At 36.8% G+C, this 114,146-nt stretch overlaps 4 protein-coding genes across 4 annotated transcripts; 2 read left to right on the top strand and 2 right to left on the bottom strand.

Moving 5' to 3' along the window:
* Nucleotides 1-5,969: 5,969 nt before the first annotated feature.
* On the bottom strand, nt 5,970-12,767 carry LOC105436570 (angiopoietin-1 receptor-like). The gene is made up of 5 exons (XM_030996671.1): nt 12,692-12,767; nt 9,466-9,597; nt 8,786-8,941; nt 6,975-7,112; nt 5,970-6,040 (listed from the first exon to the last, which is right to left on the bottom strand). Exons 1-5 carry the CDS (start codon nt 12,765-12,767, stop codon nt 5,970-5,972), a joined length of 573 nt encoding a protein of 190 aa, XP_030852531.1.
* A 4,741-nt stretch (nt 12,768-17,508) lies between these two features.
* Nucleotides 17,509-40,844, bottom strand: LOC579362 (ATP-dependent DNA/RNA helicase DHX36). Its single transcript, XM_030996438.1, has 21 exons — nt 40,745-40,844; nt 38,261-38,554; nt 37,735-37,849; nt 37,204-37,373; nt 36,745-36,915; nt 34,668-34,822; nt 33,293-33,394; nt 32,036-32,182; nt 30,913-31,059; nt 30,130-30,232; nt 28,922-29,065; nt 28,068-28,276; nt 26,590-26,707; nt 26,088-26,186; nt 24,853-25,026; nt 23,064-23,228; nt 22,465-22,564; nt 21,506-21,605; nt 20,809-20,932; nt 19,822-19,974; nt 17,509-19,464 (listed from the first exon to the last, which is right to left on the bottom strand). The coding sequence occupies exons 2-21, from the start codon at nt 38,528-38,530 to the stop codon at nt 19,108-19,110; spliced, it is 3,123 nt and encodes a 1,040-aa protein (XP_030852298.1). The 5' UTR covers nt 38,531-38,554; nt 40,745-40,844; the 3' UTR covers nt 17,509-19,107.
* Nucleotides 40,845-45,867: 5,023 nt separating this feature from the next.
* On the top strand, nt 45,868-54,069 carry LOC579302 (tctex1 domain-containing protein 1-B). The gene is made up of 4 exons (XM_779424.4): nt 45,868-45,996; nt 48,640-48,852; nt 49,493-49,703; nt 50,936-54,069. Exons 2-4 carry the CDS (start codon nt 48,734-48,736, stop codon nt 51,137-51,139), a joined length of 534 nt encoding a protein of 177 aa, XP_784517.1. The 5' UTR covers nt 45,868-45,996; nt 48,640-48,733; the 3' UTR covers nt 51,140-54,069.
* A 5,794-nt stretch (nt 54,070-59,863) lies between these two features.
* On the top strand, nt 59,864-113,851 carry LOC593883 (RAB6A-GEF complex partner protein 1). The gene is made up of 31 exons (XM_030996763.1): nt 59,864-60,072; nt 71,429-71,536; nt 74,846-74,922; nt 75,505-75,609; nt 75,968-76,110; nt 77,637-77,770; nt 82,669-82,760; nt 83,715-83,803; nt 84,361-84,505; nt 86,965-87,007; nt 92,757-92,900; nt 93,922-94,054; nt 94,706-94,809; nt 95,229-95,429; nt 95,911-96,076; nt 96,523-96,630; nt 97,616-97,764; nt 98,174-98,302; nt 99,068-99,167; nt 99,818-99,945; nt 100,339-100,385; nt 101,950-102,074; nt 102,452-102,594; nt 103,236-103,322; nt 104,059-104,327; nt 105,832-106,008; nt 106,454-106,560; nt 107,054-107,347; nt 107,959-108,133; nt 108,991-109,179; nt 109,532-113,851. The coding sequence occupies exons 1-31, from the start codon at nt 59,932-59,934 to the stop codon at nt 109,776-109,778; spliced, it is 4,299 nt and encodes a 1,432-aa protein (XP_030852623.1). The 5' UTR covers nt 59,864-59,931; the 3' UTR covers nt 109,779-113,851.
* The last annotated feature ends 295 nt before the right edge of the window (nt 113,852-114,146 follow it).

Here is a 114,146-nt window from a genome sequence, read left to right as displayed (position 1 = left end):
AGGATTAAGAGTCAAGAACGGTACATCAAATCGTCTTCTTTCGCTAATGATTTCATGAAACGTAAAGCTTCCGCGCTTCGCGCGGGAGGGGGGAAACTGAAGTTAGACGAAGATCAAGAGTCGATAACGACACAACGAATCGTCTTTTTTCTCTAATGATTTAATGAAACGTAAAAGCTTCCGCGCTTCGCGGAGGAGGTAGGGGAAAAACTTGCCCTTTTCGGCACCTACCCCCCCCCCCCCCTCCCCCATTACGTCACTGCTGGTCACCATTACGTACCAATATTTGGCTCGCATAATTTCAAATTTGGGCCTCCCCCCTAAGAAATCCTGGATCCGCGCCTGCCTCGTCATGCCAATAGTATCGTCATAATGAGATGTCTAGCTAGGGAACTTTTGTGAAACGGGTTAGTAAGATCAGAGACATCTCCGTAGTAAACATATCAAGATATGACTGTCATGTCGTTGGTATCGAAGAACGAGCCCCAGAAAGATGAGAATTAAAATACACTCTCCGTTCCGGGGGTTTCGGACAAACCTTGCAAAGTCAGGCTAGATTGAAGGGTATGAATGAATGTAGATCTACAAATGACGCGGGATGACGCGGTTTCTACAATTTGCAACACAACATCAATTAAAACTTCTGTATAAAATGCAAAAACACCATCATCTACCATTAAAAGACATATACTCAGACGGTTAGAAACACTGGCATATCATCACGGAAGTGATTATGATCATCTTCTCCTGATTAGTGAATTTTTTGTTAATGTATTTATTGTAACCGCAAAGTAATCTGGCTTGTATCTGTCTGGCTGTGCTAACAGTCTGCCAAATTCCAAACTGCTTTAATAATCAGACGGTTTAATTTTGTTGAGAAACGTTTAAAGTGCTAATTGACGAGGTTATACAAAACAAAATAACTCTATTTTGTGTATTCTTTATTGTTTACACCTCTTTGAGGGTTACATATTGCGTGTTTTAGAATTTTATTTATCATTATTCACAATTAATATGTGCCTAAACATTTTCTGCTCATATGGAAATACATAGACGTTGATTTGGATTGCATTACCTTGTTCAACTAATTAACTTCTAAATCTACTTTTCAATGTTTATCTAAAAATCCACCCTTATCTAACGCAATGCTTTCATATCTATTTTATGTGCATATTCTATGTCTATATTCACAACTTATTTGTTCATATTTCATCGTTCACATTCTAACATATTATCGTTAAAGTATTAATCAACTTGAATTCCACTGCTTAGTAGAAGTAAAAGTAGAAGTCGTCGCATTTGTTGTAATGATTATATTAAAGATAAAGGTGAGTTCTGGTCATCCGATTGCATTGTGAAAGAAAAGGTGTGGAATGGATCAGAAAAAGTTGATCATGTAGCATCAAAATCATAATAAACTTTGCCCAGTCTTGGTAAAGTAACAAGCACTGTAGACAGAAAGATGTATATGGGACTAAACAAATGATGTCGGGGTTACTAACCTTGATTTCCTAATCTTGTTATGCTCATTACTCAGCCTGTATACATTTTCTACGAAAATTGTTTAGCAAATGTCATTTATTTGTAATCTTGAACATTCGTTTGATCAGGTAAGAATTCTTTTTTTTTTTTTACCAGAACTCACCTTTATCTTTAATTATTTTCCACAAATCTGGATATTGTCTTCCACCAGCAATAACAGGCAAAATGTATAGTACAATATATGAATTTTTCCTACTGATATCTAAAAATACGATTAAAATAATGGGGGGGGGGGGCGGGGGGGGGGGGGGTTAACATTTATAAATCGGGCCGAAAATTTCGCAACGACTCAGCCACTCAGCCGCTGAATAAGTGGGAGGGGGGGGGGTAAGTTCACCTTTTTAGGTCAGCCATGGGAATTTTTTTTTTTTTTTTTTTAAATATATATATATATTTTTTTTTAATTTAAAAAAATCCAAGGGGGGGTGTTTAGGGGGTTATGGGGGGTTTACGCACATAAAATTACCAAAGGGGGGGGTTTAACCCCCTCCCCCTGTTTACGCGCCTGTTATGGCATATGTATTTTTATACATGACTCATTCAAAACATATCTTATATTTGTTAATACTTTTCATTAGATTCCTCAGCAGATAAAAGGAAGACAGAATCGAAAATCTAATTATTTTTTCTTGCTTCATGATGTAAGATTCATGTTTTTCTTAAACATCATTCACATTATTCAGATAGGAGGCAAACTTCAATGGAGAAAGATAAGTATATATATACATTTAAAGAAAATAACTCCATAACTTGACTTTCATGTAGTTGTAGGACTTAAGGTCTACAACAATTTGTCAGAATTGTGCAAATTATGTTATTTAAAAAGAAAACATTTCAACTGATTAAAAAGATTTGGGAATAACGCGAGTAAAAATGGTAAATCAAAACGAAGAAAGAGGAGCACATGACGAAGAAAAGGAAGCAATGATAATTAAGGACAACTTTTCATCATAGCCTTCTAATTGGATACATGAAAGGAAACGCCCAAGTCCACCAGCCTATAGTTTTTAAGATAAACTTAAATATTTCACGATAAGTTTTTAAGCATGGTTTTATCTTCGCGAAAGGATTGGTACATGGACATATATTTGTAATAAATTAAGACTGAAATTGTTTATCTCTATCAAAATTGTAAAAACATTTTTTTCTTGATAATTCAAAATCTTTGTGATGGACTTGTTTTTTCTTCTCATGTAATCAATTCTTAATCAGCACGTTGATATAATCTCTGTTCATGAGACATCAGTTAGATTTTCGTATATAACTTCTTGGTCAAGTTTCTTGAGATCTTGGAAGGTATGGCGGTCGGTAGGATTCCCATAGCTCTTAGGAACTTGGTAGGTGTGGGTGTCAGCATTCAGGTCTTGGTAGGTATGAACGTCTGTCTTTGACCGATCAAATACATGTTTCTTATACTGCGGAGACGAATCGGACTCCTTCCCTTTAGACTTAGTAGTGGCTGATTCATCGCTGAAAGTTGATATTATGAAATCAAAGGTGAATTGCATTGATGAAATTAATGATTTAAAAAATCATCAATTCCCAATAATTATGTACATAGCAACATGTCAACATGATATGTGGGAAGTGGTATGGTACTTTCAAAATGCAAACAATTAACATAATAAGTCTTTCAAAGTGGTCGCCATAAAATGAATGAAGCGTTATGCTTTTTTTAGAATATTTGCATTGGATAGCATTTTGAAGAAAAAAAGAAGTAATCAAATAACTAGGTAGATTTTGTTTTACAAATACAATCATAATTCAGCTTGTATTTTCATAACCATACGGTTTTAGCATTTTGCATGGAGGTGTTCGATGAGAATGGACTAGTGAGATGGAGAAGTTAAGAATGAGGTTTCTCTCTAACCTTCTTCGCTTGTAAAAGATGATGATGAGAATTATAACGATAACAATCACAAAAATAGCACCAACAGCGCCTCCCACGACAGTTGCTATGGAACCTGAAGGAACTCCAGCTGGAGTTGATTTTGATGGAGAAGAGACAATAGGTGAAGAGGATGGTGTGGGAAGAAATATATTAGAAATATGCAACGATTTCAATAATAAAAATACATCTTTCCATTATTGTGAGCATACCTCGAATAGGAATTACAATTTCGATGTTCAGCAATATAGCCCTCAAAGTAATTGGCAGAAATATTTACCGGCCATGATAAAATGGTCTAAATCCAGTGGCACCAAATAGTTAAAGCCATGGCAGTAATATATAGTCGCATTCTGATTGATGAATGCCTAGACAAAGTTCATTAAGACTGTGTTCTAGAATCCAGCATTACGACATCTTCATTGTCATGTGTATAATAATATGATATTATATTTCATTAGATACGATATATTAAAAAAGAAATAATTACAAACAAATAAAAAGAAAGAACATTGTCATACGGAGCTAACATTGATTACAAACAGAAATGAATATTACAACAAACTAAAAAAAGACGTGTTTTCAAACACCTTTAGAGCTGTGAGTGTATGGCAATTCTTTCATACAGGGGGTAAGGAGGTCCACGTTTAGACTGTTGTGTTATAAAAAAAGCTGCCAAACACTTTTTGACATTTATAATTCCAGCTTGTAAAAGTCATGTGATTCCTGACTGACCAAAATGCCTAATTATGATTGCAGCATGAGCCAAATCCTGGATTTTGTTTAGAATCTGAGGTAAAGATACCCAATCTCTTTAACAATCAGAATACGTGCAGGGCCTCTGAAATTCAGACTATTATTCTTATAAATTTCTCCTTATGTCCCTTAGAATAATTTTTTTTTTAATAGATGGCGAAATACAGATGCCTAATAATTTTGCTATTATTATTATTAGCAGTTGCAGTAGTAGTAGTACTAGTAGTTAAAGTAGTAGTAGTAGTAGTAGTAGTAGTAGTAGAAGTAGTAGTAGTAGTAGAAGTAGTAGTAGTAGTAGTAGTTGTCGTAGTAGTAGTAGTAGTAGTAGTAGTAGTAGTAGTAGTAGTAGTAGTAGTAGTAGTAGCCTATACAGTGCGTCCCGAAAAAAACTATACACTTTTGAAATGGCTGCCAAATAAAAAAATATATGATTATGGGGGAAATTTTTTATATGTATGGAAAGCTCATAAGCTCAGCTTTCATATGACACCAACAAGTTTGAAAATAATTCAAGCTTGGGTGAGCACTGCACACTTTTGTAAAGGGTATGAAAATTAGGTTGCGCAGGAATTGGCCTTCCAATGTGTGAGAGGTAAATCCTTTGGAGCTTACGGAATTGAGGATGATATGACCAATTAATGATCAATTGTGCTGAGTTTGGGTTTGCCGAGTGAAATTTGTGGTTTATGGGATTAACATTTTATGCATGAGTGAACAGGAATTGCATTTGTTATTACCGTATAGCAATGTAACTTTCCATGGTAGACTCAGTGGAGTGTTCATGGGAGTCAGGACGGGGTGATGGAACATGGTGCAGGGGAGGTGAAATGTAGGGTAGGACTTTGTTTGGTAGATGGGATAAGGGTCAAGAGGACATGTATGCCCCTCCTCCTCTCTTTCTCTCTCTCTCTCTCTCTCTCTGCCTTGGTGTGCTTGTGCATATCTTGACAATCCATTACATTCAGCTATCAATCACTTAATCAACAGTGTACGGTATCAGTCAATTAATTAATCAATCAAGCATTCAATCACCATTCAGTATTTCAATCAATTTAATCATTCAATCATAATCAATAAATAACTCAGTCAATCACTTAATCTATCAACCAACCAACCAGTCATTTTAGCACTTGAGTTTCTGTAAATGGTAAATGGGTAACATGAAGAATAAGTAGCCAACATCTGTGATATTCCTCTTTTCAACAAACCGTATTTGAATAATTAATTTACATAATCCCCATTTGGTTATTAAGTAAATCAGTTAGATGTTCAACTAATCTTACAATAACTGAAATGTGGGGTGAAGGTTTTTATTCAAAGTCACAGATATAAAAAATAACAGTTTATAAGATGGAAATTACAACATGTACCATCAACCCCTCCTGACTCCCATGTACACACCACTGAGTCTACCAGGGAAGGTTACAATGCTAAAATAAAAAAATGAAATTTCTGTTCACTCATGCATAAAATTTTGGTTTTATAAACCATGTAATTCACTCAGCAAATCATGAATGTATAATATCACCTTCGATTTTGTAAGCACCAAAGGAGTTACCTCTCACAGATTGGAACGCTAATTCCTGCGCAACCTAATTTTCATACCCTTTATAAAAGTGAGCAGTGCTAACCCAAGCATTAATCATTTTCGGACTTTTTGGTGTCATATGAAAGTTGAGTTTATGAGCTTTCCATACATATAAAACTTTTCCCCCAGGATCATATATTTTTTATTCGGCAGCCATTTCAAAATTGTATTGTTTTTTTTGGACGCACTGTATTCTTATGTTAATCTATGAGCCCATGTGAGCTTACGTGTTTCAGCGTCAACGTCCTGAATGGGGGAACTTCGAACTGAACAAAAATAGGAAAATGATTATAAACAAGAAAATTATCAATATATTGTATACAAATATACCCGTCCTCTCATCTAACTAACACATCTTTCCTACACACGGTAGCGTTCATATTTACCACTATGGGAAAAAGAAAAATTGTTGAAAATGTGATGCTTTTAAAATATAGCTTTTAATTGGAGAGCACGTACTTAAGAATATTATAGAAGTCCTTGCAACTCGTTTAACAATTGATGTGCGGAAATATTCATATCAATACTAAATCTCAAAGATTTTTCTACAAATGTACTTACGAGTAAGTATCGAGACATGAGAAGCAGACTTTCTGATCGTATAAGCAAAATAATTCGACTCATTAGGTCCATTCCGAACGAGGCGATATTTTGTTCTTAATTACTGTTGTGCAAAAACAATCTATCACCTAGAACGCTTCGAGTGCATTTGCACTAACATGCATAACAATTCACAAGACAATTAATATTTTTATAAGACCTAGAGAATGTACTGAATGTACCTAGTTAACATATAAGGGGAACAGTTAATGATGATAATTTATGTGACCTTTGGCCTACCTATGTTCATGTTTGATTTAAATGACAAAATTAACTTAGATTGAAATTAAAGTCTGCATGGATTGGAGAAAGAATTCCATCGTTCAACTCAGCATTATAGCGAAAACAGGGAATGTGCGTGAAATGAAAACTGCAAATATAGCCACAAATTAAATTTGTTTTTATTCAAAACAAACAAAAAAATTCTTTTGCCTTTTGCCTTTTGCCTTTTGCTTTGCCAAGCACTAGAAAATGACTGTGTCTCTTCAGTGGAGTTGTATTTATTTTGTGATAATAATATATATTAAATAAAAAACAAAGATTAAAAATTAAAAAATACACATTAGTATGAAAACTGTCTGTTTGAAGAAAAAAAATCACCTTGACAGTTGACACCAGTCCAGCCTTCTTGACACGCAGTCCCATCAATGCATTCTCCTGTATCCTTGGTACAGATGTTACGTGGAGAGCAGTGGCACTCTTGCAAACAATCTGCTCCATACGTTCCTGGGTTACATTCTTTAAAAAAATCATGGGAATTGATAAGTAATAGCACATAAGGAACATCATTATGAGGTAGGCCAAATGTGCTATTAAAACATCTCAACTTCACATTGAGGAGCAGGACCAAGAACCCAATGTACATTAATGCAATTGTTGCCTTGAGATTACATTTCTAAAAAAAAATTACATAAATCTTAAATAAATTGGTCAATGAGGTATCAAGGGTGCGTTTTGAATGCTTGGTACATTGGGTATTGCTAATTCGGTTATTTTATTCTTTGAAAAGCTCCCACCCACAAGTGCATTAGAACGTCTTTAATACGTTTTAGTTTGGTCCATTTAATGATGAAGATATTAAACTCGATTACGTTTATTTTTTAATCTGTTAAATTCTTTAATAACGAGGTTTCTACATGTATTTGTAAATCAACACCTTTAAAATAAAAATCTTTTTAATCCAAACGGGACCGCTTCGACGGATTTAAATGGAATTATGAAATTTTATAGTACATGGGTTTTAAAGCGAAGAAATGATATTATTTTAGTAATGCAACATTTTCCCTACATAATTTGACTAATAAAATTTTAACGATGGACAGATTTTTAAACCTCCTATCTAGAAAGCGGAATGTGGAAGCATCATCCATCATAATATTGTCAATTAGGTTTCCTTCCTTCTTATCGAGCACAATTTTTAAGGGCTACGTGCTTGATCATAAATGGTTACTTAAATATATTCATACGGAAAAGAGTGCTTGGCTTTCCAGTTCTTTCAGTTACATGAACACAAATGTTCACTACTAAAGAAAAGCTATTATTTTTCGCTTGTTTTTACTGTGTGCGTCTTTTCCAAATAATGATAAAAAAATTATTAAATGTCCCTTGTAAAAGAATATCATTATTTTTGTTCCTTTACGTGGTGACAGATTAATGACAAATAAAACATCTTCACTTTCAACCCAAGCACCAATTTTTAAAAGATAACAAAACTGAGGTTTCGAAAGGCACAGTATATCCTATTATGGAATCTCTTTGATCCTCAAAGAGGATACTAGTTCATGGTATTATTATGTTACCAAGTTCCTTCATAGGTACTTATAACATTACTCTCGAATTTCTCTATTCAGGATATCCTTAGGCTCGTTTTAAGTTCAGGTATCAACAATTGAAGGAAGAACAACCGCCTTAGTGTGCACTTGACAAGAAGAAGTTGTCATTTGAAAAGCATTTCTATGTAGACAAATACTTCTTCTCATCACACGAGATGCAAGTTCACACATGGGACAGACTCTGTTTCAGGCTCGAGAATCGTATGGTTTAACCCAATCATTACTACAAATATAAATATACCTTCTTCGTCACTCATGTCTTTCGTATTCGGTTATTGCCGGTGCTAATTAATGAAAGTTACGTCAGGGTTCATATCTTTTCTCGTTACCTTCACTTTACGCCTAAGAATATCAAATATTTCAAACGGTAGAGTGTCAAAACCTCTTCCATGAAAGATACAATCATTTACCGAAATAGACATGTGAGGAACTGTTCTAGTTTACATGTACATGTACATACATGAGTAATCTGTTTTTACAAGAGTACGTCATATCAAATTTTCTTTCAAGATGATGTATTTTGGAGGTCTGTAGTAGTAAGGGATGATTCCAGAATTTGATTTACATGACTCAAAGTACCTGTTGTACAATTGATTCCCATGAATCCTGCTGCACAGGTGCATCCAAAGGGGTCTGGTAGGCAGAAGAGTTTCTCCCGACACCCTAGACTGTGATCATCTCCTGAGGAATCACAAGAAAAGCTGCCATCTTGCCCAAATCGTTTGCTGCCCAGGACTTAGGATGAAGTGACAGTAAAGAGATAAGGATACAATTGCCTTCATAATAGCGTTTGAAACGACCTTACGCAACAGATTAGTAATACTATTTGACATTTGAGTTGAATTAATTTTGATTCGCGTGAAAGCTATATTGAAAAGATGTTTAGGTATTGAACGATCAAAATGTACAAAATTACCGACGAAATAATGCTTTTTGTTCATCTAAGGTTTTCATCTATTGAATGTTATTAATGAAAGCTTTGTTATTTGTATCACTCGACGTAGCTAATAGGATATTCTGATTGAACTTTGATTCAAGCAGCTATTTTACATGAAATCATTATTTTCATTCACATCAAATATCGGGTTGAATCCAAGAGATAAAAAGCGTATGTTTGTGTTTGAGTATGTGACTCTTTTACTTTATGTGTCATCCCCCATCTGTGCCCCCCTCCCCACCCCCGCCTTGTTCAACAAGTATGTCAGTGTCTCGTGCCAGTGTCTCGAAGTGCAGAGGACCCATAGAAGTGTAAAACATACCGTGTTCACATGTTGTCCCGTTGAAACCAGGAGGACATACACACTCTCCTGAGTCTGCATCGCACTTGCCTCCATTGAGACATTCAGTACAGTTATGTTCACATTCAGATCCCCAACGATAAGCTGGGCATCCTGTTTGAAGTAAACAGTATTAGTATTTCGAAGTGGAAAAGAATCCAGCATCTAAACAATTCAGAAGTAAATACATGCCAATATGCATCGACATGCCTGCATTCTAACTTTCAATTTCTAGACCCCCCCCCCCCCCTTACACTAACAAAAAGACACCATTGTCGACATCCATTTTTTAATACGTTGACATTAATGTATTATTTAATTAAAAGCGCCATTTTAGTATGGGTACAGCCATATAGAAGCATGACTGAAATCCACAGAACGTAGATACATTAAATTTTGTTTGACCTTTCGCATTAATTTCACTGACATTTCGCTGACAAGAGTGATATAAAATTATAAGTGCTTTTGTTGCAAGTTCAACGATGCTCGAAATGAAAGGTGCTTTGGAAAAAGATAATATCCAGGATTCTAGGGAAAGAAACATGTACGGATAGATAAGCTATCAACTTACTGATGACATGAAGAAGGATTATTGCATTGGCTGCATCCCATCGGTTTCCATCTACAAAACACTGATATACCCCAGCTTGGTTTAGCCTCACTTTCGCCAAGGTAAGACTCTGCTTTCCAGTACTGTCAGATATCTTGTCATAATTAAACCGCCACCGCAAATCATCTTCCGTTACGTTGGTGACAACAGCGAACGTCACAGTTTCCCCGACATGAACAGTCAAAGTGGTCCGTTCAGGCAAGATTGCCGCTGTAAAGTAAATGGGTTATAATATGCCAGGGAAAAAATTGTGAAGTGCAGAAGTAGCTTTGGAGAAGAAAAAAAACAGAAAAAAGTGATAAGTTGTATAGGCTACTTCTTAAGTCACTGATCGACTGTATGATCTGTATTGGCTTGTAAGCATATGAATGGGGTTTTTTGTTGTTCAATCATATGCAGACATATGCTTGATGTTTAGTACTGGAAGTAAAGAAATCATCAAAGGTAAAAATCAAAAATGGGTTATCCTTTTGAACAAGGGTGTCGATTTGTATCCGTGGTTGGGGGAGATGATAGGTGCCAAAATATTTTCGGCAATGGATCAAAGCAACCAAGAGGTAGAAGCGTGTGGCAGGTTGCACCCCATCCCCAAGCGCGTAGCCAGGATTTCATTTGGGGGTTGAATGTTTAAACATATTTTTTACACAACACCTGATGAAACAATTATACATTCTTTCATAAATAACAACAAACAGAAAGTTAATAAAATATTCTGAAGAAAGCAACTTGGAGAGGAGCTCGGTTGACTTTTAATAGCAAACAAAAACAACTGATTTGTGTTTCTTCTATTTTTTGTAAATATATATTTTTTTATATATATATTTTCTTCTTCTGTTCGTATTCTTTTCTAAAGTAGGGCTTGTTTGGATTTCTCGACTTCTAACCTATTTGTTTATATATATGTGTATGTTTTATTTAACTTTGTATGTCAATCATGTTAATCTATAATGTATGTTTCTTAAAATTGTGATTGCTTTTTATATGCACGGCCATGCTGAAGAACAGCCATTGGCTAAAGTATGCCACCGTGCTAAAATAAAATAAACAAACAAACAAACAAACGTCACAGTGTCGCCAATTTGTGTTTCACGGATGACAACTTCAAATATTCTTAACTTTCCTATAATTTCTAATAAGATATCCTTTTTCTCTTTGGAAGGGGGAGGGGTTATTCGTCATCGGGGGGTGGTTGTCCTTGTTTTTGGTTTATCTTGGGGCTGGTTGTCCTGAGGGGGGGGGGGGGGGTTAATTGTACTAGGGTGTAATATACCGGGAGGTAATTTTCCTCGGGGGGAGGGGGCAATTTTCCTTGAGTCATTGTGCACGGGGGATAATTGTCCAAAGGTAGCTGTCCTCGGGAGATGGTTGCCTTTGGGGGTATTTTTCCGGAGTGTAATTAGCAGAGGGGGGTAACTGTCCCGCTTTTAATTGGTCGGGGTTCAATTTTCCAGTGAGTAATTGTCCTAGAACCCAACAAGACCGATATAAGACCGACTACAGACCCAGTAAACAAGTTACATTACATCCATTGGTTAATACATTGTACCTCCGTCACACCGCAAAACCAACTCCAAACCGACCAGTTTAAACCGACCAGTAAACTGGTCTGTTTGGAGTTGGTTGTGCGCTCTGACCGAGGTATTAAAGACTCTCGATTTTTACAAATATTTATATTCACCATTGTGCATCAAGACAACAGTAGAAGTATTACGTGTGGTTCCTTCATAATCGAAAGCTACGTAGAATGCTCCTAATGCATTGGTTTCATTAGACTGTTCGAAGATTAGCTTTCTTATACGTTGACTTTCATTTTTTGTGTCGATATAGTTCGGGAGACGTGCAGTATCAATGGTCCGAATAATTCGGTTAAACGTGATATTGTCTCTGATGCTCGCATCTTTCTGACCTAGGTAGACGCCGATATATTGATCATGTGTGTTGGGAGGATCCAGGAGGGGGTGATTGGTCACTAATGTCAGGTCTACGATGTATCCTAGTAAGATAAAACAACAGTCAATAATATATACTGCTGTGTTATGAAGTAAATGTCCCTGAGTTGTCCAATAGTTTAAATGTAAACAGAAATTCAGATAATCGTTTTAAAAAGAATTGTCACAAATTTGACTTTTAATGACTTACATTTTATACTATGCAAACACTAATCTGGTTTGAACTTTGCCTATGGATCTTGTAACAGTCAAAAGTGTCAAAGCTTATTATTTTTCTCTTTTTTCACACCTAGTATAAAGTAACGTTACACAAGAAAAATATATCTGGATGTACATACTATAATATGTATAGATTTATATTGACTTTAAAAAGAGAAATTTGTTATGTTTATTGGTTTGTTCTTCTTATTTGTACATACATACATAAATAAACATTGATATTTATATAGCGCCTTTACATGATGCTCAGAAACGCTTTACATTAGTACATTAGTAAATAAATAGGAATACTTATTTTGCTCTCCAAGTGCATACAATGTACAGCATAGCTTACTGAATTTTCCTTATTCAAAAACACTGTTTTGAATGAATGGAGGTTATACGAGGTACCTTGTTTCGTAAAGATGATAATGTGTAATTATTTACTTACCATTACTTGTAGCAGCGATGTAGAATACAATCATGAGTCCAGAAAAGGACTTGCTCCATCTTAGTAAGGACGCCATAATACGTAGGTGAAACTCTAGTAAACAGGTAAAATAAGTTTGTCAGTGATTAGTCGAGCCCTCTGCTCTAGCTTTACACCATTCATAAACCTTGTGGAATTCTCTTTAAGGCCTCCAAATTAAGGTGCAGGGCCTCAATTAATATTTTGGACAATCCAAGCATACCTTTGTTCATGTAGCATTTCAAAACCAGTCTCTTTACAACTCTTTGGTTCGCTTGGGCAAGGTACAAGTTCTGCCGTTATTAAGTTTGTTTGTATAATTTACAGTGTCTCTGGTGACGCTTACGTTTCCAAGTTAGGCTATTTGTGGAATCCTAAATGAGAACCGTATGATATAGGCCTCTCTTCTTTTACGTACGAAAACTCCAATCACGATACTAAGAATCAATATTAGGTCAGCATCGTGCTTCCCTTAATCTAGCTGGTGAAGTGAAGATCAGGACTTTGTAAACATTGAAGACATATAATAGTTGAGCCAACCGCATCCACAGATGGACATAAAGGACTGATTGAAATAATCAATCTAGAAAACATCAGCGAGGCAACATGAAATAGTCCAGGTCATACTCAGGAGTAGTGTTTCCTTGTTTAAATAAATCTAGTCTTAGGTCCAATGTTTAATTTGTCATGGATACAATTTGTTGTCACTCATCAAATGGGGTTTTCCAAAATGAAATTATCCAACACGAAAAAGGTTCGGCCGGGCTTAATTTTTGCACCACTGGTGGTTTCGTCGCATTTCCCTCCTAGTTCAGATACAAGGCAAAATTTGAGTCCGGTCTATACCTTAGCTGGTGGTCCTAGACAGTATGAAACCTTTTAAAGCATATAACGACGTGTTCACCAGTCAAATGCGATTCAAACTACGTCATATATCGAGCCAGCTATGTATGGAACAACCAATAGTATGCTCCGATAGATTTTGTCTGATCCCAACTTTGCAGCTAGAAAATTTGCCTCATCCAAACTGGGGAAAATACCACTACACTGCCGGATATCAAGGCTGAACCTTACAGAAGAATGATTCCATTGGTTACTTATTTGCCTTCTTCTCCTTTTTCATACTTTGTACAATACTGTTGTCTAAATAGCGGTGGTATATTTTGATATGTAATATAGGTCCACAATTGGTGGGCATAATGTGGGCCGGTATAATGTGAGATCTGTGTGCAAGAGCGTGTGTGGGTGGTTGTATATATGTGTGGATGTGTGGGTGTGTATTGTGTGTGTCTGTGTGTGTGCGTGTCCATACACTATTGTTTTAGATCTTAAAGGTAAAGACCTGTTTTGGAAATGCCCCCCTCTCAAAAAATGAAATGGTAGCTCTTATTACCAATCATGTGAAAGAATACGTTTTGACTAATACGTCATGATACAAATTTTACCAAGAAGCCGTCTACTTATTGATATATTTGGTAAATTGGTTTATCTATTTGGACGTGATAGATATTACGTACGTGTGCGCACGTGTGCGTAGTCCATCTTTCTATGTACAGTGCTTGTAACTTTACCAAGACTGGGCCAAATTTCTTATCATTTTGATGATTCCAGAACCTTGCAGTACACACCAATACCTATAATGCTAGGTGATCAACCTTTTCTGATCGATTCCACAAAGTTTCTTTCACGATGCAATCGCATGACCAGAAGTGATCTTTATCTTTCAGAGCGATTGAGAAGAGGAGTAAAATTGTATTTGAATCTTCCACTTCCATTGTTCGATCAAAGCCTATATTGATTATAATATACGTTGTTGTTTGTTCTTCTTTTTCAAAAGTCTGGGTTGCTGGTTAATGTTTCTATGAGATATGTATACCATTGTCTCTTCAAAATGTTGTTTTGGCTTTGATCTTTCTTCAATTGAAATCATTCGCAAAGTAGTACTTTGACCCACGATCAAATGATTAATCAAACAAGAAACTAGAAAGTAGAAGATCTCTGCAATGTATTGATATAAAGAATACAATATATCATGATTATATCATTGGATCACAACTAGTCTTTACTTGCTATTAGCAATAGGCATATTCGTTTGTGTTTCTTTTGCGTGGCCTGTAATTACTGAAATTAGACTATCAAGAAATGTATCGTTCCTCACCCTCTACTTCAGATTTTGTGGCCATGGAGATTGGTTTCCATGCAATTAAACTGGAACCCAGTGCAATTAAAAGCGCACAACAGTTATAGCGCAAGCGCGGCCAAAGAGAAGAGCTAGAGAAAAGATACAGCAAAAGTTTCAACAATATTCAGAATACTAACTTTATCGTATCTTCAAAGATACAACAATATTAAAGATAACACAGGGTTCATAATACCGCCCCGCTTTCCAAAAGAACTTGTCTTCGGCGCTGATTATCTCCTTCCTCCGGATATCAAACGTATTGATCTAATGAGTAGTGTTTTTACATAATTTTTTCAATGACCATATGATATGTTACAAGTTTACGGGACTTCCCTTGATTTTTCTGACATTTTTAGAGGAGTATGTCCTTAGATTACAGGTTTTGCCTGTAGTCCGCTATCAGTTGTCTTATAGTTGTCCCATTATTTAATCCCGGCAGACGCCCAGTGCTTAGAGTGAAAATTATGTTCTGGGCACTAGCTCTTGGAAAAGAAGGTCATAATAATTGGTTTCCTATTTTTTTCCTTACTATGGGGAGCTACTCCCCCCTCCCCTCTCTCATTCTTTTTGTACAAGTTTGTTTCTATATTTTCTCCCCCCCCCCCCCCTCTCTCTCTCTCTCCCTCTCTCTCTGTACCACATTTCTCTCTATTTATATTCTCTATTACTCTTTATCTCTTTGTTCCACTCACTCACACAGACTCTCTCCCTCTCTGTATCAGTTCTCTCTTTTCTATTTGCTCGTCCTCTCTTTTTTTCTCTCTCTCTTTCCTTCTCTGTACCAGTTCTCTATTTCTATACTTTCTCTCCCTCTCTCTCTCCCTGTCTGAACCACCTTTCTCTCTCCCTGTCTGAACCACCTTTCTCTCTCTTTGGCTGCGTTCATGCTTAAATTTTGAAGGCAGAATGAGCGATCTGAAACGCTCATCGTAAACGCTCATCGTGATCGCAGTTCCACGATGTAGTGTTCATGCTTACTTCTCCAGGCAATTCTCCTTGGGTGGCCTTCAGCTGGATTCGCAAACCTGTGTGCGCATGCTACGTAGACCCACTAGAGGTCAGTGCGTTGACCCCATTTAAACGCGTTTACAAATTGTAAACGCATCTTTTTGTGAGTTTACGATCGGCGATCGTGATCGCCGTTTTTCGGTGATTCTACAAAAGTGAGCATGAACGCAAGCGTGTTTTAAACTAAACGCGTAACAGATGCCTGATTCTGGCCGTCAAAATCAAGCATGAACGCGCCCTTTGTATACTCTCTTCCGCTCTTTCTCTTCCTATCACTATCTCTTCCTCTTTATATACTCTTCCTCTCTCTCTCTCTCTCTCTCTCTCTCTCTCTCTTCCCATTTCTATACAACAGTTCTCTCTCTTTCTCTCTCACCTTATACTATCTTATTATCTTTCCTTACTGTGTCGGCACAATATTAGTCACATAACATGAAGTAGCATGAAAGGGCAGCATATATTCGTTTTTTGTAAGTACTTCTTTCAAATAGGCATTTATTTTTTTCATATAACTTTTTAACATTTGGAAAGAAATACAAAACAATACAACAAAAGGAGATAAAGTGTTGATAACTTTAAGAAGCATTTCAGAAACTATTTCTCCTAGTATAAAATCAAATGTTGACTTAACCATTGCATGTATATTCATGTAAACAGCAAAAATTATTTTATATATCACATATCAAAATTCAGAGTGACATAGATTTAGACCGGGTGTAACTGTGCACTTAAATTAGAGTTAATAATAGAGTTGTAAATTTCCATACATTTTCAAAAGGATATTTTGTCAAAAATCACCTTTTTAAGAATCCACAAGTGGAATGCGGTATTTAAAAAAATAGTGACTGCTGAATTGTCGGGTCAAAGCTACAACTATAGCTCCTTGGTTATCTCCAGCTTACAAAATACCCCTTTTACTTTATCTCCAGCCAGGGGCGTACGCAGGATTTTTTCAAGGGGGGGGGTTTTAAAATATTTTGCTCCCGAAAATTTGAAAATCGCGCCGGCCGAAAAGTCGCTCAGTGGGGGGGGGGGGTAAGCGGACACTTTTTTCTTTTTTTTTTGGAGGTCAAAAAAAATCGCAACGACTCAGCCAGCCGAAAAGTCGCTCAGTGGGGGGGGGGGGGGTAAGAGGACACATTTTTTTTTTTTTTTTGGTCTCGAAATTTCAAAATTTGACATTTTTTGTCGTTGGGGGGGGGGGGTAAGGTCACCTTATTTAGGTTAGCCGTGGGTATAATTTTTTTTTTTTTTTTTTTTTTTTTTTTTTTTTTAAATAATAAAAAAAAAAAAAAAAAAACAAAAAAAAAACAAAGGGGGGGGGGGGGTAAGAGGACACATTTTTTTTTTTTTTTTTGGTCTCGAAATTTCAAAATTTGACATTTTTTGTCGTTGGGGGGGGGTAAGGTCACCTTATTTAGGTTAGCCGTGGGTATAATTTTTTTTTTTTTTTTTTTTTTTTTTTTTTTTTTTTTTAATAATAAAAAAAAAAAAAAAAAAAAAAAAAAAAAAGGGGGGGGTTTTAGGTTTTTTAAGGGGGGGTTTACATACATAAAAATACCAAAGGGGGGGGTTTGAACCCCCAAAACACCCCCCCTGCGTACGCCCCTGTCTCCAGCTACAGTACAGCTTTGAGATCACATTGGGGTATAATTTTAACTGTGTCCCTCAAAGCAGTCAATATCCGTATAATAGCATCACTACAAATGTAAGAGAGTCAGTGAGGCATTATCTGTCACACTACATGTAATAGGCCTGTTATTATCCCTCTTGCAGTTATTCCAATTTGTTTTTTCTAAACATGTAATGTAAGGGCGCCATTCACTTCAAGCTGTTCAGTACTCAGTTCAGATTTTGTTTGTAAATGTTTCATTCTGTATTGCTGTTGTTTCCATGATATCATATTGAAAGTGAAATTCATTTCCATTCAGAATGAGAAGGTCTAGTGGTTAATGAATAAAACTGTTCACAAATCTGATACTAACATCAAACTTTCTGTGTGTTTGGAGCCAGAATGGCATTGACCTGTTATATAATGCATCAATGCCCTTGCTGTTCCAAACAGACCATTTCATCTCAAACTCTAAATGTAATTCTGTCACTACTTTGTAACTCAACCATGTAAAACAAAAATACAAACATAGAAAAGGGACTGACATGGCCCTTCTTTTAAATATATTCCCTTCATAGATTATTCAAATTGTATTATAAAAACCAGTAAACCTAACTGGAAATACTCAGCCTCTGAGTATACAGAATTTAAAACTAGATGGAACTTCGACTGCGCGCAGTCCAAAATGATGCCTCCGTCATAGAGCGATTTCATAAACCAAAACAGAAGCAATTTTTCAAATTCAAGTTTAATTGTAATCAATTGATAGGTCCTCAGAATAAGGTGATTACCAGCTATTTTTCATATACACGTATGACCCTCCGAACTTTGACCTCAGGACCCTAAAATATAATCAGTTCATTGGCTCTGCAAGATACATATATGTCCTGAGTTTGATAGTAATCCATCTGTCAGTATTGACAATGCATAAAAGATAGTTTCGCTAAATAATGAGCCCCCTGGCATTTGACCTTTGACCTCAGGACCCAAAAATCTAATCAGTTCATTGGCTCTGCAAGATACATATAAGATCCAAGTTTGGCGGTAATCCATCAATCGGTTCTTGAGATAATGCAATCACAAGCTATTTTTGCATACATAATGAGCCCTGTGACCTTTGAACTTTGACCTTGTGACCCCAAAATCTAATCAATTCATCAGCTCTGCAAGATACATACATGACCTCAGTTTGGGGGTAATACATCAATTGGTTCTTGAGATAACGTGATCACGAGCTATTTTGAGTCCACTATCTCTGGTCAGGGTTTCCTCAATGTCTCCTATCGCTGTGAAACTCAGTTGTATTAATGCTATTGACGCTACTTCACTGGAGAGCTTCAAGGGAGCGCTTCCACCCAGCATCTAGACCAAGAACTAGATAGTTTATTCCTCAGCACTATACATCCTGACTTATGGATCCTGCTGAGTATCGTCGTAGAAGTAGAAGTAGAAGTATCGATATTGACTCCAGTTAGTAGACTCCATCTATAACGGCCATGATGTTAACCCCAACTGTACGTGTTTCATGAATTTAGAGTTCAATATGAGGATTTCCAGGATGAGAACTCTAATGATAACGTTAATTATCAAGCAACATTAATTCTGAGTCCAGAAACCTTGGTGGGGATTTCCTTGGTTTCTCCTACGATGCGAGTCTGGTCTCCAATGACTGCTTCCAGGCCTGTCATCATTAGTGTACCTATTACCGGACCGTCCATATTGTCGGCCACCACCAGCCCCACCAGCTTCATCATCATCATCATCATCATTACCACCGTGCCTGTGTACGAATCCCTGATCATCATCATTATCGTATGTATCTCTGGACTGCATGACAAGGATGTCGATGATGGCCCTCATGACTCTGCCTTCATGGCTTGCCGGACTCCAGTTGGTGGGTCCTGGGTTGGTGATCTTCTGTTCCATGACTCTGTCTAGCTCCTCACGTAACTTCTACAAAACACAGAAAAGACAAGGAACAGACAGAGGATACTCAAGGATTTTAATCATTCATTGTTTAACATGTTGTTTGATGGTTTGTTTGTAGGTTGCTATTTTGGTAGTAATTTATTTTTAAAAAGCTTTGCCATCCTCGACTATATTTGAATATTGAAAAATAGAATCCATAGATTTCTCACTTTTATATCTTAAGCGAATAGACATGCTATGGCAGTGATATGGGCTATAAAAGCGCTGTATTATTATTAATAATATTATCATCATTATTATTAAGTGTGTAATTCAATCATTTATTTCATGCATGCACAAATTTCTTATGTTTAATATAGAACTGTTGCTGCTGTGACTTACAATGACGAGATGTGCCGTCTCCTGAGAGCAGTGAAACTTGATGTGGTCATCCACAAAGACCGTTTCATGGCCCTGGTCATCGTCCCAGGAGATCTTACCGCCGCAGAAGATCAAGGGATAAGGCTCAACCATGGTAGTGTCATGGAGAAAGACCTGTCCAGTAAATTGGCAACACGAAAGGATTTTCAGAATCAAGAGGTACACATCTATACTTTACAGACCAATTCAAGGAATAGAAACTCCTTCTCTTTTAAAATTTCAAGAAAGAACAGCGTGAATATTCTGTTCTGCCAAAATCATGCCAATCACTAAAGATCTATCATGTGGTTTCAAATATATTCAACAAAATTAATTTCAATGTGATTTCCATGCATCAATGCTGTGTGTACAAAAAGTATGTTAAGGGTAATATGTAGTGCTGGTCATGGTCTTGAATTCTGTCAAAATGTATTCATCTCTGCTCCTCTGGACCAAATTCAATATCAAGTAGTTTTGAAAGTTCATTAAGGTTGAATAATTAAAAACTAGATCTGGGAGGTGTTTCACAAAAACTAAGATCAACTTTAAGTAAGACTTAACTATGGCAGGCCATTCATGCCACTGGTTGATATCTCCATTGGTCTCTTGATTATGATCTTTAGATAATATATTTTCCTTCAATAATGAACAATAAAAAAATTAAAAAATGTAGATTTGTGACCATAATTTTACATCCCTTGAGAAACCGATGCCTGGAGTAAATGATGAGAGAAAATAGTGGCATGAAAGGCCTGCCATAGTTAACTCCAACTGAAAGTCGATCTTAGTCTTTTTAGTCTACCAATACTGTCCATCGCATTGAACTCAAATTGGATGTCATTACAATGCTCCCCTATGTTCACATCTGTCAAATGTGATTATCAAATGATCAACTAATCATTACAGTGATCCCTCCCAGCATCTCCTTGAAGCTACACCTTACCTACAAGATAGAGTGGGCAAACTTACACTTGTTGACTTGAGTTTGAGATGGTAGAGCAACCATTTACTGCTGAAGGTTGTTTCATTTGCATTGACAGACTTAAGGTGGATTTGAACTCGACCATCCTCTGGGGTGCTTAGCCTTGGAGGTCTAAAAAGGAGATAAATAATAATAATAAATAATAATATCATTTCTTATATAGCCCTTAATACATTGGCAATGTCTGAGTTTCTATTAAAGTCCTTCATTACCCCGGTCATCGGATTCTGGTCTGCCCGCACACAATGTATATATGCACTTTCTCCACTACCTGGGGAGCATTCCAGCAAGAGCTACAAGGCTCAAATTGCTAAGCATACTTGTTAGCAGTGTGAAGAAGTCTCTCATTGCTATATTCAATCCTTATTCATATACCATGATGTAAACAACCTACATGTACAATGATGTGGCCAAATGAATTGGCACCAGCCTGATACATGTACATGTCTTAAACAGGGATGCCAGTTAGAATTGATCAGAGGGCCTAAACATCACCTAGAATGAGCTATTTTGTACACAAAAAGCCTAAACTATGGTCTCAAAATCTCTATTTTAACACACATAACACAAAGTATGTGTAAGGGCTTTTTTTAAACCCCATTTTGACATTAGAGTTGTCATACACTTTTGATGAATTTTTTAAAATTAAATGACATGAGAGATGATACATTAAGTTAGACTCACCTATTCTGTCCCGTCTTTCGATTGAAAGGCACCTTATCTATGTGCGCTACCTTTGGGTAGAGACCGGCACACAGTACTGCCTTCACAAGCTGCTCATTCTCTAAACAAATCATAAATCACAACAATTTAGAGTGATTATAATATGCTTAAGCCTCATTCAGATATGACGCGCCAAAACTGTGTGTTTTTTTCTGAGGACGTTAAGTGGAATTTGAGTCATATTTCTGTATCTTATATCACAGAGATAAGTGAATACACATACGACCTTTGTTGTGCAGTTGACATTCATTTACACGTTTATTTTACATGTGGCATTTTTTTAAAGGTGGGTTACCAAGTTATATCTGAAGAAGCCTTTATAAATATGCAACCTGTGGATGACCTGCAACTGAAAGTCCAACAGAAGGACTAAGCAATTTAAGATTTACGCCTTATCAAAGCTCATAAGTGCATCAGTCTGGTTTTAAATCAGAGACTTCATGGTTACAAGATCACTGCTCTACTACTGATCTATTGAGATTTAAAAGAAGAAAAAAAATTGTACTAATAATGATAAATCTGAATTTATTAAGCTGTTAATACTGAATACCTCTCTAAGCGCTATACAAATATCAAAGGGCAATAGTGCATCAGTTTGTTACCGTCTCTAAGCGTTTTTCCAGATATCGAAGGGCAAACCAGAGACTTTATAGATTGAGGAAACGAAAATAGGTTTACTAAGTGAGACTGAAAATGTATCACAGAGATGTTTGAAAGAAAGGAGGGAAGAGACGAGAAAGACACAAACACCTAGAAAAAATTGTAGATCTACAATATATGAAGGGTAACAGAGGAGAGAGAGAGAGAAATAAAGATATTGTACTGATAGGAAAAAAAGGAAATTTTAAACAATTAATGTAACAACATTATCACAAATATTAATAAGAAAATATTCACTATTTCCAAGAGTTGTCACCTACCTGAATTTCTATTTGCATCGATGTGTTTGGGTGATCTGTCGGAGACAAACCTCAAACGATGCAGGACGTCACAGAATTGACCCTTCATCTTACTCAGCATCTGTATGAGAGACAGAAATTAAATTCAAATTTTAGTTTTAACCCTTAGCAAATAAACCGCCCAAAACCACCCCTCCTTTTACTCACTGAACCGCCCAAAACCGCCCTTCCGATTTCAACGCGCTATAGTATCCGTTCTAGGGTCTACCGTCATAATGTTAATATACGTGCGTAATCCTTACAATGTTTACAGTTGGATTCTGCATATAAAAATAGCGCATGTTTCAATATTGTTCAGAACAATTTAAAAATGAGAGCAATATTGCAACATCTTCCAGTGAGTAATAGGCCATTTTTACAAAATCTCTAGTTGCTAGTGGGTGAAAGCCATACTGTTCTAGAAGCACTATAATTGCCACACCCTCTATTCATTCATAACTCAGAATTAGGGCCGTTTTGCATGAAATGTGATTTCACTGCCAGAACTCAAAATTAATAACATATCTGAATTTCAAATCAATCACACAACTGTATGTAGGTGAAGAGGAAGGGAGGCTTACACTGAGGATGTTTGAAGACATGAAGTTTTGCCAGCAGTAGGATCCCTCTCCTCTGTGTTCCTTAGCATCCTCCCAGCCACTCATAGCATTAGCTAACATCAGGTGATCACTGCGGGTGTTGTTGGACAGCACCCTACGCCTCTCATCAGCGAGCTTCTCCTTACCCTAGTAATAGCGGAAAACAATTCAAATAGTGAAAGGTTGTAGGACATGAAAACTACAGCTTTGGAACCAAGAGATGCAATTGGCCGATCATTAGTCATCATTCCTATACCTAGGATCTTTATAACTACAGTACGTGCAATGTGTGGAAGGTACATAATGGTATCCAATTTACTACTTATGGTGTACGCCTGCCCAGATAGCTAGATCCCAGATAGATGATGGATGAAAGGTCATTAGCCAGATGCACTTTAAGAGGTGGTGTTACATGTTGGTTCCTTTTAACAAAGCAACCTTATAAGAAGTCCAACTACCATCATATCATATGATAAAAAGTAGTCTATAGTGTAAAGGAAATCTTTAGAATGGTTATCATAGCATTTGACACACATAAATGGTATAATCTAGAATATCACGGAAATCTAAGATAGAATGGAATCATTGTTTTCTTCATAATTTAGAGCCCTACTGCATTACGTGAAGCTACTGGCGCCCTCTATATAGCAAACAATGCCTAAGCGGTACCCGTTGGTCCCCCATGATCCCCCTTTTCTTATGTTAATTGAGAGCTGAGTTGATGAACCACCTGTCAGTGACCATGTTGGAAGATCTAATCCCTCCCGGCCAAACTAGTGCAGACGTGCTTTAAACAAAGCCACCACAATGTTTTCATTCACTTTGAGGACATTCCATTTTAAGGGAGGGGGGGGGGGGGGGTAGGTAACGGATGTTTAATACAGCAATGCAGACTTATCCTATTGTGTAAGCAAAGACTTTCATTGAGTAATCCTGGACTCCCGATGACACCATGGGCAAATCCTCCCCAGGCTACTCTAGCTGTCCCGGGCAAGTACATGGACATGTGGGCATGTATCTCTTTATAATGACTGGTCAGTTTCTCTGGTCACACCTTCTATCCATCTAATCCTTTGCCTTCCTCTTCTCTTTTCACCCTGTACTTTGGTCTTCACCAAGCATGATACCCTGAGCCATACCCTTTGATCTTACAGTGTGTCTAAAGAAGCCAGGGGAGTGTTTCACAAAGATCCTAAGTCGAACTTAACTCTAAGTTGGACTTAACAATTATGGAGAGTCGTTTGTAGCCTTAGAATAAAATATATTCCAAAGCGTAATTTGAAGTATTTTAGAATTTTTATAAATTCCACATCAAGAACATGAAATCACCTTGATAATAGAAAATATAAATGATTTGATTCAACATTTTATGCCTTTTAAAGTAATGGCTTTCCATAAATGTTGAGTCCAAATTAGAGATAAGTTCAACTTAGGATCTTTGTGAAGCAACCCCCCTGGTCTCTCATTTCACAACCATGGCTTCCAAGGAACAGTTTGGTTGAAGCTCATCATGAGAAGTGAATGTACTACTACAGTCAAACTTGCTTTAGTGACCACCTGCATAGAAAGACCACCTGTCTACAAAGACCACCTTGTTTGTTTTCCTTGAAAATGGTTTCTCATTGAAACATTGGTTTCTCATTGAAACATTTACTATAGGAACCTGTACGTAAAGACCACCTGCCTATAAAGATCATTTTTCTTGTCTCCCTTGGGTGGTCTTTCTAGACAGGTTTCACTGTATTACATTCCAAAAAAGGACATTACTTACCAGAGGAATGTAGAATGGATCCTTCCAGCTGAGAGATGCTGCTATGGTGAGTATAGGATCCAGACAGCAGAACATGGCACCAAACAGCATCATCTTACCAATACGAGGCTCCACCGGAAGACGAGATAGATGGTATCCCAAAGCTGTCAGGTCCTCGTTATCATCAAAGGCTCTCTAAAAACACAAATACATACAGTACATTAAACATGGTGTCCCACATATGCAAGATTCGAGATACTCACAAAACTTCATACCAAATCCAATGAGACTTTGAGAGTAATTAGTCATGTCTCTCTTCCACTCCTATCCCAGTTATAAATAAACACAGATTTAAGAAAAACAATAAAATTATAGATGACTACCGGTATACAGAAGAAAAAGAAATGACTGCAGATTTCATTCCTCACCAAAGCTCTCTGGAAACAATGATAAAGACACATATGAATAGAGCAAAAGAAAGTAAGAGAGACATAGTGTATAAACGGAGAAAGTCAAAGGGAGAGTGGTTGAAAAACACCCTACATTTAGATTGAAAGTGGAATAGGTACAAAATACAAGAGAATAGTATAAGTAAGAGGCTTGTATTTTAATCTATGTCGTCTCTTCTATATTACGGGGCTGTCAAGATGTCCCAAGCATTCTCATTACTCTTCACACTGTAAACTTTGGGATGTCTCAAGATGTAGGAAAATATCCCTATTTCATGAATTATAATAATACCACTCTAGATGTATGTATGATGTTTCCAATGAAGAGCTTTGCCTGGCTTCACTTGTACTGTCATAACTATTACTCAAAAAACTTTTTAGTTCTTCTGCCAACCTGCCAGCATTCCACTACAAATACATTCAAACCTACAAATATCACATTTTTTGTTCCCCTTGAAAATGGTTTCTCATTGAAACATGTACTAAAGGAACCTGTCTACAAAAAACACTTTTGTGTTTCCCTTGGGCGGTCGCTATAGGTAGGTTTGACTGTATTAGGAATCTCCTGAGTCAAATTATGAAATAAAGTGTAGTTTTAATGCATACTTTAGGACAGATATTTTCAGAAAATGAGAGTAATAAAGAGTTCATAGGAGTTAAAGGCAGATAATTAGGAATCATTCCTTCATAACACAAATGGCTGGCAGTTATGCCTTGTGTTACTGTATTTCCCCCTTTGTAGGAAAGAACACAAGCCGTAACTACAAGAAGCAAGAGAGAGAGAGAGAGAGAGAGAGAGAGAGATACCATTTGTTTGAGACTGCTGATGGCTAGCTCAATTGCCCTGATGTCGGGGGTTTCCATAGCTTTGCTGATGAAGGGATGCACACTGCCTAGCTTCAGGGTCTGAATATGAGAAGAAACAAACAATTGTATTATAACGTAGTATTAAGTATTATGTACTGTATATTAAAGCAGGACTGCACTACTTGTAGCTAATTGCGCCCTCTATATAGCCAACAATGCCATAGCGGTACCTGTTGGTCCCCCATAATCCCTTTTTTTCTTTTGTTAATTGAGACCTGATTTGATGAAATAACCACCTGCCAGTGACCACGCAGGGAAGTTTAATCCCTCCTGGCCAAACTAGTGCAGATATGCTTCAAGTTTTTTAAATGAGCGGAAGTTAAAAATGAAAATAAGAAAAATTGTCTGCTAATTCTGTGTTAAAGTAACATGTATTTGACTTAACGTCCTTCTGGCTCAAAAAAGGGAAATGGATTATCTTTTCAAAAGCTCATATGGGTACCTTTATGTTGAGACAGAGTTCTTCAAGAGGAGTTCTTTTGATTTCTGGGAGTTGGTATTCCACCAATTCAGATGCCCTTAGTTGGCTGTACACATGGAAGCATTCTCCATCCTGCACCCTGCATGGGGAAAAAAATGAACACAACTCAAAAGGATGATGCTCAGACACAAAAAAAGTCCATCTTTGCTGTTAATATCGTCACTTGGACGAGGTGGTATAATAATATTAATATTCTAGATTAATTTAGAGCTTTATACAACTATAATGTCTCTGGGCGCTTTACAGGTCATCGGATTCAGGCTTTCCTGCATACAATGCCTGCACCTTCTCCAATCCCTGGGGAGAATTCCAGGCAGACACCATTTAACAGCCACTCACAATTTTTTTTTTTTCCTCACAATTTTGATCAAACTACACTGACTTTCATATCTTACAGGGTACCCATTTAACACCTGGGTAGAGAGAAGCAATGTCGATAAAATGCCTTGCTTAAGGAAACAAATACAATGCTCCATATCAAACCTTGATATCTCCAGCAAATGTTTAAACCACTTGACTTTGACACCTCTTCATACATGTATGTAAATACCAAATATATAAGTAACATCACCAATGTGTTTTTTGCCATTCCATTTCATTTACATGTATATACATTTATGTAAGAACAGTTACATCATCAGCATTATCATGATGATGAACATCCATCATTATTTTCTCAATTATACATACACCTATCATGCGTGTACTCATTGTAACTTTAACATTACCATTACCGTCTACTATCCAGGTAAAAAAATACTATTGTTACCACCAGCTCAATAATGATTTCGACCAACTTCACCATCGGTGCTAACAACATTGGGTGGTATTCCGGTAGCGCGTACTAAGTTAGCGCGTGCCTAGTTAGTTCTCACACTTTTATGGAGTGCCTGTTGTGAACTAATTTAATACCCTGAACAGATTATTTTAATCCTTCAATGAAAAGTGTCCAAAAATTGATTTTGCAATGAAGAAAAAGATAATATGAGTATGAACTGAATTTCAACAAAGTCTTTGGTAGATTATCCTTGTCATGAATATTGAAGGAGGAAGATGAAACCTAGCATTCCATAGAAGTGTGAACTAAAATTCTTGTTTAGTCTGGACTTAGTCCCGGCTTAACTTATGAGAATACCATCCATTGTCATTACCATCAGCATCACAACCTCCAGCATCATAAATAATCCCCTTCAGATTATTTTGTGTACACTCTACGTCATCATCATCATCAAGCACATTAATTTCGATTTATCAGTTACATCATAATTATCATCACCACCACCATAATCATTATCATCAGCATGTTGAAAAAACATTTGGAAATTTTAATAGGGACAAAGAAAATAGAATCTACAAAAGAGCTTCAATAAATAATCATCAAAATCATCATTAATACATCCTTGTCATTTTCTTTCAAACACCATCTCCCAGTTCTTTACCTCCCAGCTCGCCCTCTCCTCTGATGAGCCGACGCCTTGCTGACCCATTCAGCCTTCATCGTCCGAATGTTGTTGGCCACATCAAAGTTGGTTTCTTTGACTCGTCCCAGGTTGACCACATAGACCACATCATCTATGGTGATGCTAGTCTCTGCAATGTTGGTTGCTATGATGATCTTCCGTACTCCGGGAGGTGGATGTTCAAATACCTAATGATAAATCATGCGTACGATGAGAAAACATCAAACTCTAATTACAGATAATTCAGGCATTGGAAAGATTAGAAATGTAAATCAAAATGGTAACTGCAAAAAAACCACACTCGGGAAGGAAGACAAGGATAAGATGAAAATGCCTTGTAGTCGGGAAGTAAACCAAGAATCATGAGATGAGATTGCCTTGCAATTTTTCAATGGAGCTTTATCAAAGAGTAATGATAATGATAATAATAATTATAAGAATTGAATTTACAGAACACCTTTTCAAAAGGATAAAAGGTGCTGTTCCTTGGTCTACGTACTAATTAACCCTTTGTATACAGGAACCAAGTGGTCCCTGTATGAGGCCTATGGAACTAAGAGAATTCAGAATCAACAGGTTAGAAAAGAATTGTAGAGGTATATTTTCAATTATCTTTTGAGAGGTCAAGTGAACTACTATCTCTTAGAAATACAGGGATTTTTTTTCCTACGATGTAAGGCAACAGGTTGAAAGTATTTATAGTCATTATGTTTTCAGGTTTTGAGAAAAAGAGAGGAAGGAGTTGATGGTGATTGAAGTGATTATGATGCTCTCCGTTGCTAAAGAGTGGTGTGATGAGTAGAGGAAGAGTGGTAGACAAAGCTAGCACTAACCTGTCTCTGGTTGATGGTAGGCATCATAGAGTGTAGAGGAATGATGATGAACCTTTCTTCTGAGAAGAGCGTCTGGGAGGTGAGTTTGTCATGTAGCTTACTGATCTGATCCCACCCCGGTAGAAAGACAAGGATGGCACCCTCCTGGTGGGGAGAAAATATTGCTCACTAATTGGAATCCTCTAGGGATGGTGAATGAGTTTTAGTAATAATAATTATATTTGCTTATATAGCGCTTAACACTTACTTTATCAGAAGTCTCTAAGCACTCTACAATAATGCAGCATAATTACCCTCACTGGCTTTAGCAGTGAAGCTGTTACGCACGCTCTGGTTCAAGGAATAATTTCCTACCAGGTACCCATTTACTTCACATGGGTGGAGTGTGGCAAATGTAGATCAATGTCTTGCCAAAGGACATTGGTGCTGCAGCGGGACTCGAACCCGTGGACCTTGGGATCGACAGTCCGGCGACGTATCCACTCGACCATGACACCTCTACACGAGTAGAGGTGTAAAATGATATAAAACTGACCAAGGAAGTCACTGTGTGGTCAAGCTCAATTGAGATACACCATTGTATAGTTGATGACTCAGTAAATGGTAAGTGGATCCAAATCATAGTTCATAAGTAGTATTTCTACACTTTCATTCACAACTGTTGAAATGAAGCCCTATTACTCTTTGCTAAGGATGTCTAACTCCAAACTCCTCTTTCTCCAAAATTGCATGAAATAGTTACTTCTCCATGTCAATTTTATGATTAAGATCTATGAAGTAAAATGATTGAAGGGAGTGGTTGGAATAATGTTCCACTGCTTACTACATTGAGAGTGGATAAGGAATACACCTGTTAACTAATATGTATGCACACTTTTTAAACGAAAGTTTCTCTTGACACCTAAGACAGTTGGCAGAGACTTGCCCTACATAGCAACAACTTATGTACATGTATGCAAAGTGGATTCCAACCATTGAGATGCCATGATTTATAAAAGGTTTATAAAATGACAAGGGGTTTAGGGATTGAAACATGCATAAATTGATATGTATTTTGTTTTAAACAGGATTATTACATGAATATGATTTTTAAACTCAATTTTTCTCCATTTTCCAAATATCCTGGTATATAAACATCTCATGTAGTTTTCTACTTTGCATTTCTGAGAGGGTGAAAGTAATGACAGACTGTCAGTGAGCAACCTTACCGGTTTTTGCAGTGAGATGTAGCGCAGTAGTTCAGCTGTGAGATCTAGATCTAAGACATTGTGATCCATTGATGACAGGGTATCCACCACTTGCTCTGAATACCTACCAGAGAGAAAGAGATAGAGAGGGAGAGAGAGAGAGAGAGAGAGAGAGAGAGGGAGTGGGAGTGGGAGGGATAGAGAGAGAGAGAGAGAGAGAGATAGAGAGGGAGAGAGAGAGAGAAATATAAATAGATAGAGAGAGAGGGAGGGAGGGAGGGAGAGGGAGGGAAAGAGAGAGAGAGAAAAAAAAAGAGAGAGATAGAGAGAGAGAGAAAGAGAGAGAAACACACACACAAACACACACACCCACATACACAGACAGGGACAGAGATAGAGAGGAACAAAAATAACAGAGAGAGAGACAAGGAAGAAAAGAAGAGAAGGGAAAGGAAATGTCAATGTATATTCAATATCTATTCAATATCTATTTGACATGCTGTCTATTCAATCAAATTTCTTGCAATTTTGCAAAGTATGGCATGATAAATATTCGATCGCAATACATAAAGAGATGCCCCTAACATCTACATTCTATTCTCGGTAATTTCTGTCTTACAAATATGACATATCTTGTATGAACTTAAAAACTTAAAGATATCAAAGTCACAAAAACTATACATATCTAATGTTATCTTCATGTACTGTTGTCAGCAAATGCAGATAGCTTGTTAATGTAAATCGGGACAAACAGGAGGCAGAAACATTCTAGAGTTGAAGGATAGACAACAAAATTCTACTTACGTCTCCCTCATCGCTTGAAGGTATTCATTAAACTTCTTGCGGTCCTGCTGTTCCTTCTCCATCTCTTCCTCCCTATTTCTCTTTCCTTTCTTGTACTTCACCCAAACTGGTTCTTGGCGTGTGTTTTTTGGTGCTGGAGGTTGATACCTGGTAATTAGAAAGAGGGTGTATAAACAATGATACATGCACATGTATGATAGAGGAGGCGCGATACCTCAGTTGGTAGAGCAGTGGTCTCGTAATCTGGTGACCCGAGTTCGAAACCAAGTCGATGCGCTAATGCTCTTTGGTAAGGCATTAATCCTAATTACCAGTTCCCTCGGAGAAGACCTTAAAGGTAATAAAAAGTTTTGGGAAATTTTGAAAATTGGCTAGATAGTGATTCTTTACAATTTGGATATATTTGGATGCCCCTATGAATGTATTATAAGCACTAAAAAACTTAGCCTCTAAAACACTTCTGCTTTCGAGAAAAATTGAATATAAAAATTTACCGGTGCTCCCGGTAAATTTTAATAAAATTTCAAATAGCGCCTACGGCTGTATAATGGTAGCTGCGACCCTGAAAATGTCAGAATATGTAGTTGTGATATATAATTACCAAACAGGAATAGCTAATTGGTCAATTTCAATAAAAAAAAACATTGTTTTATAGCTTAATTAATATTAAACCTTGAGAGGGAGCTATACAACATAAAGAGTTTATTATTCATAATTTCATAACTTTAGACTCAATTTCAACTGCGACAACGATCACTGAATATTGTAGGATTGCATATGCTTCCAATATTTTCATTTGAACCAAATTCATGACCCCATACCAAAACTTTGTATTACCTTTGATTCTGGTTGCTTAGTTACTAACAAGCACTTATCATTTCTTAGCAGTCAGGTAAAATAACCACCACTACTACTTTTGATTGTTATAGTAACAGATATACAGCTGTGTATGGTTGGGCTTATTAAATAAAAAACTACTAAAGAATAGATGGTATAAAAGTGTACATGGTACAATAGCAAAGATAAATGGAGAAAATATGGATATATCACATAAAAGTACATCAAAAACAGCCAGAAACAAAGAGATAAAAGTTGTTAAAGCTGACAATAAGTTGAGACATACCTTGTCAGCTCTAGAATATCTTCTAGGTAAAACTCAGTGACACCGAATGTGAATCCTGGAATGTTGACCGTTGGAGCTTGACCGAAGTAGTCTGAGAACAGTTCTGCTCTGAGAGTGGCACTCATCAATATCAGCTTCAGGTCTCTCCTAAAGGCGAAATGAAATCACCATTTCTGAAACATATTTTTCTGATAGTATGACAGATGGCATTTAAAAGTAGTGGGATTTGACTTCCGTACACTTGTGGTTGGAATTGATTGAATTACATATAAAATGACTTCCAGTACATCATTAAACGTATATCGTTTACAATATTTTACATGAAACAGAATTGTAGACCAGAGCATCGTTTCTCGAAACCATCATGAGTACAAGTTCACCGACATCCTATTCACTTGCGTGTTAACTTTAATGCATGCATAATAATTGGTTGTTGTTGGCGAATTAGTAACTATGATGGTTTCTTGAAAAGCGGCCCAGATATGTGCGTTGTGGCCTATGTTCATTAATAATAATAATAATAATAAACAATATTTATAAGGCGCTTAATACTGGTGTCATTAACATTTTCATTATGTTCAGGAAGCCAGGTATGGGAAAGGTACACTGAACTATCTTCATGAGCTGGCTCCTTAATTCATAGTCTATTCCACTAAATAACCACCTCCCTCTGGACCAGCACATTGGAATAATTGTCAAAAAATAGAAGCTTGGAAGAGAGAGATTTTTACTTTATATGCTTTGTTTAATTGATAGCAGCATATCCAATACGGGTCATAACTTCAAATCTATTGATTTGCTTTTATTCATTTGCAAACTTTACAAAGCTTAATACATTTTTGTAAAACATTAACATTTCTTTAAGTAATATAGAAATAAATAATCCTCAATCATATTATTTAATACCATGTTAAATACAGAAATTAAAAAAAAGTATATGCTGGTGCTGGGCTTGTCACATGTAGGTTCACTGACTTAAACTGCTGACTTAATAAACAGAAAAACACAAAACACAAACACTAGCCTGAGACAAATAAACAAATTATACAAAATACAAAATGTTCGGCTAGAGGTGGAAGAGAGAGACAGAGAGAAAGAGAGAAAGAGAGAAAGAGAAAAAAGAAATTGAAAGTTACAGGTTATGGTTTCTGTTTCTATATGTATTTCCTAGTCAAAACACATTGTTCAACTTTCAAATTCTTGGGTGAAATTGGCATGGAGTGAGTTAAAAAAGACCTCACATTGTAGTCTTTATACCTCTTTGGGAGGAGATCTTTAAGGATGATGAGAAGAAAGTCAGACAGGAGATCTCTCTCGTGGACCTCATCTAATACAACATGGCTGACACTGTTCAGTAATCTGTGATGAGGAGAATTAGAAAGAGAATAAAAAGGGAACAAAACTGCTCAGGGAGGGTTATATTGTGACAGTAATAATTTAATATCTTCTCTGAACAAGAAATTGATAAAATTTAGCAATAAATGTAATTTGTAACATCATCCCAATTGAATAATTGAAAATCTGTTGAACGTTTTTATGTGCAGTAAGACCAAAAATCAAACAAAAAAAGTAAAACATCTCATTCCGAAATTATTTAGGTAAACATGACAAATTTCCTGATTAACCTTACAAAAAAATTGAATATTTACAATTTTGACCAAATTTTGCACAACACACGATATGATAGTTATTTTGCGTAAACCTTTCAAGTATGTTAAAGGGATCGTTTAACAATGTTAAATCTGTGATACACGGCCCTAGGTGTTATCAGTGTCTGTGATATGGTGTAATATTGAAGCCCTAAAAAATGATCAAGAAGTGCCTCCAAAAGGCAAAAATCTTTGAGTGACCGGTTTTACCATACTCGTTTTCCCCAATAGACTGTAGTGTTATGAAAACCTTTTAGCAAACGGTTTTCAAAATTTGTAATTCCAATCATAAATATCTTGATAATCAAACAGGCGATCGGCTTGTAAAAGTCCTGGGTTCCTGACTGACTTAAAGGTTTATAATTATCATTGCAGCATGAGCTAAATCCAGAAATTTGTTTCAGAATCCGAGGCAAAGTTACCGGATCTCTTTAAAAAGTCTTAGGTCCGAATTCACAAAGGAGGTTTAACCCATGGTTTAAACCCTCATTCACATAACCCATGGCTTAAAAATTAGTGCAAAATAAGCGTACCGTGCCTTGTGCGCATCTAATATTGGACCACTGGCTGTGTTGGCTTATTCTGCGCTAACTTTAGACCATGGGCTATGTATGAAGATCTAAACCATGGGTTAAATCTAAATCTCCTTTGTGAATTCGGGCCATTAAGCTTTTAAGTTACAAATAATTCAACTACAGTGAACACTTTTAATATTGCTCCTCCATGTACATGTATTATATTTCCAAATATGGGGTTCTGCAAGACTATCTACTTGTCTGGTGAAAGCTTGAAGGGTGCATTCTGGCTCTCAGATAAAGAAGAAAAAAAAGAGGAAAAATCATCAAAATCTTGTTGTCATTTCTCTGTTAAAATAAGAATGGCAATGCTAGTAGTGAAGGACTTTGACGAAAGACAAGTGTTCATCCAGATTCATCATAACATTTTAAAAGACGGAGCTCAGGGAATAACAAGAGGGTACTAACTTGTCCCCCTCGAGCCACTTGAGGAGTATTCCTGTGGTACAGTAGAGGATACACCCCTGAGCACGTGGGAAAGTATTCTCCAATCGAATCTGATAACCCACGCTGTTCTCATGACCACACCTCTCAGCTCTCTCTGCTGCAACTCTCTCTGCAACCTGGCAAGTAGAGAAATATATCAAGATAATAACAGAATAATGTGGGTTTTTTTTACTCAGGGCGGCTTTATCGGTATTAATACTGCTCTTGCTGTGGGTCCTGTAACTATTATTACCCCAGGGGAGTGTTTCACAAAGACTAAGATCAACATTAAGTTGGACTTAACTATGGCAGGCCATTCATGCCACTGTTTGCTCTCACCATTATGATCATTAAATAATATTTTTTTCTTCAATAATGAACGTAAAAGAATGTAAATTCTTTAGATTTGTGACCATGATTTGTACGTCAATTGAAAGACCAATGCCAGTAAAGGGTGAGAGCAAACAGTGGCATGAACGGCCTGCCATAGTTAAGTCCAACTTAATGTTGATCTTAGTCTTTGTGAAATACCCCCCAGCACTGCTAGGTGCCCAATACACCTTGGTCAAGAGGGGTAGATGCCGGTAATACTCCTTATTCAAAGATGCGAGCACTGAGCAAGGATAGACAGGACCTCTGATATGAGAGTCAAGACCCTTCAACAGTGTTCCACAGTGCTCTTTAAATAATACAACTCTTCATCTGCAGTGTCCAGAGTATATTGGTATCTGCCAGGTTCATCACCCACAAAACTGCCCATACTAGCTTATCATCTTCTGTTTGATGCAGAACATCTCCAAGAAACATACCCAAGATGCATGTAGGTCCTTTCTCTTAGTTGCTGAAAAGTTGTAGAACAAGTTACTGAAAAATGTGAAGTTTACTACATTCACATCTGATGGCCCTTCAAGAACTAGTGAAAGCCCATGTTTGGTAAACATTTCAAGTGTTATTAGTTTTTATCAATTCAATAGGTCTTTCTGAGCATAACAGACAATAAACAACATGACTTGAGAGAACATTGTGCTATTTACATCATTGATAAAGATATGGACACGTTTCCATGAATTATTATCTTACTACGAGATAATTAAGCAAGGGAAACGCTCTCAGCGGTCTTGCCTGCATTACGCAATTCAATACGGTGAAAAGTTGAGGTTGGGACATTATTTATAGGCAGGGTGGCCTATTAGCAGGCCTCCAAAAATTAAATCCTCTGAATATAATCAGCATTTTATCAGCAGTAAATATTGATTAAGAATCATCAGAAGAATTATTAACTATAATTTTACCAAGATTGATAACTTTAATGAAATATGAACAAATAACAAAAATTGATTTAATAATTCTCATATCAAGTTAGGAAAACATAATCCAAGTCTACTGACCTAAAATCCCTTTGAACTGGAATTTGTGACATGGAATTTGTGCCATATGATTTGTGATACTTGATAACCCTTGGGTAGAAGTTTCATGGAATTTGAATAATCATTTTTGAAATTATGCTAAAAATTCAAAATCTTGATAATGATGCAACAACATAGTTTAAGTAAACTTGCAGACCTGAAATGACATTAGACCTTGATTTTGTCACCTAAAAAACTAATCACATGATTGGTGATACTTGATAACCCTTACGTTCAAGTTTCATGGAATAGGAATGTATGATTTCAAAATTATGATAAAAATTCAAAATCTTAACCTTTGGTTAAGTTTTGATGTTGATGCCACAATGTAGTCTAAGTTTATTGACCTGAAATGACCTTTGACCTTAACTTATGACTTGAAATTCTACTACATGATTGGGGAAACTTGATAACCCTTTAGTTTAAGTTTCATTGAATAAGTACTTATACTTTCAAAATAATATTAAAAATTCAAAAACTAAACTTGGTTTAATAAGTTGTTGATGTTGCCGCCGCCCTAGGCAAAGCGGTGCCTATGTCTCGCTTTTGCTATGCAGGCGAGACAAACAAATTATTACACTGAATATAAAAGTCTGCATGCAATAGTGATTAGTATCAATACAGCTCTATGTGCTAATAGAAAACCAACTTACTGTAATTGCACTTATCCTTCTTGGTTGCGTGCAGACGACACGACACGTTGACCCTTGACCTCTGCTGATGTAATCATCCAGGATGAACTGAGGAACCTGAGTAGTCTTACCGCATCCTGTCTCTCCGCTGATCACGACAACCTGGTTGCTTCTGATAAGAGACAGCAGCTCCTGCAGGAAGACATTAGAGGGGTAAATTGAAATAAAAAAAGAAAGAAAATAGGAGGTGATAGGTAGATGACAACAGAAGTAGAAAGAGTTACAGGAGACCCAAAGGGGGAACACTTTGGTAGAAGAAAATATCTACTACTACTGCTACTACTACTATTACTACTTCTTCTACTACTACTTCTATTACTACAACTACTACTATCACTACTACTACTATTGCTGCTACTACTACCACTACTACTGATTACAGCATTTATAAGCAACACTCAAATATAGCAATGTACTCACATCTTTCATGGCAAATGAGGGAAGTTTTCGTCTAAAAGTCTGCATCTTTTGATACTGCTCGCTGTTCTCTTTCTTGGTCAGTTCTTCTTGGAGATGAATGTCTAGATTTGGATCCTGCATCAGTTGATGTCCATAGAAGTTCTGACATACAACCTCTGCTGGTCGCATGACTTCCAATTAAAAAAAGAAAGATAAACTCAAAAGTGAGAAGGGTACAAACTTAGTCTGTGCAAATCTAAGACAAGCTTTTCTTTGCCAAAATATTGCAGTGAAACCTGTTTACAGACTGCTCAAGGGACAATCAAAAAGTAATCTTTGCATAGAAATATTTTAACTCAACAGGTCCCCTTTGATACAAATTGATATGGGAAACACTGTTCAAATATCAGTCATAGTCTTTAAAAGTAGTCTTTAAATATAGTCATTACAGCCAGGTGGTCTTTCTATACCTTTGATCAATAAAGTAGGTTTGAGTTTACACACAATCAATTGGGCAGATGAACTGCCTGTAGCATTGAATGGGTTAAATACCTTTAGGTTGCTGCTGAGCATTTGATTGAGGTTGATTTTCTCGGAGACCCTCTACCTCATGGAGCATGCGTTTGATCTGCCTCTCCTGTTCATCATTCAGGTTCACACTTCCTCTCTATTCAACACATACAAATAAAATAACAGCAAATTCATGACATCCAAAGCCAATAGGTGTACACTTATACACTGGTCACTATTTACTATTTTAATACTACTTACAAACATACTGGTACTCACGTCTACAATTAAAGAATTAATCCACAATGGTCGGAAATAAGTTAATGTTAAATACCAAATAAAGAAAAAACATACGAAGACTGAGTAATGTAATTCTCAAATAGAAATCATGGATAATGTTGGTAACTCTCTTATTTGCACATAAGAATCTTTTTTAATTGAATGAAGAAAGCCTAATAATACAAAGAGTACAATATTAAACCTGTTGGATTGATTTCTTTTTCACGGACTCTAACTCTAGTTCAGTATCTCAACAAGTTAAATGTAAGTATAAACACCTCATCTTTACCTCTCTAAGCTCTTGATCTTTCTTCTTGCCCCGACCTCGCTGTGCATACCACATCCCAATGTCTCTGCCTGTCAGACCTGGTGGTGGCCCTCCTCTTCCTCCTCCTCCTCTTCCACCTCCTCCTCTTCCTCCTCCTCTTCCACCTCCTCCTCCCCTTCCTCCTCCTCTTCCTCCTCCTCTTCCTCCTCTTCCACCTCCACCACGCCCTCTACCTCTACCTCTTCCATAATAGCCATACCCGCCTGGTCCTCCTTCCCCTCTATCGGACATCTGACATCCAGTGTCTGTGTAGCTCTGTAAGAAATTCAGGCACAGAATTACGTCATCAGTAAGAATGTATCCTGGACTAAGTATGGACTCAAATATGTTAATATACAAAAGGTATTGTCTAAGTTAATAATTTGACAAATGAGTTTTCATGCACGATTACAACCTGCATACATCTCCTGTAAAGTGATTTGATCAATTGATTTCTAGCCCGGGGAATCATTTCATCATATCTACAACAATATAAGGAAAGACCATCATCCAAGAAAACTGTATATGGTTTCAATTAGCCGGACTCAAAGTTTAGAAACTTATATAATTTCCATTCTCAAAGAGTTATTGCACTCTGAAAGGCTATCTTTATTATTACCAATATTATAGAATTTTCTATCACTTTTCACAAGAACGGGCATGGATGTCATCTTGACATTACAAAAGCAAAGGTTCCCATGTATGACTCTGGCACGTCCAATGCAGCAAATTTCTGATGTGACTGACCAATGAGAATCTCATTAAGGTTTGCCAAAAAGAATTACTGGTAGTAATTTTCCTTTATTATTCGTGAAATTATCATTAGTTACAAATCAGGTAAACTTCTCACCAAGATATATACATTCATTAAAAGCCCATCTGAACTATTTTGGCCAAGAGGGATTAGACCACTCTGCATGGTCACTGACATGTGGTTATCTCATCAAATCAGCTCTCAATTATCATTAAGAAAAAGGATAATGATGAAATATGATTGCTTGAGATATCGGATGCATAGTTTTAGTTACTAAGGCAAAAGTGACCGGATTACTATTGTTAAGCGTCAAGACACCCACAACCCCCCCCCCCCCCTCCCAGGCCCCATCATACCCAAAGCATAGAGAGCCATAGACCGAAAGCTTCAGTCTCTATACCGTCGGTTGTTCCACTGAGACTACGTCTGGCTCCACTAGACCTCCGGTTATAGAGACTGAACGATCGCCTATGCCAGCCTATGTTGAAGATATCACGGCTAGATTTTAGCCGTTAGGCCCCTCCCACAAACATGAACAAACTTGCCACGGCCGTATTGTTATGCCCCCAAAATCCCCCAAAATGTCATTTTACCTCGTGCATATCCAATTTTATATTAGGCCTAGGCTATAATACATCGGTTCTACTTACTAACTTGATTGAAATAATCCGTTTAATGGTCCCTTTTAAGGAAATTATGGGTCAAAATCGACATCCATGTTGAAAATCTTGCAAGCCGTGTTAAACTCTCGCTGCCGTCTTCTTCTTCTTCTTGATTTGTTTTTGTTTGGCAATCAGTCACAGTTGACTATTTTTGCCACACACTATTTTATGAATTATTTATATATATACATAGACCCTATATGTACAATTTCATGTCATAAATGACTATTTTTAGGATTCTTTCTCTTTCCATCTTCTTTCCATCTTCTTTCCATCTTCAATCTCATCCCTTCTAGTCTACGCCGAAGGCAAAAATGATTATGAAGGAAAAACTCTGATAACGCCATTACGAACGTGTAGATGGCGCACAGTTTTTTTCAAATTGAATTTTCAAATTAGGTCTAGACTATTCTTTCTTACATCGGTAAGTTGAAATAATAGTGTTTTACTGCCTTTTGGGCGTCATCAATTGTCACTAAAGTACCGATTTTTAGTGAAATCAGTTGTAATTAATGCTGCTAGTCTAGGGTTCTATGTGCGACGTGTGCATCATTCAGGCAGTTAAAAAAAAATTGCATGCAAGTCACCAAGACCAAGAAAGTGGCATGTGAATAGACTAGTCTAAATTACTTAAAATTTATATGGGTCTACCGTCTAGATATATCTAGACCCCTAGATCTCCTTTTTATTTTTCATTTTGTTATGATAACGTATCACTAAAATAGATATGAATAGATCTATTTCGTGTTCGTTGTGTTTTTCGTTTTGTTAAAATCGCGTATTCGAAGACATGGGCACTCTGTCTCTGACCGTTTCAACTGTTCAAGCGGGGCACAAACGGGTACCGGTAAGCGCTCGCGCACCGATGCTGACCTGTGGTCTGCAGACGAGGCATGTCAACTCCGTCTACGTCCGCTGTTTAATTGTTATACCTTTTCCTTCTATTTAATATAGTTATAAACTCTTCCAGTACGTATAGGTTTACATGAAATAATAATATAAGAATTAATATTTAACAGACATAGAAAAAACTTCAAAAAAGTATATTACCTGAGATATGAAAGATAAAATTTGACGTGAAAGATTTAATTTGACGTTCTACTTGTAGATCAGTGGGTACCCCATATATCTGTGGATATGGAACACCGCGCGTGCATACATATTTAATAGTGCTTAAAATATATCTGCTCCTCCCCCCCCCCCCCCCCCCTTAAAAAAAACACCAGGGAGGGTGCGGCAGTATCGCTTCAAGTGTTCAATTAAAATCCTACCTCACAGATTTGAGGTTTGCGGAAAACTAAAAGTGTTTTCTTTTTTTCTAAAAAATTATGAATAAGACACTTCATAAGTTCATATAGTCTCAGGGGCGGATCTAGCTTTTTGCTAAGGGGGGGGGGGTTGACCAATAATGACGATGCGGAGCATCGTCCACGAGCCGCGAAGCGGCGATCCGATTTTTTTTGGGGTGTTTATTTGAACCCCGTAAGTGATGTTTTCCTGGCATCTATTAGCACAATGGAGACCATAAAAAGCAGTGCATGATAACGTCTTTTTAAATCAAGTAACAGTTAAATACACAGTTATATCCAGAGTTATCATGTGTTTGGTTAAGTTACCAGATGAGTTGAATATCTTCTCACAATATTTGCACTTGAAAGGGTTTCTCTCCAGCGTGGGTTCCTTTTTTTTTTTTTTTTCTTTTTTTTTTTTTTTTTTTTTTCCCCTTTTTTTTGTTTGTTTGTTTTTTGGGCCGCCCAAGGGGGGGGTTTAAACCCCCTACCCCCCCCCCCGTAGATCCGCGCCTGGCTGATGGGGGGGGGGGCAAGGGACTGTGTGACATTTGTTCGCCCAACCCCCCCCCCCCCCTCCCCCAAAAAAGAAATAATAATAATAATAATAATAATAATAATAATAATAATAATAATAATAATAATAATAATAATAATAATAATAATAATAATAAATGAAATAAATACATAGAAATAGAATAAAATAAAATTACAAGTTTAAAAAAAAAGATAAGATTTAAAAAAATGGTCCCCGGATTTTTTTTTTTTTGGGGGGGGGTTGCAACCCCCCCAACCCCCCCCCCCCCCCCCCCCCCCCCCCTCTAGATCCGCTTCTGAGTCTATAGATCTAGATCTAAACCTTGCATATAAGAAATGACCCTCTTTCCATCCTTGAAAAATTATATTGATTCGATTTCCCTCCTGGGTATTAGTAAGCCTACACAAGGGTTATATTGGTTTCAGGATGAAAAAAATAGTAATAATAAAAGGGGGGTTCCCCCTTCCTTCCTGAGGAAACTTAAGGATGTGTTATCCCCTCATATAAAGTACAACATATAAAATATGAAATATAAAATAAAATATAACGTTTGATATAAAATATAAAATCACCAAGCTCCTTTAAAAGAGCACTTAAATTACCGTATTATCAATTCACAGATGTAAGATATTACTTACATAATAATCTATATGTCAGTTCTCATTACATCGAACATAATATACTTCTGGTTTTTTCTTCTTCTTGTTCTTTGTAAATAGTGAAAACAGTTCACTACAACCCTTTAGGAATTTTATTTGTCATATATTATACTGTATAGGCCTATATGAAAGGTGTTGTAACGATTCAAGCTTTAAAGTGCTTTGTGTGTTCATTCTTTAAACTGTATATAATTTGCAACTTGTCTTTGAAAAAAAACATTGTTATATCCTTTTTAACGTGAAGTCAATTCAAATGGATTGTAAAATTGAAATGATTTGTAACATTATATTTTTTCATAATAATTGGGAAATTGGGAACATGCATGCATAACTAATCGACAGAATTATGATAGACCATAGACACTATAGACCCGACACCCTGAGTGGGTATGAAGGTAATGCCCAGTCTTCTCAAACTATGAGAGTCAGAGGAGAGAAGCGAATGAGTGAGTGTTATAATGATAGAAAAAGCCTGCATACAGAACACTTTTTTTTCTCTGCCAGGTTTATACTTTTTAATTTTGTATGTACTTGTGTTTTTGTACGTTTTAGAAATTCAACATATTCATCATTATTTTCAAGGCAAGAGGAAAACAACTTCAAGACGGTTCAAAATTAAGCTTGGAAATGGGGATTAAACACAATACCACTTTTAAAACCAATAGGATATGAATAAAAATTAAAATCTTTAGGATTAGGGCACAAATGCAATCGGGTAAATACCGCTACGCTGTCGGGCCACTGAGCAGTAGCTGCTCCCCCCCCCCCCCCCCCCCAAATAAAAGGAGTCCACGCCCTAAAAAAAAATATGAAAGGACAAGAAATGGGGAAAAATAGTACAGAAGAAAAAGTAGAAGGAAAGAAAGAGGTAGAAAAATGACCGCAAGACCCTTTTTATTCTATTTTTTCCCTCTTCCTTTTTTATTCCTTCTTCCTTTCTTTCCTGATTGTTTTATTTTTTTAGAAATAACCTTCCCCATGACTCCCGGATATTTTTTGTCTTTTGCCTTTTTCCCCATGACGCCGGCATAAGCCACTTTAAACAAATATATATCCATGGACATTATGCTTTCACTAACATCAACACCAACAATGATTATCAAAGCTGGCCGAATTGGCTATTTTTGGTTTTTCTCGCCCAAGATATGGGTGTATTTGGTTCTCTTCCCTTGTCTATTTTCGGCTATCTCTCTCTCTCTCTCTCTCTCTCTCTCTCCCTCCCTCTCTCTCTGAAGAAAGATGGAAACATAAATAGGAATGAGAAAAAGGGAGGGGGAGGAAGGGTGGGAAGGAGTGAGGGAAGGATGGATAATAGACAAGGGTGTCGATTTGTATCCGTGGTTGGGGGGGGGGGGGGGGATGATAGGTGTCAAAATATTTTTGGCAATGGATCAAAGCAACCAAGAGGTAGAAGCGTGTGGCAAGTTGCACCCTCTCCCAATCGCGTAGCCAGAATTTCATTTTGGGGGGGGGGGGCGGTAGTGAGCACGCGAAACGTGCGAAGCGAGCTCCCTAGGGGGTTGGGTGCAGGGAGCGGGAGTTCCCCCCTCCCCCGCAAAGCACAGAAGCTTTGACGTTTCACTAAATTAATAAAGAAAAAAGAAGATTCGATGTACCATTCTCGACTCTTAATCCTTGTTTGAATCAAGTTCCCCTTCCTCCGCGCGAAGCGCGGAAGCTCTGACGTTTCATTTGATTATTAAAGAAAGAACAAGATTCGATGTACCATTCTCGACTCTTAATCCTTGTTTGAATCAAGTTCCCCTTCCTCCGCGCGAAGCGCGGAAGCTTTGACGTTTCATTTGATTATTACTCTTAATCCACGTCTGAAATCATTTTCTCCCATCCCGCGCGTAGCGCGGAAGCTTTTACCTTTCATTAAATTATTAGTAATAGAAGACGATTCGTTGTATCGTGTACTTTGACGTTTCATTTAATTATAACTCTTAATCCTAGTCTGAATTCAGTTGCCCCCCTTCAACCTGCGCAAAGCGCGGAAAGCGCGGAAGCTTTGCCCTTTTTACTAAATTATTAGAGAAAGAAGACGATTCGTTGTACTGTTCTCTATATTAATTCATAATTCAGTTTCCCCACATGATGTACGTAAACGTATGGAACGTTCGTTCGCAAATCTTTGCATGCACAGCCCGAGTGGTGGGTAGCATGTTATATCCCGGCAGTGCTTGTCGCAATAGCTTCTCGAAAGGAATTGTATACTACTGTTAGTGTTAACGGCCACTAATTAGGCCCATTAGTGACTATACAATATGCTCTTTCTGGCTATTTGGGAATGTGTCAGTTTGCAACAGAAATGGAGAAACGCGAATTTTGTTGAAAATCATGTGATATCACGAACATTTATAAATCACTTGTTTGAAATTGAAAATAAGTCATGGTGGATTTTATTGGGGGGGGGGGGGGCTAGCGCCCCAAGCCCCCCCCCCCCCACCAGTACGCCAGTGAGATAGGCCTACTTTTTAATAAAACAGAAATAAGTTGTGAAATAATAATCTTTCTCCAAAAATGAAAAATGTTTTAGAAAATATCAGGAAATAAAATGAGTGAAAGAAATAAAAATAAAGATATAATGACGTGAATTTTAAAAAGGGTGAACGGAAACAACATAACAACTAGTGAACTATTTTATAAGTCATACTAATGTCCGAAAATCTTTCACCTTGTCTCCGATCTCATCACGAATTCATCACAGAGTTCATCTATGTTTACACTGTCCAGGATTGTCTGATGTGCTTAGCAGATTGCTACCTTATAGCTCGTTGCTTTTTGACGATGCGTCTATGCATTTGGCGCACTGCATTTCTATGATGCTGTTGATTGAACAAATTGAATAAATTCATCAATTCCTGATGAAGCCGTATGAGCGAGAATTCAATTTATTCTTGTCTCATATACGGTTGTCTCATTTACTTCGTATACATGTATATATTATGAAAATGAGATATAGCAAAATGTGTATATTGATGTTCATCTTGCGAGTATAACCATTAACTACTCTCATCGGGCTCTCATTAATTTTTCTCTTAATTTTTTTGGTTTTTTCATGGTGAATTATTGGGGAGGGGGGATGATTGTACAGGCAACCCCCTATATCCCCCCCCCCCCCCCATCCCCCCCCCGGGATCGACACCCATGGAGATAGGAAAGGGAGGGAAGATGGGAGACAGAGAGGGATAGAGAGAAAGGGAGAGAAAGAGAGAGAGAGAGAGAGACGGATACCAAAGGGGAGGGGAGTTTTAATGCAGATCAATCATCGATTCCAGTCATCATTAACTTGCAGCTCGTTTTTACTGTTCAAGATGTTTTGGTAGTCTAATTCTCTTTTTGAAGATGATATATATTTCTCTTGATGTAAGTAACCATATTTAAAATTTCAAGTATTTTCCTATACTTGTATATTGTATTTGATTTGGATTAATTGGAATTGAAAATGAATGATACTTGAAGCTACGACATGGTAGGTAGGGGCTTTGCAGGAGGATGGAATATGATGTGATATTATCCCCTCTCCCAGCCCCTCCCCCCCCCCCCCCCCCGGCCCACTCCATTTTTGGAATATTAGTAACAGTGTATCCAGGCAGTGTATGTGAAAGATTTCAAGGCGCCAACCGCGATTCCAAAAAACTCTTGGTTATAAGCCTACCAAATTCAAGGAGTAGGCGGGGCTTCAGTGTACAGAAAATAATCCGGTACGACGAGCGTATGCGGTTTCCTAGCGATTGGCGAAGCGCACCTGTTGTGAATCGTGTGAAGGAAGAATTACAATCGTCACACATTACTAGACACGGCCCTGTATTCGTAAGTTAATTAGTTTTATTAATATATTTTGTGTGAATATGAGCCACTGAATGATGTAACTTGTAGTGCTTGTTCTTTTTAAAGAGGTTTCCTTGTTGGTGATCAACACCATCAGCTAGTTGTCATTAATAAAGATACGAGATATGGCATAGCCAGGCATAGGCCTACGTAAGCGAGATAGAGTGAGCTGGAGACCGTATATATTTATACAGTGTGCCGTTGGGTCTGGACATATCATGATTGAGTTGCATTCTTAGGTTCGAATTTAGTCATTTTCATTGCCACTATAAGGATATCATGTAAATCAAAATACTTATGGATTGTAATACCAAAGTCATATGTTGTTGAAGTTGTAGAAAGAATTGATACGCAGAATTAGGTGATGAATATTTATCTTCTTCTTCCTCGACCCGCTCATTATTTTGATATATACCCTTTGTAACTATATAAACATGTTTAATTTTCGTATACTATTATTAGTAATAAATCATGGATGCATATACCTTTCCAGTAGTGATATTTTATACTATTTTTTCCCCTGCTCTTTCATTCAAACGGATATGCAATAATTCTGATTATAGAGGTGTTGTGGTTTATTGTGGATTATCATAAGTCCAGGCGCGGATCCAGGAACCCATTTATATCGGCCCGGCTATGGCAACCCCTTTGTGTAAAAACTAGATAAACTCTGTTTTTCTCAGATAAACTCTGTTTTTCTCAGATAAACTCAGTTTATCAACAGATAAACACAGTTTATCAGAAAAACTCAGTTTATCAGTTGATAAACTGAGTTTATCATTGATAAACACAGTTTTTCTGATAAACTGAGTTTATCTAGTTTTTACACAAAGGGGTTGCCATAGCCGGGCCGATAGAAATGGGTTCGTGGATCCGCGCCTGCATAAGTCACCGGACTGTAGATAACAAGGTACAGGTTCAAATCCCAGCCGAACACTAACGTCATTTGGCAAGATGTTAACCTACATTTGCCCCTCTCCACCCAGGTGTTAAATGGGTCACTGGTGGTAGGAATATGCCAATGTTAATGTAGTATGTTCAGCATGGTGAGCATCTGGAAAATGGCACCTGGCTGAAATGCTCCCCAGGGAGTGGAGAGTGTGCATATGCTGCATTGTGTGCGGGCAAGCCTGAATCTGATGGCCTAGCTGGGTAATAAAACATCTGTAAAGCGCTCAGAGACATCGTCAGTGTATTGAGAGATCTATTAACGTAGCATGTTATCATTCATCTTGGTTTGGGCTTTTCTTGATCAGTCTTGTATAGATAACCGTCACACTCTTTATGTTAATAATTGGATGCCAGGATGGTATTCTGAATCTGAAACTAAGTACTGCATAGAACAAGTACATGAAGATCCTATAAATTCATGTCAGGTCTAGTCTGTGTTGCCTGTTGGTGAGAGGTACGTAAATGTAAATGAGAGTATGTTTGTGAGAAGTATGGTAGGCTTAGAACAAATCTGTCTGTAAAAACATGACATTGGGTGCTATTAGAAAGTGTTTATCTTGTGCAGTTTTTCATTTGTCTGTATATTTAAACCAGTTGACCAGCTGACTACTCAATTCTGCCACTCACAGAGGATACAAGATCTATAAATAGGAACCATCTAATTCCCATTTTAAGCAAAGGGTTGACATGTATTTGATATGTGGTTCCAAATTATATTTTTAGGTGTACATGATTTTGACCTTATAGATTAATGTTTTGTTATCTTATGATTGTAATTCTTTTTCTTCTCCTTCTTGTTCCTCTTCTTTTTCTTCTTCTTGTTCCTCTTCTTCTTGTTCTTCTTCTTGTTTGATTTCTTCTTGTTGGTGTTGTTGTTGTTGTTCTTCTTCTTCTCCTTCTCGTGCCTCTTCTTTTTCTTCTTCTTGTTTTTGTTCTTCTTGTTCTTGTTCTTGTTCTTCCTCTTCCTCTTCCTCTTCTTCTTCTTCTTCTTCTTCTTCTTCTTCTTGTTCCCTTTTCTCTTCTTCTTCTTGTTCCTCTTCCTCTTCTTCTTCTTATACTTCTTCTTCCTCTTCTTCTTCTTCTTCTTCTTCTTCTTCTTCTTTCTTCTTCTTCTTCTTCTTCTTCTTCTCATTTTTCTCATTCTTCTCAGTCTTCTTCTTCTTCTTCTTCTTCTTCTTCTTCTTCTTCTTCTTCTTCTTCTTCTTCTTCTTCTTCTTCTTCTTCTTCTTCTTCTTCTTCTTCTTCTTCTTCTTCTTCCTCTTTTTCTTCTCATTCTTCTCAGTCTTCTTCTTCTTCTTTTTTATCATTACTATTATTATTATTGTTATTATTATTATCATTAATATTATTTTTATGATTATTATGATTATTATTATTATTATGAGCAACACTCATTTTGATGACATCCCACCGCTTCCACCATGTTGTTAGTGGGTGTTGGAATAAACCAACTTCTAGATACCAAAACATTTCTCAATCCACAATGGAATAATTGTCAGTCTAAAACTTTATTCCAGCACTGCCATTCACGTCCATCATGGATAGGCTCAAGCACATACATTGATAATATCACAGTGCCGATCGCATTGAACACATATACATATCGATAGTTGAACGAAAGCAGCATTGATGTTAATAATAGTTACATTTCTCATTGCTCTTTTTGATGTCTAGATATCTAAGAAGAGGTGTGCATGGCATAAGGATCAACAATAGGGAATCAGGGCATAGTTGTTCACCAGAACTTGACAGATACCGGACCCCAAAGATGTCTTCAGACAAACAGGATGTAGCTCGTTCGAAGGCAGCCAAGCTGTTGAAACGCCATGGCAGCGCATCCTCACTCATGAGTGGCAGTGAATTTGGTGCCAGGATCAAACCTGCTGGGTAGGTGTTCCAATTAAGTTATAATAATAATAATAATATTGGATATTTTTATAGCGCACATATCCAACCAAAAGATGCCCATCGAAGACCCTCTCATATTACCCTGGCTCTGCTAGGCTACCGATATTGGTGCTCACTGCATTCAAGGAATTCCTTCCAACGGTTGCCCATTTAACACCTGGGTGGGCATTGGGAAATGTAGATTTATGTCTTGCCAAAGGATATAAGTGCTGTGGCGGGACTCGAACTGTGAACCCTGTGATCCACAGTCCAAAGAGTATCCCCTAGACCACAACAACTCCAGTAGCCAGAGTAACAAATGTTGGGTTGCAAGGGGGAGGGATGTTTAATAAAAGAGGGGCTTGGGAAATTGCTAAGTTTATCCAGAGCTTGTCGACAAGCATGTATGTAATTGCTCTCTTAGTAGTTGGTAGAATAAATTGGTGATTGTGTTTTGAATATGTTTTGATAACCAATACAGTATTGTGTTATTGTCTTTTATGATGATGATGATAATAATGATTACTATTGTTATTGTTATAATAATGATAATAATTGATGTTGTTCTTATTATTATTCTCAAATCATCATCATTATTATTGTTATCATCATTTGCTTATCTCTGTGTATGTTCCTGCAGGTCTGTCAGCACAGTATCATTCATCGATGAGCCTCATGATAGCTCAAGACATGGACCGGTAAGATTAGAGCCTACCTATCAGCTCGGACCAGTCAAGAAGTTCCCTGTCACAACCGTGAAGAGTATGCTCAAAGAGACGATGGAGGGCTACTTGCAGGATAAGAGATACGAGCCGGAGTGGTGTAAAAAGATGACCAAGACTATTTCAGATGTAAGTTAGCAGGGAAAGAAACATGGTACACACTCCTTAAAGGGATCGTTTAACAATGTTAAATCTGAGATACACGGCCCTACATGTTATCAGTGTCTGTGATATGGTGTAATATTGAAGCCCTAAAAAAATTGCGCTTCAAAATGATCAAGAAGTGCCTCAAAAAAGTAAAAATCTTTGAGTGACCGGTTTTTACCATACTCGTTTTCCCCAATAGACTGTAGTGTTATGAAAACCGTCAGGCGAACGTTTTTCAAAATTTGTAATTCCAATCATAAATATCTTGATAATCAGACAGGCGATCGGCTTGTAAAAGTAATGGGGTTCCTGACTGACCTAAATGTTTATAATTATCATTGCATCATGAGCTAAATCCAGAATTTTGTTTCAGAATCTGAGACAAAGTTACCGGATCCCTTTAATAAAGCTTTTATTAGCTGCTGATTATATACATTCTATCATGTGGAACATGATCAGGCACCATATTTTTTATTGTCCAGGGCAGTGTTTCATGAACCGTCACAAGTACATGTTCACCAATGTCTTGTTGAAATGTGTGTAATAAATTTAACATGCATTTCAATGGGATGTCTGTGAACTGGTACTTATGATGGTTTCAGTACATGCAATATAATAAGCAAAGTGCAATTTCACCAATTTCTCATCCCGAACCTTGAAGATAAAATTGGACCTCCGGGATAGGGGATTTGAAAATCATTGTGATTTATAATGCCCTCACGGTTGCATTAAAGAACTACAGGAAGGGGAGTTGCACTCTGGGGAGGGGGATGTTTCACAAAGACTAAGACCGATTTTAAGTCGGACTTAACTATGGCAGGCCATTCATGCCACTGGTTGCTCTCACCATCATGATCTTTAGATAACATATTTTCCTTCAATAATGAATTATCAAAAAATGTAAATTGATTTGTATGTATCTTGAGAGATCCAATGCCAGTAAATGGTGAGAGCAAACAGTGGCCTGAATGGCCTGCCATATATAGTTAAGTACAACTTAAAGTTGATCTTAGTCTTTGTGAAACACCCCCTAGCATTACTTCTGCAGATCCAATAACCTGAATCTATTAAGCTCACAGTGACTCTCATTTGATATCAATCACCATTTGCTCTCATTTTTATTATCATTGTACATCATGTAATTCAGTGTAATTTTGGTATATTGGTGATTAGAATCTATGTACATGTTTCCTTCTTTATTCTTCGTTTAATAGGACTTGAAAGCTCAAGTGAAAGACCTGATGCTGCCTCGATACAAGATCATTGTCTTAGTTCACATCGGACAGTTACAGGACCAGGGGTTAAAGGTCAGTAGTCGCTGTCTGTGGGATTCATCCAATGACACTTCTGCGTCCTACGAATTCAGGAACAGCAGTTTATTTGCTGCAGCGATGGTTTATGGTGTGTATTATGAATAAGAAAGTGGATGCAATCCAGTATATTTATACACAGACAGGTATGATATGTGATCTGCTGGCCCAAAACCGTAAATAAGTCCCTGGAATATATACCAGTGTTATATGTAGTTTATTTTTTTACTAAAGAGTCCTAACTATCCAGTGATATTAATCTGTTAGAACCAACTTGATTATCATGTTATATTAAGAGCAAGAGGTTCCCACTTTCTGAGAATTCCCATTCTATTTGGTCCATTGTCTTATAATTATTTGGACCAGTGTTCATAGAATTATACAAACTTTACTCCATGTTGAAGAAGGCAAGGTTTAGTTCACTGATATATTGAGAACCATACAAGACTCAAACCTCTTCATTATGTAAAATTGCCACAAACTGTCAATAAATGAAAAATCAAAATCATGTTTATATTCAGCATCCATCTGGGTGAAACATCATGCTCTCATGTCTCATGAAGCATGTGCTGCAAAATCTAAAAATATCACTTTCATTTCATGACTACCAGGGTATACATTTGATTTACTTGGTTTGATACACAATTGCATTTATTTGTACAAAATAAAGAAATTGACACTTTGGGGCTCCATACATTAATGAAGTATGTTAAACCTTGTTTAACTTGGTCCACCTTTATACATACACCTTGATGTTTTCTTGAGCCACTGGGTCACTTATATGATCTTCTACAGAAGTAATGCAAGATTCAATGATCTTTCAGAGAAATTATTTAAATCTATATTGCCTTAAATCCTTTATTATGTGTAGTCCATGGCTGTTGAAGGCAATAATACATAATTGATGAATTGATACAATGTGAATTTAGCTGTCATTACTTGGCATGTATAATAGGCATAGTGGCGGAACAATAGCATTGCCTTAAATTATATTTACTAATGCATATTACACATAATTTGAATATTTCTCCAACATGATACCTAATTGATATTAAAAAAAGAGAATACTACATATGATGGTATCATGTTCAAGTTGAATCATTGTTATAACTTGGGAATAAACTGTATTATTTATTTTTAGTCTTCAGTCAACATCCAACTGAGACGTGATGTGACATTTGGCTATCTCAATATTTAATTGAGATTGACATAATTCCTATTACCGGTACAATATAAATCCATGGATGGTGCCTTCATTTATATTTTTTGTTATGCCTTCCATTCAAGATAATTCATGGATTTGATTTTGTTTTTAAATTTGAGTGCTGTAAATCAATGCCATTTGTATTGCTGTATAAGATAATTATAATAAATCAAGGATTTTATTTCATCATTCAAAATTTCTTTAAATGTACATTTCAATATTGCGAAAACAGGGTCTAGGTAGTTTTTCATTGAATAAGCCAAATGAAAAATTACAGAAGGGGTTGTTTCTCAAATGTGTATAATATATATGATTGCTGTAAATGCTGATGACATGCTAAAGAAAAATAGTGAAATTGGAAAGATTTCACTATATATTGAAGTGAATGTATTGAGGGTGTTGGTGAAAGGTTTTATTCTTGGCTTTGGGCTAATCAAGTTTTATATTCTATCATTCTGTATGAAAAATTAAAGTATTAAAGGCAGGGTATGTCATTGTCATTGCTACCACTGCTGCAGTGTAGGCGTACAAGTAATTTCTGGTTCCTGCACCCAAGCATCATCATGGGTTCATCATCATTTGGTGATGCATTTTGGGATATGGCTGTCGACACATCGTGACGGTCTGAGCAGCAGATGGCAGTATATAAATCTGAAGTATTGTTTGCAGAATACCCTGCCTTTAATTTGAGGATTTGGACACCTCAAATTGTTTGGAAGCAATAATAGAGGTCCTTCTCAATTAGATTGTTTTCATCATCTCCTCCTTCATGGAATAAAGATGTCATATCATTTGTACATAGTCTATCTCATGAAGGAACAGAATTGACATCTTCATTGTAAAAATTATCTGAAATTATCTCTTTCTATACAACTTTAATCCTGCTCCATTTTCCACAACTCTATAGTACTCTTTTTGTACAGCTCATGTAGAAAATGTATAGTTAATGTTAAGTGTGTGATGTAAGATTATAAATGACATGTAGTGTTTTGATACGTAAATGTAGATCATGCTTTGTAAATTTAATCGTGTATAATATTTACGTGTGTGGATACATGTATTCAGTGGTTGTCACCAGAATCAGGTGGATGTAATTTCTTTGTATATACATAGTAACAACTTTGTGTAGATCAGAACAAATCTTGTTTAGCTTTAATTATGTGCATCTCAGTCTCTCGTCTTACCGAAAAAGATGTTGGGATATAAACTGAGCCATTGAAATACCAGAACACTCTTATAGTAAGTCAAAAATGTGGTGTCAATAAGTAAGTCAAATCAATATCAAAGGTCTTTCAAAGTTTCATAACACTTTTAATGAAACGTAACATGTTAGTGAAGTATGATGTTGTAAATCTTTTATGAATTTATTTGTTCATTATCATGCTCATAAACATATCAAAGCATATATAGTTCATATACATTATATGTTCTTTTTCTTTAATTTGAGATATTTTTGCAATGATACATATAATGTAATTTGAAGTGCTGTATTACAGTATTACTACAGTTTAATTGGTATACAGTATTGTATATCACATATGTCATTAGTGGAAAATTAATTTCATTATTGATCATTCCAACTCTTTTCTATCTACTGAAATTCATAATGTATTAACATTTGTTAGTTTTATTTAGTACTTCCGTAAAATTTTCAACAACAACCCCGGACATGAATAAAATGCATTTCTGAAGATGTTGAAAATAATACATCGCTACAAGTCGGAAAGAAAAAAAATCAATATCTTTTGACCTTTTCAGCATTCTGTAGGATCTTCTATATCAAGCTATAATGATTGGGGTTATTGTGAAACCTGGTAATACCCTTCTGTATATATGAAAATACAGTAGTGTAGGTTAGTAAGTTATCCATTCACTGTTTTTTGTCACTACATCACCATAATAGGCAAGAGGAATAACATTTTACTTCCAAAATACTGGATGCCTGTAATGAAAAGGGACAAATATTGAAAGAATATTACATCAATATTGAATAGCACAAACCTTGGATCACTACTAGACCAAGTTGAATAGATTTAAAACTTAAATTTTTTATTAATTTATTTATTTCTGTGTGCCAGCTTCTTTTCCACTCTTATGGTGCCCTTTGATAGTTAAGTAGACAGGACCCATTGTCTGTTTAGAGCCCAAAAGGCGTTAAATAAGTATATGAGTTAATGCCCTTCTGCCTCCTAACGGACACTATTATATGGGCTTATGTGTTAGTTCTTTTGCTGTGATTGTAATGGTACTATGATGTTTATACATGTTGATATGTCAGCAATACTTAAGGTATCTAGAACAAAGTAATAGAACATTTTTCTATCAGGTAATTCAGCTGATGAATTAGGTTATTTTTTCAGAGAATCTTAAAATCATAGTGCAGATGACATTAGATATATATTCAAGATGCTTTTGAAAATATACTTGAATTGATACTTGCACTCCTTTTCCCGCCTAATGGAATTAAACTTTATCGTCCGTCCAACTCGCCATGTTTGCAACTCTCATTTATCTGACTTCATATTTGATTTCTTGAATGTTTCAAACACATGGAAACCTTTTATGGAGGGTTTGAAAAAATAGTTGTGGTTTGAAATGATACACGGAGAGGGACATCAAGAGAGACGGTCGGAGGTGCATGGAGAATGATTGGGAATGGAAGTTTCGTGAGGAATGCGTTAGAGAAGGGAGAGGGGCATAGGGAAAGAGAGAGAGAGAGAGAGAGAGAGAGAGAGAGAGGGAGAGAGAGAGAGAGAGAGAGAGAGAGAGAGAGAGAGAGAGAGAGTGAATAGAACCAAATAAAGTCTGAGAATCTGATTCTAAACATAAATATTTACAATCAATTAAAAAAAATTGACGGGAAAGCCAGATATTGAAAATAATATTTTTTTTTCTAATTTTGGAGTTATATAATAATTTTTGTTGTTGTGGATATCATTTTTGTAACGAACACAAGCCACCTTCAGCCTATGTAGTCGAAGGAATTAGGCCACGGCCTTCAAGCTTATTTCATTTCTCTTGGTGCTCCCCATACCGATCATGTCGAAATAAGTTGTTTGATTATTACATGTACTTCCATAATATCAAGTTTTGCTTAGACCGTACCTTGGCTAATGAATTCGAAAATCCTTTCAATGAATTGTTAAATTGTTTTGGGAGAGTCTTGGGGTGCTATGAAGTGGAGACTCAGAGAGAGAGGGAGGGAGGGAGAGAGAGAGAGAGAGAGAGAGAGAGAGAGAGAGAGAGAGAGAGAGAGAGAGTGAGAAAGAGAGAGGGAGAGAGAGAGAGAGAGAGAGAAGCTGATAAATAGCCAGGAAGAGACAAGCGAAGAGGTTCAATACACCCCATTAATCAAATAAAGTCAGGCATGAATAAAGTCAGGGGCAAATATATTTCCATGAAGACTTATTTCTGAATTGTTTTTTTGAAATACATCATATTGTTGATAAGAAAGGTGAATTGAATTCTATCACAGAATTTAAGAAAATGGGTTAAAACAACATTGAAATAAATATAACAAAACAGTTATATGAAGGCATTCCATTCTCATGGAAAACTGTTTTGAATATATATGAACATCTTTGTGAGGATACTGAATTAAGTTTAGAATTAATTGTTAACGGAAACCCTCACTCTTTGCAAGGCATAACATCAAAATATATCTATAGTACATTGTTAAAAATGAGAACGGAAAAATCTTATGCTACAATGCAACTTAAAACGTACATACAATATGGTCGAAAATGACACGAGAACAATTTTCTTAAGACCCCGAAAATCCACTCTGGACAGAAAGCTGAGGGAATTTCAATATAAAATGTTATATAATTTAGTTTATACAAATAAGCATATATACACTTTCAAACATGCAGTGAGCAATCTTTGCTCCTTTTGCAATAAACAGAGACCTATTAACATCTGTTTTTTAACTGTGAAAAGGTAGCAAATATTTGGAAGGACTGCGGTGACCTTTTTGCTTTATCAATGTTAACAAATCTACACTGGCAAGAAATTCATAACGGGATAAAAAGATCCAATGCGGGAGAAGAACAATTGTTAAATCACATTATACTTTTAACAAAACATATGATTTTTAAATATCGTTCAACTGAAAATAGACCACCAATTCCTCAAGAAATTAAAGAAAGAATTATAGAAAATAGGCAAGAAGAAAAGGAATTAGCGGGGGAGAGGGGCACTTTAACACTTCACTTCAGAAAATGGGACAACTTTCACAGTTAAGGACGGCGAGGAAAATACTTCTTTCTCAGACTCAGACATTTTTTAAATATAATTTGATCTTAAGGAAAAGGAAGAGACAGGATTTCCAACAAATGTGTAGATGTGAATGCTCGGGAAGGGAGGGAGGATTGTTGAGCTTTGAAATGAAGGGGGGGGGGATATGTATAAGTTTGTATGTGTGTCTGAGTATGTGAGCGTGTGTGGTGTGTCTGTTTGTCTGTCTGTGCGTAACTCTTTGATTTATAATATTCGTTCAGTATAATTAATTTGAAAACATTATGTACTGTGTATTAAACTATCTTATGTATTTTTTGAGGGATGTACAATTTCTTTATATTTTTATATGATATGTAAATCAATGAAGCTGTATGTTTGTTTGTTTTTGTATATATTTTGTACTGAATGAATATAATAAAATAATGCTACAAAACCCCCCCAAAAAATGATGAGAAACTCGATACAAAACAAGTTATTTCAAATAGTTTGGTGGGATCGAAATTAGCCAGCTATTTCAAAATAATGTGACGTAGGTAACATTGCAAAAAACTATTAAGGCGTCTTGGGGGAGGGCATCCCTCAAGAAAAAGGATCTATATTTGTTTAAGGTTTAAGCTGGACCTGGCAGTTAAGCTGGCCACGACAGCTAATTAAGACGGATCGAGGAAAGGAAGAACAAGAAGAGGGGGTTGTGAAAATGATATCCTCCCCCTAAGGTATAGTCGTATATGCTACATTCAGGAATGGGCTTAGCAAATTCCTTCATGCCCCCTGCCCCGATCTGCCACTTTCAATCTTTTGTAGGTCTGCGTAAAGTGAGATTTGAAAATAGTGGTACTAAACTAACATCGCCCCCTCCCCAGAATGGGACTAATGATAACAGATCCATGAAAAAAAAATACACAGAAGAGTCTTTCAATCTTCAACTATATCTGCTGTTGATTGGTCAGGTCATGGTCAATATTATGTTGACATGTTTTTATCTCAACGTTGAATATGATGGCGCCACTGAAACGGATTTAGAATAAAACAAAGATCCGGTGACTAAAGATATTCTTTCCCTAATTCAAGAGAGAAATATAGTATACAAAAAAGAGCAAAAGTTGAGACGCTCTATAAAAGATACAGGGTATTAAGAAATATGGTCCAAAGAGAGGTGAAAAAGGCTAAACTCGATTACTTACAAAACAAGATAGAAAAAAATAAACAAGATTCGAAAAAGCTTTGGCAGAATCTTAAAAGCTTAGGACTAAAAAATAAGAAGAGAAAAGAACAAGAATCTGTCATTGCAATCGATGGGGAATTTTTTCATGATAAGATGGCCATCGCGAATGAATTCAATTCAATGTGGCTGCCAAATTAGTAGACAAACCCCCTTTTCAAAGATCTTTTCAGCGCAGACAATATATTCGTGAGCTTCGAGCTATTATAAAGCAGTGAACAATTTGTTTTCAAAGAGTTAAGTAAATTGAATGTATCAAAAGGTACTGGGTGAGGCATGATTCAAGCTTAATTTCCAAAAGATGGTGCGAATGTTTTATATAAGCCTAATCTTGACGAGTACTTTTCCTGAGGATACGAAAATAGCAAAAGTGAATCCAATTTATGAAAGAAAGATAAAACAGAATAATTTTTATGTTAGCAATCATAGAACTATAAGTGTATTAAGCGTAGCATCAAAGATTCTAGAAAATCGGCCTGTGTTCAAATTAAAAAAAAATTTTTTTAAAATGATTTAATCTTTATATGAATTTCAATCTGGTTTTCCACACTCTTATTTCCACGGAGTCAAAAATGGCGTCAGCTGGGAGTCAACTCTATTCCGAGTTAAAGTGACACGGATTCCGAGTTAAAGTGACACGGATTCCGAATCAATTTGACTCGGATTGTGTGGCATCAGCTGAGAATTGACTCAATTCAGAGTCAAGATGACTCCTTTTCCGTGTCACTTTAACTCGGAATAGAGTTGACTCCCAGCTGACGCCATTTAGAGTGAAATTTGACTCCGTGGAAATAAGAGTGCAGGGTAACCACTATTTTTATTTTTTAGGAGGGCTCACGGGGGTAGGGGGAATGAACACTCCTTTCCCCCCCTGGGTGGGGTGTTTGAACACCTAAAACACCCCCTTTCTGCCAGGGGGGGGGGGGGTGTTTGAACACCCAAAACACCCCCCCCCCCCCCGGTACGCCAATGGTTCTGGTGCAAGAATTCATGTTGGCGTTACAGCGAACTTTCTAAAGGTTTTCTTGAAGTCAACCAAAGATCAAAACAACTCGTATTGCATCACGTGCATTAAATATTTCTGATCCAACTTCGAACTTGTTGCTGACTTAGGCTACATGATTATAATATAATAAATAGCCGATTCAACTTTAACTTACCAGAAAGAGTATTGGAAATTAGTTGTATTACATTGCCATAAAACATTGGAATTCTCTTCTACTTCTACTTCTACTTCTATGTTGATACTCATCAACGCCTGTTCAGCATCTAGATGAGGGTAAAGCATAGAGTTGTTTTATACAGCTCTATATTGCGGTACAGTTCCTGAAAAGGGAACTAAATTGTTTCAAGAGCCACCTTGAACTGCTCCAAAGAAGGCAGTTCTACGATATGATATAAAGGAAATAGCAACTTTGCTCATTTTAAGAGGAAAATAAAGGAATACCTTACACTTGAGAGTCAGAGGAGAGAAGCGAATGACATGTTATATGATTAGAATAGCCTGTCAGATACAAAAAAAAAAAAAAATTCTGCCGGTGCATACGTTTTAATTTTATAATTATATACTCGTGTTTTTTTTACGTTATAGAAATTCAACATATTCATCATTATCTTCTTCAGTTCCTTCTCCTCCTCTTCCTCCTCCTCTTTTTCTTCTACTCCTTCTTCTTTTTGTTCTTGTACTTATTATCATTTCTATCATCAGTTTGATGTTGTTATTATTATTATCATCATTATAATCATTAATAATTTTTGTTTTCTTATCTGTCTGTAAATAATACGATTTTAACTTGTATGTCGGGGACCCCACTGGAAATAAGCTCTCGAGCTCTCGTGGTTCATCCTGTTCAAGCTGACTTAATTTTGATATGTTATTCTTTTATATATTGGTGTCATGGTTGTATGTTGAAAGCTTGGCGAATAAAAATAAATAAATAAATAATCCGTCTTTCCAATGATCTCTACGGGAAAAAAAGGGAGATCTATAGAAAATACAATTGCTATGAACAACTGGAAGAAAAGTCTACGAACAATTTGGGGGACAGTTACGTCAATATTAGACTATATCTTATTGGACAGTACTAATAGAAGAGAAGTCATATAGCCAATCACACGACATCTAACAAAGGTGTAAGAGAAATTGTGATCGCGATCAATGAATTGTTTAATTGGTATATCGTAAAATGGCTTCGACAATTTCTGTTCTCTGACTGAGCTGGTAATAGGTCTAAAATGTATTTTCCAATTGGATGGCCGAAATATCTTCAATTACCTAACGAAGATGAGGATCCCGTGCAGTGTATCATCGCTAACCGGGAAAGGACACTATTTGCTGTCGTAACATTGCAAGCGGTGCATCTTTGGCAGTGCAAGGTATGTATCTTTTTTCTTCTTGTTGTTTTCAAATTTCAGTGTCACTGACAGTGACATGTTCAATGATGACGGGCCGAGCCGTGTCGAGAGGGGCGGGGGCATGGCATTGGGCAGGGCCGGGCCAGGGCACCGGCACCGCACCTCCTGTGGCTAGGGCTGCGAGCTTCTTCTACTTCTACTTCTAATAGTAATACTCATCTTGCGGGTGGTTGGCCGCAAACGTGATCTTTATTAATATTACTAGGCTTAGACTAATATTCGCCTCACCTTTTTGGATGAATCGGGTCTTGTATTTGTAGAGTAAAGGAGGGGGTTTTTGGCCGGTCCGTTGGTAACTCGAAGAAACAGAGCCCTTCTCAACCTCGTGCATATTCAGCGATTTCGAGCGATCGGCGCTCGATAGCCTGAATATTCATATTTTCTTTGCCACTGCCGCGCATGCGTACCTTCTCATCGCTATTTTGAATCAACGCTGCGACATGGAAGAATCGTTGGTGTAGTCTAGTACCTCGAATTAACCTTTTTTTCCCATCGAAGACTTCTTCAAATTATACATTCAAGTGATTGGAGTTGAGCCCTGAGGAGTCCTGCACCCTATGATGTAAAAATTGTAAGTACTCCCTTTGCAGATTTAACGATAATATCACCCAATCGGCTGTTTTACTAGCCCCCAAGAGAAACCAAGGAAACCACCCGAAGCTCCGACGCCTGTGGCGCCGGTGTTGGAGCTTCCCGGAGTTAGTCCGTTGGTAGACCGAATTTTCCGTCTCTTTCGTTCGTTAGCCTCTTATTGGGGTAGGGTCGGCTCTCTCTTTAGAGACGGAAACCGTCTATACACATTCCCTTGATAACGCCACGGCCATTTCAGGTCGTAGCGTTTTGCCCCCCAAATCCCCCAAAATGTCATTTTACCTCGTGCATATCCACATGTAAATTAGGCCTAGGCTATAATACATCGGTTCCACTTACCAACTTGACTGAAATAATCAGTTTAATAGTCCCTTTTTAGGAAATTATGGGTCAAAATCGAAATCCATTTTGAAAATCTTTTTCAACATGGATTTCGATTTTGACCCATAAATTCCTAAAAAGGGACTATTAAACTGATTATTTCAGTAAAGTTGGTAAGTGGAACTGATTTATTATAGCCTAGGCCTAATTTACAATATAACATGCACGAGGTAAAATGACATTTTGGGGGATTTTGGGGGCAAAACGCTACGACCTGAAATGGCCGTGGCGTTATCAAGGGAATGTGTATAGACGGTTTCCGTCTCTAAAGAGAGAGCCGGCCGACCCTACCCCAATAATTAAGGCTAACGAACGAAAGAGACGGAAAATTCGGTCTAGTCCGTTGGGTGCATGGTGAACACAGAAAGGCGCTAGAGAAGAGTCTCTAGAGGCTCTAGAATAGAGTCTCCGGTGTAGGGGTAGGTCTACGAATAAAATATATAGTCTATGACTCGATTATAATTATTGAAACCTACCATGGATTCCCTGGTAAGTTCTGCTTTGCCGAAAACATCCGTAGCAGATGTTCCTGTCGATTTCTGTACGGAGTATCCGTCATCGATGTTGGAAATTTACGTCACCAGTCGCCGATGAAAATTCCAGCAGGTGCTGACTTTTTAAGTTAAGAGATCGAGGCATGACTAGATCAATATTGTAGCTCTATTTGTCTGATTGGAGGTGAAATTTGATGTTGTTGTGGAAGTAGAGTAAAGGAGGGGTTTTTCGACCATTAAGACAAAATCCTAATTTTGGGACTCTTTACTTTACTTCCTATTTATTATCATTTATTGTTTAAATCATGAAGCAAATATTATTATTTAAGCAAAAAAGAATCCCAGAAAAAAATCATGAATTGCCATGACAATATTCATTTCAATTTTCACTTGTTTTGGAGGCAGTTATCGGCATAGCGAGCCAGTTTTCGACCGCATGTACAAAGTCAAGAGGAAGCGCGTGTGCGCGTGCACCGCACGTTTCCGCGCTGATCTATAGCACTAGCGGGCGGAGCAGGTATCCCACGCCGGAGCTCCTGGGTGCTCGCCAGGTCGAAAACTAGCTCTGCATTGATCGGAAATTGGAATCTGAATTAGACAGAGATAGCGTGTGTGCGTTGCGGTGTCCGGCTGCATTGATTTAATACATGCGATGAGATACTTTTGAGCTTGCGACTCGCTCAAAATCGGGCTCTAAATCTGAAAAATACTTGAAATAAAGCTCATTTTATGGTACCCATATTTCTTACAGACACGCATATGATACTCGATTTTTCAGATTCGGGTAGCGGGACTGTCGATTACATCACTAAAATGTGATATTTTAGGATATATTTTCCATTGCAAATGTGGTTCTTCAGTGACTCTGGCATGGTATGGTATGTGTGGGATATGTGGTATGCTATAGGGCTGCGACGTGTAGTCGAATGCTCGACTACCCGCACGGTTGACAACTACTCGGCCGGGTACGAGAAATCGTACCTGAATATTCGGCCGCAAAAAAAAAAAAAAAAAAAAAAATCTGTCCAGACCGACGCTTATCCGTGCTTATCCGCGGCGGGTAATTTGATAATTTGGGTTACCCGTAGGGCAATTCCACGGTAACGGAAGGACACTCAGACAAGATATTTGAACTTCAGGTTCATACTAAAAGAAATGTTTTATTAGTATGTATTAAACTATGGGGAACAAAATGTGTTTCAGTCAAGTGGAAAGCTTCATCAACTTCACAAAGTTTGGATAAACACTAATTAACTGGAAAAACCATGTCCATTTTTATGTCCTTCCGTTACCGAGATAATTAATATGCACATTCTTAAACTACTTAACTATAATGACAATTTTTTGGGGGAGAATTAAAGGCACTTATATAGGTATTATATCTGTACTGTTTCACATCTTATACTAATAAAACAGTTCTTTTAGTATGAACCTGAAGTTCAAAAATCTTGTCTGAGTGTCCTTCCGTTACCGTGGAATTGCCCCGTAGTAATTTCGTACATGCTTTGATCGTGACGTTGCGCATAAAGCTTTGTGATGTACGCGTGCCGCCCACCGGGTAATGCGTGGCCGCAAACTGGGGAACTCAAAGCATTTCGAAACGTCAATGCTGACCATGCTGTAGGTCAGTTACATGTACCGTAATTAACGTTGTATAAACCGCCCTCGTGTATCAACCGCACCCCTCTTTTTCGCCCTTAAAAAAAAAGCCTGGTCCGTGTTAAAAAACCCACGCGGGAAGGCCTTTCATTTAACTGCGAGGTGCAGCTAAATGTGTAAGATCATTAATGTAAATTAAAAAAACAGTAGAGGACCTAGGATAGAACCTTGTGGTACACATGTAATAGAAGAAAAATTGGAGGAATTATTATTTTAAACTACATATTGAGATCACAGACAAATTTGAGTGTTGTTCTAGTTTCCGAGTGGTGAGTCAACACCGATTACTGGGAGACATTGCCAGGCATAGCGTTAGGTGGGGGGGGGGGCATAAATCAAAAAAGAAAAAAAATTGGTGTACTGTGTATAAACCGCACCCCCGACTTTGAATTTTTTTCGGCGGCAAAAAGGTGCGGTTTATACACTGTTAATTACGGTAGGTTATTTGTGACTTCTATTTAATAAGTAAGTATATGGACTCTATATTGAGGGTATTGAAGTATTCTGTGAGTATTTGCATAAAAATAGAATCGGCAGTTCCGGCGGACCGGCCACACACCGGAGCCACTACTCTAGTGTAGTTCCGTATACATTTTTTTTAGCAGTTTAATATCCATTCTTAGCAAAGGAATAATTGCATTTTCCACCTGAATTTGGATCACATCCAACATCGGGAAACCTCTGTTTAGCCTAGGGCTTCGATGTCGACGTCGTTGCTCAGTACCATCTTTACACTACTAGAGCTCTGCACATCAAACTGAAGCTATCAGTCCAAAACTATGCAAACTTCTTGTATGGTTTATGGTATAACGCGCATGCACGATGTCCTTGATCAATTTTGTGTGTACAAATGTACCGTAAATCGTGTATAAGACGCACCCCTATTTTGGGGGCTTTTTGTGTCGGACTCTGTAGCCAGCAAGCCAGGTCCGTGTTAAAAAACCCACATGGGAAAAGACCTTCATTTCACTGCGAGGTGCAGTTGGAGGCGCCAATTTTTTATTGTGAACTTGTCACAAATAATAGTACAGGTAACAATGAAGTTATCAGAATAATGAACTTGTCACAAATAATAGTTTATTATAACTTATAATGAACAATTTAGTTTTAAAAACAAATGTTCATTATTCTGATAATTAGTTTTTATAACTAAAGATGACAGAAATCTGGACATTCAGGTAGCGTGGTTCTAGTTTCCGAGTCGTTTGATTGAGCTGGGGGATATTGCCAGGCACAGTGCCAGGTGGAGGGCATATAAATCAAAACTTTAATTTTTTTTTTTTTTTTTTTTTTGAACCCGTATATAAGACGCACCACCGACTTTTGAATTTTTGGCAGGAAAAAGTGTGTCTTGTACACAGAGATTAACAGTAATTTAAGAGTTTGCCGCTATTCTCTCGAGGCCGCCATCGATTTCAAGCTTACCGCTCATGATGGCGGTCTCCTGCGTTTTCTGTAATATATCTATTTTCATTAAAAAATATTTGTCTTTGTGCATCTTTAAAATGTACTTAAACATTTATAATTATGTGAAATGAAGAAATAATTGTTACTTTATGTATGATTATGTTCTATTTTGATTTTATTTTTGCAGAAATAAAAACAAACAAACGAAAAAAATAGTGTCTGTCAGTGAAGTCTAGCAAGTAAACAGGTTTCTTTGCATAATTTGAATATTAGGACACTGCTAACATTTAAATTTCACAGATAGGACATACACTGTACATGTACTTTACATGACATATTCATAATTCCTGCAAAGTTTTACAAAATATGATTGGCTGCAAAAGGGAAATAGAATCTTTAAGAGCTTGGTGATATTGTAATCACCAAGCCTTAACCAGCTGCCATAGACGTGTCCGGAGAGGTATCTAAACAAACTCTAAAATGTGTCCAAAATCACACCTTCCCGCACTGCTTACCGGTAAATTTCACATTCTACATTGATGGAATGTGTGAAAACGTGATTGCACTTTTTGGAACTACTTTTGGATGAAATTATTTAAAATTAAAATTTAAAAAATTGAATTACTTGATAGTATACTACATTGTACATTGTAGATGTACCTGCACCTTTGAAAATCTTTATTTTCACAATATTTTCTAGCTTGATGACAATGACAATGTAAACATGTACGTATGTGTACTTGGAACAATTCTCTCACTTGTTGTAGACTGAAAAACATATTTTCTTTCTTTCCTAATTAGTGCATTACCGTACTCGAAATGTTAACCTCCTTCGAGCTGTAATCTGGCTGTAAGATGTAAATCTCACTGTAATTTATTAAAAAAAGGAAATATCCTGATTAGTAATGTGCGTTAAAGGTCAATTCAACCTTTTTAATAAGTCAAATCTGGCAGGAATTCAATCTTTGAAATGCTAGAGTGCCGTTATAGCCATGCTAAAGCCAGGGTAATACATTGTTAATGTGGAGTGCCAGGAGTGTCAAGTCTGATAGATATGAGCACTATACAAGAGCCCATTACACAAATGTACTATTATTATTTTTTGTATGAAATCAGAAAAATAATAAAAAGAAAATGAGGGAAGTTTGAAATATTTGGACAAATTATAAGAGAGTTTTAATTGATTGAAATGTAGAATTCAGGAATCTATACAAATCTCAAATTGGCAATCTACGGTAGTCAGTGGAATGTGATGTACAGTAGGCCTAAAGTCATGATGTTTTCAGGGTTTTTCGAGTCCAATTTGCTCTTAATGTTAGTACTTTTTTGAAAGGAATGTAAACTGTTCATGATGTACAGTATGTAAAACTACTGACAGAATATATGAAGAAATATGTTGCACCTACATGTACATGTAGCAGCGTTAGCACGTATATATTATGTACATGTATGTGACTTAACTTTAGACTCAGTGATGATTTGCTCCACCTGTATGTAACAGGTGTAAATTGAGCTAATAATGAACATGCACCTAACAATCCATATTCTCCAGCATAAACGTGACATCAGGGTGTTCTTTATCTGGTGCACTTTAATCAATCAATACAAAGTGTATCACAACCTGACAAGGAATATATCCATCAGAAATGAAAATGCTGCATGTAAAGGATTTCAACTTTAAGATTCTCAATATATGAAGGTAATATACTGAATCACTACATTGGTGCTGCGTCGTCGTCGTTATGACAGAAAACTGCATCATAACACAGACATGACTCACTCCCTTATCTGTGTGTGATTATGCATGTGTTGCTTGGAGTGAAAGTCATACTGTAGTCATACAGAAGTGTACATGTACTGTACACAATAAATACTGGTACATACCTGTACATAACGTAGATTGCATAACGACCATCAGTTTTATGTACATGTATACACACATGTACATGTACATGTACAGTGTATGTCTAATATTTATTATCTTATCACATTTGAGATATTGGCCAGGTAGAGATTACAAAGTCATATGAAGATCATTCGTAGTTCACTTGTCCTGTAGTATAAAATGTACAATAAAAAGCAAAACAATTTCTGAAGATTAAATATGTTTTGGTAGGGGTAAACATTTTTTGTTTAATAATTTTATGCTTGCCAAATGCTTTCTTGTGCTGTTCTGTTCCAGAATCTGATTCTCAAGAGGGATAAGGCCATGTAAAAAAAATATACATGTTTAGCATCCCCGCCCGCTTCCTTTTGGGTGGCCTCTTCCTATTTTTTTTTTCTTTTCTTATTTATTTACTTATTTTTTTTTGAATGTTTTTTTGAATTTATGTTTTATTTTAAAGAAAAAAAACATCAAAAACACTGCTAAAATGGATCTATTTCTGATTAAAAAAAATAAATAAAAAAATTGTTGGCCGCCATCTTGAAAAATAGCCCGAATGTCAGGGAAAATGTACCGAGCGGCCATTTTGAGCGGCCATTTTGAGCGGCCATTTTGAGCGGCCATTTTGAAAGAAAAAAAAAGAAAAAAAAAGGGCCTCCTAATTCCCATTTTTCGAAAAAACAGGACGCTAAACATGTTTTTTTTTTAATTTGGCCTAAAATGCTACATGTATAAAGTGATATAAAATGTAGGCCTGTACATTGATCATCAAGTGCTTCGATGTGTGTGAGTGTGTTTGTGTGTGTGTGTGTGTGGGGGGGGGGGGGGGTCTATGGATTTGGGGGGAAAATGCATGTACATGTACATGTACAGTACATGTAGGTCACGATACAGTTCAGACAAATATGAATGGATTCTGTACCTGTAGCTTACATAGACTAGTATGGTACACATACACAGATTGGGAACATTGTACTGTACATGTAGGGATGTTAGACTAAAAATTGCAGTCCATTAAATCATGAAAATTTTGCACTGTATTTGGAGAACACAATTTATCATTCAATATGGAAAAAAAATGGAGTCAAAATATAAATCGATTCTCGAGATATTAATTTTTTAATATTTTTATTTAGGGGTATTTCCTGAAGTTTTTGCATAGGAAATTACAATGTAAGCATGGCACCGAGTGTAATTTAAGTACATAGTAAAGAGTACATACCTCAACATTGCAAGCATTGTTTGATGTGCCATATCTCAAAAAGTATATCTTGTTTCTCATTGAAATTTCAACAGAACTTTTCTTCATTATATTCTTTTTATCAACATTTTTAAGAGAAACCTTGAAATTAAATATATTGTTGCCATGGAAACAAAACAAAGAAAATAAGAAAATATTTAAAAAGTAATATACCGGTATTAACTTTCCAGATCGAATTGCTACTCAAAACACTTTGCATTCCAAGATAATGGCAGGGACATCTTTCCACAACATTTTTAAAATTAAAATATAAGGTTGCCATGGCAACAAACAAAGAAAAACAAAGATTTAAAAAAAAAAAAATATCACAGGAAAATGTTTCCTGATAAAATTTGAGGATCGATTTGAGGATCTGGAGGATCGCTGATTTTCAAGTAAAGATTTTCAAATAATCAGCGATACAAATATAAGATGATATTTCAATGTAAACTTGGATTAAAATTCTGGCAGTCATGGTGGAAAAATATATCAATTCCAAGTACATGTAAAATTGCTTTTTGATAAAGGAAAACAAATATGGTAAATGTCCAGAAAACCTCTTGTAATGTTACAAATGTATCAGGAGAATAACACCTGTATATTTACAATTACAGCTGAGTCACTAGAATTGCTCATTTCTACGTAATTTCCCTCGAAACAGTGTTTAGTTTCCCTTGAAACATTGTTTTAATAATTTCTTGCATTTTATCTTTTTTAAAGAGGGAGTTTGTACACTTAGAAGAAGAGCCACATGCCGGCGCTTACAATGGAAATTTCCACGTGCGCGCACGTGGCCATTGCAGCTTGATGATAACATCACGCTTTTCTTTCCTTTATACTTTCTCCCGGCATTTCACTCGTACACACATTCAACATTTCAACTTCTTTTTCTATAATAAATACTGAGTTATTGCTTTAATAATGGAGTCTTTAATTATGAAAAACTTATATTCAACGTTTGTAGTCGATCAAAATTCTCAATTTATCCATGGAAAGTAGTTTCTAGCTGCAAATATTTCGTTCGGTCCGTACGTGTTCAGCACAGAATCACCAGGGGTTGAGGGCGAGTGTCAAGACTTACGGTTGTTCAGTCTTGGGTAGTATACATCGGAAGTTTGTGATTATCTGTAGATGATCCTGAATGAATTTCCCTTAGATTTTTGGCTCAAAGATAGCTTGGATATCACTTATAAATATACTAACATTGACTTTTGCAAAAAATTCATTTTTATAAGAAAAAGATTGCTATAAATTGGAACTTTTTTTACTGCTCAAATATATTAAAAGTATGGGGTAGGCAAAAAAGTCAACGCGCATGGTCAACTTTTCTAAGTTTCATGAATGGCATGTCCAAATTTGGGCATTGTGTGACCCGGGGATCACCTCCAGATTTCGATGTAAACATGCGCAGTTTTTCAGAGAATCACAGAAAAGCAGTGCCATGGCTGCAGCAATGCCTTTCAAACGCTTGCAAAGGGCCAATGAGCGAATTAGAGCTCATCTTTACTGCCATATTTTGATTGATTCTACGATTCTACTTGTGAAGAAAATGCTTCCAATATTGGAATACAACTTTAATCTACGGTAATTATTAATCAATTAGTTCTTTCCTGCTAATTTTGATTTTTAATGAATTTTTAAAGATTGCATGTTTTTATTTCGACTACAATCACCATAGGCTCGTACGCACATTGATGGCTCGATTTCAGGATTGCAGCGCGAGCGTCTGACATCCCTAGTACATGTGTACATGATTAGGCCTACATTATGTAGTGACCTTACAGTATACTGTATGAATCAGAACATTATCCTCAACCTGCATTTATTATGCATCCTAGGGCTGAAACTGAATGTTTCCTGAGGGAAAGCTCCATGCCTACAGGTTTATGACTAATGAATGCCCAATTCCAGTCAGTTCACTAGTTCATCAAATCTGGCCTGCATTCCCTGCTTTCAAGGCTGTTATTGCAATGTGTTTGTTTATACCCTTAGGGTATTTTATGTGTTGGCAGCTTGAACTCCTACTTGCCATTTTCATTTGGCCATGCATTTCACATGTGTAGATACTTTTGTACTGCACTGACTACTGCTGGTAATAATATACTCTTTTCACACTGGTTTTGCTTAACCCCGTACTTTGCTTAGCCCCGTACTATCCTTAACCCCGGACTATTTTTTTGGCTTTTCACACACGCTGTTTTTAGTCCCGTACTAGCGCCTATTACGGAATAAGAAAATTCCCGCTGTTCTCACTGCATTTCGTTAACCCCGGATATCGTGTATGTTATGATTGGACATACTTCGCATCTAGCCAGCTGCGTAACGCTCCATTGCGTAGTACCGGACTATTTTTCGTTTCTGTTCTCATTCATTTGCTTTGCACCGCAATTGCGGGGTTAGCAGGAGTTAGCACCACAATTGCAGAGTTAGCCCTGCTATTTTGCAGGGTTAGTTAACCCCGTACTATACATGTAGGTTTAAATCTTTAAAGGTACTAAATGTATGTCCCATTTGCAGGCCAAAAAAAATGAAAAGGTTAAATTCCAACGGCATTTGAAAGATAATACTAATTTAGAGCTTCCCTAAAAAAGGTAGGGCTTGAAAATGTCTTCAGGTGGGAAAATAACGACTATTAGTTGTCAAATCGACTTAGGAGCTATAGAGCCAATAAGTAATAGTCTTGATTTTCAGACCATTGTACCGAAAGGTCATACGTTTTTAGCTGCGCAAAGATTCAATCAGTTTAATTTTGGCCATCACAAGAAGTGGGTTATTGATGTAGACAAATGCTCATGTACCCTTTACAGCTCATTTTATGTATGTTATTACCAAAGAAGAAAAAGCCAGTCAGTCACTCAATAGTGTCTGACAGTGAAGTCTAGCAAGTAAACGGGTTTCCTTGCATAATTTGAATAATAGGACACTGCTAACGTTTAAATTTCACAGATAGAAAATACATGACATATTCATAATTCCTGCAAAGTTCTACATAATTTAAGGTTGGCTGCAGAAGGGACATAGTACCTTTAACTAGTATCATTTGACATAATAAGCTGTAGCCCAAGATGACAGGGCAAACAAAATGAACATTATTTCAGGCAAGTGTAAATAATGCCAAATGGAAGATTTTGCTGCCTGTCTGGGGCAACCCAAACTTTTCACTCATTAACAGGTATACATGAGAAATGGGGGCTGTAATACAACCTTATGCCACAACACAGAAAATAAATACTTGATTGACTGGCGTGATGAGTGCAGAGTCCCGATTATCATTTTCCATTGGATAATAAATTTCAAATTCAAGTTAAAGAGTATTATTCATCCACCTGTTTGTACACTAGGTGTGGTTTTTGTTTGTTTTTTGTTGTTAATAAAACAAGAAAGGGGATAAGAATTGGAAATGCATGCCATTTTTCATTTCAAGTACTGGACAATGTTGTGTATGGATGGAGTATTTTGAGCAAGCCAGTTTTATTTACATGTATTTCAGTGTCAAGTTCTGTACTTGCACAAACTGGGAAAACCAGAAACTGTTGTGAATTTTGTCTACCTTTTTTTAATGAAAGTTTCATCATGTACACATAGGTCTTATAGTACGTACATTGCAAGTATACTGCTGTGTGGTTGAGAAAGTTACCGGTTTGTTATTTCTTCCCACAGCCATGTGTACTGATTGTGAGCTATCGACGCTCTGATGACTCGGTGGTGGTCCTGGGAACAAACTGTGAGGCAGAATGGAAACCAGACTCAAGTGTCATCGCAGTGGCTGTAAGTAGATCTATACACTTTACATTGTATATATGAATTCTTTACCATCTCAATCTTACTCCCACCCCCACCCCTACCCATGCTTGCCTTGCTAATCCAACATGTTCTGATTTGAAATTAAATTAAATGCCAGTATTATTTTTTCCAAAAACTATACATATATTTCCATTTTAGATAGAGTTGATAGAATTGATAAATGCACCCTTAGACTGGCTGTATACCAAATGAGTTTACATTTTTAGGAGGAAACTTAATCGCACCTGTAGCAGTCTAGCTCCTGCGAATCTTTGGAAACTTGTGAGAACTGTGCTATTCACATAGTGCTGGCATGTGACCTTGTCTGACCTTTGTCACCTCACTGATTCACACAGTCAGCTGATGTAGTATGAAGTTTTGTTTGTGTTGCTGGCCTCCAGTCAAGTTTCATAGTCCTGGAGACTGGAGTGGTGCCGATTGACTGAACATGTACTACACTACAGTGTATCTAGCGTGAATACATTTTTTTTGTAGTTAATGTTACTCTCATCGGGCTCTCATCATTATTTTTTTCTCTTGATTTTCGTTGTTGATGGTGAATTATTGGGGGGGATGATTGTACAGGCCATCCCCCCACCTGAAATATTGGGGGATATATCCCCCCATCCCCCCGGGATCGACACCCATGGTTGCGATGGATTTGAATACCTCACCATCTGAACAATCCTTCAGGGCCTCACTCTCTATACTAGTCTATACCCAAAATATCTGATTGGGACGTGTAGCTGGCCCGGTGGGGTCACTCCCCCGCAGAGGGTGACAGTATGACCGTTACCACAAATGCAAATAACCCTCTTTTGCGGTCAATTGCAAGGACATTTTGTGAAATTGAACCCCCTTGTTTACGTCAAAACAAAGACAAAATCGTACTTGGAATATCCATATTTATAAGATTGTAAGGACACTTTCTCAAATTTACCCCAATTTTACCATATTTCAAGGACAAGATTCGGCTCTGAGAATTTTTCTTTCCGGTTTTCTCTTTTCCCTTTTCCTGACCCCCTATTTATCAATTTCGTGGACACCTGTGCACCCCTATTTTCTATATTTCGAGGAATATTTTTTCCGCGGACATTGCTTGAAATTGACCTTTTTTTTGCGATTTTGCGATCCACGATTTTGGTAAGGGTCATGCGGTCCGAAAGTCACATTGAGTGACTCCTTCCGGGTAGCTAGACAGCAATATGTTGCTACAATAGGGTAGTTCGTTCGTTCGTGTCTCCTTAAGTTAGATCAAGTCTATAGTTACTGTATGTAAACTGTAAAGTTCCTTAATTTAAAAGTAAATTAAATTAAATTAAGTTCTTCCATCGCCCGATTGCTGCAATGGCCGTTTTTATTAACAAGGGCCAGGTCTTCATCTGTGCAACCCGTTCCGTTGGGGTAGAGATAACCCAGATCAGCAAATGTTGTATTTAAAGCCAGTGTTAATAATGAAATTAAAAGAAATTGGCCACGTTGGCCTAATTGTATCGTAGTGAAAGTCTATTATGTGTACAGTTCAGTGGTTTTGTTGAATGAAGTTAGTTCGTATATCCTGCCATAGTCTAATATCCCATGCTTCAAAAGTACACAATAGGCGGTGTCACACAGAGGCCAAAAATCCAGATTTTAGTCATAAATCCGGATTTTAGTTATCTTCTTAATTGCTGTCTGTCATCAATTATCCCATTAAAAATCCTCTAACGAAGCAAGAAAATTCTCTCTTGAAAGGATTTTTCAAGGGATTTTTCTGTGTGACACTGCCTATAATGTACACATGTACCAATATTGTCCAGGTACATGTGCATGTTGATGCAAACATGTACAGTATATGTACATACCTGTAGTATCCAACATAATTCAGGAGGCATGTCGTGAGAACTCTGACAAATTTCTACATGTCTTGTACTATGAAATTACATATACTTTGTACATGTACGTAGGCTACATCTTGATCAATCTATTTGTACATGTAAATGGATCTCGGTGCAGACATTGCTCTGACATGTGAAAGGGGCATAAATGTCATTAATAGCACAAGAAATGGGCCATTGTTTGTTTCCATTGTTTGTTCCCATTGTTTATATTAGCCTACTATGCTAATGGTGACACCCAATTGTGTATGCATGCTGTACTCACCAATGTGTCAGAAGAGGAACTATTATTATTTGCTCCAATTGGTTTGGAAATGCTGTTTTCTATGCATACGTAATATAACGTCCTTCAGGACTCTAAAGTTCATCCACCTGTTGCTGAAAGCAAAGGTCAAGTTAAAAATTATGCAGTTGCATGGGCTTGCGCACACCTGTTCATTTTAAGAATCTTGGATTTGTGTGTACATACATGTATGTACATGTACATGTATGTACAAATAAAACAGAAAACATACCTTGCTTAAATTGTTCAGATGTAGCCAAGCATGTTGTGATATTGACATTTTGCATTAATAAATGGATATCTCCCTGCCCCTACATGTACCACTTCTCTCACCCTCTATTTTGGGTTCAATATCATTTTGCCACTTTTATCTTTTTCAGGTGGGCTGTATATAATACAGACCACCTTATAATTTTGTTAAAATTGCCTTTATTATTTATGAGTCAGGGATATGATTTCATGTCTCATATTTTGACGACATCATAATGGCCTTCAAACTCAAAATACGAATTTTCATATTATGACGTCAGCATATTTATGGAAAATTGAGTTTATCTGTGTAAAAATATATATTGATCAATTTTCTTCCAAATTTTGATATGTTGTAGCTAAAACAATTCTCTACAAGCCTAGTGACCACCATTTTTCATTTTGATGATGTCATCATAGTGAAAATTTCTATGAAAGGCCATAGGTCAGAAATTTCTTAAAGTGCGTGTTATGCCTATGGAAGGTGAATTTTGTTCACATCATGAACATTTTTTTTTTTTTTATAGCAGTATCTCTCTTATTTTTGCTCTATTTTGTCTCCAGGGAAAAAAATTAACATTTATTTTTTGGGGGGCTACTTTTCAAGCTTGCCTGCATAAAAGTAACATTCTAAAATTTGTTTTGCATTGAACTCTAAAATTTCTGGGGGCTCTTTGGGGCATTTCGGGGGCTATTTCGCCCCGACCCCCTTGTATTTTTTTCACTGTTTGTCTCAAATTTTAGTTGGAACAGCCCACCTATGCATGTTCCAAACAAGTACATGTCTAGTTTTATAATTCGTGTTTGATTGCTCATTTATTATAAAGGAAAGTTTTTTTTCCTGTGTGTGAAAAATTAAGAATACATTATTATTATTTTTGACAGACATCTGGTGGCCACCTGTTATTATTAAAGGTTATATCAGAGAGCAATCAGAGACTGTATGGAACCAAGCAATCTGGGTAAGTTTCTAGTGTATACACTGCATAGGCCTTTATTGGGTTTATAAACTTTATAATAAATAAGTGGTCAGGTGTAATATTTGGATTCAGAAACAGATATTTAAGGAGACACACTTGAAAATGACATACCGGTAGTGTGATGTTGGTGAACAACATGTCTTTTGAAATATTTAATTGATTATTGTCCAAATTATTTGAGAGATACATGTATGTTTACTGGCCTGGGTATGTACGGATTGGCAGTGTTTTCAAACAAGACACTGTATAATTATATGCAGTGCTCAGTTACATGTAGATCTTCATCTAAATCTTTCATTTTAAATTGTTGTTATAGCTGTATTTGACTGTTATAGCAAGCAACTCAATTTCATATGTTAATGTCTGTTCTTCATACTTTGGTCACATGTGCTTTTGTATCAGTATTTGTTTGTTTATTTTGTTTTGTTCATACTTTATTTGTCAGGATTAGAAGTGATTGTTGTCTTCAAAAGAATTCAATCATCCCCCCCCCCTCCCTAATACGTTTCATCCCTTTCTTAACTCATACTCTGATTGCTAAATTCTTTTTCATCTTTATTTTAGTTCATTTCATTACAAGAGGGATGTGACAGAGGCAGACACAATTGCAGTGCCAAGGCTTAAGATTACCTTTGGTGCTACATTCCAAGTTACTGGAGGTGTTGCATGGTAAGTTGCTGGACTCTTGTTTTCTTGTACTTTTGTGTCAATTATGTTGACTCTTTCACCATTGACTCTTTCGCCTGGGAAAAAAGAACATAGAGAGTACATAATTAAAACTGGATCTTTATTTAATTAAATGCAATTTACCTTGTAAAAACAGAGGAAACTAAAGAAAGATTGTATTTCACTGTTGCATATGATTTTTGTTCCTTTGTTTCGGTTGTTATTGATGTTGTTGCTGCTGTTGTTTTATAGATATCATTGCTGGAGTGTTAAAAGTTAGGACTTTTGTAAAAATAAGAGTACTTGAAATATAAAGGTAAAACTCATTATTTTTGCTGTCGTTGCTTTCTCTGTTCCTCAGCCTGTGCTGTCTGAAGGATGAGATGCTAGTAGCTACATGTCAAGGATTATTACGACGTATCACATGGGAAGGTATAGGAAGGAGTCATCTGGATGTCTCTATCAGGACTGTACCGTTCTCGCTTGACCTGCAGCAATCCAGAGGTAAACAAAGTCTAGACAAAGAAATGCTTGGATTGGAAAATGAATCTCATGATTCGTTCTTGTACACTGCAGAAAATCAATTTGAAAAACCATCACTTTTTTTTGTTGAAACTACCACTTACAGTACACTTTAGTTAATGGAAAAACCCATAAAAACCATCGATGTTTCCAATTATTCTTTCTTTTTTGTGTGAGTTGTGTGCATGCAGCACTTTCGCAGTGTACAAGTACCATATACAGTCAAACATGTCCAACTGGATAACTAGGATTTATTTGTACATGTATGTGGCCATAGTGTAAAACAATGGAATATTAAGATATCAGGCTTAGGGTTCTGAGCACTTAATGTAAATATGGGATACCAATACCACCTCAAGAATATTGTGGTTGTGGTTGGAAAGAAGCAAATTAACAATTTTCTGTTTGAATTGCGATTTTAAATATTTTCCATGTGAAAAAGAGACAGACAGAAACAGAGAAAAGGGGGAGAGAGAAGGAGGGAGAGAGAAAAAGAGAGAGAATGAGAGAGAGAGAGAGAAAGAGAGAGAGAGAGAGAAAGGCTTGAATACAAGGAAGGAAATGCAAATGTTACATTTGATACTTTTTAATGTTATTTGCTAATTATCGAGTGAAGTACACAGTTGTCATGATTCTTTGTAATCAATCATCATGCCTTCACACGCCATGCAGGCCAATTTGTAATTTAATGTTAAGTGTCAATATTTAAAGAAATAATAATAATGAAATTGGAATATTTAATTGTTTGTTAGTGCATCTTGCATGTATTGTACTGTATTCTGAATTGTATACACATGTGCATGCCTATATGATTTGTGCATAGTGCTTTATATGTCAGTTATATGACCTCCTACTGTGGTTTGATTTAGATTGTAAAGAATTTGTGGAACTAATGACAAATCATGGATTCATGGATAAGGTTCATATCTACTGGTACTTTTAATATGAAACCATGAAGCTTTGGAGAGAATGCTGCATAAAACGATCATGCACCCACTGTTAAAGAATTTGGAATTTGGTAATGTGTGTGCAGTATTGTAATATCTTCCCCTCCCCCCCCCCCCCTCCCCCTGAGAGTGAAATAGAAATGCATGAAATTGAAATGCTTTGCCCCACAAGGGCATGAACTCTGAATTGCGATATGATTAAACGTGCTTGTGGCTCTTATGTGATCTTACAGACGATTCGTAACTTCAATCCAATGTCCCATCTGCCAATTCCTATGTTCTACTTTCAAATGTTGTTGTTGTTTAATTTAGGCAAGTCAGTCAGTTTATGACCATTATTGCTGAATACTATAACAAATTTGTTTTGAATTCAAATTTACATGTACCTATAAACACTCACATAGTATGCATGTTATTTATAGCGTGTATATACAGTATATATGTTTGTTTCTTCATCTTAAAAAAAAAAAAGGGGGGGGGGGGAGATAATGATATCATGTAATAGATGGGTTTCTTGCAGCATATTTAAATCAAGTCTCTCTCTCCCTCTGTGTATTTCAGAGTCCTTACTGGATGATCCCAGCATACATTTCAAGCAGCTGAAGTACAGTGTCTTACTAGGAGGGTTCGCTGTGGTTCTCTCCGATGGAAGAGCTGCTTTCCTCACCTCAGAGAGTGCCAAGTTCTCACCTAAGGTTAATAACGTTTCTTATCGTTTTTCCCCCATCCCATGACAATCACCCTTGTGAATACATGTACCTTGATGTTTTGATGATTGCTTGTAGTAACGCAGTGTTCTAAATTGGGGTGATAGGGTCAATAGGCTCATTGGCACCTAGAACAAGCTTTGAATAAGAAAGTGCCAAGTTATTATATAAGGGTAATGCATCTCTTTTAATGAAAGATGTGTTTGTTTTGTAAAATCTTGTTATCATTATTATGATTATTTTATTATTTTATCCCAGTCTATTGTTTCTTTGGTAGCAAAGATATTATTGAGATAGAGATTTGTGGATAACAATCATTTAAATGTACTATTTAATACTTTTCTTATTTTGACATGATTTCTTCATTTTATCAGAAATATTGAATATTGATTATTTTTAATGGAAGACCCTACCCTTGTCTATAATTCAAATAATTTTGTAACCAATTTTCTCTGTTTGAAAGAAAAGATGAACAAAACAAAAATCAGGAATGAAAATGCAATGCATGTTGGACACACAGTCACTCTTCATCAACCAAAAGAGTTTTAGTGAAATGCCAATATGAGCCCACTTATCAGATAATTCAGGGGAATACGCAGTGAATTGGGTAAAAATCACTTAAATGTTTCACGGTCTGTCTCTCTGCATTTCTCTCTGTATGTCTGCCGTTATCTCTGTTGCTCTGCCTTTTCTCTGTCTTCTGTCTTGCAGTCTCTATTTGTTTTTCTCTCACTGTGTCAGTCTTGCTGTCTGTCTGTCCATTTGTCTGTCTGTCTGTCTGTCTGTCTTTGTCTCTCTCTTTGCCTCTCCTTGTCTGTTTTCACCGTATATGCCTCCCCTTTTCTCTCTCTCTCTCTCTCTCTCTCTCCCTCTCTCTCTCTTTCTCTCTCTTTCTCTTTCTCTCTCCCTCTCTCTCCCTACCACCCAACCCTTTTGTATTGTTCACTTTGCATACCGGTAGTTTTCTCCTTTCAGGTGAAGGTTATAGAAAGCTACTTAAAGTAGCTGCCTATTCATCATCTGTAATCTGATTGCGTATCCTTTTTGTGTGTGCCCTACTCAAACCCTTTATGCTATTTGTCAAGGGATTGCGTGATTTCTGATGGCCATACCCTGTTCATTTGTAGTATGTACTGTACTGCAGTGAGCGAAAGTGTATATTTTCCATAAATTGATTTGTGTACATGTACTCTGCTTTTTACAATGCACATAATTATGTATTCTGCAATGTGATTATACAATGCAATGTGATTCAAACTATACAATTTTTTCATCCATATCTGTTTGGATTATAATGTGCATTTAATTTAAAAGGGTATTATTGATCATATATTATATATAAACATGTTAATTATTGTACATTTGCATGAGTTACCTATCAAGATCATGCCCATTAACTACATATCTGCTTGTGCATTTTTTAATCACACCACACAAAACAGTTTAGAAATATATACAAAATAATGCAGGCAGATTACTACATGTACATGTACATGTACTTCAGCAAGTGCATGTTGCTATACTATACATGTAGACTGAAATGCGATGCATGATTCCACACTTAACATGCCTGACCCCACATGAACTTTTCACTGATATATACATACGGAATTCATTGAGCGCATCAATTGCTTACAATGAAAACAGTGCTAGATTCAATAAATATGCAGGTTTGTTTGCTTTGCATGGTAGTGTTGTGGAACTTATGAGGTGAAATTAATTTGAATTTTCTCGCTTAGATTAAACGGAGTAGCAAAATAAGTGCAATAAATTGCCTGTTGCACAGTTTACATGAATATCTACAAAACTTTAAATGGGCCTACAGCACATGTACATGTTCATGTTATCATATATACACTGATCAGTATTTGCAGTATATTAGAGATGAATCACATGTATACTGCATGCCACAAACATGTACAATAACATTCATGACTCGCATCAATATTCCTGTAAGCACAGTACACTATTTATAGTGACCCGGGCATTACAAATTCATTCATACTGATGAATGATTTAATTCTAGTTCATGTACACATATAGTACTGAATTAACCTTCAAAAAGTGTTTGTGAAACTGTTCATGTACCACATACACATAAATGTACTGTACATGTAGTAACACATACATACAGGGATTAAAGCCCCTCTAAAAAAAAAACGTAATTTGGGTTTTCTGTTGTACGCAGAAAACCTAAATTTGTATTCTTATCAATATTTTTTTTTTTTGGGGGGGGGGGGAAACTTTGCAGAGTGTGTTTTAAATCACATCCTCTTTCACATTATGATAACATTTAAGTGAAATTTGCCATCAAATTTTGGCAAACTTAGGGCTCCCAACACTTTAGATGGGCTTTAAGACTTATGAATTCATGCCCTTATCCTCAAGCTACATGCATATATGCATGTGTTGTTGAAGAACTAGGAAGCAATTTAAGTTGTTGAGTGTCTGTATTACGATTTGCAAATTTCTACTCCAATTGCACTTGAGGAGATATGAAGTGGGTAATTGGGTATTATGCTGTTCAGTGACAGTTGAAATGTGTGTTTCTGTTTCAATCTGTTTTGTTTTGTGTTACGTTTTACATCATGTGTTTTATTTTGTTTTTGTTTTTGTTGTTATTTACATGTATATACAGGTACAATTGTAGATATACAAATGTACACATACAGAAAGTGCAGATCAATAGTGAATATTGGCATGCATTTGAACAAAATCAATTGAGTACAACTTTACATACATGCACATACTTCATGTACATTTATATTATGGGGTGTAATACTCTTGGAGTGTGTAGGCTAAGGATGTTGGACTTACAGAGCCAAGGATATTAGATGCATCCTGCCACAGAACAAGCATATCAACTTGACTCTACTCATACATCTAGGGCCAAGCAAGTTAACATAAAGATATCCACAGGTACCGTGTAGTGCCTCAAAACTGATCTAAACTCTATTTAAAATAGTCAAAAATTGTGAGAAAACAGTACAGAAAATATGTTTTTTTAAACTATTTCAAGTCTGAAATATATTCTCATCAATCTTTTGTTCCAAATCTTAACCTGAAGCTGAGTATTTTTGTTTTCTTCTCTTTTTAATAAAAAATAGAGGGAAAATTTGTAGTCTAATTTTCTAGGAAATTCTGTAAAGTTATAGAGAAAGTAGCACCCCACTTCCCCTTAAGAAATTAAAATGCATGTATAAAATGACTTAAGGACATGATGCATTTTGTCTGGGGAGGCAGAACGGCTATCATCCTAGCGTACATGTACATGTACAGTATGTAAAGTACCATTACTCAAAGTCCTTCATCCTGTCTGTAGACGATGTACTGTATCTGCATGTACATGTAGATGTACATTTGACAATTGACATATGAATGAAAGATACTTGTACATCTGTATATAATGGCAAGGTCTTCTTAATTTACTATTGCACAGATGCCATACCCTTATACACAGTGTGAAAGTTAAGATCAATAGGCTTGTCTCATCAGCTCGAGTTTGCCAAATAACCTGCTATTCTAATTATCATGATAAAAAATTAACCAGTTAATTTGCGTCCTCATCAGCCTGCAGTTGCAATTAGCGGGATATCTGGTCAAGATAATATTTTGTTATGAGCGTATAGGGCTGGTGAAGACGCAATTTCGAGCTTCAGGATAATATCCCGAGTCTGGAAATAGCGGGTTATTTGGCAAACTTAAGCTGATGAAAACAGGCCCCATGTAGCCTATTACAAATTACGGTCATTGACACTTTTTGACAGACAGTTCCTTGCCAAGTTGTTACTACCCACAAATTAATAATAGCTAGCAGCTTGCCAAATAACCTGTCAACAATTTATTTGTAAAGCACAATCCACTGCTGCTGTAGTGATCTGGCCTATTTAATTGTGCCTTAAAGGTAGCATCTGCAATTTGCAGAAACCAAGCATATGTTTTTTCTCCCAAAATGTGCATGAACCCATCCAACAAGTTACTACATACATATGGAGATCACAAACACATGTCGAAGAAATGCGTCAATGAGATGTGATTTTATAACCTATAACTTGAAGAAGGAGAAGAAAAAAATTAATATTATACATCCCTGAGACATTTACACATAATCAGATTTCTATAAATGCTTAAAAATATACAGGTACAAACTAAGTACACTTCACTTTACATGCTACATGTACATGTAAGTACACTTCACCCTTACTAGAAATAAGATAAATTTCTACCGTACACAGTGTAGTGCAGTCATGTGTTTAAAAACAACAATGATATTCTGAACTACACATCTCTAGTATACTGCCTTCTTTATTGTATTGCATGCACCATACTAGTGCAAAGTGGTTGAAGTGGATATGCACGTGGTGATCGATTTCTACTGGAAAATGTGATATCAGCGACAGGTGTTGAAGATGCGACTTGAATCACCTGACATCCAAATACACATCTGTATTGTATTGACCTACATTTAAACCTATATTGTACATAGCCATCAGCCATTGATTGTAGTAATTTCTTTTGCTATCTCTTTAACAGCAACAGGGACATTTCAATGTAACATCTACATGTACTGGTGCAAGAAACCTTGATAAAATTGACAAAATAATGTATAGATATTTGATAGGCACACATGCACCATGTACAAAGAACTTTAATATCTGAGTATTTACTTGTAGCTTTATAAAGATACATACAGTAAATGTGAAAGCCTATTAAACCTGTCAAGATTTAATTGATACTGACTGTAAAATGTGAAATAAAATCTAATGACGTCATCTATCTTACAATATATGTGTAGATTGATTGATTGTTTGAGTTGATTCTGTTGCCTATTTCCTGTATCACTGTATTGATTTACATCTCTCTTTTTCTTTAACTGTTTTATACAGGGTGTACATGCGGTATGGGCGCCAGATGTCTCTAATGCTACATGTGTCGCCATCAATCATAAATTCAGGCTCATCGTATTTGGATTAGCAAAGTAAGTATCTAAAGTGGATTCGTCTTTCTTACGTCATTCTACCCCATTAACATTGCATGTATACTGCGATGTGACTTTCTCTGTCAGTCTCTCTCCTTTCCTCCCCCCCCTGCTCTCTCTCTCCCTCTCTCTCTCTCTCTCTCCCTCTCTCTCTCTCTCCCTCTCTCCCTCTCTCTCTCTCTCTCTCTCTCTCCCCCTCTCTCTCTCTCTCTCTCTCTTTCTCTTTCTCTTTCTCTCTCTGTATCTGTATCTGTTTCTATCTATCTACTCGTCTATCTTTCTGTCTCCTGCTCTTTTCCTCTCTATTGACCTGTATTATTTCTTGCATAAATCTATACTTTTTATACATATACATGTACACTGTATGATATGCATTTTTTTTTCAGTCTCAATATTTTCATTTGACTGTTTGTTTGTATATCCGAAACTCTACATCACATTATTTCCTGTTTTGCTTTCAGTGGTTTTAGGTTACTTATAGGTTAAGAGCAGGAAAAGGGAAAAGGAACCTTTGAAGAAAAAGTACAATAGACAAAGAAAATCTTAGGAATGATACACTAAACACACAAATGATGTACACACACAATCTGAAAAGGACTTTGAACAGCAGTTGTAAAATATTTGTATGTGTTTCAAAAATTGTGAAATGTAAATGCAAATGTGTACACCACTTGTGGGATCTTTTCCCTCCTGGATTTGTTCAGAAATCTTGGTGTTATCAAGAATCAGAAGATGGCTATTTTGTTTGTATACATGTAAATCTTGAAATCTGCATCGGTCCTAATGCCAAACATTCATTTTAGTTTTCTTGTGTGCATTTTACTTTTGATACCTTGCAATGAATTTGAATCTCTTTTTGAAATGTTGCATACAGTAGGTATACCTTTTCAGTTTGAGTATATACAGTGTATATGTAGGAATTTGAAACCATGATTTGTTGTATCTATATTGCAGTGGTCAGGGCATAGTGTTTGCCGTGGATGAAATCACAGGAGCGCTCCTTGTTTCTCACAGACTTACTCTCTCTACCAGTGATTTCCCAGGTAAGAATAACATCTACTTTCAATATATTGGCTGGTATGCACAAAAAGCAACTAATGTTTTTCTGGGTTTAACCCTTCATATGCCACACAAATAATCTCCCTGTACCACATAGAAGTTATCATGTTGAAGATGTAGGAAAAGCTTCAAAATTGTTTAACTGTTTTCTCTGTAAGACTTGTATCCAGGTGTTAAAAGGGTTGTAATGGAGCTCATCAAGACCACAGATAGGTAATTTTGCTTAGCCATTGTATTGCACAAAGCAATCCCTCTGTCACTTGTTGTCTATTTTTTGTGCAACGGAAGTTGCACAAATCTTGACAAAGTGGGTAGATTTATCTAGTCCTGTGCTTACGGAGCATAAACAGGATAACTCCTTCATCATGTAAGAAACTCAAATTCTGTTAATAAATAAATCAATTTACAAGTAAAATTATTTCATCATAGAAGAATGTTCCCGTTTTCTTATGATTAATTAACTTTAAAAAGTAACTGGTACAAATAACTTCTGTTGGTAATTACACCTATTGTGTCCTTATTCACTGTAACCTGTTTCCAGAGGGCTGCCAAGCAGCTGGAGCTGTGACGTCGTTACGATGGACACCAGAGGGCAGTGCACTGATCTTGTCATGGCTGAAGGGTGGTTTCTCGCTATGGAGCACCTTCGGAGCTTTACTTATGTGTACTCTAGGAGGGGATTTCTGGTAGGTAGACATTGATTTGTGTAACACAGTAATCATTCAAACATGGTGCCTTGGTATGAACCTAGTGCCTACATCACTGTGGATACATCACTAGACCGTATATCACATACAGTGTAGTTTGTGTTTTGAGTTGTTTGGCAAGAAAGTAATCTACAATTGCCACTCTCTACAGGAGAGACAAGAGTTTTTAGGCAGGAAAGGATGGATGGTGGATGGATATAAAGATGGATTAAAGAGAGAGAAAGAGAGATAAAGAGCTGGAGATAAAGCTTTATCAAGTTGATAATCTGCTCTAATCCCGATCCCCATTGTGAAGGACTAGGACTAGAGTACTTTTTCGTAAACATGAGCTCAGTATACTATAGGCATTCTTCCGTTACCGTGAATTTCTTCCTTTGATGACTGATAATTGGATATTATTAACTACTCAGTGAAGTGTATTCCTATTATTGGTCCAGAGGTCCTTACTGTATTACACTTCATGGTTTACTACACACTGTTATGTATACTTGCTACAATAAAGGTCTTTTTGAAAAGTCTTGTTGATTCCAATAAAATAAGGTTTGTTGACATATGACATAGTTTATGGAAGCATTTCTTTTTTGAATAATTATTATTGAGTAAAGGAATAGCAGATTGGGTGAGAAAAATGAACCTGTTTGTAACAAAGTCCACCTAAGGGGTACTCACTTAATCAGAGTTCTGAGATACAGCAATGTGAGGCATAATTCACTTATGACAGTTTATTTTGCCTCAACAGGTTTTTGAGGCTGTTTACCCCATTTTATAAGAATGAGGTTTTAGACTAGCGTACCGCCTGTATCCATGGTCTTAATAAATATGCAATGCCGTCCTTTCTGTACTGTATGGAAGACTAAGAAAGAAAGTACCCCCCCACCCCCCCCCCCCCCCCCTCCCAAGGTGTAATAGTGCAGGTTGTGATTTATCAAGAGTTGGAGTTTACTGTTGAAAGTAACTCTTGACATGAATGGCTATATGACGCCCATCAAAGGGCATAAGTGTATATATAGCTCTGTTGTGTTTGAGTACCTAGTAGACTGAAGTGACAGATGTGCCGTATGATAGGTTTACTTTCCTGGCCATTGTGTTTATTCTGCTCTCTGTCTGTTGATATAGGTAAACATTGGAGGGTAGAATAATACAAGATCTGACCTCTTATTGCCTGATGACAGAGCATAATGACAGAGACATGGAAGGCTTCCAAAAAATATCACTTCAAGATGTGTTAGAAATTATCCTACTAGTGTATTCTACTTGTACATACTTTTTAGTATTCTGATTTGGTATACATAAAGAATCTATTCAGTGCTTGTCTTAATCAATTCTATGCACATGGGTCTGTATTTTACTAATGCAGTTAAACCTGACCCGGAGTCTAATATCACATTCAACAAAAGTAAAACTTAGACCTCGGACTAACTTCCTTTAATTCGTACCTAATCCTGAACCCTGCACGGATTTAAATATTAATACAATACGGGCCGGGTTTTCATCTCCATGTTTTGTTTTCAATGTTGTTTTTTTTTCTTTTGCTGTTTTTGTTTAGTATGTATCAATGACATTTTATCATTTACGTACTACATGTATACACCTGCATTTATGTCTTATTCATTATATGCCTGTTACTTGTGATCACGTTATTTCAAGAACCCATAGATGGATTCCCGCCAAACTTGGGTCATGTATGTATCTTGCAGAGCCAATGCACTGATTAGATTTTGGGGTCACGAGATCCAAGGTCAAAGGTCACAGGGCTCATTATGTATGCAAAATAGCTTGTGATCGCGTTATCTCATGAACCCATTCATGGATTCCCGCCAAACTTGGGTCATGTATGTACCTTGCAGAGCCAATGAACTGATTAGATTTTGGGGTCTTGAGATCCATGGTCAAAGGTCACAGGGCTCATTATGTATTCAAAAATAGCTTGTGATCGCTTTATCTCAAGAACCCATTGATGGATTCCAGCCAAAGTTGGGTCATGTATTTATCTTGCAGAGCCAATGAGCGGATTAAATTTTGGGGTAACGATGTCAAAGGTCACAGGGCTCATTATGTATGCATAAATAGCTCGCTTCTGTTTTGGTTTGTAAAATTGCTCCATGGCGGAGGCATCATTTTCGACTGCGCGCGATCGAAGGGCCATCTAGTTTAAATTAAGATTTGTAGAAAGAATGAGGTTTTGATGTCAGAGCGTACATAATGAGATGGAACAATTTACCATTCATGTATAAAGCCTTTATTTGCAGTGGTCTTAACAGTCAATAAAGTAATTTTTACTTGTACCTGAATGGCACGATTGCTTATCGTGTAAGCAGGGGAGGGAGTGGCGGAGATGATTGGAAGTGTGTGTGTGTATAACACTTTTCTTTTTACCGTTAATAATATTTACTGTTGTTTGAGTTAATTTGTGAATTATTTTGTTTTTGTTTTTCTAGCCCTGATCCCTCCAGATCAAAGATACTGAGGATACAGTCAATGGTAAGAGAGCGTTGTGTTCCTCATTCATATTTGTCTTGAAATACATCATATTCTTTAGGCATTCCTCCTTATACCTCTTCTTTTCTTCCCTTTCCTACATATTTGTTCTTCCTGATTTTGTCTCGCCTACGTAGCAAAAAGCGAGACATAGGCGCCACTTTTCCGGTGACGGCGACGGCGATGGCGGCGTCAACATCAAAAACTTAACCTAAGGTTAAGTTTTTGAGTTTTTGATATAATTTTTATAAGTATAAGTATAAAGTATAAGTTCTTAGTCAATGAAACTTGGACTATAGGGTAATCAAGGATCCCCAGTCATGTGAGTATAATTTCAGATCACAAAGTCAAGGTCAAAGGTCATTTCAGGTCAACAGACTTGGACTATGTTGTAGCATCATCATCAAAAACTTAACCTAAGGTTAAGTTTTTGAACATTACGAAAATTCCTCGCTAGAGAAATTACGACTTTAGTGTCCCTAACTCGGAAATTGTCTCATAGAGTTTGAAAACGAGCCCGGAGAAGGACCTCCCGATCTTATCACTTTCCTAATCCATTGCCAACGACGCGCTGATAAGACCCGTCAACAGAGTCTGGCTGAAGAGAAAATGTGAAGAAAAAAATCCCAAAGTTACACAAATCTGTGTTTTTTTCTCCCGAAATTTGTTCTTAGGGATTCATTTACCCCCAAAAACTTCAAAGCACAAAAATCGGGCAGGTAATACCGGAGATATGATATTGATACTCACGAACAAATTTCAGATTTGACTCACTTCAGGAAACTTTTCCCCCTTCTTCTCGCGGAGAGAGCTGTCAATCACGTTTCGACCGGCTGTTTAGCAGCTGTATCGGTTTAAGCCCTCTTAGTATGACTGACCAGCTTGTATGACTGCGCATATCAGTGCACATGTCCTTTTGATTCATGTTTTATTTTGAATTTGATTTTTTAACCAGAAATTTGAAAATGAACTGCTACCTCAAATGCAATTTTGAACGGGGAAAAATGAACCAGCAAAAGCGGAGATAAATATGAGATCGTGCGCTCTGCCGACGCTGCTCAGCCTACGCTTGAGCGCAGATTGTCGCTTAGACATACGGGTCTTTTCCGAGTTTCGTCCAATTTTCTAGCGAGGCACTACGTGTACGTTCTTCCCTCGCTGTAGCACGTACGGTCTCGTTAGAAAACTGTATGCGTAAGTGCACTGCGTGCGCCGGCATCAGAATCAAACTCGGAGAAGGTTGTGTGACAATTTTTTTTGCTTCATTTAATTATTCGAGAAAGAAGGCGATTCGATGTAGGCCTACCGTTCTCGACTCTAAATCCTTGTCTTAAATATTATCCCCCCCCCCCTCCCGCCCTTTGCGCGGAAGCTTCAACGCTTCATGTTCGTCGTACCATTCTCGACTCTAAATCCTTGTCTTAAATAAGACCCCACCCCCCCCTCCCGCGCTTTTAACGTTTCATTTTGAGAAAGAAGACGATTCTTTGTACCGTTCTCGACTCTACCCGGGCACAGCGCAAAAACTTTGACGTTTTATCAATAATTGAGAAAGACAATTCATTGTACTGTTCTCGAATCGTAATTCTTGTCTAAATTGCGCCCCCCCCCCCTCCCCAGGGGCGAATCCTGCCGGCGGCAGGGGGGGGGGGGGGGCCATGTCTTGATAATTTTTTTTTTTTTTTTTTTTTTTTTTTGGGGGGGGGGGGGGGGGGGGGTCCATTTTTTTGAGGGAAATTTGTTGCGCCGACTAAGCCGGCCGGTGAATCAGCGGGGGGGGGGGGGGGGCAGATTCTATATATATTTTTCGGGGGGGCGCTTTTTTTCTTTTGTTTAAAAAAAGGTAAAATTTACGTTACTATCCTATTTTTTAAAACCGTTTTGGGGGACTAGGGGGTAGCCGGGTCGGTAAAATCGGCCCGTGGATCCGCGCCTGCCCTCCCCCCCCCAACTCACGCGCAAAGCGCTGAAGCTTTGACGTTTCATTAAATTATTAGAGAAAGAAGACGATTCGTTGTACCGTTCTCGAATCTTAATTCTTGTCTGAATTCAGCCCTCCCCCCCCCCTCCCGCGCATTGCGCGGAAGCGTCAACGATTAATATAATTATTCGAGAAAGAAGATGATTCGTCGTACCGTTCCCGACTCTAAATCCTTGTCTTAAATACCCCCCCCCTCCTGCCCGCGCTTTTAACGCTTTATTTAATTTTTCGAGAAAGAAGACGATTCGTTGTACCGTTTTCGAATCTTAATTCTTGTCTGAATTCAGCCCTCCCCCCTCCACTCACGCGCAAAGCGCGAAAGCTTTGAAGTTTCATTAAATCATTAGACAAAGAAGACGATTCGTTGTACCGTTCTCGACTATAAATCCTTGTCTTGAATAAGATCCCCCCCCCTCCCGCGCTTTTAACGCTTCATTTAATTATTTGAGAAAGAAGACGATTCGTTGTACCGTTCTCGACTCTCAATTCTTGTCTTAATTACATCCCCTCCCACTCTCGCACAAAGCGTGGAAATTGAATTGTTTTCGCTTTTCTCTATTTATAATTCTCAAGCGCTGATGACATTGGCATTCATTTTCTTCATTCATTTTCTTTACTTTCCGTTGGCTTACTTTTTGTAATAAAGCCGGTAACATCAGCGATATTTTAATTGTTTTCGCTTCGCTCTCTCCCGCGATCCGTCTCTCTTTATATATTGCTCAAGCGCTTAATTATATTGACATTCATTTTCTTCATTCGTTTCTTTCTTTCCGTTGCTTACTTTTTGTCATGATAGACGGTAGTAACATCAGCCAAATTGAATTGTTTTCGCTTCTCTCGATCTCCCGCAATCTGTCTCTCTTCATAATTCTCAAGCGATGGTGATATAAGATCTCATGTTTTCGCTTTATTTCTTTCTTTCCGTTGGTTTACTTTTTTCATAATAGACGGTAACATCAGGGAAATTAAATTGTTTTTGCTTGTCTCTCTCCAGCGATCTGTATCTCTTTATGATTCTCAAGCGCTGGTGATATTGAAATTAGTTTTTTCTCCATTCATTTCTATTTTTCCGTTGGCTTACTTATTTCATAATAGACGGTAACATCAGCTATTGAATTTTTTCGCTTCTCTCGATCTCCCGCGATCTGTCTCTCTTTAAAATTCTCAAGCGCTGATGATATTGGCATTCATTTTCTTTACTTTCCGTTGGCTTACTTTTTGTAATAAAGCCGGTAACATCAGCGATATTTTAATTGTTTTCGCTTCGCTCTCTCTCGCGATCCGTCTCTCTTTTATTGCTCAAGCGCTATTATTGTTATATTGACTTTCATTTTCTTCATTCATTTCTTTCTTTCCGTTGCTTTACTTTTTGTCATGATAGACGGTAGTTACATCAGCCAAATTATTTTTTTTTCGCTTCTCTCGATCTCCTGCAATCTGTCTCTCTTCATAATTCTCAAGCGATGGTGATATTGGAATTCATTTTCTTCATTCATTTCTTTCTTTCCGGTGGCAAACTTTTTGTCATGAAGCCGTTTACATCAGCGACATTGAATTGTTTTCGCTTCTCTCTTTCCCGCTATCTGTCTCTCTTTATATTTTCCAAGTGCTTATTATTGTGATATTGGCATTCATTTTCTTCTTCCATTTCTTTCTTTTCGTTGGCTGACTTTTTGTCATAAATCATAATAGAAGGTAAACATGAGCTAAATTGAATTGTTTTCGCTTCTCTCTCCAGCGATCTGCGTTCATTTTCTTCATTCATTTCTTTCTTTCTGTTGGCTTACTATTTGTCATATAAAATCCGGTAACATTAGCTTAATTGAATTGTTTTCGCTTCTCGATCTCCTGAGACATGTCTCTCTTTATATTTCACAAGCGCTGGTGTTGTAGGCATTCATTTCCTTCATTCATTTCTTTTTTTCCGTTGGCATAATTTGTGTAATGAAAGCCGGTAACAGCGATATTGAAATGTTTTTGCTTCTATTTCTCCTGCAATCTGTCTCAAGCGCCGGTGATATTGACGTTTATTTCCTTCATTCATTTCTTTCTTTCGGAATGCAACGTCTCGTAAATATGCTAATAACACTTATTGTTCGACTTGAGTTCCAAAGTTGCCAGTTGCTGGTACCACATCTAATATACTTTTCGCAGGTCCATGCTGAAACCAATAATTATTGTCTGAATTCTAGACTAACCCAACTCTCCAGGCTCACCTAAATGTACGCAAGCTCTGTTGATACAGGGATTAAGTCCTTAATAGCCTTGTATTGACAGAGGGATAAGTTCACCAGCAGATAAGGAAGGGTCTTGTTTACTTAATGATAATGACTATATCAAAGTGCTTAAGCCCAAACTAAAGTCTATGAGACAATTCACTTAATTTTCTCTAACGGAGAGTTTTCGTCATGAATTTTTTATATAATTTTGAAAGTATAAGTTCTTAGTCAATGAAACTTGGACTATAGGGTTATCAAGTCTCCCCAATCATGTGAGTAGAATTTCAGGTCACTAAGTTAAGGTCAAAGGTCATTTAAGGTCAACAAACTTAGACTTTGTTGTGGCATCAACATCAAGATTTTCAAAATGCTTCTTCTTCGTTATTTTTCAACCGATTTTGATTCTAATTGTTTCATATGATAGGGCTAGGAGGGGGATTTGAAATTTCTACACAGAATCGTGAAATTCATTACCTATGCTAATTTATGCAAATTTATTCGAAATCACAAAAAAAAGCTTCTTCTCCTTCATTTCTCGACCGATTTTGATTTGGTTTGCTTTATATCGTAGAGCTAACTTTGGTACACTATTCTTCTACACAGAATTTTGAAATTGTTGTCCATTAATTAATTATGGTAATTTATGCAAGTTTATTCCAAAAATAACAAAAATTGCTTCTTTTCCCTCATTTCTTGACTGATTTTCATCAAATTTTTATTTTTTGACCAGTTCAAAAGTGTACCACATAAAATTTACGATATTTGTTGTTGCGAGATGCGGATGAGCGCTACGTCATTGACGTTCTGGTTTATTATATTGAATTGCGTTATGCAGGCGAGACCGCCGAGAGCGTTTCCCTTGTTTTGTCATTCTGCCGCTTATGCTTCAGTTTCTTGTGATATTTCTGCTTCCTTTTCTTCATTTTCTACTCTTCTTTTTCTTTGTTTTCTTCTTTGCCTTTTCTCTACAGTGTATTTCTTGTTCTCATTTTCTTTCCTTCGTCATCTTTCCTTACCAATTTATTCTCCCTTGATATTGAGCATTCAGATCTTTATACTTGTATAGTATTTGTTTTTACTTGATGTTTTCGACAGAAAAGGAAAGCTTGATATAAACATACCACAAGTGCAAAAGGGAAATAGGCTGTATTGTTATTATCATTGATATGTGATTGCGATGGTATGATTGAAGGGCCCTCAGGAAGAACAGTATTAATACTGATGAGGCTACCCTGGTAAAACGAGATACATTATTATTATTTTTGAACAAAAATGGGGGGGGGGATGCTAACTGGAGATAGAAAGTATTGCTATCGCTGCTGAGATGTATTGTACAGCCAAACCTGCTTTACTGACCACCTGTCTACAAAGACCACTTTTTGTGTTTCCCTTGGACAGGTTTGACTGTATGTGTATTTTTACCCCTATATATACACCACTAGTAGTTAATCATTCAAATTGTGAAGGGAAAACAAATAATAAATTGCTGAATGTCTTCATCTGGTTGATATTTCCTTTTTTTTCATTGTCATTTCTTCTCCTATCTGTATAGGAATGGGGACCAGAAGGCTACAACCTGTGGGCCACCAAGAAATCATTGGATGATAAACAGTCACATGACGAGTCACCTGATACCAAAGGAAACCTCATTCAACTCTCATTTGTAAAGAGTGCCATTGCAATGAACCCTTGTATGGTAAGTAAGGATTCATTCATACTGTTACGATAAAATATAGTCACTTGATACCAGAGCAAGTGCAAGGGTAATATTGTATGTTGGAATCAGATTTCACCTTGTCTGCGTACAAAGATGACAGGTGTAATTTATTATCTTCCACTTTAAAAAATAAGAATCTACTTGGCATTGTTTGCAAGTATTTCAAAGACAGAGAAATGGGCATTCATTGGGGTAGAGCTAGGAAATAATTGTGACTCATAATATTCAAATTTTAATTGAATCATCAGAAGGTGATTTGAAGATGCTCCACTTGACACTCAAGAACCTAGCTGTGACAATTTGGATATTAATGCCTCTTTTTCAATGCCATACACAGGGATGCCAGTTTTCAGGCAATAGCCTGAATTCAGGCCCTGGCGAGTTATTTGCATAGTTTAGGCTTTTTTGTGTACAAAATAGCTCATTCTAGGTGATTTTCAGGCCCTCTGATCAATTCTAACTGGCATGGTTTGATGAATTGGTACCCCACTCAAGTCTAGGGATTAAAAAGTGGTATTTTCTAATAATCTTGTTATGAAAGATTCCCACAAGCCATATAAATATGTTTAAATACATGCATCAAAATGAAAATGAGATATTAAGAGTTGAAGTGACTTGGTAACATTGCCTCAGATTCTGAAACAAAATCCTGGATTTAGCTCATGCTGCAATCATAATTATAAACCTTTAGGTCAGTCAGGTATCCAATGACTTTTACAAGCTGATCGCCTGTTTGATTATCAAGATATTTATGATTGGGAATTGAAATTTCATTTTTCGTTTTCCTAACAGTTTTTATAAGTCTATTGGGGAAAAAGATTTGAACTTTTTTTAGGCACTTTATGATCATTTTGAAGGGCAATTTGTTTAGGACTTCAATATTACACCATATCACAGTCACTGAAAACAAGTAGGGCCATGCATCTCAGATTTAACATTGTTAAACGATCCCTGTAATGAAAGTTTACACTTGAATTTTTTTTTACTCTTCCGATGACAGGCTAATTGCGAGCATCTTCTGCTTCAAGGAGAGAGGCACATCTATTTGAGCTGTGAAGGGACGGTAGTGAAGGCAACAAGTCAACCAGACCTTACTGCTGACCTACCAAATCCACCTGTTATCAATGGTACAAGTAAGTGAAAGCCAAATTTCTTGTTCAGTGAAGTTATACATGGCAGTGGAGAGCAGTGTAGCTCTAGAGTAGTAAAATGAAATCCTCAACATTTGGTGAGAAATCTGAATTTTACAATGGCAAATCAAAACAAGCTTGTAAGAACAAAAGAGCATGTTTATACACTTGTCCTTATCAAGAATAGTAACACAGATCATACTGTACAATAGTGATTTTATTAAAGTGCAAAAGTCTTATTTAAGGATTTAATCGTTGATAGGTTTTCTTGAGTTCTCAGAAGGAAACTGCACATCATGAGAAAGTATTTTATCTTGCTTTAAATGTGTATTTTAAAAAATGTAAAGAAGAGAAAACTTGTTGAATATTGTATGAAGAAAAAAAACTCCATGGAGATGTGCTCAAAATTAGCTTCCGTACATTTCCTCTTTGTAATTTTTGAGCATATTTGATCATATTAATGATTTTATTATTTTGCTATTGTTATTATTATACAATTTTTTTGTTTGCTTGTTTTATTTGACTGTATTTAAGGTTATCTGAATATTTCCCTTGTATTATGTTTTCATGTTAAGCACCGTATATAGGAACCAGAACTTAACCTTATAGATTTTCAAATTATGAACAATTTGTTATATTATTTTTTTTTTCCAGGTACAGGGAATGCAGCATGTAGTAGTAACATCCTAGCTGGAAACAAACAATGGCATTGTATACAGATACCTCAGAATTACTTGGACAGTAATTGGCCTATCAAGGTAAGAAAGCTGAACTGTAGATTAACAGAAACTGTTTTTGTAGTTTCCTAAGGCTCTCGTTTCATGATTTCAGGATGCCAACTGGACAATGTAGAGAATTGCTGACAACGTTACCATGTTTAATCTCTGACAGCCATTAACTATAAGTTTGCACAAATTCTTATGAAACAATTTTTGTTTGCTTATCTGACCAAATAGGCAGGATCTTCAGATTGTCTGACATACTTCTATATCTTATAAGTTTCATTTCACTCCATTTCTTGGATATCATCTCTAGAGATTTTATGAATTTTATTTAGCTCCATTTCTTTGATATATTTGTTTTTCTGGAGATTCAACCTCCCTTATTAGCCAAGATTTATCATCAAAATATATGAATCTTATTTGTTTACATCGTGATTTGTTTCCATTGTTTACAGCATGCTAGCGTTGACAGGACAGGTCACTACATAGCAGTGGCAGGTCGGTATGGACTGGCACACTGCTCTCCTTCGGGTAAGAGATGGAAGATCTTTGGCAACGTGACCCAGGAGAGAGACATATCTGTGACCGGTGGGTTGTGCTGGTGGAAAGACTTCATCATCGCTGCCTGCTTCAATCACTATGAAAGCAGAGAGGAGGTTAGTTTGATGTGTTCTTAAAGAAGGGGGAGGTGGGAGTGGGAGATAAAACTTGGAACTGTGAGAAGCCTGTCATACTACACCTTTCCAAACCCATCTTCGACTCCAAACAAACGTGTAACTTTTTTTACCTTCTGTTTTAATAATAAAAATAATAATTGTTTGTTTCTATATAGCGCTTTTCAGGAGCGTTAAGGCGTAATATATTTTTGTACAGCCTATTTTGTCCATCTCAAACCAGAATTCTAAAATCATATACATTATATCTTTCAATTGAAATGTTTTTTATGAAGGTCATTAACTCTGTAGAAGTATGTTTCTCTACATTCAATAACCGATTAGTATGTTGAGTTCCGCTGTAATCGGTGAGAAACTCATGGAATATTCTAATAAGCCTGGTAACCTAACTAATGGAATTCATTGTCTTTACAAGGATTTATACATTGTTTTATCCCATTAATTTTTTCATTCCAATTTGTAGATCCGGGTATATCCTCGTGCAAGCAATCTTGACAATGCCTTTGCCTTCACTGTCAAGGTTCCATTTCAAGTACTGCTGTTGAATGTGTTCAAAGACCTACTCATAGTCTTCTGTGCAGACTATCATATATCACTCTTTAGCTGCGAGAGAAAGGAAGGTCCATCAAGTGAGTTATCTCTGTAATTCATCAGATATTCTCATCAGATCAATTGTTTGAAGTTGATGTAAACCAAATTGTTAAGCTATTTTCAGGTCAAACATGATTAAAAACATGCTAATAATTTTATGCTTATTTGCACAATGTCAAATGTTAGCTGGCTGCTTTTGAACCGGCAAGTGTGTATTTTGTTTAGCGAGAACAATTAGTAGAAGTGAAGTTATCCATATAGAAATAGTAATAGTCTGTTGGTCGATGTCAGATTTTATTTGAGATCTAGCAGATCATTCCTGCTCAACCTTCCCACAATAACAACAAAAACAGCAAAACAAAACAATAAAAAGACAAAAAAGCAATTTGATAACAAACAAAATATTTTTGAAATATTTTTATATAATTCAATTAATGAAGAGCATTCCTCTTTCTTTCTTTCTTTCTTCACCATCTTTTCTCAGGTTCTACTGCAACTCTAACCAGGATACAGGACCTTTCACTCGCCAACTTTGTTCCTCATCCGTCCTCTCTCATCTCACTTACTCTCACATCTCTCAGGTCGGAATCAGGTAAGTCGTGTAGCATGGCAACCGTCTAAAAATGCTTGCATTCGTTCATGTTGTATTGCCTGATTCATGTATGATGACGTATCATTACGTTGATGTTAAATAACGAAATCTAGACATATCTATCATATCTGGCAGGAATTAATTCCTTGAAATGCTAGAGCGCCGTAATGGCAGCCGTGCTAAAGCCAGGGTAATAACTGCGGAGCGCCAGGAGTGTTATGTCTGACAGACATGAGAGCTATACAAGAATCCACTATTATTATATCTCACATGCTTTACTCTGCTCTTCAGCTTTCAAATGAAAAAGAAGGTATTAGAATTCCCCTTGCAGCAACATTATTGTGTAGGTAGGGGCACATTGATCACTTCAAACGATTTCAGTCGAGATTTGAGAGTTGTCTCTTTCTCAACCAAGGTGTAGTAACGGTTAGCGCAAAGGGTAAAATTCTTTAATAGTTACTACATCTTGGGCTATAGCCAAGATAATAATATTGTTGTAATTTGCAGGGTTGGGAGTTTAACTGTATGATAGACGAGAGAGTTATATAAGTCGCCAGTGTCATTATCAGGAGTAATAGTTTTATTAAAGTGACTCAGTAACATTGCCTCAGATTCTGAAATTAAATCCTGGATTTAGCTCATGCTGCAATCATGATTATAAACTTTTAGGTCAGTCAGGAATCCCATGACTTTTACAAGCCGAGCACCTGCCTGATTATCAAGATATTTATGATTGGAAATCGAAATTTCCTTTTTTGTTTCCTAACGGTTTTTATAAAACTACAGTCTATTGGGGAAAATGAGTATGGTAAAACCGGTCACGCAAAGATTTTTACTTTTTTGAGGCACTTCATGATCATTTTGAAGGGCAATTTGTGTATGGCTTCAATATTACACCATATCACAGACACTGATAACACGTATGGCCATGCATCTCAGATTTAACATTGTTAAGCCTTTCTTTACATTTTTTCTATGATTTCAGTGTCTCCCAAATCGTTCAATCAGAGCAGTGAGGCTGAGAGTCTGATCATCAATGTCGCTGGTCGTGTATTGATGCTACAGAGAGATCGCTCTAAGGCACCCTCACCCACCAACGATTATCATGACAGGAGGAAAAGCAAAGATGCTGAGGTGAGGAACATGTCCACAGACCATTATATCTCTTATGAGATGGTCATTTCACATTTTGTGGTTTGGCTCAAGAATTTATGATTTAGAGCCCTTGAAAGATACCAGATACTCGAGTAGAAAGGGCAAAAATTTATTCACATTTTCTGTCCATTTATGTTTTATGACTATGTTGCGGTTGATGCCAGGAATTTGAAAACGAAAAAAAAACCCTTTGAAGTCCTTAAATTGGCAAGAGATTAAAAATCCAAGTGTCGTATGGGTACCAGTAGGAAGGACTTCTTTGATAGCGGTGAGCACCAAACTTAGTAGCCTAGCTTAGGTAATATTGCAGTGCCTTGAGCATCTTGCTTGGTGGATATGACTAACAATAATATCAAATATGTTTATGTGTTTTATGTGTGTACGGTAGATTCCTTTCGTTGCGCCCATCATCCTTGCCTCATCAGTAGAAAGCATGTGGACCACATCCCGGTCTAGCGCCAGCAAACCTCATCTCGTGGAAGCACTCTGGCTGGGATGCGGAGCTGCAGGCATGAAGGTATGTCATGTTCACTTACAATCTTACTAGCTTCAGAACATCATGTACATGTGTGAAACAAAGATGTCTATGTCAATCTAAATTGAGAGAACAAATACTTAGAGAAACTTAGGGAAATATTGTGATGGTGGTTCCATGAAAAGTTACAACAGGACCTGATGGTTTTTAGTGTTTCCTGTAAAATGACCTTTATACATTCATAGTAAATTGAGTTTGACATTCACTGCTCTTAATTAATTGTTCTGTCAACTGGAATTAATGTAATCACTACTCTTCATTTTCCATATTACACTATGAATATGACAGACAAAGAAAGCGGACAAAATTTACAGTTCCTCAGGTAGACAAAGGAACATCCTTTCACTGCTATTATGTAAAAATGTGTAGAACAGGTGTCACATGCATATTCACCTGTTCTACACATTTTTACATAATAGCAGTGAAGGGATGTTCCTTTGTCTACATGAGAAACTGTATATTTTGTCCGCTTTCTTTGTCTGTCAATTCATAGTGTTAGCACTGTATTTAAGTTGTATTGTACATGAGCTTTTTTCTCCCTCCTTTATACAAAAAAAGTGGACAAATTCAAAGCTTTGGTTATTTTGTTTTCTTTTCATCTTCATGCCCAGCCATCTCTTGAATGTAAAGACAGAGAAAGATTTTGCATCAAGACATTTTAGTACATTGCTTGTGGATTTGGACTTTGGGAGAAAGTTTGAACATAGTGATTTAAGAATGTAATTTTATTCTTTCACATTTTAATAGGTGTGGTTACCACTGTTTCCAGACCGATCAGAGAAGTTACATCACAGCTTTCTATCCAAACGTATCATGCTGCCATTCAAGCTCAGGATATATCCTCTAGGTAAGAACACAGCACTAGGGAGATAAAAGAGTTGAGAGGGTTAGGGGCATTAAAGGAAATGGAGACATTTGAGGGAGATGAGGAGGGAATTAGAAAGAGATACAAGAACAGAAGAAGCAGGAAGAAACGACGAAAGAATTTAGAAGTAGTAATGGAGAAGCAAGGAGATAAAAGTAGTTGTAAGAATTTTAAAGTCCCACTGTACTACTTGTAGCTACTTACTCCCTCTATATAGAAAACAATGCCTAAGCAGTGCCCATTGGTCCCCCATGATTCTCTTTTTCTTATGTTAATTGAGAGCTGAGTTGATGAGATAGCCACCTGCCAGTGATCACGCTGAGTGGTCTAATCCTCCTGGCCAAACTAGTACAGACGGGCTTTAATAGAAAAATGAAAATCTGTCAACAGCTCAAGAAAGTAAGAAATCTCATGAAATAAAAGTGCTAATGATTAATGGACCAAGAGAGAAAAAAGGGCTAGGAGTCTCCTTTTGCATTTAAATTTTTTTTTAAACTTTTGTTCTCCTTTAATGTACACTGATTAAATGAACGAGAAAGAATACTTTAAATACTGTAGGCATTGGAGACCGTATCGATGTTATTATTATTTAAATGACCCCAATATTTGTATTTTCTTTCTTTCTTCCTCAGCTGTGTTATTTGAGGATGCAGTAGTCCTTGGTGCAGCCAATGACATGCTGTCATTTGAACCCATGACCCCTAGTGTAGAACGCACTCGTCGATGCCCAAGCTTGCCATTCACAACATTAGAAAGAACTGTAAGTGAAACCCACCCTTCAATTGGGACTGAGTGTTCATTGTTATTACTATTTCTCTAGTCACTGGATTGCCGATGTTAAATTTAGATGGTAAACCTGAGTAAAGTTACAGAATTTTGCCATGTGGAGAAACTTATTAAAAAAAGCTTGTAATGAACTTGATATACAATTTAGTCTTTTAAAGGAATATGAGCTCTAAAAAAGGACCGGTTTAAGCCAGATTTATGATTTCGCCTAGAACAGTTAAATATCAGTCATGAATGTTTGTCATATCCTTTAAAACACAAAGTTAAGTATGTGTTCAATGTCAACAAAATAAATATGTAACTTTATCCAATGCTTTAATCTTAATAATGAATTATTTTTTACCTTTCTCCTGTTCCTCTGTTACAGACACAAATCTATCTTCATCATTTATTGAGACAGTTGCTGAGGAGAAAGTAAGTTTTTATGCTTATCAGATATTCATTCATATTAATTGCTCTTGAATAAATATTTATGTTCGTGAATGCTGTTTATAGTAAACAAAGGCATGAACAATGGTTTTGGGTGAATAAAAATCTCTAAACTGGTTTACATACAGATAAATTCATTCCCTTGATATACATTAGAAAAAGTCCCATATTGTGATTTTCATTTGGAGCTCAATAAATGTATAATTGGTCAAACATAAAATATCATCACCTAAAAAAAGCAGTTTCTTCTAAATAAGTTTTAAAAAAGTGGACCTTTTACCGTACTTTGTAGACCTATGGTTTTCTGATCTTGAGTTTGAGGTAACGGTTTTCATTTCTTTTCAACACAGGCTACTGTTTCAATTTCTTAAACATTAATAAGCTAGATAACTACACAAAATAAAGATCAGGATGTGCTTAATTGGTGTGCCAAGTTTCAACAACCTTATAATCCCTTCACAGAAATTCTTTAGAGTTCTTATCCTCCTTTTGATACCTTCAACAATACCTTGAACAATAGAGTGCTTAAATTGACTTGGATTAAAAGTTTTTTTTTTTGGGGGGGGGGGGGGGGGGTAATAAGGTCTATGTAGATGTTGACTTTACTACTCCCATATTCTTTGGAATTATTTGATCACCTTTCCTGTTCCTCAAACTTGCAAACGATTCTAAAACTTTTCATTTTTTCAGTCTCCAATCACATACATTATTGGAGGGTGATACCTCAGTTGGTTTGTTACTGTTATTTACTCTAAAAAGGTCAAAAGGGTCTCTGATTTGTAGATGAATCCTTGAATGGTTTTGGGGTGTTTGCTTAGCAGAGTTTGTGTTGAAATCATTTTAACCCAGTCCGAAGATTATATATTAGCCTAAGGGAGCCTTTAAAGAGAGTGAAACATTTTTTTTGAAACAGAAAAAAATCCCTTCTTCATCCTGGTAGCCAGACCTGAATTTCCAAACCAAAACTTCCCTTGCCTGGGTGAAGCTGCTTATTGGACATAAATGGAAATTTGGGGAAAGAAAGTGCAGATATTTTTTCAGTTTTGTAAATATTTTGAATAGGTTTCTATTCTTCTTTCCGCCATGGGATTTTGCATGTAGACATGTTTTGGTTTGTACTGTATATAGAAAAAGGATGACAAGGAATTCAATAGCTTGGAGCAAGGACAGCTTGAATAATGTGCAATGCTCTCGGCAAGACCTTGTTTGGTGTTTAAGCATAAGCGTGTGCATGTCATCACTGGTTGTTTAGTCTTTGGTGAGCAAGCTGCTTTTAAGTATCTGGAGTTCTCAAATGGTTCATAATATCTAAATGGTCTATAAGGTTTTCAGTATGCTTGAAATTATTGGAATATTATTAAAGAAAATATTAGATGATTAGGCAGGGACTTATTGTACTAGTTTTCTATCTATGTTTATTATCAGAAAGAAATGCTACAGAAAAGTTTCTGTTATGAAATCTTTTGGTGTTACATTTCGTTATTATAATTGGCCCTCTTTTAATCCAACTCCAGAAAGCTTAGATTTACTTTGTGTTTTGTTTTTGCAGTCTTGGGATGCATGCCCTCCAGATAGCCCGTAGCTGTATGTCTCTACCTTACTTCTCCCACGTCCTAGAACTCATGCTTCATGAAGTCTTAGAGGAAGAGGCTACTGCTTCAGAACCCATACCAGGTATGTCTCGGTCGTTGATTGTGTAAGTTTTGTTATGTGTACCACTGTTCTTTTACCACGGTCCATTTTCAGTCTGCCTAGTTAAGAAAACTGCATCTACATGTATTAATATTTCATGGCTAGTGATTTCTAGTTGAACTTCCCCATTGAATAGGTTCATGAAGTGAAAAGTATGATATTATGGATCACAATTTGTTTTTTAGATGAACAATGCAGAGAGATACATGTATGATCAAGTTTGATTTTTAAAATAAATATATTTTTTTGTGGTAATTGTATGTGACATTCATTACGGAGGGGATGGGGTCAAATTGAGCTTTATTGCTAAAAATTAACCATATTGTATTCTCATTATTTCCATTCCTAACTCGGATCAGATGCCTTATTACCAAGGGTCGTAGCCTTCATCCAGGAGTTTCCTCAGTATTTAGAGACAGTGGTACATTGTGCCAGGAAGACTGAGATAGCATTGTGGCCCTACCTCTTCGCTTCAGTCGGCAATCCTCAAGACTTGTTTGAGGTGAGCAACGACACCCATTAGAATCTTGGTTGTATCCATTTGATTTAGCATTTTCATTACCAACTTACAGGCATAAATTATTATTATTTATTTCACCATAACAAATGCAAGGGATATAGACAAAGTAATAGATAAAAGATACATTGTAAATAAGGAATGGAATGTGGATGGAATGCCTGCAAAGTCTAGGTGAATGGCCTTCTGCAGTATATTATATGACTCATAATAACAATCTGCCCCACTATTAAAATGTTGATATTCATCTTGGTTTTGCATTAGTTGTGTTTCTTTACGTGAAAGTTACATGTGTTTGTATACTTTGATAAGGATTTGAAATTTTATTTAATTTTACAGTATTACTTCTAAATGCTTTTGCTGACAGTATTGTCTTTGGTTTACCCTGATGTTTTGAGAAATCAATTGAATTCAAGTTATCTTTAAAATCCTGACATACAATGATTGTCTTGAAAAAAAATCTTATAATATCAAATATTTGTTTGCTTTTAGTATTTCAACTCTTATTCATTTCTTACTTGATTCTATGGAAACTATGTAAAGAAAATAATCATGCTTTATTTATGTAACACACTTAGATCATCTTTTGGAAGTGCAATGAACTGAATTTTTAATGTTATTTACAGGAATGTTTGAAGACTGATAACCTTCAGACAGCAGCATCGTATCTCATCATCCTTCAGAACCTGGAGTCAGTCAAAGCAAGCAGACATGTAAGTTTAATCTCTGAGGATAGTAGTTAATATTTTTATTTTGTTCTAGCTAGGTTAAACCAGAAGCAACAGGAAATTGTGAATAAGTGTACATTGTTTTGTTTTAGTTAGCAAACAAGAGTCACTCTGACTGTTTTCTTGATACTAGAAACTGAACAATAAATGCAATTTCCCCTCTAATTAAAATGAATTTAAAATTAGGTATTGGGGTTGTACATTCATAAATGTGATGTGTGTAAATATTAGATGACAGGACATATTCTGTTTTTATAGCAAATCAATATAGAAGTTTCTAAAAACTTTTCCATGATTGGATTAGTAACACGAGTGGTAGTTATCGGTATCCTAAACTTGTCTAGCGCAAGGCTAATCTGCCTCAAGGTCCAGGGGGGTGGTTCACAAAGACTAAAATCAACTTTAAGTTGGACTTAACTATGGCAGGCCGTTTATGCCCCTGTTTGCTCTCACCATTTACTGGCATTGGTCTCTCAAGGGATGTACAAATCATGGTCACAAATCTACACAATTCATTATTGAAGGAAAAAATAGTATCTAAAGATCATAATGGTGAGAGCAAACAGTGGAATGAAAGGCCTGCAATAGTTAAGTCCAACTTAAAGTTGATCTTAGTCTTTGTGAAACACCCCCAGAATGCAAGATCAGAAACGAGCTTGAAATGGCTAAAGCCTAATTTTTCCAACCCAATGTTTAAATTTTGTTCTTATTTTCGTTTCAGCATGCCACTATGCTTTTGGATGCAGCTCTAGAGCACGGTGAATGGTCGCTATGTCGGGATCTGCTCAGGTTCCTACGCTCCATCGGTTCAGGGGAACTTGATTCACCAAGGCCCCCGCCCCCTCTTGCCAATCACCACATGTTCCCCCTGGGTGTGGGGATGGGTACGCCAGCGAGTGTGACCAAGCCCAGGGGTAGGCATTCCAGTCATAGCAACAAGCCAGGGAGCACGACAGACAGGCAAGCTGACCAGAACACTACGGAGAAGAGGTAAGGCATTATTACTAGATGATTTTTTAATGAAATGTATTTGTATGTAAACGGGGGAGCGTGATTGCTCAGTGGTTGAGCAGTGGTTGAGCAGTGGTTGAGCAGTGGTTTCGTATCCGGAGGGTCCGGGGTTTGAAACCAATGTGATGCGCTAGTGCCCTGTGGTAAGGCATAAATCCTCATTATCAAGTCCCTTGGAGAGGACTTAAAGCCGTCGGTCCCCTGGTTGCTTACTCGAATAAAACCAACCAACCAACCAACCAAAGTTGTTAATTCATTCAAAACATTTGATTCAAGGTTGAAATTTGGATTAAGACACTCCAACCATGTCATACAAGCAGGTCCAATACAATGTAGTGTAGCTAATAATTGAATTACATTATTTTCAACAGTACAGGAGGATGGTAGGTACTTCAAAAAGTTAGCAAGCAGGCTAAAGATGAATAGGAACTTTCACACAGTGTGAATAGTTAAATGCATTCAACTTGCTTTTGCATTGATCAAATAACTTTTCTATGTGAAGAAATGCATGGTTGTTCTTTAACCCTATTTTAACTGGGCTATTTCAGACCAGGTTTTTACTGGGGGGGGGGTCAATTTGACCCCCCCCCCTAAGATCTCGGCCGTTTCACCGCCGATCGCCGCGAAAATTTGCATGCATGTCAAGTGAAGTGTATAAAATACTATGGTAATTTCAAATTTTTGAAAAATTCACTCATTGGCATATTTATGGTAATTTATGCAAATAAGGTCATAAAATTCACATTTCGGCCCATAAATCATAGATTATTCATATTTAAGTATTCTTTTTCACTACATATATTTATTAGACCATTTGGAATAATAATAGGACACAAAACATTGGAAGAGCCAGGTTATTCCTTATGTTATCTCTTGTTTTTATAATTTCTTATGTATTTCATTGTTTTTTTAACTTATGTATTTTATTGTTTTTGTTGTTTTATTTCATTTATAACTACAATTCAACTATTTTGACCCAAAACAAACATCTAAACTTTAAACAAGACTGAATAACCAATGTTTTATCTATTTTTAGGAAAAATGACTTTTACATATGTTTTGTACACAAATCACGAAAATGAGCAATTTTCGGGCTGACATGCAAAGACAAAAGGTCATGCGACCTTGTAACCGTAGGTCCGATTTTCAAAAAAATTGTTTTAAAAGATGCGTAACACTCGAAAGTAAAAAGTCATGAGAGGAAAATTTTATGTCTGCCGCGGTTTCGGAGTAGTCGCGAAATTTCTACAGGGGGGGGTCAAATTGACCCCCCCCCAGTTAACGTAGGGTTAAAATATATGTGTCTCACCAACATATGGGCCCTCTTGTATTATACCAATTTCAATAGGAAGTGCCAACAGTTCTTTAACATATTTTTCCATAGCCAATTATATGCAATAAATTCAGTCACTTACATCAGTTGTCAAAACCTTTCTACTGATATCAACTTCTATGGAACCTGCTATATTCTTTTCTTGTGCAGGAATTCTACCCTTTCAAGGCAGAGCAGTATGACCGATTCCGGTTTAGATGAGTACTACATCGAGACCATTCTAGCAAGACATGCTAGGAAGCTGCTGGCAGCTTACAGGTTAAAGGAGTTAGGGGTCATGACTGGTTATCTAGACTTCAAACTCACATCATGGCTTCTTAGAGAAAGGTTAGTGTGCATGGATCAAGTGATGAAAATATATCTGTGTTTCGAGCTAATTTGAAAGTCTGGTGAATCAACTTTCCCCTGATAAAGAAACAAATTGCCTCAGGTGAATCTGAATTGTTAGCATGTAGCATAAATAAGTTGTTTGGATAAACTAATATAACAAATCAAAAGGATCTCGCTGGAAAATACATTCTAATGACATTTTGATAGACGTGACTTTTGATGAGGATATGCTAATCCTAAACATACGGTACAGTGTACATCATTTTCAATTTTTTAGATACAGCTAATGATTTTGTATAATTCCGGTATATTTGTAGATATGTTATCATTTTGTGTGTGTTCTCTGTTTTCTATATTGTATATTAATATAATCTGTATCTTATGTGTTTTTATGGATTTGAATTGAAATAAAACTTGAAACTTGTGTTCATGTTTTACTCAGGATGAGAGTAGCTCGAGTGGACAGCTTTGTTGATGCCTTGAAGAGACTTCATTCTGATTTCAACTGGCCTCTCCCTGTCATTGAAAGCCCCTCATCTACAAAGAGCTGTAAGTACACATACTCCTTCAGTTCAAACCTGGACTTTCCCTAAAAAAGTTATCACTAAACTCTGACTGTTTTGTATTTTTGCAGAAAGGGAACATGTATGTACACTGGATTATACTGAACTTGTTTTTATATGAAAAAGTGTCTTTTGCACTGTTGATATCAATGAAATATGAATAGAGGAGTCTAGATTTTGATCACTCACTTTATTTTGGTACCTGTTATTAATCATTTTTCTTTTACTCCGCAACAGTTTTGTGATTTATTTAAAGCAAAAAATACTGTGTGTGTGTGAAGGAATGTATAGTAATTCTGCAGTAGATTTCCTAAACAAGCCTAGTAAAGAACTTTATGAAAGGAATACCATATCATATTGTGTTTGTAAATCATATTGACATGTATCTATTATTATTTGTCTGTTAGAAGAAAAAAAAGAGGAGTGTTGAATGATGGTTGTTAAAAATAGAATACCCTTTTTTCTATGTTTCTTTACAGTGCAAAAAATATCTCCTCCGACTCGTGCCCTGAATGGTATGCATCCCCATACGGATTCCCCTTCCTCACCCGTGGACCTCATTCCTACCACCAAGTTTGCAGGGGTGAGCAGTATGCCCCCCAAACCAGCCACGCCCACCCCCATAGCGCCGGTGGTAAACAGACACACCAACGGTAGTCACCCTGCTGGTGGGCTGACCCTCAAGCTCTCCAGGACTCAGAGCATGCTGTCTGAGAGCACTGGCAGTGATACCAGGACAGAGGAGGCCGTACTCAAACACCCATCTGCTAAAGGTAATTTGCAACATATTGTCATGTCAGTTATGGGGGGGGGGGGGGGAGGGAGGACTTTCTCTCATTAGTTTTTATGTACACCTGTAGCAAAATGATGGAATTGAAATTATAGCACTCCATGTGGTATGGTCCTGGAAGTACTTTATAGGTGCCTTTAGAACCCCCTAAAATTGATGAATGTTTTTACCTGACTGCTAAGGAAGCATGTATATGCTTGTAAGTAAACAACCAAGGGACCGATGGCTGTAAATCCTTTCCGAGGGACTTGGAAATGAGGATAAATGTCTTACCAAAGGGCACAAGTGCATCAACATATTTTTTAACCTGGGACCTCCCGGTTATGAGACCACTGAGCCATTGTCCTTTGACAAGACATTGATCTACATTTGCCACACTCCACCCAGGTGAAGTAAATGGGGACCGGTAGGAAGTAATTCCTTGAATGCTGTGAGCACCGACATCGATAGCCTAGCAGAGCCGGGGTAATATTGGAGCACTTTGAGCACCCTGCAGGTTGGATATGTGCGCTATATAAATATCCAGTATTATTATTATTATTGCGCCTCCTTGAATCAACGTATTATTGTAGTTATTATCCTTGTGTCGTGCAGGTTCTGATGAAACCAGCATTGGGACTACAGAAGCCTCTGAGGGTAGTCTGCTAGGAGAAGGAGACAACAACCTTGAAGATAGCTTCTGGTCAAACAACGTCACAGTAGATGAGCTAGAACAATTCTTCAAGGAAGTCATTCAGCATGGACCAAAACAATCAGAAAAAGAACTCAGGTAATGGCTGCTGTTTGTGGAATTCATTGTCTTACCTGTTTTTGATAAACATTCTTATTAGTTCACCTGTTTGTGAACTGTGGGTTATGCTCTTGTTTCTACTACATTATCAAGAGTTCCATAGTTGATCAACCTGGGGGGGGGGGGGGGGGTGTTTCACAAAGATCCTAAGTCGATCTTAACTCTAAGTTGGACTTAACAATTATGGAAAGCCGTTGGCATCTTTGAAAATATTTTGTACAAGTTTTTTTAGAAGGCATAAAATGTAGATTCAAATCATTCATATTTTCTATTATCATTGGAGATTTCATGTTCTTGATGTGGAATTTATAAAAAGTCTAAAATTCTTGAATTTTGTATTATGAATATATTTTATTTTAAGGCTACAAATGGCTCTCCATAATATTTAAGTCCAACTTAGAGTTAAGTTTGACTTAGAATCTTAGTGAAACACCCCCTGGAGTATGAGCTATTGCAATGAAATCCATAAAATCTATTAAAGTGATCTGTGTTCATCATTGTTTTGGTCGACTTTAGAGAAAAGAAATGGTAAATATGTCATAATGCTTTATCATACACTGCGGTTTCTTTCTTCTTCCTAGACTCACGTACTCAAAGCTAATATTCCATAAAACCATGATTTTTATCAGTTGCAAATTAAGGCATACCTGTAAAAACTGTGATGCTGTAAACATTTCTTTAGAAGGTTCAGACTTCGTTATTGGAGAAAAAATGGAGAAAAAAATGGTCAAGTCCTAGGGTGGAGATTCGTGAGAGTGTAATACAGAACATCAAGGATTCCAGCCTGCAGTACATTCATCCAACAACTTTCATTGATTTGATTATTTTTATTTCAGGTATCTTTTAAAGATAGTCTTAGACGCCAGCTGCCTGGAGTGGGGTCTTCTCATATCCATCATCCTCAGGGACAGATCATCATTGAGTCAGGTGGTCAACATAGCTAGCCTTGGGGAAATCCCCATGGATGTCATTGCACGCATGAGGGAGGGACTCTCATTCCTGGAGCTCTGGGCTGATACAGAATGGTGAGACTCCTATCTCCTTTAGGAATTTCCAGTGTCTTACCTACCTAAATGGCAACCACTCTGTTTTGACGGGATTGCAGCCACTATTAGATAACCACACATTTTACAGTTGTGTACATGATTCAATTGATTGGCATGGTACTGAGACATGCCTGTATATCTTGCAAATATAGGGATCACTTTGTTTGAATGCTAGGATTATGGGACTGACTTTAAATCTTTTCATAAATGTGTGAAAATTACCTCTATGAGAATGTTTGTGACAATTAATCATGACTCATTGAACAACAAATATCACATCAGCAATCTTATCACTGTCTATAAACTTGCATGTCCCTTTTCTCCTCTGTAGCCCTGGTTACAAGCCCCTCCTCCATGCCATGAAGCCTCAGGCGAGTGTCCTTGCTGAGGTGGTAGAGAGAGCACCGTCACCAACCCGGTCCAGGTCCTCGTCTGCCTCTGAACACTCACTAAACGAGTCCAAGAAGCACAGCTCCAGAGGGGGAAGCATGGGAGAACCTGAGCCCTGTGAGGATGAGGTGTTTGAGGAGGAGGAGGAAGAGGTTGAGAAGGAGGAGTCAGCTTGTGCTATATCATGACCCAGGCATGGATGAACGGGATGGATGGATGATGCAAGGAAAGCCATTCCAACGACAGATCCTCAGGATGCGAAGAACAAGTATTCATGGCCTGTTTGGAGAGAAGGTGTAGTCGCAAGGATGCACAGGCTCAGGAGGGGTACCTTTACTAGGGTATATACAACAACTCATCGGTGAAAGACTCACCCATGCTGCAGCGATGGTACATGTGTCATGGGATGTACAACGAGAAGGACTTTCATGTCTTGTGAACTTCTAGTCAAGCATGGACAGGGATAGAAGACAAGATGGATACCTGATAAGTGAAAGACTTAACTAGATGCTGAGCTGCAGAAGGAGAAGGACACATGAGTCTTGTGAATTCCGTTCAAGGAGAGATAGAGTCTCATTGTATGGAAAGATGACAGGATTAGGCAGAAAATGGTGTCTGTTTTCATGACGAACATCAACTTATCTCAATCATGACTGTTTGTCATAGAAGAACTGAGATGGCTAATTGAAAGGGTACTTCAAGGAGTGAGACTGATGTTAATACATGATGTAGGTTTGGTGAAAGAAATATGATCTTCAAATGTTGTCTGGTGGCCGTTTACACTCGGTTGTATTCATGAGGAAGAAGAACTCGATACCCCAACTCAATGCAAATTATCGGTGATAATTACAAAGGTTGATCTTACTTGATGCAAAGGACCAAAATATGCAGAACCTTTGGAGCAAACTTCCAATTCCATTGTGTGAAAATCCAAACAGTTATTGTACAGCACAAGACTGGTGGAGTATTTATATGAAATGACATATACTGTAGATTTATTTATCATTGTGGCGTTATAAAACACATTGCATGGAGCTGTCTTGTCATCTATACTTGGTGTAAAATGTGAGCATTTCCTGACAGATAGAATTGAGTTCTGGTCATGCAATTGCGTTGTAAAAAGAAATTGTTTTGAAGCAAATGAAAGAGGTTGATTTTGTAGCACAAATAATTCGTTTATACTGTGTGGTCTTGGGAATTATCAGAATGATGAGAAATTTACTCATTTTTGGTGAAAGTCATGTACACTGTACACAGAAATGTGTATATGACTACACAAAGATGTGGCATGAAACTTTGGTTCAAGCATTTCAGCTATTTCTTACATTTCAAATATGATGGGATTTGAAAAACCATCCTTTTCAATGGCTTTTTCTATGTTATTCTTATAACAGAGACATAAACAGAATGGAAAAATCACAAAATAATTTTCACCTTTCCCAGAACTCAACCTTCTCTTAAATTGCAGTCATTATGTAATATATTCTAAGTGACAACAAAGATGAGGAGTGATGTTGCTTCCAAATGTAATAAATGTCTCACCATTCAATACAGGGTACTAGAATTTCATCAAGGGTATTTTCAAAGGGGTTTTCTGTCTGCCTTTGCCTACTGTCTTCTTGTCTATTTATGGTTAGTAGGTGCATACATATATTATTGGAGCTTGAAACAGCCAACTTGTTTTGAGTGTCTTCTTCTTGATCACGCAATATCATGAAGCTGTATCTTAACAATTAAATGATAATGTATCATTTGTTTGTGGATAGCCAGCCCATAATGCCAGTTTTGAAAACCTGCAATAACAGTTAATTTCCAAGAAACATATTCAAAGGAAAATATTTTGTAGGGAAGAATATTTTTTCTTTGGTTATCACCCCTAAGATTTGACTCTTCTGTTATTAGGCCAGTAAATCAGTCTGGTCAAGATTGCTTTTTCTTTTTCTTCTTATTTTTTCTGTATTGCTTTGGTAGATAAAGAAAGATTTTTTAACCACACCCACAATTAACAACCTGTATGGATCAAGTGAAAACAGACACAAATACCATCAACAATTATATGACCTTATACACCCTGAAGCATGCACATTTACAAATTGTATTGTTTTCAATTAATCGTAACTTGCAATGAATAGTAGCTTTTGATTAATTTAATTTTGCAGATAAATGTAATGCATGATAAGATGCAATGATTTTCATCAAGATGGGATATCAAATAGATTTTTATGATAGATTGTAAGTTGATGTTTTTATATGACAGGGCAGAGGGCAGTTTTTTCTATGTAGAGCTTTATATTCAGGCAGTGGTTCAAATCGTTGGTTCAGACAAGGTTAGTTTGATACAAGGCTGAATGAAACACAGTATCATTATGGTTGGAAGGATATCATATGGATGCCTTGATAAGTACATATACGTAGTGCACATTAAGGAGGTCTTGAACATTTTTTTGCATTTCAGTCCATGGTGGTTTTCAGGAAGTTAGTATGGATGTTGTGATTACAATTTGTAAAGGTGTTGTGGTCTAGTGGATAATATCAATACTTTGGTTGGATTGGTATGTGTGCTCTTGTGAAATAGCACCTGGCCTAAATACTCCCCAGAGAGTGGAGCTAGCACAATCATTTGCAGATTAGCCGTTGAATCCAATGACCATGGTAATAAAGTACTTACGAACATATACTATACAAATGTCACTATTATTTATGCATTATCAAAGAAATCTAAATCTGTATTATTTCCAAATCACAATGTATTTCAAATGAATCACACCTTAGAATGGTACCGTAAATAGATTTTTTTTTCGCGATCATTGGTAGAGAAAAGGAAAGAAACATAATGAACCTGTATTTGACAAGAGAAGTGTTTCAAATGTAAAAAAATTTACACATTCCTGTGTTTTCATCCTGTTGACTGTATTGTACGGGTTAGTTCTTGTAAACTTTCGTGGGAGTTTGTTCATGCTTCAGTTGCCAACCTCGCCCCTCCGCTTGGTCACTCTTTTTCCAACTGCAATTCTGCTCAAAATAATAAGCACCAATTAACGGAAGGATTGCCTTCTGCAATACAATGGCTTTACAAAATTTGGCCTTCATTAGCTCCATGATGACCCTTTAAAAGCAGGTATTGATGAATCTTGCACTGAAAACATTTTAATAATCTTGAAGCCTTTTTATATATCTGTCCCGTGATAAATACAATTTGGCACAGGGAGATTGGTTGTGTTGCATATAAATAGTTAAAGGCATACCTGTGAGTGCAGTGCTTCTTGAAGTCTTTATGCAAATTGTCTATGTTAATGGTGTGCTCAGACCAAGTTTGCTTTAACAATGCATTTCCTTGCAATACATGGCTTCGAGGCTAGTGCTAGTCTAGTGTTCATCAATAGTAAGTTACAGTACAGTAATCCTGAGAGAACTCCAACTAACCATGGTTAATTCATGGGCTACATCAACATCAATTATGTGTTTTCGTTAGATGAAATTACTCAAAGAATGATATCTCATGTGGAAAAATAGTTCAATCCTTTTTCTACGCTCAGTTTGTTGTTGTACTGAGTAATGCCATACAGTTGGTGCACCTTATAGTATTGCTGCTTAAGTCTGCCCATGAATTTGGACATCTTGTTTGGTACCTAGTTGATTTAAAGTCTTGATATGCACAGGGTTTACACGTCTTTTTTAATATCTAATTTGCACCTATATTTCCTTCTAACATGCCTATTTAATACACCTGTATACGTGTACTGTAGCACACTGATAAAACCCCAAGATGCATGTATGTGATGCGTAAATGATTTTCATGTCAACTATATTGAGCGCCGCTAGATGTGTTATATGTATCGCTGTGAGCCAAGTCTTATTAAGTACATTAAATGATAGCAATGTATAGTATTTTCAATATTTTTCATTATAGAAAATAAATTATAATATATACATGTATAGGAATGAAGTGGTTAGAATCATGTTGTATTAGAAGTTCACATTGACATTAGCAGTTGTAATGTACATGTGTTGTATTATGGTACCATGTTAGCTCCATTATATAAACTCATCTGTCCTTCGACGTCCCAAACTAAGGTGCTACCTGTTGTCAAAGTATCTCTCAATGTTCCCTCACAAAGTGGACATACCGGTATGTATTTTGTGTATGAAGCACGGAGCATTGATTATATATTGTAAATATATTGGTGTAAAAAGTGTACAAAAAGGCATATTATGACCATGATGAAAATAAAAGATTTTTTACTTAACTTGCCATACAAAATGTGTTATTCATATGGATTTATTGAACTGTTTTAGCACTGTGCTCCCTCTTCCCCTTCACCCCCCCCCCCTTCCTTGGGAGTGGAACCTCTGTTTGTAGTATAATTATCTCTTCTTATATCTTAGTAATTAATTGATCAGGGGGGTCAAATATTCACTTTAATATTATATCACTATGCTATGCTTGCAGTCAGGAAACAAAACAAAAACATGAATATTATAGGAATTAGTATCAGTCTATTTGTATCATACATCATAATGATGACTAATAATATCATTACTAAACTTCCTTACAT

Source organism: Strongylocentrotus purpuratus, unplaced genomic scaffold (genome assembly GCF_000002235.5).
Source record: "Strongylocentrotus purpuratus isolate Spur 01 unplaced genomic scaffold, Spur_5.0 spur5_scaffold_3, whole genome shotgun sequence".
Classification (NCBI taxonomy): Eukaryota; Metazoa; Echinodermata; class Echinoidea; order Camarodonta; family Strongylocentrotidae; genus Strongylocentrotus; species Strongylocentrotus purpuratus.
Note: the sequence above shows the minus strand (reverse complement) of the source record. Positions and strands in the feature narration are given on the sequence as shown.

Coding starts and splice junctions, on each gene's coding strand:
- LOC105436570 (XM_030996671.1), bottom strand. CDS start 12,767: ATGGCGTCCTTACTAAGATGGAGCAAGTCCTTTTCTGGACTCATGATT. Junction 9,598..12,691: donor CATCGCTGCTACAAGTAATG/GTAAGTAAATAA, acceptor TACTTCAAACAG/GATGCCCAGCTTATCGTTGG. Junction 8,942..9,465: donor CGGGACAACATGTGAACACG/GTATGTTTTACA, acceptor CTTCATCCTAAG/TCCTGGGCAGCAAACGATTT.
- LOC579362 (XM_030996438.1), bottom strand. CDS start 38,530: ATGTCCGATAGAGGGGAAGGAGGACCAGGCGGGTATGGCTATTATGGA. Junction 31,060..32,035: donor GATATTCTAGAGCTGACAAG/GTATGTCTCAAC, acceptor TCTAATTACCAG/GTATCAACCTCCAGCACCAA. Junction 20,933..21,505: donor CGAAAGACGGGACAGAATAG/GTGAGTCTAACT, acceptor TCTCCTTTTTAG/ACCTCCAAGGCTAAGCACCC.
- LOC579302 (XM_779424.4), top strand. CDS start 48,734: ATGTCTTCAGACAAACAGGATGTAGCTCGTTCGAAGGCAGCCAAGCTG. Junction 48,853..49,492: donor GCCAGGATCAAACCTGCTGG/GTAGGTGTTCCA, acceptor ATGTTCCTGCAG/GTCTGTCAGCACAGTATCAT. Junction 49,704..50,935: donor TGACCAAGACTATTTCAGAT/GTAAGTTAGCAG, acceptor TTCGTTTAATAG/GACTTGAAAGCTCAAGTGAA.
- LOC593883 (XM_030996763.1), top strand. CDS start 59,932: ATGTATTTTCCAATTGGATGGCCGAAATATCTTCAATTACCTAACGAA. Junction 77,771..82,668: donor GTGCCAAGTTCTCACCTAAG/GTTAATAACGTT, acceptor TGTTTTATACAG/GGTGTACATGCGGTATGGGC. Junction 92,901..93,921: donor TTGCAATGAACCCTTGTATG/GTAAGTAAGGAT, acceptor TTCCGATGACAG/GCTAATTGCGAGCATCTTCT.